At 34.5% G+C, this 111,619-nt stretch overlaps 16 protein-coding genes, 1 long non-coding RNA gene, 1 other non-coding gene and 3 pseudogenes across 21 annotated transcripts; 8 read left to right on the top strand and 13 right to left on the bottom strand.

Annotated features, from left to right (window-relative positions):
• Window positions 1–13,321: 13,321 nt before the first annotated feature.
• Window positions 13,322–13,964, bottom strand: LOC146931213 (auxin-induced protein 10A5-like). Its single transcript, XM_085702697.1, has one exon. It carries the CDS (start codon window positions 13,724–13,726, stop codon window positions 13,469–13,471), a length of 258 nt encoding a protein of 85 aa, XP_085558823.1. The 5' UTR covers window positions 13,727–13,964; the 3' UTR covers window positions 13,322–13,468.
• A 472-nt stretch (window positions 13,965–14,436) lies between these two features.
• LOC146931212 (auxin-induced protein 6B-like) lies at window positions 14,437–15,125 on the top strand. The gene has a single exon (XM_085702687.1). It carries the CDS (start codon window positions 14,529–14,531, stop codon window positions 14,805–14,807), a length of 279 nt encoding a protein of 92 aa, XP_085558813.1. The 5' UTR covers window positions 14,437–14,528; the 3' UTR covers window positions 14,808–15,125.
• Window positions 15,126–16,535: 1,410 nt separating this feature from the next.
• Window positions 16,536–17,077, bottom strand: LOC146931211 (auxin-induced protein X10A-like). Its single transcript, XM_085702695.1, has one exon. The coding sequence runs from the start codon at window positions 16,949–16,951 to the stop codon at window positions 16,694–16,696; it is 258 nt and encodes an 85-aa protein (XP_085558821.1). The 5' UTR covers window positions 16,952–17,077; the 3' UTR covers window positions 16,536–16,693.
• Window positions 17,078–19,195: 2,118 nt separating this feature from the next.
• LOC146931210 (uncharacterized) lies at window positions 19,196–21,073 on the bottom strand (annotated as a pseudogene).
• A 1,498-nt stretch (window positions 21,074–22,571) lies between these two features.
• TRNAS-GCU (transfer RNA serine (anticodon GCU)) lies at window positions 22,572–22,653 on the bottom strand. Its single transcript has one exon. It is a non-coding gene; the product is annotated as a tRNA-Ser (tRNA).
• A 192-nt stretch (window positions 22,654–22,845) lies between these two features.
• On the bottom strand, window positions 22,846–23,410 carry LOC146931208 (auxin-induced protein X10A-like). Its single transcript, XM_085702694.1, has one exon. The coding sequence runs from the start codon at window positions 23,264–23,266 to the stop codon at window positions 23,006–23,008; it is 261 nt and encodes an 86-aa protein (XP_085558820.1). The 5' UTR covers window positions 23,267–23,410; the 3' UTR covers window positions 22,846–23,005.
• A 17-nt stretch (window positions 23,411–23,427) lies between these two features.
• Window positions 23,428–24,371, top strand: LOC146931207 (auxin-induced protein 6B-like; annotated as a pseudogene).
• A 5,897-nt stretch (window positions 24,372–30,268) lies between these two features.
• On the top strand, window positions 30,269–31,298 carry LOC146931206 (auxin-induced protein 6B-like; annotated as a pseudogene).
• Window positions 31,299–31,525: 227 nt separating this feature from the next.
• On the bottom strand, window positions 31,526–44,081 carry LOC146931205 (uncharacterized). The gene is made up of 5 exons (XR_015006621.1): window positions 43,440–44,081; window positions 42,967–43,048; window positions 42,469–42,552; window positions 32,343–32,485; window positions 31,526–31,801 (listed from the first exon to the last, which is right to left on the bottom strand). It is a non-coding gene; the product is annotated as an uncharacterized LOC146931205 (long non-coding RNA).
• Window positions 44,082–45,218: 1,137 nt separating this feature from the next.
• On the bottom strand, window positions 45,219–47,648 carry LOC146931204 (auxin-induced protein 15A-like). The gene has a single exon (XM_085702696.1). It carries the CDS (start codon window positions 45,632–45,634, stop codon window positions 45,377–45,379), a length of 258 nt encoding a protein of 85 aa, XP_085558822.1. The 5' UTR covers window positions 45,635–47,648; the 3' UTR covers window positions 45,219–45,376.
• A 30,345-nt stretch (window positions 47,649–77,993) lies between these two features.
• On the bottom strand, window positions 77,994–84,177 carry LOC146931202 (TNF receptor-associated factor homolog 1a-like). 3 transcript variants are annotated; one of them, XR_015006619.1, is made up of 9 exons: window positions 83,480–84,177; window positions 83,160–83,370; window positions 82,928–83,073; window positions 82,709–82,832; window positions 82,390–82,542; window positions 80,468–80,809; window positions 80,124–80,280; window positions 78,503–80,044; window positions 77,994–78,423 (listed from the first exon to the last, which is right to left on the bottom strand). XR_015006619.1 is itself a non-coding variant. In XM_085702682.1 (7 exons), exons 1-7 carry the CDS (start codon window positions 83,330–83,332, stop codon window positions 79,910–79,912), a joined length of 1,230 nt encoding a protein of 409 aa, XP_085558808.1. In that variant the 5' UTR covers window positions 83,333–84,177; the 3' UTR covers window positions 77,994–79,909. The 3 variants fall into 3 exon arrangements, 1 of the variants encoding a protein (XP_085558808.1); XR_015006620.1 differs by lacking the exon at window positions 82,390–82,542 and having other exon boundaries at window positions 83,160–84,177; XM_085702682.1 differs by having other exon boundaries at window positions 77,994–80,044; window positions 83,160–84,177.
• Window positions 83,479–84,177, bottom strand: LOC146931203 (auxin-induced protein X10A-like). Its single transcript, XM_085702686.1, has one exon. It carries the CDS (start codon window positions 84,058–84,060, stop codon window positions 83,800–83,802), a length of 261 nt encoding a protein of 86 aa, XP_085558812.1. The 5' UTR covers window positions 84,061–84,177; the 3' UTR covers window positions 83,479–83,799.
• Window positions 84,178–84,429: 252 nt separating this feature from the next.
• Window positions 84,430–85,267, top strand: LOC146931201 (auxin-induced protein 15A-like). Its single transcript, XM_085702689.1, has one exon. The coding sequence runs from the start codon at window positions 84,844–84,846 to the stop codon at window positions 85,120–85,122; it is 279 nt and encodes a 92-aa protein (XP_085558815.1). The 5' UTR covers window positions 84,430–84,843; the 3' UTR covers window positions 85,123–85,267.
• A 1,432-nt stretch (window positions 85,268–86,699) lies between these two features.
• Window positions 86,700–87,277, bottom strand: LOC146931200 (auxin-induced protein 6B-like). Its single transcript, XM_085702690.1, has one exon. It carries the CDS (start codon window positions 87,096–87,098, stop codon window positions 86,820–86,822), a length of 279 nt encoding a protein of 92 aa, XP_085558816.1. The 5' UTR covers window positions 87,099–87,277; the 3' UTR covers window positions 86,700–86,819.
• A 251-nt stretch (window positions 87,278–87,528) lies between these two features.
• On the top strand, window positions 87,529–89,503 carry LOC146931199 (auxin-induced protein 15A-like). Its single transcript, XM_085702693.1, has one exon. The coding sequence runs from the start codon at window positions 87,957–87,959 to the stop codon at window positions 88,215–88,217; it is 261 nt and encodes an 86-aa protein (XP_085558819.1). The 5' UTR covers window positions 87,529–87,956; the 3' UTR covers window positions 88,218–89,503.
• On the top strand, window positions 88,863–89,503 carry LOC146931198 (auxin-induced protein X10A-like). Its single transcript, XM_085702691.1, has one exon. The coding sequence runs from the start codon at window positions 89,042–89,044 to the stop codon at window positions 89,312–89,314; it is 273 nt and encodes a 90-aa protein (XP_085558817.1). The 5' UTR covers window positions 88,863–89,041; the 3' UTR covers window positions 89,315–89,503.
• A 929-nt stretch (window positions 89,504–90,432) lies between these two features.
• Window positions 90,433–92,419, top strand: LOC146931197 (auxin-induced protein X10A-like). The gene has a single exon (XM_085702692.1). It carries the CDS (start codon window positions 91,907–91,909, stop codon window positions 92,177–92,179), a length of 273 nt encoding a protein of 90 aa, XP_085558818.1. The 5' UTR covers window positions 90,433–91,906; the 3' UTR covers window positions 92,180–92,419.
• Window positions 92,420–93,023: 604 nt separating this feature from the next.
• On the bottom strand, window positions 93,024–94,944 carry LOC146931196 (methylecgonone reductase-like). Of its 2 annotated transcripts, XM_085702684.1 has the most exons (4): window positions 94,482–94,944; window positions 94,129–94,372; window positions 93,634–93,818; window positions 93,024–93,350 (listed from the first exon to the last, which is right to left on the bottom strand). In XM_085702684.1, exons 1-3 carry the CDS (start codon window positions 94,796–94,798, stop codon window positions 93,744–93,746), a joined length of 636 nt encoding a protein of 211 aa, XP_085558810.1. In that variant the 5' UTR covers window positions 94,799–94,944; the 3' UTR covers window positions 93,024–93,350; window positions 93,634–93,743. The 2 variants fall into 2 exon arrangements, with proteins under 2 accessions (XP_085558810.1, XP_085558809.1); XM_085702683.1 differs by lacking the exons at window positions 94,129–94,372; window positions 94,482–94,944 and having other exon boundaries at window positions 93,634–93,787.
• A 476-nt stretch (window positions 94,945–95,420) lies between these two features.
• LOC146931195 (auxin-induced protein 15A-like) lies at window positions 95,421–96,051 on the top strand. Its single transcript, XM_085707641.1, has 2 exons — window positions 95,421–95,475; window positions 95,519–96,051. The coding sequence occupies exons 1-2, from the start codon at window positions 95,421–95,423 to the stop codon at window positions 95,842–95,844; spliced, it is 381 nt and encodes a 126-aa protein (XP_085563767.1). The 3' UTR covers window positions 95,845–96,051.
• A 572-nt stretch (window positions 96,052–96,623) lies between these two features.
• Window positions 96,624–98,452, bottom strand: LOC146931194 (methylecgonone reductase-like). Its single transcript, XM_085702685.1, has 4 exons — window positions 98,074–98,452; window positions 97,726–97,969; window positions 97,274–97,453; window positions 96,624–97,009 (listed from the first exon to the last, which is right to left on the bottom strand). Exons 1-4 carry the CDS (start codon window positions 98,388–98,390, stop codon window positions 96,785–96,787), a joined length of 966 nt encoding a protein of 321 aa, XP_085558811.1. The 5' UTR covers window positions 98,391–98,452; the 3' UTR covers window positions 96,624–96,784.
• A 1,858-nt stretch (window positions 98,453–100,310) lies between these two features.
• LOC146931193 (cysteine protease RD19A-like) lies at window positions 100,311–101,866 on the bottom strand. Its single transcript, XM_085702681.1, has 3 exons — window positions 101,363–101,866; window positions 100,998–101,268; window positions 100,311–100,902 (listed from the first exon to the last, which is right to left on the bottom strand). Exons 1-3 carry the CDS (start codon window positions 101,816–101,818, stop codon window positions 100,631–100,633), a joined length of 999 nt encoding a protein of 332 aa, XP_085558807.1. The 5' UTR covers window positions 101,819–101,866; the 3' UTR covers window positions 100,311–100,630.
• Window positions 101,867–111,619: the final 9,753 nt, after the last annotated feature.

The following is a 111,619-nucleotide window of genomic DNA, read 5'->3' as shown; positions in this document are numbered from 1 at the left end:
AGAGAATTCATGGAAAATTCCATGTTTTTCACAAAAAGTTTCAAATGGCTCATTTTCAAATTCTCCACCATGATCACTTCTGACTTTCAAAATTTTTGATTCTTTTTCAGATTGAATTTGAGTGCAGAAGCTACTGAACACATCACACGCAACATCTTTACTCTTTATGAATTTCACCCAAGTCCATCTGTTGTAATCATCAACAATGACTAATCCATATTTACTTCCATATAAGGATGCAGTACTCACTGGTCCAAATAAATCAATATGGAGTAATTCTAAAGGTCTTGAGGTTGAAACGATGTCTTTGGTTTTAAAATATGATTTCACAATTTTCCCTCTCTGACATGCACCACAGAGTGCATCTGAATGATAGTCAATGTCTGGTAGCCCTTTCACAAGTTGTAACTTACTAAGCTTAGAGATTAACCTCCAGTTAGCATGTCCCAACCTTCTGTGCCACATCCATTTCTTATCATTCACTGATAGTAGGCAGATCACCTTCTGATCAGCCAGTTCAGAAAAATTGATTTTATAGACATTGTCAACTCTCTTTCCCTTGAACACAATGGATTTGTCTTCCTTGTTGATTACTGTACAGTTGGGTTTTTCAAAAAGCACATCATAACCATTATCACAAAATTGACTAATGCTCAAAAGGTTATGTTCAAGACCATCTACCAACCATATACATTATTAATTGAGGTAGAGGAATTACCAATAGTTCCTGTACCTATTATCTTGCCTGACTGGTTGCCTCCAAATTTCACATTTCCTCCCTCTTTCATTGTTAGGCTGAGGAACATGGACTTGTCTCCTGTCATGTGTCTTGAGCAACCGCTGTCTAGGTACCATGATCTTTTCTTTGGCACTGCTCTTAGACATACCTGCATCATCGACATTTTTAGATTTAGGTGTTGGAGTAAGCCCTAATATCCAATCAATATTGATTGGGTTTGGCTTTGTATCATGATATTGATATAAATATATATTGTGAATATATATAATAATAAGGCATTTCTTTATTGATTTTGTTATGTTTCAAAATAATAAAGTCCCTAGAATAGATAGTTCATGTAATGGAATATTAAGTGTGACTTAATCATGAGATTACATTACGTAAAGAACGTTATTCTTAAACATATCCATAATCAAGCTTTAATATGAATTGGGATAATAATAAAGCATAAAGACTATTATGTATGTAGACTGATGACCGCATCTCATGGGTCATTGATATTGAGATATTAAGTCTATACATAGGTATAAATATTAGGAGTAATATTTATATTGGATTGACCCACCGTGAGAATACTACATAGTATGTTATGAAAATGTCATAAGATATTCTCACAATGATAATAATGTATATTGCTCTTAGACCTGAAACCACTATGATCCCTAGATGTGGACTCAAGTGCTTTGTTGCCATTCTAACGTTGTCTGTAAAAGGATAACCATAACGTTGGTTGATGGGTACTTGATGAATCATGCTGAGGGACATGAGTGTCCTAGATGGGATTTGTCCCTCCTTCATAACAGGAGATATATCTTAGGCCTCTTGATGAAATATGACTGTAAAACTGCATGGCCATGCCGAACTAAGTCAATATAAGATATTGGACTTATTCGTTATTCAGTATATTTCGGAATCAAGAAATATAAATATTGATCTATACAAGGGTGACAATATCTATGCCTTGGGATCAATAAAGATATCGAGACAAAGGAGTAATTGTACACATGAGTATTATCATGGAAAGGTTTCGTCAGATCACTTGACATTCTTGTCACTTGGGTAGCAATGATGTGTTGCTAGATACCGCTCATTGTTTATAATATTAAATATTAGATTTAATATTATTGCCAACGTGACTAGAACCTATAGGGTCACACACAAAGAACAGTCAAAAGAGAAATATATAAGTATGACTTATATAAGGGGTGCGTTTAGTAAATAACGCTAATTAGTTAGCAAAATTACTAAACTCGTTGTTGGGCTTACTGAAGCCCAATAGTGACTTATGACTTGCAGAGCACACTAGAAGTTCTATAAATAGAACTCTGGTGCTGAAGTTTTTGGTTACACGTTTTGAAGCAACCCCTTTCTTCTCTGCACTTCCAATTCATTGGCTAGCACCGAGTTTTGGAGGAGCACTGTTCGTGTGGACTTGCTAGAGGCTTTGCTGCTTGTTGCTTGCTTGGCTGTGATCGAGATTCCAGTTTCCAGTTCTAGCTTTCAGATTCCACAGTTCAAGGTAACAATCGAATCACTGATTCATGTTTGAATTTCGTAATGATCCAAGGAAAGAAAATCGAAATTCTTCTTCTTCTTCTTCTTCCGCTGTGTATGATATCTTTCGATTTTCCTTCAGTGGTATCAGAGCCAATTACGAAACCATGAATCGGATTGCTTTGTTACTGCTTTATGTTTTAATATGATTAAACATTTTGAATCGGAATTAAATAATAAAGAGAATTAAAATTGGCATCGTATCATGTTTTCTGTGCATGGCTTTTCGATTTGTTTGATGTTTCAGAAACCGTTTCTGGTGAAGTATCGACATATCGATTATACATATCGACGGGAACATGATTGGAAACAAATCAAATTAGATTATCTTTTAAAATTGTTTTAAGAGATAATAATATTTTCGCAAATATTTGATTTGCTAATATTTTGATATTCTATAAGGAATTAATTTGGAATGCAAATCCGTTAATAAAATAGAATATTAAGTGTTAATATTTTATTATTTAAATTTAAATATTAATTAAAATTGATTGATCAATATCATATATGTGATATATGATTTTAATACAACATCATTATATATGATATATTGATGATATCATTCGTTCAATAGGTTTTATATAATTGATTGTGAATTTGTAGTCAACTCGTGAGATTGAGCTTCGAATACCGATTCTGGTGAAGCATCAAAGATCCGGTTGTCCATACTGAACAAACAATTGTTAAAACTATTGATGTTTGATTGTTGTATTAGGATACCTAACTATACAAGCGTTGTATTATTATGGTTGTATCATTCGATCAATTGTTTTCAAAGAGATTGTTGTGAATTTGAACAATTCGTGAGAGTGAGCTTCAATATCCGAATCTGGTGAAGCATCATAGATCCGGTTGTTCATGCTAAACAAACAATCCTTGAAAATATTTATGTTTAATTAATTTATTTAATTGGAGAAAGATAGTAAATTTAAAAGATCATGATTTTGAAAGAGTTTCAATATCAGATATGATTTTTGAATTTGGTAATAAAATATTTGCTTAATTTTAGCCCTGTAATTTGTTTTGGAAACAAATTGATTGCCTAAATAAAGCAGATTTAATTATAATAATTATTGAGTGTCAATATTAATATAATTAAGTAAATAAAAATTCTACCTTTTGGATTGTTTTTCAAAAGTTGTTTGAAAGGTAATAAACGATCCTAAATTGATAGTTAATTTAAAAGATCATGATTTGAAATAGTTTCAATGTCATATATGATCTTTTGAAATTATTTAATCGATTTGCATGACTTTAACTTGATTTGTTTATAATTTAAAAGAATCATGATTTGAAAGAGTTTCAATATCATATATGATCTTTTGGATTTGATCATAATATTTGCCGAAACGATTTGGGTGTTCATAAACGTGTCAAGTGTTGATGCGAAATACGCAATCTAGAATATTTTGGAACACAATCTGAGATATTTTGGTATGCAATCTAATATATTTTAGTACTTGATCTGAAATATATTTTGGTACATAATATAATATATTTTGGTACTTAATAAAATATATTTTGGTACATAATATGAGATATTTTTGTACTTAATATAATATATTTTTGTACTCAATATAATATATTTTGGTACTCAATTAAACCCCCAGCTAATCTGCGTAGTGTGATCATATGTCAAATTTTAATTTAATTTATTTAATTATAAGGTATAATTAATAATAATAAAAGTGTGTTTGTTATTATTATCATGTGAATGATTATGGCCCTAGTCCTTTTATTTTATTTCTTTTGGATATTAAAATACGGTCTGCGTGTCGTGCCTCTCTCTTATATCTCTATTGTACATTCTCTTCTCATCCACTCCCTCGTATGTAAAACGAGTTTCTTTCATATGTAATGTAAATAGAATGCAAAGAAGTAATAGGGCTCATGACGTTAGGATAGTCCTGGAGGTCAAGCTTGGAGAAACAAGGTCGTTTCTAGGATTAGTTTAGATTCTCTCATTGGCTTGAGAGAGTCATAGCGTTAGGATGGCCATAATCATGTCACTTTTATTATTGTATAATCGTTATGCATGTTATGATTGGAGTGCGAATATATATGATATATAAGCCGTGGTGAGGTGAGATCAAACTTATAAAAATCCTTCAATTCAAAATATTAAGTTTAATGCTTTCCAAAAGTTTAACACCCTTCAAGACTAATATCGAAATGTGTAGGTTTCGCCTCCGCGAGGTGCACTTTCAATACTAGTAAGTTGCGGTGCGGTAATCCAATTTACCCAAGTGTTATTCTTTTGGGTTTAACTTAACTAAATTAATTTTAATAAGATTAAAATAAATTTAGAAGCAATGTTTGGGAACATCTATATGATAGATTAGAGTAAGGAGTTATTCACTCAAATGATTTGAAAGTTGTATGAGATACAATTGGAAGGAGTTCCTACCTAAATAACTGAGTTTTGAGTACAGCCCCCGTTGACTTAAAGCAAGGTGAAATATGGATTTCAACCCACTAGAAAATCTTCCAACGGGATTTTCCGAATCAAGTGTTTTGAAGGTCATTTGATTTGAGTAAAATAGTGGGAGCGTATTTAATTAAAGACCTATTTAAATATGTTTTAAATCATGATACATTTATTTTATTTATTTTCTGTATTTAGAATTTCTTTAGCATATAAATTTTATTATACTGTTAAAAGTTCTTATGAAGAACAAAATTTTCAGAAAAGAGTTTCTGAATTGGTACAAAATTTAAGAATTGTTCTTAAGAATGAGAAAAACTGTATATTCTCGAGCAGTTATTTCCTAGCAACTTTCTATGTCTATATTTGAAAAACAACGCTTATCAGAAGCATTGGGTCAAATGAGTAGATATAGGATATCTCATAGTGGTAACGACGATGGAGAATGATATGATCATTCAACCTCAATGTTATAAGATGAATAGTTTAAGCCTATCAAGTAGATGTACATGGATAAGAATAAAATTCAAATTCTGTTTTTCTACCTTTGAAAGGTTAAACACGGTTGCAAAAAGGGGAAGCAATTATTTCAAAAGTTGAAAAACAAAAATTGCTCGTAGTTTTGAAAGGGTCAAAATATAAGATAGAAGTAAGACTTCTTATCTACCCATATAGTTATAGAAAGTTAAATTTCTACTTCTGCATCATAAGTATATGATATTTGATGATTAGTCTCATATTTGTTGAAATATAGAGAGTTCTAAAGAAGCGGGAGATTAACTATAAGTGAAGTCCACTTACGTCTAGAATGAAACAAATTGTTTTATTGACATAGGAGCTAATGCTTGGACTTAAATTTAACTTGATATGGAACCAAATAATTGTTATTAAATTCCATATAAAATAGAAGCATCAAATCATATATCTTGCATTGACAAGAGAATGATTGTGTAGTTGAATAAAAAGACAAATGTTGTCCTATTATCCAAATAATGATTTCTATACAAGTGTGTTAATCAAGTAATGGAATTGAGTTCCATGATCTTGATAAGCTGGTCTATAACTTATGTGAAAAGAGGATCAAATGAGATTTGAACCTTTTGTAGATTATTGGCATCAACGTTTAGTACAAACAAGTGTGATTCACATTTCCAAAATCCATGGATATGGACTATTGGACTCATTTGATTTTATATCATTTGAAGGATGTGAGCCCCACTTTTCAAAAATAGATTAGTACACCGGTCACCAACAAAGGTGAAAGGGCACGTAATTTATTTGAGTTTATATACATATGAGATGTATATGGAGAACTAAACATATTTGCTAGATATTGTTTCTATTACTTCATCTAACATTACTAAATCATTTAGTAGAGAAGAAAAGTGTATTTGACACGATTCAAGAAGACTTTGAAATTGTTCAAAGATTTTAACAATGAAGTAAAAGGAATAAGTTTGAAAAGTATAAAGACTATACGAGTAAGTCGTGATTGTAAATGCTTGATTAATGAGTATAATTATCGTTTCATGTTTGACATGACTTGATCTAAAATAGTTAGATTATAGCTCAAAAACTCTTGAAATTAATTAAATTACAGTTATTCTTCACCCACAACTAGTTCTAATTAAGTAATCATAAAGACACCATATTAGATATGGAGGTAAGAGTACCTAGTTTTGACTTTATGATAATTTCAGGTTATATGGTTTATTAGATAAACTAAAATTCGAATTTAATGAATGTATAATTGTGTAACTATCCTTAGGAAACTAAAGGATATTATTTTTACATCTTCTTCTTTGACAAAATTTGTTTGTCGCTAGAACTGGAGTATTCCTTTTCAAGGAGTATGTCTCTACAGGAGCCAGTGGGAGTGATGTAGAACTTGAATTAAGTCAAGTAACACAAAATACACATCTCTTTAAGAATGGAACATGAACTAATTCAACAAAGGGTTGTTGTTAAATCACCAGTTCGAGTAGCACAAGATCTAGATGAGTTTGATATGTCATATCACTACAATGAGTAACATGATTTTGTCATGGCTCAACAAGGTGTTATGATTTTCATGGTAGATGAGCCCCAAACTTACTAGAAGGTCGTAAATGGCTTGAACTTTGAGAAATGGCTAAATGCCATGGGATCTTATAAAGAATCCATGTACACAAACCATATATGGATATTGGTTAAATCATCCAAATGAGTATGACTCATGAGATGAATGTGAGTTTTCTTGTAGAAAGCTGAAATGGATGGTATTATGAATACATTTAAGATGTGATTGATTGTAGAAGGTTTCATGCAACTCGTGATGCAAATCATGACGAAACTATTACATCATCATAATGCTTAAATCTAACGATCCCACTTGTCATTATTGTATAATGCAAATTCTAGGAGATGGACAACGATGTTGCATTCTTTAATTAGAATGACCTTGTATATGTATTTGACATATATGTAGGGTTTCGTTAATCCAAAGAATGCTAGAAAGGTATATATATTACAAAATTCATGTATGAATTGGAGCAAGCTTCTTGAAGTTGAATTATTTGTTTTATTAGTGAAGTTTTATGAAAAACTTTGATTAATAAAAATCTTATGCACACAAGGAGAATAGTGGGAGCATTGATATTAGTTTGGTGGAGTATGTGGATGACATACAAGTCACCAAAACAATTTATCTACACATGTGAGACATGGTTAGAAATTTTTTTTTGAATATGTACCAAAATTGATTGTAGTGTTCGACACTAGAATACTTTCAAGAATATCCATGGATGTCTTAAAGGACTAAGGATTGTTTCTTGAACACGGATTAAAGGAACATTGTAAAGAAGTTACAATGATGCTGACCTTAATATCGGTGTACAGTATATCCAAATCGCAATTTGGAATAAATGCTATGCTTGGATATCAACTATGAAATTTGTAAAAGTACAAGCTTCAAATAGTTGTTGTTTCTATTACAGATGTCAAATATATATGATTTGGATTGTTTAGCTCATAACTGAGCGAAACCATGTGTCTCTTGCGTTGTGGATTCCATTGATCCCGTCTGAGGTGAAATTGGTTTAATCTTGCGAGAAATGAATACTTGATCTCACCAATAATCCAAATGTATACTTTGACACTTCAATTTCTTTTCGATGGAAGATCGAAAGTGGAAATTGAAAGAAGTGTAACCTACCAACATAGGAAAGAGTTCCTTATCTACTAGAGTAGTATCATGCCCAGGGTGTGCTTGATGCTAACACTTGATCAATATATATTGAGTTAATATTTGATTGGCTTTTAGTGCTAGTGGGAGATTGTTGGAGTAAGCCCTAATATCCAATCAATATTGATTGGGTTTGGCTTTGTATCATGATATTGATATAAATATATATTGTGAATATATATAATAATAAGGCATTTCTTTATTGATTTTGTTATGTTTCAAAATAATAAAGTCCCTAGAATAGATAGTTCATGTAATGGAATATTAAGTGTGACTTAATCATGAGATTACATTACGTAAAGAACGTTATTCTTAAACATATCCATAATCAAGCTTTAATATGAATTGGGATAATAATAAAGCATAAAGACTATTATGTATGTAGACTGATGACCGCATCTCATGGGTCATTGATATTGAGATATTAAGTCTATACATAGGTATAAATATTAGGAGTAATATTTATATTGGATTGACCCACCGTGAGAATACTACATAGTATGTTATGAAAATGTCATAAGATATTCTCACAATGATAATAATGTATATTGCTCTTAGACCTGAAACCACTATGATCCCTAGATGTGGACTCAAGTGCTTTGTTGCCATTCTAACGTTGTCTGTAAAAGGATAACCATAACGTTGGTTGATGGGTACTTGATGAATCATGCTGAGGGACATGAGTGTCCTAGATGGGATTTGTCCCTCCTTCATAACAGGAGATATATCTTAGGCCTCTTGATGAAATATGACTGTAAAACTGCATGGCCATGCCGAACTAAGTCAATATAAGATATTGGACTTATTCGTTATTCAGTATATTTCGGAATCAAGAAATATAAATATTGATCTATACAAGGGTGACAATATCTATGCCTTGGGATCAATAAAGATATCGAGACAAAGGAGTAATTGTACACATGAGTATTATCATGGAAAGGTTTCGTCAGATCACTTGACATTCTTGTCACTTGGGTAGCAATGATGTGTTGCTAGATACCGCTCATTGTTTATAATATTAAATATTAGATTTAATATTATTGCCAACGTGACTAGAACCTATAGGGTCACACACAAAGAACAGTCAAAAGAGAAATATATAAGTATGACTTATATAAGGGGTGCGTTTAGTAAATAACGCTAATTAGTTAGCAAAATTACTAAACTCGTTGTTGGGCTTACTGAAGCCCAATAGTGACTTATGACTTGCAGAGCACACTAGAAGTTCTATAAATAGAACTCTGGTGCTGAAGTTTTTGGTTACACGTTTTGAAGCAACCCCTTTCTTCTCTGCACTTCCAATTCATTGGCTAGCACCGAGTTTTGGAGGAGCACTGTTCGTGTGGACTTGCTAGAGGCTTTGCTGCTTGTTGCTTGCTTGGCTGTGATCGAGATTCCAGTTTCCAGTTCTAGCTTTCAGATTCCACAGTTCAAGGTAACAATCGAATCACTGATTCATGTTTGAATTTCGTAATGATCCAAGGAAAGAAAATCGAAATTCTTCTTCTTCTTCTTCTTCCGCTGTGTATGATATCTTTCGATTTTCCTTCATTAGGTACCCATTGTCCTATGGGTCCTGGAAGGTTAGTACTTAAGGCTTTACTCTTCACTTCTTGTACCTTGTGCTGTGAGTTGGGTTGCTTCTGATTAACCATCACCTTAGGTTTTGGTACTTCAGAAGCAGTAACTGACTTCTTCTGAAATTTAGACTTCAGAACCCCAGATTTTGGTTTCACCAGACTCTGAGGAATAGGTTCTGATCTTTTCAGGATCCTAACCTTTGAAATCTTGGAATCAGATTTGATCATAGCCTTTGACTTAGAGTTCTTTGGCTTTGAAGTAATCTTAGCCTTAGAACTAGAAGCTTCAGGTTCTGATTGAACAACAGTTTCCAACTCAGCCCCTTCTGGTACAAAGAATGTTTTCAGACCTTCCTTGATGCATTCACAACAAGACTTTAGATTGGTTTTCTCAAGTTTCACTTCTGGAAAACCAATTCCTCTAAGCTACTCTGCTTCTGTCAATGCCAGATATAATAAAATCTTCAAGAGCAATTTCATGATTACTTAAAGGTTTTTCATTACACTTTTCTTGTAGCTTCTGACATAAGAACCTGAGCTGATCTTCATATGTTTTACACATGAAGTCAAAGCCCCTAAGTCCTTGTTCAGAAGCTTTCAGATCCAATAGAGTTGATTTTTGCTGTTGTACCAAATCAGCATATTTTTCTTTTAAATCCTTCAACTCATTGGTTCTTACTTCAAAATGTGTAAGAAGTTCTTTAAGTGACTCAACAAGTTCAACTCTGGGAATTTTGGAATATACCTCGTTTTCATCTTCTGAGTCTGAATCTGATCCAGCTTCTGAAGTTGCTGTTGCTACCAACCCAACAGCTACCTTTGCATCTTTATCAGCTTCCTCTTTATCAGATCCAGATTCACTACCCAAATCATCCCAGGTTGCCATTAAACTCTGCTTAATCTGCTTCTTGAATTTGCTTGGTTTGAATGTAGACCTCTTTGACTTGTCCTTTGACTTTTCTCTTTGAAGATCAGGGCATTCAGCAATGAAGTGTCCCGGCTTCTTATAGTTGAAGCATCCCTTCTGATCTTCTTTCCTTGAGCTTCTGGAGTTACCCCTTTTGGCGAGAAACTTTCTTTTCTTCTTGGCCAGATATTGAAGTCTGTTTGAGAGCATGGCCATTTCAGCAGCATCTGGTTCAGAATCTGAACTTGACTGTTCTTCCTCTTCAGATTCAACCACTTTGAGAGCTTTTGATGACTTGCCTTTGGATGGAAGAGCTATTGATTTACTCTTCTTAGTAGACTCATGTTCATTAAGACTTAACTCATGAACTTTGTGAGAACTAACAAGATCTTCGACACTTAAAGTGTTTAAATCTTTAGCTTCCTCAATGGCAGTCACTTTTGGTCTCCATCTGGCAGGTAAGCTTCTGAGTATCTTGCTTACATGATCAGAAGCAACATAGCTCTTCTTTAGAATCTGTAGCCCAGAAACTAAGGTTTGAAACCTTGAGTACATCTCCTCAATAGTTTCATCATCCTTCATCTTGAATAACTCATACTGATGTACAAGCAGGAGAGCCTTTGCTTCTTTGACCTTCTTGCTCCCTTCATAATTTGAACAGAGAGAAGCAAACATAGCTTTAGCAGTGGATTTGTCACTCATCTTCATGTATTCTGCTTTGGGTATGGCAGTGACAAGGGCTCCTCTGATAATATGATGCTTCTTGTATAGTTTCCTCAGTTCTGGAGTATGTTTCTTTCTATCCACAGCAGCTCCTTCTTCATCAAGGACTAAATCACCAACACCATCTTCCAGAATATCCCATAATTCTTCATCTAGGCTCATGATGTAACTGTAAAAGTTGGTCTTCCACCAAGAGAACTCTTCAGCATCTCCATTGAACTTTGGAACTTTTCCAACACTGGTTTTCTTACTATCACTATAATCATGTGAGACATTTTTATAGCTAGTATCACCAGAACCAGTAGGAGGAGGAATAGACATGTTTTTCTCAGATCTTTGACTATTGCACGGTTAAGTGTTACACAACAGACCAAGGCTCTAGATACCAATTGAAGGTGAGAAAAACACAAGAAGGAGGGTTGAATTGTGTTTTAGAAAAATTCTTCGTTTCTCCTAAAAACTGAACACACTGATCAGAGGCTAAGCGAGACAGCTTCTGAAGTGATAATCAGAATCTAAATGCAGCGGAATAAAACAGAGAGAGAGAAGAAGAACGACACAAAGCAATTATACTGGTTCCTTCCACAATCCGGAAGTAGTCCAGTCCCCCTTGCACTTCCAAGGAGATTTCACTAAGAGTAATATCTGATTACAATTGCTCAAGCACACAAGCAAGAGACTTCCTTTGCTCAAGCACACAAGCTAGAGACTTCCTTTGCTCAAGAACACAATCAAGAGACTTCCTGCTCAAGCACAATTGCAAGAGACTTCCTAACTAAACAAAATTACACAGAAAATTGTTTAAGGTTGAACACTTGATATACAATCAGAGGTGCTCACAATACAAATCAGATACAGACTCAATGGACTTAAGAATTTCTAAGATATGACTTTAAGACACAGAAATTCTAAGTGAATGCAGAACAATTTCAGCAGAGGTTTGGCACTTGAAAAAAGGTTGTGAGTCTTTCGTTCAGCGTTCTTGCATTACCAGATCTCTAGGTCTTCACTCCTTTATATAGAGGTGTGAAAGAGACGTTGTGAAATTGCTAGCGCACCAAAGAGTCGTTGTTGAAGCTTGATCTTTCACCAATGATATTTTGCCTGATTTGGTTGTTGTCCTATGAAGAACCAATTTGAAATCCATTCCTTATCCAAAGGAACATCTATGCAGGCGAAGCCGTATTCTGGAGCTGTTTTCTTGTCTTGTAGCGTGGACACAAAACAGAGTAGTGGAAAACGTGGTTGTACAATTCGTACAAAGTACAATGTCAACGCTTTCGTCCAAATTGCAAGCACATGCCTTCAAACACCTTTGAGATGACCGTTGCAATGTTCCACTAATTTTCTGCTGTGTTTTCGAATCCAATAGACAGCTTTTGCAATGTAGATTCTTCAATCTTTGAGTCTTTTGCAAATCCAGTTGATCTTCAGCTTCTGGTGAAATGACTTCTGATGAGGCAGCTTCTGATGATGTGGCTTCTGGACCTCTTGTCTTCAGGAGCACTATTCTTCAGGAGCAGCTTTACTTCAGGAGCGCTATTTCTTCAGGAGCAGCTTGACTTCAGAAGCGCTTTTACTTTCAGGAGCGTATTGCCTTCAGAATCATCTAAGCTTCATTTTCTTTTGCTCTTTATTTGCTCATTCAGAACCAATTAAAGATGTAACTTTTTAACTGTGGTCCTGTACACTTGAACAAATATTAGCTAGTCCAATTTACAATTTTTAATACCTTGTTATCATCAAAACTCTTTAAGGTTCATTGTTAAACATATTTTGTTCCAACATTGTGTGCTACTCATGTGACTTTGATAACGCCTGTGAAGCATATGGTGTTGTCTTAGCGACTTTCTCAAGGTTGATTATCAAATATGTTTTAGTAGATAATACAGGCTTCACCTCCTTGAGAAAAGGCCAGCAAAGCATATCAATCTACATGAGATAATAACAAACATGTCCAAAGATCTTCATTTGCGATCGATAAATAATGATAACTATTCTTAAATTTCCATTTTTCTGCAACATGGGGAATCAATTTTAAAATTTGCAAAACTGAATAATGATAACTATTCTTATTATATTGTCTAGAGATTCTAAATTAAACATATAGCAAATAGATGTTTTGATTTTCAGATTTATAATTAAGGGGAAATACAGAAAAACACAATAATAATGTTAATAAATTTCTAATTGAGATGTACTTTTTACAATCAAGTATGTTAATAAAAGAGAAACTCTTTTGAAGGAGAGAAACTATACTACTACAAAAATGGGTCAAATATCTACGTCAATAGTATGCTATCTTCAAATAGCGAATTCAATTCAAGCGAGAAGTGATATCTAAGAAAATTTCTTCTCTGCAAGGAATAGTGAGACCACCCATTGAAGGGTCGTATTCAAATTGTTCATCAGCTTGGCTAAACAATTCTTGGAATGAGGTTTGGTTCAAATATGATACAGGAATCACAAACCGCTTCATTTTCTCTCCGACGTACACTGCTAGATATCCCTTTGGAACATCCACAACTTTTGAAGATGATGTCCTTCTGATGATACTAGGTAAACGGAATCCCATTGTTGTATGTGTTAAAAAGAATGGATTGGTATAAAAAAGAAAGAGTTGTATATAGAAGATTCAAATGCTTTAGGATGTGAATGGTTTTTTGTTTGTCCTAGTTGCTTTTGCAGCCATAAATATATATAGATGAAAGGATATGTAACAAACAGTCGGTAACTACAATGATCAATGAAGGAGGGTCATGAGAATTTAGTCATGGCCAGACAAGAGCATATGAAATATCACATAGCGTTGTCTTAGAGACTTCAAGTGTTTTTTTTTTTTTTTTTTGACAAATAGAGACTTCAAGTGTTGTAGTAGATAGATAATGCATAATTCTTGAGCAGTAGCGTCATATAATTGATAGATTTGAAAGTACAACCACAGACATGTAGAATGGTTTCTGTTGATCTATTGCCATCCATGTCCTTACAGTCACTTACCAGTTGTACATCAGCATTATTATAATGCAGAAAACATGTCTAAAGCATGTCTAAAAAATTATGAAGTACACCAATTATGAACAATTATGAGGTTGCAGTTGAGCACATCTCATTTGGTAGCAAGTGGAAGCTTTGTATTGGACATTGGTAGGGTACACTCTAAGACAACACCACATGCTACCTTATCCCTATGCTCTCTATCCTTCAACCCTTCAATAATGGTTTTTCTTGGAATTTGGTATTGAGAGAACTTCAAAATCTATAAATACACTTGCCATATCCTTCACTAACAGCACAACTCATTGCATCATCAAATATTGAGTTACTTCCTTCTTACATTTGAGATTTTTCTCTGTTCTTTCGAACAATAACAAAAAATGGGTTTCCGTTTACACACTATTCTAAAGGGTTCAGTACATTCTAGTCAAGCAAAATCAAAATCTGTAGAAGTGAGAAAAGGCTATGTTGCAGTGTATGTTGGAGAGAAACTGATGCGGTTTGTAGTTCCTGTGTCATACTTAAACCAACCTTCATTTCAAGACTTGTTGAATCAGGCTGAGGAAGAGTTTGGATATGATCATCCAATGGGTGGCCTCACCATTCCTTGCTCCGAAGATGTCTTCCAACACGTAACTTCTCGCTTTAATGGGGTGTAAACTTCAACTACAAGAGACTGACATAGTTTACAGACTTGAACCAACCATTGTTTCAAGATTTGTTGAGTCAATCTGAGGAAGAGTTCGGATATGATCATCCAATGGGTGGCCTCACCATTCCATGCTCCGAAGATGTCTTCCAACATATAACTTCTTGCTTGAATGGGCTATGAATCGTACATTGTAACATACTCACATAAGCTAGATTAGTTGAGACATTTTTTAAATAGGCATTTTTTTGACTTGTGAAGTTGTAAATATATGACACTTTTCATGAGAAATGGAGAAATATTACCATCTGAATATCAAATTCAAAAATTTATGTTCTCTTGTTTACTGTTTAATGATTTAGCTCGTTTACTTTATCAGTTACAACTTTCACTAACTATAATTAGTTATTTAAATATAAGCCTGCTTATTAAGAATAAATAATTTTGCTGATTTAAAAAATACAGCCTACCACAAGTTATAGTTAGTTCTTTAAGCCTGTTGAAAAAAGACAATCTGTTATTTTTATTTCTGTAAAATTCAGCTAAACCTTTCTATGCAACAATACCTGTTTTGCTAATTATATTCCAGGTAAATAACTAAAAGTCTTGAAATCAATTAGGTTTGGCCTTTGTTTTCAAAAAATGGCTTTTCTTCCGTTGATGATTATATATTAAGAGGTATAGTTTGGTTAAATATTTCACATATATTAAAAAAAATAAAAAATTGAACATGATGATTTTAACTATTGTCTTATCTTCTAAGTAAAAATTAGCACCTACACTATTATTCAGAAGCTCTCCCACTTGGTTTATTAGTAAACACCTTTAAATTTACAAGCTAAATTTCTAATTTCAAATTGCCCTGCTAGATCTTTTGGCTCTTAAGTTTTCTCATCTAGTTTTCTCAAAACAAAAAATCACAATCTTTTGTTGTTTTTCTTTTTAGTCACAAAAAATCACTCATCTAGTCAGGAAAAATCACAATCTTATTAGCAGGGTGTGTTTTTCTTTTTATCTTTTGGGTAGTTCTTCTCATTCCTCCTTATGAAGTGGCAATGCTTTATTTATGGTCTTTACTGTTTAATTGGGTATTTGCTTAGTCCCCCCAATACTGTACTTTTCCCTTTATTCTTCTATTGCATTTTTTGGATTCATCAAAAAAAAGATGAATATTTCTGTAGGGAACAGGAACTCTATAAAATTCTAATGTTTGGCATGGAAGTACCTCGTGTATTCCTTATAGGATATATACTTTTTTGGCTGATCGATGATATTTACTCAACAAATATACATTTGATATAAAAACAAAGTGTAAGTTAGGAGTTTTGAAATTTTTCTCCTTCAAAATAATTAGAAAAACTAGATAATCTAGATAATTGGAAACTGTCTAAAATTGTAGGTGACATGCACGCACAAGCTCAACTTGGCCAACAAGTAAACGCAAATAAACTATTTCTTTTTTTGCCAAACAACAACAGGATCTATGACTCAAAAGAAAACTACAAATAATCAATATAGTTAGATTCAGTGTTTTTCTTGAAGATTCTTTTCGCAACATATACTTAATTTATGAGAAACTATATTATATAAGTTTCTATTTTTTTTTTTTTTTTTGCAACACGGGCGATTCGATTTTATATATGAAGTAAATGAATTTTTCATTTTATAAGAGAGATTATAAACTGAACATTTAGCAATCTATTTTCGTATTGATAATTAATTGGAATGAATAGAGAAATAATGTAATAGTGTGTAAAAATTTCTCATTCAGATGAACGATTTACATCGAAGTATAATAACAACAAAAGTGAAAATCTTTTGAAGGTAAGAAACTAATTTGCTACAAAAATTGGTCAAACATCTATGTCAATCTTCTAATATCTTCAGAGAGATACTTCAATTTAAGCTAGAAGTGATGTCTAAGAAAACTTCTTCTCTGCAAGGAATAGTGAGACCACCCATTGGATGATCATATTCAAATTGTTCCTCACTTTGGCTCAGCAATTCTTGGAATGATTTTTGCTTCAAATATGATATAGGGATCACAAATCTCTTCATCTCCTCTCCTACGTACACAGCTAGATAACCCTTTGGAACACCCACAGATTTTGAAGATGATGACCTTTTGATGATACTAGGTAAACGAAAACCCATTGTTGTTGTATGTGTTGAAAAGAAGAGATTGGTCTAGACAGACTTGTATATAGAAAAGACTCAAGTTTTTGAACTTCAAATGAGTTGGAATGTGAATGATTTGTGTTGGTGCTAAAGGCTTGCAGCCATGAATATATATATATATATAGATGAAAGGATACTTAACAAACCGTCGGCAACTATAATGATAGGTGAAGGAAGTCCATAGGATTAGAGTTATGTTCAGACAAGAGCATATGAAACGTCACATGGTGTTTTCTTCAGAATTTGGAGGATTTTCTCAAGGATCAACATCAAATGTTCTGGTAGATAAATAATGCAAGTCCCACCTTGTTGTTGCTGAGCAGAGGCCAACCATATAATTAATCAAATTGAAAGTATAACGACAAACATGTAGAGTGGTTTATGTTGATCTATTGTTATCTATTTCCTTGTATTGTTTAGCATCTGGACATCAACACTATCATAATAAAAATAACATGTCTAAGCATGTTTTCACAATTATGAAGTAGTAATCAATGCATGAACAGATATGAGGCTGCTCTGCACTTGCTAAAGTCTCAATTGGTTGCAAGTGGATGCTTTGTATTAGCCATTGTTTGAGAAGGTGGGGTACAATCTTAAGACAACACCACATGCTATATTATCTTATGCTCCCGAAGGTTTATCTCTTTCAAATAATAATTTAGCTTCGAATCGAAATTTCAGAGAAAATCAATGACTATAAATATATTTGCAATTGCCTTTATAAACAAGTCATTGGTTTCATCAAGTGTTAGCTACATCCTTCTAAATATTTTTATATCTTTGCTATGTTCTTCTTTTCCCAAATACGCACATAAAATGGGCTTCCGATAACCTGTTGTTCTAAGTGTTAGTTACACGGCATCACACACCAGTGTAGTTGTCCCCACACACCACAACAAAATGGTGTCGCTAAGTGGAAACATCGTCATCTATTCGTACCTTATTGATCAATGCTCATGCACTTTGAAAGCTTTGAGGTGATGTTCTCACAAAATCTTATTTGATCAAGCGCATCTATCCTCGGTATAGGATAATGAGATTCCACGTTCTCTCTTGTTTTCTAAGGGTCCCCTGTGTTTTGTTCTTCTTGAGTGTTTGGATCCACCACGAGCTATGTGTGTTTCTGGGATATTCTAGAGTTCAAAAGGGGTATCAGTGTTATTGTCCAGTTAAACGTCATTTTTATGTCTCGACAGATGATACAACTTTCTTTGTGACACCAGGTACATCAGATTCTAAAACAGGTGTTAGTAATCATGTGGTGCATATTCCTCTAATTGAAACATCTATCTCTATTCACAGACCTCCATAGTCACGGAGTCGTCTTGATGGATTAATTTTGAAAATTCAATAATTTGGCATGATTCATTGTGAAGCTGATCATTCTGTATTATTTAGACATTCATCTTCAAACAAAGTCATTTATCTAGTGGTATATGTGGATGATATTTTTATTACCGATAATGATTAAGAAGACATTAAAAATATAAAACATCATTTATTCAACCACTTTCAAACCAATTATTTAAGCCAATTGCGTTATTTTTTTGGGAATGAAGTAGCACAAACATATGAAGCTACTGCTATTTCTTAGAGAAGATATGTTCTTGATATCTTGGAAGAAACATGGATGCTCGATTGTAAACTAGTTGATACTCCTATAGACCATATTGTCAAGCTTTTACAAAATCAGGTAGAGTGATATCCTGATCCAGACAGATACATCAGGCTAGTTGTGAAACTGAATTATCTCACTTTTCATTGTTTCACTTTGCTTATTTCCTCTCCCACTCAGACTTATTTGCTTGTGTCTCTTTTTTCAGACTTACTTGTTTCTGTATATGCAGGAAGAATTCATTTAGCAAAGAATTGAATTGAATGCAATATAGCATTTTTTTTTCTGTTGGTAAGGGCTTGTTGTTCTTGTTTCTTTGTAGCTCATCTTAGCATGTTTTGCGAAGGTTTTATGGTGACACATGTAAATTTAGGTTTTGTACTTGCTAAGGTAGTAAGCTGTGTCAATAATAACGTCGCAAACCCAAAATCTGTGAATAAGAATTTCATTATTGACATAAATGAGAATCCATTTTTATAAATTAAAAATCGACCATATCAATCTTGGTTCATCCGTAGTTTAACGGTTAAACCAGACTGCAAGATAATCGGAGTCAAACCAGCCGATGAACTGGTCAGTTCCTAGTTCTATCTGGTTTCTTTCTAACAATTGTTTGCACAGATTAGAACCTCATATCCCTTGTCACATGGACACTTGAAAGTAAGGCTTAAGCACTTATCAACCCATTCCACACTAACAGCTTCTTCATAATCATTTCCCAATTCATCCTACAAAAACAAAAATCAATTGTTCAGCTTAAAAACTATTAATCTGAAAGTCATGTATATAGTTTTAACTTGTTGTCGCCATAACTACATCGCAATTGCAGCCGCTTTTTCGAGGATTTTGAGGTCTCTACAAGGGCGTCACAAACACAATTTTAGTCACATCAGCCGCATTTCCCCACAATGTAACGGTTCACATCGTGACCACAAATGCGACTGCAATCGCAATTCATTCTTCAGTATGTTCCTGTGTTAAAATTTAGCATTTTTACCCTTCAATATGCAGCCTCTAACTCTAACATATTGCCCACAAAATTCTTGAAAGGAAGAGTATTTATTCTTACCTAGATTCGGTAAATAAAAAACCAAAGGAAAAATGCAGTGGAGGGAAGCACAACACACAGTTGATCAAACAATTTTTTTACTTCAGATATGTATATGTCGATAAGGGAAAGTCTACTTGTTACATTCTACTACATTATTTATGCAGATATTCTAATATAACCAATTACACGATTGTGCAGGTATGAATAGACACTATTCTAAGATACACGATTTAGTACAAAATGTCACCAAATATCGGCTACAGTACAGCAGCGTATATGACTATTCCGTGATCTGCGATGGACAATTTTGCTACTTACTAGCATTAACGTATATGACTATTGCTTAACTACAGAGGAGAAATTATATGAACAAGCAAGGAAACAAGAAAAATTTCTAAAATTGCTGTTAAAATATCGGCTATAGTACATTCAATACCTTCCCATAAATCCCAGATCTTGTATAATTGAGTTGTTAAAATTGCTGCTCATAAACTATGATTACAAATGAAACTATGATCAAATTCAACACCTTCCCATAACCCCCGGATTCTACGTAATTAAGCAAGTGCAACTACGATATACATAAAAACAAGATAAAACTTTAAATTTATGAGCATAACTTTTATGTACCAATTAAAGAACCAAACACATTGAAGATTACAATAGAAAAGTCAATCACAGTTGAAGATTCAAGATATGTACCTAAGATATGACTTTTTCATCTTCAGCAACGAAAGAGTTAAGAGAGTGCTCTTCTTGTTCTTGTTCTTTTTCATCTTTTTCATCTTCAGCATCAGGAGAGGGTTCTTCTTCTTGTTCTTGCTCTTCTTCCTCGTCTTCCATGACTTCATCCCACACTTTCTTCATTTCTTTTAACCGATCCTTCATCGTTTTAAGCCTCTACAAAAAACAAACAAAACCCATTATTCCACATCAAAAAAAGATTACTTTTTTAGCAAGAAACACAAGTTTCAACACATACCATTGAATCAGATTCAGGGGTGGTTTTTTCAGCAGAGTTCAAATAACGAGCAACTGCTTCTTTAACCTCAGAAGGATCAATAACTTCAGATATACATCTGCTGATCGGAGGCAGAGGCTGCAAAGCAGTTGACGGCCCTTTTACCGGCATGGATTGATCCGGAAAGGTGCATGGATCAGAGACACGGCGGCTAAGAGCATTCCTGCGAGGACTAAAAGGAAGTGTAATGGAGGAGAAGCCATTACGGGTGAGATTGCTTGCGTCAAAAGAATGCTTCTTGGATGATGGTTGGTGAGCAGATGATGATGATGGTGAACGGCGTTTGACAGAGTTGTTGTGAGTGTGATGATGAAGCATTGATGATGTTGGAATAATCATGGATTGTTTCTGTTTGTGAGGGATCAACATGGATTCTTGTTGAATCTGTAAATCACCCATTCTTCTGAATTGTTTTCTTTTCTTGTTTTTAGATTTGAATTTGAACTTTGGTTGTAAAGTAAGTGTGAGTGGCAAAGAGTTATGAAAAAAGAGGGATGGTTTTAGTATATATATAGGAGATGGTATATGATGATTTGTTGAGGTTTTCAAGGGTAACTGATTTTTGTAGGTAGGATATATAAGCTCAACTACATAATCACATCAATCAATCTCTATATAGAGTTAGAGACTTCGGGCGCCACGATAACTAATTCTCACTGTACCAATCTCTATATAGTATCATAAAATTCATATTTTTTTACAACTCGGAACATTCATACAAAACAGTCTTTCAAAAACAAGCTGCATAAATACAATAACCGTTTTGTCATGTGTTTTTTAATGTAATTTTCAAGATGAATTTGAAAATAATGCCCTTGTAAGTGAAAAAGCATTCGAGAGAGATAGTTATGGACAAAGATTTAAATTTTTTTTAGGCTTTAGGCCAATGTTCAATGAATATATGTTATAAACTCTTAATGTCATTTGCATATGCTCTTCACAGTTATTTTCCTTTGTAGTGCCTTTTTGTACTTTGCATTGAAAAGTCATACTATATAATGAAAAGTCAGTATATTTTAAAGTGGAGTAAATAAAAAACTTGAAGATCTATATAGATGGATCGTTACAATTAAATTCATTAAGTTTAAAATAGAAAAATCATACACAAAAAGAATTACAAAAAATTCAGGGAAAATAATAGAATTCGAAATTATCAAACAGGATATGTTTATATATTGATATTGATATAATTGAGTAAATCATCCAAGGATGGATCATAGATAGAAAAAGTTCAACCTGTGGTAGCACGAGTCATGTTTCAGTGGCAACCTTGTCGAATGGCTCAGTTACTAGCACACATTAAATAGGGATTTTCCACAGCTTTTAGAGTTAGGAAAAAGTAAAGTGCGAGAATGTAATTCAAGAGTGATTGGATGACATACCATGAGTACGTAGATAAGATGTCAAAAATTTCTTCTTGTCTATATAGAGGTTTTGGCTTCGAACTATGTGAATGCAACAACTTTAAAATTTTGAGGAGAGTTTTGTCGTCTGTGGTTTTATTAGACTCGACAAGTGAGATGCTCGATTTATATAAAGAAAAAAAGTAGGAGATGGTAAAATATGTGGTGAGTCCCATGTTCATAAATTGAACTTACACATTTTTTTTACAGCAAAATTGAAATTAGTCTTTCTTTTTTGAGAGCAAAAATGTAACTAGTCATTTCGTCGCCTGAGAGAGTATATGGTGAGTCCCATGTTCATAAATTGAACTTACACATTTTTTTTACAGCAAAATTGAAATTAGTCTTTCTTTTTTGAGAGCAAAAATGTAACTAGTCATTGCGTCGCATGAGAGAGTATATGGTGAGTCCCATGTTCATAAATTGAACTTACACATTTTTTTTACAGCAAAATTGAAATTATAGTCTTTCTTTTTTGAGAGCAAAAATGTAACTAGTCATTTCGTCACCTGAGAGATTCGAACTCTCGCGGAGAAACCCCATGTACTTAGCAGGCACACGCCTTAACCACTCGGCCAAAGCGACTTGTTGCTAGGCCATTCTTTATCAATAATTATGTGCTTCTTTGTAGTTTTTTTTTGGCAATATATTCAATCTATGATTGTTAAATCATGATAGTTACTTTTAACTTTATTTTTATTTTTTTTTTTTTTTTTGCAAAACGGGGGATTGATTTTATATTTGAATAACTGAATCTTTCATTATTATGGAGAAATATAGAGAAAACAATGTTAATAAATTTATCATTGAGATGAACATTTTTACAACCAAGTATGATAACAACAAACAATTAAATCTTCTGAAAGTGAGAAACTAAACTGCTACAAAAATGGGTCAAATAACTAAGTCAGTCCTATGATATCTTCAAAGAGCTAATTCAATTCAAGCGAGAAGTGATATCTAAGAAAATGTATTCTCTGCAAGGAATAGTTAGACCGCCCATTGGATGGTCATATTCAAATTGTTCCTCGGCTTGGCTCAAAAATTCATGGAATGAGATTTTGTTCAAATATGATATAGGGATCAGAAACCGCTTCATTTTCTCTCCCACGTACACTGCTAGATAGCCTTTTGGCACGTCCAAACCTTTTGAAGATGATGCCCTTGATCTGATGATACTAGGTAAACGAAAACCCATTGTTGTATATATGTATTGAAAAGAGAAGCTTGGTGTAAAAAAGAAAGACTTGTTTGTAAATAGAAGGCTCAAGTTTCTGAATTTCAAATGCTTTTGGTCGTGAATGGTTTTGTGTTGGTCCTAAATGCTCGTATATATAGACGAATGAAAGGACACACAGTCGGCAACTTGTAGGAGAGCCACGAGATGAATGAGAGTCATGAAAACTATGGGAGACAAGTCCATATGAAAGATCACATGGTATTGTTTTGGAGGACTTACACATGGGTCAACATCAAATTAATTTCATGGTAGCTAGATAATGCACCCTCTTGAAATAATGCAGATTAGTCCATCCGTAGTTAGGTCGATACAAGCTGGACATCAGCACTTTGATAATGAAGAAAACATGTCTGAAACATGTTTACACAAGTATGGAGTGATAGTTAATGCATGAACAAATATGAGGTTGAATTTCAAAGAGTGGGTTACAATCTTTAGACAACACCTTATGCTATATCATCTTATCCTTTAACTCTTTCAAACAATAATTTGGCTTGGAATTAGGTTTGCAAAGAATCTCAGTAACTATAAATATACTTATAAATTGGCTTCAAACACAAGTCATTGGCATCCTCAAGTATTAGTTACATTCTTCTAAATTTTTTGAGATCTTTACTTTGTTGAGTTTGTTCTTCTCCCTCAAACAATCACCAAATATGGGTTTCCATTTAAATGTTATTCGACGGGCATCATTCACAGCTAGCCAAGCAGCACTAAAATCAGCAGAAGTTCCAAAGGGTTATGTTGCAGTGTATGTTGGAGAGAAACAGAAGCGGTTTGTTGTCCCAACTCCCAATATCATACTTGAACCAACCATTGTTTCAAGAATTGCTACATCAAGCGGAAGAAAAATTTGGATATGATCATCCCATGGGTGGACTCACCATTCATTGTACTGAAGATGTCTTTCGACACATAACTTCTCGCTTGAATGAGCTATGAATCTGACACTGTAGCATACAGACACACTAGATTTGTTTAGACATTTTTTATAATAGGCATCTTTTTTACTTGTAGATATATGACATTTTCAATGAGAAATGGAGAAATATTACCATCTGAATATCACATTAAAAAATATACTGTCCTCTTTTTTCTTGTTTAAGGACAGTGAGCTCAGTTATTTTATCAGTTAGTTCCATAAGTGTAAGCCTGCTTATGAAGAATAACTACGCTTATTTAAAAAATAAAGCCTGTCATCACAAGTTATATAGTTTATTCTTTGAGTTTAAGCCTGCTCAAATGGTTTGATCCGTTACTTCTATTATTTGTCTAAAAACCTTTCTATGTAACAAAGCTAGTTTTGCTAATTCCAGGTAGCTAATTAACTAAAATTCTTGAACTAAATCAATAGCTATTGATGATTTAGCCAAATTAACAAGGCTTGTCATATGTATTCAGAAATTGCCTTTGCGCCCTTTGGTTAGTTTTTCAGAAATACTCAAAAACGAAAAGTTGAACAGGATTATTTTAACTAATCTTATCCCCTAAGTAGAAATTAACTCCTAGACTTCAATTATTTTCTGAAGCTTCGTCACACAGTTCATTGGTAAAAACCTTTAGGGTGTGTTTGGATTGAGGGTTTAGGAGGGGAAGGGAAGGGAGGGTTCCCTTTTAAATTTTAAATTACGAACAACGTAAAATATTTTTTTAAAATAAATTAAGTGTTTTTGAAATATTATATAATCATTTATCATGTTGTTAATTCAATTTTCTAAAAATCATTTTATAATATCTGTAATTTAAAAAAGAAAAGTAAGTCCTCCCCTCCATTCCCCTCCTAAACCTTCCATCCAAACACACCCTTAAAGTTATAAAAGTTTTTTCAACTTAAATAATGATTTCAAATCCTATGAGTAATTAGATGTAGATTCAAACTGGCCTGCTGGTAGGACTTATCAAAGTCTTTCACTAGTAGTTTTTTCCCACACATTCCAAAATAGAAAAGTCGCAAATTTTTGTTTTTACAGTTGAATATTTATCTGTAGGGACTGCGGAACAGTTACTCTATAACCTTCTAATGTTTGGCATTGTCACAATTTACAGTAGCATGGAAGTGTCTAGTATATTCCTTTTAGGAAAAAGAGTGTAATAGATCTATACAATAGTAATTTTTACTCAATTGTACGTTTGTATTGTTAATGTATGAATGGAATGACTCTTGTATAAAATAGTAGTTTTTACTATAATGTATTCCAAGTCCTGGTAACATTAGTTAGGATATCAGATATATAAATTTTATCTACATTCTGTCTATGGTCTAAATGAACTCAAAAAAAGCTGCATAAGAACAATTACCGTCACATGATTTTTAATGTATTTTTCAATATGAATTCGAAAATAATTCCCTTGATATATCACGACTGTCTGTGATTTTCAGAGACATCCATATACAAGATCAACCTTAGCAACAAGTAAATGCAAACAAACCTTTGTTTTTTACTATGAAACAACATGATAGATGTCCCAAAAGATTAAGAAACTACAAATAAATCAAAATATAGTTTGCCTCGGTTTTCAGTATTCTCTAAATTCTATCCAAAATTGGAATCGATTGTTTTTTTAATTATTTTAAATGACATGTGATATGATTTGGGAAGAAAGAATTGATTGATTTAAAGTTTTACATTTTCTAGCAGTAACATGAATGGGTTATATTTTAACCTGAGAATCAAGGCATGTTGCCATTTGAATAAAGCTTTTCTCACAGCAATGTCTCATCAGTTTGAAATTAAATTATATGTTGCATGGTAGTAAATAGTAATTGTGCAGTTGGAAACTGTAAGGTGTTGCTGAAGACTATACAATCAAATGGACTTTCCATGCTCTTCACAAGTACTTGTCCTGCAAGATGTTATGACAAAAAAAGCCATTGATTTTAACTGAAGACATTATAACATGACACCAATGTTGAATTTAAGCTCCAAGTAAACCAATGACTAACACTAGTAATGTGCATATACTGTATCAACAATTGAATAAATTTCATTTACCTGAGTGTACCAGAGCAGAGCAATTACCAATTGAAAATCCAAGTTTAATTGTGATTACTAAGCAAGTATACCTGCAACCTTGGAACTTTGATTAGTATACTATGCAACGGAATTATGATATACTTGCATATATTTAATTACCAATAAGCCGCTTTAATAACTTCCTTTGTTTGACTTAATTTTTTTATCCTTTGTTTTACATAATAGTAACTCAACAATGAAGTCAATTAGCTTTCATGCTTAATACATACAAAACATTGAGAAGTTTGCTAATTTTTGGTCAATTATTTATTAGATTATTAGACTAGATTTGTCGATTTCTTTTTTGATCAATGAAGTCAATTATCTTTTGAGTCTATCTTTTGTCAATTTCTTTTTGGTCCTAATATTTCTGTCTTTGGCAAAGGATGAGTTTTTTCACCATATTAGCTTCGTTTGTGAAGTGTGCTAAGGACAAAATCAGCTTCTTATAAGCACTATGAAGTTATTACGAGTAGTTTATATTTTTTTAAAAAGAAGTTATTATTAGTATTCAAAGTTGTTTTATGATAAAGCATATTAGAATAATTAAGAACTATTTCTTTGAGATCAATTTCATATGCAGCATATGACAGAATATAAATTACCACTATTAGTTATGGTTTTACCATTTCAATGACAGTTGATCAAGGCTTGAAAATTTATACATAGCCACATTTTATATTGTTAATATTTGTAGCTTCTTTCAATTTGATAATGATACCCAACTTATAAGATTTGAATAGACTTTTATGTCATATATTGTTGACAGTTGTGTTCTCTCAAGTTTCTTTCTTTGCATCAAAGGGTAAATGGAAAGCAAATGGTGGAGGATTAAACTATTAAGATCATGTAGGTATCAACCTTAGAATTATTCAAAACTTTTGTTTCAAGTCCGTTTTTGTTAGGGCCACAATTCTCGTATTATTTTATCTTTTTTGAAACTTATTTGGGTCAAGAATAGTTGTGCACTTGGTCTTTGATTATTTAGCGTCATCAAGGTTTTGATAAGCTTTTGCAACCATTTCATATGCAAGGTCATAATTCAGGTCCCTCAATAAATTGTTTTCTCTTATTTTGCTTATTGCCGCTTAATTATTATAATGACAGATAAGTAAATTGGGATCAAATGGATTTGTTTATCAATACAACATGAGTTTCTCAAACGGGATACAAGCTTAACCCAAACCATTAAGTTTATGAGTTTCACAACATTTCATATGCAAGGTCATGATAAAGTTCTATTATTTTTGTTTACTCTTATTCTGACCTTTTATTTTAATAACAGATAATTGAAATGGGATCAAATGGTTTTGTCTATCAATACAACATGAGTTTCTCAAACGGAACACAAGCTTAACCCAAAACATTAAGTGAAATAGTATTGTTATTGAGACGGGAGGGACAAGGGATAGTTGGATATGATCACCCCTCTGAGTATATGACCAATTTTTTTCTTCTCTATTAAAGATTATGTTTGGGGATTGAAATAATTGTCATGAGAATTGAATTAGTATTGGATCACGACCATTTTTAGGTTTATTTCAGACCCTCTTAGAATATTTAGGATGAGAAATTTGGAGTTGTAATTTGAACAATAAAAATTAGACAATTAGAATTATATAGGCAAGATTCCGTATCAAAATACTTGACTAAATTTCAAGGTAATTTTTATTACATTGTCATTAGATGTTTTCTTTTTCTTTCCTGCCAAATAATTTGGACGAGGGATGCCAGTAAGGTTATTGAACTTTAATGGATTTTTAATTTGAAATTTTAGCTTCTATTTCTTTCATTATAAAAATCCAAATGTTATGTAATTATGTTTCTCAATTTGTGTAATCCAAATAAGAGTTGTATGGTTCATACTAACTATAAACACTTTGACTCAAACACGGGAAGCTATATGTATTTGATTTAAGACCAAAGTTTTATATTTCTCAAACATTGTGCGCTATAGATATTTAATTTATGTTTCTATTTATAACAAAGCTATATAATAATGTAGTTATTAACATATTTTTTTTGTTACAATATAGTTATTGACATTTGTATTTGGATATATTTAAATAATATATACAATAAATTTTATTTATAAAAATTTTGGATTTATATTCATTATTATTTTTCATTCATTTCTTTTGTAATGACATTTTGAGGCACCAAGAGAGGTTGAATCTATTGTTGAGAATTATCTTATATATTAACTATCTTTGTGTAGTATTTTGATTTGTAACATGATACTCATTTAGGTGGGCTAATTTAGCTTCTTAAAAAAAATAGGTTTAAATGTGTCATTGGTCCCTGCACTTTCATTAGATTTTGGCATTGGTCCTTGCACTTTTTTTTGTTTGGCATTGGTCCCTACACTTTGTAAAAATATTGGAATTGGTCCCTATGTTAACTTTCTGTTAAAAAAAAAAAACAAAACAAAACTAACGAAGTGCCATGTGGCCCAATAATTTCACGCCACGTGGCACCAATACCAATATTTTTACAGGGACCAATACCAATAGTTTTGTGTTTTTTTTACCAGAAAATTTACAAAGGGACCAATACCAATATTTTTACAAAGTGCAGGGACCAATTCCAAACAAAAAAAAAAGTGCAAGTACCAATGCCAAAATCTGATGAAAGTGCAGAGACTAAAGGCATATTTAAGCAAAAAAAAATATATACTCATTTAACAGTTTGATGTGTAACAAGATACTCATTTAAGTCATTTATGAATTATATTATATATTAACTATCTTTGTGTGCGCTTTCAAGTGTTAACTACTTTTTTGTGTTACTTTTTACTTATGTAGTCATTTAATCATTATTGGCCAAGGTTATATAATTGCTTTAAATTAAATTCAACTATATGTCGTTGGATGACATCTTTGTTTTCATGATGACAATCATATTTGATTTGTCTAAGAATTGCATTATATGCTTTTAATTTGGTGATATGTTCATAGTAAACTTTTGTTAACGCCACATTAAAATCTTTTTTCGCCCGTGCGTTGCACGGGTGGAAAAACTAGTACTCATACATATATCATACAAGTATGGATCATGGATAGATAAAATTCAATCTCAGGTCACACGTTCATGTTTCAGCAGCGGCCTTCTTTGAATGCCTCAGTGACTAGCGCTCGTTAAATAGGGATGGTCAACAATTTTTAGAGTTTAGGAAATAGTAAATTATGATACTGTAACTTTTTTTACTCAATTTGTCATTGAAAAAACTAAATTTGATAAATTAAGGAGTTGTTGTTATTATGATTTAACAAACCATGATTTATCTAAATTCTTATCCAATAATTACATTCATCTCTGCAGATTAAACCATGATTTAATAAGGAGTTGTTATTACGTTAAATCATAATAACTACTTTTAAATTTTCATTTTTCTGCAACATGGGGGAATCAATTTTATATTTTGAATAACTGAATCTTCTATTATATCGTCTAGAGATTCTAAATTGAACATATAGCAAATAGATGTTTTGATTGTAAGATTTATATTTACGGGGAAATGCAGAGAAAGACAGTGATAATGATAATATATTTCTCAGAGATTAACTCATTACCATCAAGTATGATAACATTAAAAAGATAAACTACAGCACTACAAAAATGGGTCAAATATCTACGTCAATACTATGCTAACTTCAAAGGGCTAATTCAAGCTAGAAGTGATATCTAAGAAAACTTCTTCTCTGCAAGGAATAGTGAGACCACCCATTGGATGATCATATTCAAATTGTTCCTCAGCTTGGCTCAACAATTCTTGGAATGAGGTTTCGTTCAAATATGATATAGGAATCACAAACCGCTTCATTTTCTCTCCTACGTACACTGCTAGATAATAACATATAGATCACATGGTGTTGTCTCTAGATGAATGGAAATACTTCAAATGGTGTAGTAGATAGATAATGCATAATTCTTGAACAGAAGCATCATATAATTGATAGACTTGAAATACAACCACAGACATGTAGAATGGTTTCTGTTGATATCCATGGCCTTATAGTCACTTACCAGCTGGACATCAGCATTATCATAATGCAGAAAACATGTCTAAAGCATGTTTACAATATTATGAAGTACACCAATTAAATCATGAAGAAATATGAGGCTGCAGTTGAGCACATCTCATTTGGTAGCAAGTGGAAGCTTTGTATTGGACATTGTTTAAGAAAGTAGGGTACACTCTAAGACAACACCACATGCTATCTTATTCTTATCCCTATACTCTCAATCCTCTAACCCCTTCAACAACCGTTTCTCTTGGAGTGGGGTTTTGAGAGATCTTCAAAAACAATAAAATTACTCCCTTTCTCCTTCAAAAACAGAACAAGTGATTGACATCCTCAATTATTTAGTTACATCCTTCTTACATTTGAGAATTTTTATTTGTTCTTCTCTCAAACAATAACAAAAAATGGGTTTCCGTTTAAACTCTATTCTAAGAGGATCGGTAACAGCTAGACAAGCAACATCAAAATATGTAGAAGTGAGAAAGGGCTATGTTGCAGTGTATGTTAGAGAGAAACTGGCGCGGTTTGTAGTTCCTGTATCATACTTGAACCAGCCATAGCTCCAAGACTTATTGAGTCAAGCTGAAGAAGAATTTGGATATGATCATCCAAGGGGTGGCCTCACAATTCCTTGCACGGAAGATGTCTTCTAACACATAACTTCTCGCTTGAATGGACTATGAATCTTATATTGATATACGCTAGATTAGTTGAGACATTTTTTAAATATATGACTTTTCATGAGAAATAGCACTCATTTTGGCTCTTAATAGCGCTTCTCAAGCGCTAAGAAAGCCCCCGCTATAAAAGGTCAGGAGCCTATAATAGCGCTTTCCAAACGCTATTAAACAGCAACACGTCAATAGCGCTTTCAGAAAAGCGCTAATATAGCCTTATTCTAGTGCTATTAAAGTAGCTTTTCTAACAGTTGTTTCTTAGCACTTTCTGAGAAGCGCTATCATAGCCTTTCTACTCAAATAGGGGTTTCTTAGCGTTTTACTAAAAGCGCTAATAAAAGTCTCTATTTTTTTTTTAATTTTAAAATTACACCTACAACTAAAAGCATCATAATAAGATATTGACCAAAGAAAATATATATATATATATATATATATATATATATATATATATATATATATATATATATATATATATATATATATCAGAAACACTAGTCATCCATTAAAAAAAAAACTTAATTACAAATGACATCTAATGTACACTTGCATAAAAATGCAAAGTCCATGCACACTACATATATATGAACGATGACAAACCTAAAGTAACTAACATATATTCACTATAAAATAACCTATCATCAAAATACAACTCAAATTCCAATCAATCTATCTATGATTTACACTTACACTTTAAATATCAAATGACAATGTTAAAGATCAATAATTTCTTTAACAACTTTCGTCACAAGCTTCTTCACACAATTCTCCGGTCTCCTATGTCATGGAAGAAAACAGATTATAGACCTCTCATACTCGTTTTTTTTTCTTTGACAATAAATAAAAATCAAACACATAATCTTGAAATTGTAATCACAATACACAAATGTGTAGTGCTTGAAGTACCATTCACTTTTACTTCTATGCACGATATCAAGCATATAAGTATATAACTAGTTGAATTTGAGAACATAAGTACAAGCAGTTTAGTCATGCTAAAAGCCTAACTCATAAATATCACTACAAGTATTGTCAACAAAATCTTCAACCATTTTATTTAAACTATTATTATTATCTAACACATCTCTAATTCTAATAAACATTGAAGTGCATCTCAAATTGAGAACATTCAGCATTTTAGTTAGTGTGATTTTGATGACTTTTCAACAACAAACCAAACAAAAACTTAATCAAAAAAACACTTGTCTATTTCTCTAGTACATGTGATTTAGTGAACATAATTCCAGAGCATCTATAAAATGTACAAACTAGTTGATAAATTAAAATTTCTTTGAGTTGAGAAGAGTGGAGTACATACCTTTCGAAGCATAAATCCTTTTGTTAATCCTTTAGTTAAGATTAGGGATTTGAGAGACACCTAAACCAATGATGAGACATGAAGCAACGATGAAGCTAACTCCTTTTCGATTTCAACTTCTAAATACTTTCTCAAATTCTTATCTACAATCAATTCATATAGACAAAAATTAAAACAAAATAATATTTCAAAAAGAAAACCTAACAAAGTTAGAGAGAGAGAGAGAGAGAGAGAGAGAGAAGACAATGTGTTTTCTTTTAGAGATAACTTACAATGAGCATATATACAAAGCTCATTAATAACAAACCTGATGACATCCTGTCATTACGTAATATTAGGGACTTATTGTGACATTTTGATAGAGTTCTCATGCAATTTATACTGTTCTGGAGTGCAAAAAGCTTAAATATTGAAGTCTGTTCGAAGGAAATCGCGCCACGCCAATTTCAAGCCGTGCTGCGATTTTTGAAGCAAAATTACATCCTCCCTGTTTGAGGGAAATCGCGGCACGCCATTATACAAGGCGCGGCGCGATTTTGATGGGTCAGGCCCATGACTTCTATAAATACTGCACTCAATCTGAAGAACAAGGGTTACGATTTTGGAGAGCAAAGTGCGATTTTGAGACATCAGAGACGGCTAGAAGGGCAATTTCTTCAACCTTTTACCAATTCATGTATGTTTTAATTATTTCATTGATTATGCTATTTGTAAACTCGATTATGAGTAGCTAAATCTCTCAGAGATTAGGTCAGAGATGAATCTATGTAACCCTAATTGATACATGTTGCTGTGAAACTCTATTACTTATTAATGATATTCTAGTTTTCATTCAATTCAATTGTTCTTAATGCTTTTTATATCCTGATCAAATATAAACATGATTTTGTGAGAACGAATGACTACTGACCATAGCTTTCGACTTAGACCTAATTGAATTGTTCTAATAAACATGGTTAGTCTAGGAATGGATAATCGTTTGTTAGTGATATTAGGTTAACGTGCTTAAACCTTTGATGATTATTAGACCACCTAAGGAATTAGGGGCTGTAGTTTAAAAAGAGGGTCCTAACTCAAGGGATTGATTAGGGCTAATTTGTTAACTATCGTGAAAGTAGAGAATCATTAGTAATAATAGGTGCAGTAACCAATTAGGGGAAACATAGAGGATTCGACAGACCTGATCTCATCTCTCTCTCCATATTTTCTTAATCAACTTTATTTCTTTTATTTGATTTCGTAAAATCAAACCAAATCTACTGCCTAGTGGCAAAACAAAAATAACGTTTATACATCCTAATTATATAACGCAATTGAATTATTGAAGTTAAAAACAGTCCTCGTGGGATCGATATTTTTACTACTTCGATAGTATTTGGTGCACTTGCCAGAGTTCTATCAAGTTTTTGGCGCCGTTGCCGGGGACTGTTGAGTCATTTCAATTTGGCAATTACGTTATTATTTAGGATTTCTGTCTTTTATATTTTTGTATATATATTAAAAAAAATATATTATGCTCTTTGTTTTCTTCTCATTGTACTGTGCTACTGAAAAGTTTATCCAAGTTTTGCAGCTATTTTAGACAGGTTACTCCTCTATGACACAGAAGAGATTGCTAAGTTGCAGTATGGAAAATATATGCTATCTTTTAAGATCAAAATTTTGGACAACAAAATCTCGAGTTGTGGTCATTATGAGGCAAATCAACCAGGTAGTGATGGTGAAGGGAAGAAAGAGGTGATCAACATCGATTACAATACTCAACTTCAGAATATTTTAGATGATTTCTTGGTGTCAAATCAAGTTTTATTTGAAAAGTTTGATGTTCAGTGTGGTGATCTTGTTGAGAAAGCACATGAGTCTCAGAGGAAGCTGGTTCAGATGGAGATTGAGTGTCACAAGGTTGAGGTGGAAGAAAAACCCAAAGTGAGGAGTGTTGATATTTTCCCGAAGTCTGAACCAACGGAGGTTGAGGAAATCACTCGTGTGCAGATGGATGCGCGTCCTTCTCTAAGGTGGGAGAGCTTAAACTCTAAAGGTTTAACGGTGAGATCATGGGATCATCTACTTCTTTGCTACAAATTCATGGAATTCCTACCAAACAAGAGGAAGAAGAAGGATGATGTGTTCTTTCTGACATATTTGCCACCCTAACAGTGGTTGAAGCGTCAAGCTCAATGACGTAAAAGAAAGCGCTTGGTGGGAGGCAACCCACTATTTATTTTTCAGGTATGATTTTATTGCTTTCAAATACAAAAACACAAAAATATTTTTCTTTTCTTTTTAATATGAGGCAGGAAAGTTTTAAAAAAAAATTGTTCAAGTATACCTCCTACCAAGAAAATCATGCAAGGTACTGATGTCTTGCATGATTCTCTCCTCAAAAGTTTTTCAGAAATTAAAGGAACTCAGGCATTTTTCAAGAAAACAAAAATTTTGGCCTGAGGAAGCAAAACATGCTCCCTGTTTGACCGAAATCGCGCCGCGCCTGTATATGGCCGCAGCGCGATTTTCACAAGCAAAGCCAAACGCCCTCGTACCGCATCCGAACCACACGAAAACGCCATTCATTTTATCAATGACCAAGCCCAAGAGTTCCACAAAGCCATGAAAAGTTTTGGTGTTGTGGGGGAGAGGAAGTTTGAATTCACAAAGCTTGTGAATTATCCGTTCTTTGAGGCTGAGTTACGAAGGAGAGGGTGGACGAAGTTGAATGAGATGATCGATGAAGCGAACAACAAAACCGTGATCGTCGAATTCTTTGCAAATGCACGGGTTTCCGATACACCCTTTCAATCTTTTGTTTGGGGCAAGATCATTGATTTCAGCCCTGAAGCCCTTAATGCATTGCTGAATGTTCAACCGCCGGAGGAGTGTTGGGTTGAGAAACTGAGGAGGGAAATCACTGACGATTTCAATGCCACCAAGCAAGATCAAGGGGATGGCATCTTTGAAGGATTGAGGACACCGGGGGCTGGACACTCGGACGATGATGTGAACATGGGCTGATCTACTGATGGATTAGCATTTTCTGCTTTGTATTTTATTTTCAGTCATTTTTCTTTTGATTCATTTTCTTTATTTTCTTTTTAATGTCAAAGTCCATTGAACTTATTTCCCTATTGTAACTGCTCCTGCACTTGTTTATTATTACTGAATTTGTTTTGTTTCGTGTGACCTATTCCAGTTTAGTAACAGTTGTTTGATGAAACGGTATTCCAAAAGTTCTAAAGGAGGGGTGACTTGATTCAAAGGCGAAGTGTACGGCGTTGCTAGGTAGTCACATACTCCCAGAAATCTCAGCCATAAGGTTCATTGCCAAATTTGTTTTTCAATTTACTTATATTTAGATTAGTTTTCCATGCAACTACATTTCTAGAACTTGCATTGTTTCTCTATTATTGATTGGTCTTTGTCAATTACACACTGAGGCAAAAGTGCTTGGTCCTGTGAGCCTTTTTGAAGCCTACCCTGTTTTAATTTGTTAAATTTATCCTTTCTTAACCAATTGTGAGCCGGTAGGATTAGAACTTTTTGTTCGGTGACAAACTACATTACAAGCCTAGAGACTTTTAGGACTTGTCCCTTAATATATTTTCTGAGTTAAGGCATTGTAGAATGTTGCTAAAGATTAAGTTTGGGGTTGCTATTGGAATTTGCAACCAACTAAGTTTGGGGTGGGGGTACTAGAGAATAAGAGAACAAAAATGAATAAAATATGAAATTGTCATGCAAAATACACACAAAAATGGTGTATCAAAAAAAAAAATTGAATGATGAAAAAGGGACAAAACATTGAAAATCCGAGTAACTTCAAACTCGATTGTCCCTAAATGTTAAAAATGTTCTCTAGTACCTTTGCATTGATTGTATTTCCACAAGGTGAATGATTGAAGGATTGAATTTTGTGCTTTAACTTCCGTAGGAATGCCTAACTCAAATTTTGTGTAGCCTACTTATCCAAATATATCCCACCTTTCACCTAAGCCCCGTTATAACCCTAAAGATCTCAAAAGTGTGTAATGATATTGACTTTGATTGATGTTTAGAAACTTTTCAAGCGTATGGTAATATGTAGACCTGCATGTCGACTGGTAGAACCCTATTTCAATTTGAATGCATGGAGTTGTGAATTGGTGGATGCGAACAAGTTAAACTAGCTCATCTTTAGCTAGAAGGAGAATGAACTTTTGGGTACTATCGTTTTGTCAGGTAACTGTTATTTTACTGTCGTTTGTCACTGTTGCAAGCAAATTCCTTGAGGACAAGGAATGGTTTAAGTTTGGGGTTGTGATGACATCCTGTCATTACGTAATATTAGGGACTTATTGTGACATTTTGATAGAGTTCTCATGCAATTTATACTGTTCTGGAGTGCAAAAAGCTTAAATATTGAAGTCTGTTCGAAGGAAATCGCGCCACGCCAATTTCAAGCCGTGCTGCGATTTTTGAAGCAAAATTACATCCTCCCTGTTTGAGGGAAATCGCGGCACGCCATTATACAAGGCGCGGCGCGATTTTGATGGGTCAGGCCCATGACTTCTATAAATACTGCACTCAATCTGAAGAACAAGGGTTACGATTTTGGAGAGCAAAGTGCGATTTTGAGACATCAGAGACGGCTAGAAGGGCAATTTCTTCAACCTTTTACCAATTCATGTATGTTTTAATTATTTCATTGATTATGCTATTTGTAAACTCGATTATGAGTAGCTAAATCTCTCAGAGATTAGGTCAGAGATGAATCTATGTAACCCTAATTGATACATGTTGCTGTGAAACTCTATTACTTATTAATGATATTCTAGTTTTCATTCAATTCAATTGTTCTTAATGCTTTTTATATCCTGATCAAATATAAACATGATTTTGTGAGAACGAATGACTACTGACCATAGCTTTCGACTTAGACCTAATTGAATTGTTCTAATAAACATGGTTAGTCTAGGAATGGATAATCGTTTGTTAGTGATATTAGGTTAACGTGCTTAAACCTTTGATGATTATTAGACCACCTAAGGAATTAGGGGCTGTAGTTTAAAAAGAGGGTCCTAACTCAAGGGATTGATTAGGGCTAATTTGTTAACTATCGTGAAAGTAGAGAATCATTAGTAATAATAGGTGCAGTAACCAATTAGGGGAAACATAGAGGATTCGACAGACCTGATCTCATCTCTCTCTCCATATTTTCTTAATCAACTTTATTTCTTTTATTTGATTTCGTAAAATCAAACCAAATCTACTGCCTAGTGGCAAAACAAAAATAACGTTTATACATCCTAATTATATAACGCAATTGAATTATTGAAGTTAAAAACAGTCCTCGTGGGATCGATATTTTTACTACTTCGATAGTATTTGGTGCACTTGCCAGAGTTCTATCAAGTTTTTGGCGCCGTTGCCGGGGACTGTTGAGTCATTTCAATTTGGCAATTACGTTATTATTTAGGATTTCTGTCTTTTATATTTTTGTATATATATTAAAAAAAATATATTATGCTCTTTGTTTTCTTCTCATTGTACTGTGCTACTGAAAAGTTTATCCAAGTTTTGCAGCTATTTTAGACAGGTTACTCCTCTATGACACAGAAGAGATTGCTAAGTTGCAGTATGGAAAATATATGCTATCTTTTAAGATCAAAATTTTGGACAACAAAATCTCGAGTTGTGGTCATTATGAGGCAAATCAACCAGGTAGTGATGGTGAAGGGAAGAAAGAGGTGATCAACATCGATTACAATACTCAACTTCAGAATATTTTAGATGATTTCTTGGTGTCAAATCAAGTTTTATTTGAAAAGTTTGATGTTCAGTGTGGTGATCTTGTTGAGAAAGCACATGAGTCTCAGAGGAAGCTGGTTCAGATGGAGATTGAGTGTCACAAGGTTGAGGTGGAAGAAAAACCCAAAGTGAGGAGTGTTGATATTTTCCCGAAGTCTGAACCAACGGAGGTTGAGGAAATCACTCGTGTGCAGATGGATGCGCGTCCTTCTCTAAGGTGGGAGAGCTTAAACTCTAAAGGTTTAACGGTGAGATCATGGGATCATCTACTTCTTTGCTACAAATTCATGGAATTCCTACCAAACAAGAGGAAGAAGAAGGATGATGTGTTCTTTCTGACATATTTGCCACCCTAACAGTGGTTGAAGCGTCAAGCTCAATGACGTAAAAGAAAGCGCTTGGTGGGAGGCAACCCACTATTTATTTTTCAGGTATGATTTTATTGCTTTCAAATACAAAAACACAAAAATATTTTTCTTTTCTTTTTAATATGAGGCAGGAAAGTTTTAAAAAAAAATTGTTCAAGTATACCTCCTACCAAGAAAATCATGCAAGGTACTGATGTCTTGCATGATTCTCTCCTCAAAAGTTTTTCAGAAATTAAAGGAACTCAGGCATTTTTCAAGAAAACAAAAATTTTGGCCTGAGGAAGCAAAACATGCTCCCTGTTTGACCGAAATCGCGCCGCGCCTGTATATGGCCGCAGCGCGATTTTCACAAGCAAAGCCAAACGCCCTCGTACCGCATCCGAACCACACGAAAACGCCATTCATTTTATCAATGACCAAGCCCAAGAGTTCCACAAAGCCATGAAAAGTTTTGGTGTTGTGGGGGAGAGGAAGTTTGAATTCACAAAGCTTGTGAATTATCCGTTCTTTGAGGCTGAGTTACGAAGGAGAGGGTGGACGAAGTTGAATGAGATGATCGATGAAGCGAACAACAAAACCGTGATCGTCGAATTCTTTGCAAATGCACGGGTTTCCGATACACCCTTTCAATCTTTTGTTTGGGGCAAGATCATTGATTTCAGCCCTGAAGCCCTTAATGCATTGCTGAATGTTCAACCGCCGGAGGAGTGTTGGGTTGAGAAACTGAGGAGGGAAATCACTGACGATTTCAATGCCACCAAGCAAGATCAAGGGGATGGCATCTTTGAAGGATTGAGGACACCGGGGGCTGGACACTCGGACGATGATGTGAACATGGGCTGATCTACTGATGGATTAGCATTTTCTGCTTTGTATTTTATTTTCAGTCATTTTTCTTTTGATTCATTTTCTTTATTTTCTTTTTAATGTCAAAGTCCATTGAACTTATTTCCCTATTGTAACTGCTCCTGCACTTGTTTATTATTACTGAATTTGTTTTGTTTCGTGTGACCTATTCCAGTTTAGTAACAGTTGTTTGATGAAACGGTATTCCAAAAGTTCTAAAGGAGGGGTGACTTGATTCAAAGGCGAAGTGTACGGCGTTGCTAGGTAGTCACATACTCCCAGAAATCTCAGCCATAAGGTTCATTGCCAAATTTGTTTTTCAATTTACTTATATTTAGATTAGTTTTCCATGCAACTACATTTCTAGAACTTGCATTGTTTCTCTATTATTGATTGGTCTTTGTCAATTACACACTGAGGCAAAAGTGCTTGGTCCTGTGAGCCTTTTTGAAGCCTACCCTGTTTTAATTTGTTAAATTTATCCTTTCTTAACCAATTGTGAGCCGGTAGGATTAGAACTTTTTGTTCGGTGACAAACTACATTACAAGCCTAGAGACTTTTAGGACTTGTCCCTTAATATATTTTCTGAGTTAAGGCATTGTAGAATGTTGCTAAAGATTAAGTTTGGGGTTGCTATTGGAATTTGCAACCAACTAAGTTTGGGGTGGGGGTACTAGAGAATAAGAGAACAAAAATGAATAAAATATGAAATTGTCATGCAAAATACACACAAAAATGGTGTATCAAAAAAAAAAATTGAATGATGAAAAAGGGACAAAACATTGAAAATCCGAGTAACTTCAAACTCGATTGTCCCTAAATGTTAAAAATGTTCTCTAGTACCTTTGCATTGATTGTATTTCCACAAGGTGAATGATTGAAGGATTGAATTTTGTGCTTTAACTTCCGTAGGAATGCCTAACTCAAATTTTGTGTAGCCTACTTATCCAAATATATCCCACCTTTCACCTAAGCCCCGTTATAACCCTAAAGATCTCAAAAGTGTGTAATGATATTGACTTTGATTGATGTTTAGAAACTTTTCAAGCGTATGGTAATATGTAGACCTGCATGTCGACTGGTAGAACCCTATTTCAATTTGAATGCATGGAGTTGTGAATTGGTGGATGCGAACAAGTTAAACTAGCTCATCTTTAGCTAGAAGGAGAATGAACTTTTGGGTACTATCGTTTTGTCAGGTAACTGTTATTTTACTGTCGTTTGTCACTGTTGCAAGCAAATTCCTTGAGGACAAGGAATGGTTTAAGTTTGGGGTTGTGATGACATCCTGTCATTACGTAATATTAGGGACTTATTGTGACATTTTGATAGAGTTCTCATGCAATTTATACTGTTCTGGAGTGCAAAAAGCTTAAATATTGAAGTCTGTTCGAAGGAAATCGCGCCACGCCAATTTCAAGCCGTGCTGCGATTTTTGAAGCAAAATTACATCCTCCCTGTTTGAGGGAAATCGCGGCACGCCATTATACAAGGCGCGGCGCGATTTTGATGGGTCAGGCCCATGACTTCTATAAATACTGCACTCAATCTGAAGAACAAGGGTTACGATTTTGGAGAGCAAAGTGCGATTTTGAGACATCAGAGACGGCTAGAAGGGCGATTTCTTCAACCTTTTACCAATTCATGTATGTTTTAATTATTTCATTGATTATGCTATTTGTAAACTTGATTATGAGTAGCTAAATCTCTCAGAGATTAGGTCAGAGATGAATCTATGTAACCCTAATTGATACATGTTGCTGTGAAACTCTATTACTTATTAATGATATTCTAGTTTTCATTCAATTCAATTGTTCTTAATGCTTTTTATATCCTGATCAAATATAAACATGATTTTGTGAGAACGAATGACTACTGACCATAGCTTTCGACTTAGACCTAATTGAATTGTTCTAATAAACATGGTTAGTCTAGGAATGGATAATCGTTTGTTAGTGATATTAGGTTAACGTGCTTAAACCTTTGATGATTATTAGACCACCTAAGGAATTAGGGGCTGTAGTTTAAAAAGAGGGTCCTAACTCAAGGGATTGATTAGGGCTAATTTGTTAACTATCGTGAAAGTAGAGAATCATTAGTAATAATAGGTGCAGTAACCAATTAGGGGAAACATAGAGGATTCGACAGACCTGATCTCATCTCTCTCTCCATATTTTCTTAATCAACTTTATTTCTTTTATTTGATTTCGTAAAATCAAACCAAATCTACTGCCTAGTGGCAAAACAAAAATAACGTTTATACATCCTAATTATATAACGCAATTGAATTATTGAAGTTAAAAACAGTCCTCGTGGGATCGATATTTTTACTACTTCGATAGTATTTGGTGCACTTGCCAGAGTTCTATCAAAACCTTTTGACAAGAATAAATGAAGAAAAAATAGAGCAGTAAATGTTATGGTCCATTGTTGTGATCAAATTTTATGGTCCACTCCTGTGATATAATAGTAAATATTTGAAACAAATTTGACACTCAACAAAGAGACTCCAAATTGTTGTGGTCTCTATTAATAACTATATAGCAGCAATTCTCTACTTAAAAAATATTAAAGAACAAATCAGTCATACTCTCAAAAGTGTTTAAAATTAAAAGTAATACATTTCTAATAGTATAATCTATGACATCCATAGATGGTTAATTATTGCTGTGGTGGACAGCATTACAATCTATAGAACACACCGAACTGAATAAAAGTTGCTAGCACTAGAGAAGCTAACATTTAATTACAAAAATATGACTAAATTACAAAAGCTAGTCGAAGGTGAAAGGTTTCCTCAACTGAATCAGCAAAATATTATTAAAGCATAGCATGTACATGACGCACAAAGTTAGCCAAACGTGTAATACAAAAAACAACGGGCGCCGTATATAAGCGGGACACCCTGAAACTGAGCGCAAACTACCAACACCAAAACAGCCCCAAAAGCTAAAACTGAATGCGACCTCTATATGTTATAATTATACAGTATAACAAAAGCAGAATCAGCCTCTATATAGTATTTTATACATAACAAAACTATAAACAATTTTCTAAACTCTAACCATCACCAAGCTACTAGCATCTAAATATTCCAAGTGTTTAAAGCAAAGATATGAACGACAATTACCTATAACAAGCTCTGTTATGAATTCACATTTCTCTCCAACAGATGACTTTATTCTTGATGTGATAACATCAATAATGCATCAACCTAAAAAAAATTAATTTTGTTATTCATAAACAATTGAGAGATAAAGAAGAAATATGCAATAGCCAATCCATAACTTATTTGGTACTACTACTACTACAACTACTATTTATTTCCTTTCTTTTGGACAATGTCGTGTCCGAAGTAGAATTAAGTCAAAGAGACCTAGATTGCTAATATTATTGCTATCATATGCCTAAATTATTTTGAAGTATTTAAGTCATATTCAAGGAATGTATTGATCACCAGATCTTTAATGTTACATCAAATTCCACAACCATAGTATGAGTATGATATGATATCACTTGTCTCAATGTACTAGAGTCATGCATATTCAATACGGTGATGCATCACCACAACTTTATTGCAATATCAAAATCCAAAATCATAAACAAGTTTTGAATGGAAGATTCATACATTAACTACAACCTCTGAGACAGAGTTGGAAGGACTCTGAGTTCCCTAAAACCTCCTTCTAAATTAACTTTACTTTCATGACCTGAAAAAGACATCAGACATTTAGCAACAAAAAAAATTGATAGCATATTTAAATTCGATATGACTGAAAGGAAATAAGATCTGAAGGATGACATGTGATTCTTGTGATTCTGAGGCGTGAGCAGAAAAATCCAGCATATGAGAGAGCAAAAAAATCCACTAAAACTGGCATTAATGGTTTATACCTAGAAAATCAACAATAAAATCATTATGAAAATGTTTAGAGGTTTGAAAAAAAAAAAGTTATCTTTCAGTATTAGGATCAAATCTTTTAAGCAGTGATGTAGATCGAGGGTTTCACGTTGAGTTGCAATCATTTCACGCATTTGTAAAGTCAAATTAGCAATTGTACATATTAGTCAACAAATTAATCATGTTAGTTTCAGCAATACCTGATTGAGGGTTTGCGAGGATTCAACGAAGGGTTCGCAACGGATGACAGGTTTGTTGAGGATGATAGATTCGCCGCGAAAGATCGACGCTTTTGTGATTAGTGATGCAGATCGATGGTTTTCAACGGAGGATGGATTCAAGGGAAGGATGGGTTCGCGGTAGAAGTAAAGAAAGGGTTCGATGGCTTTCAACGGCAGATGGGTTCGAGGGAAGGTTGGGTTCGCGGTGGAAGTAAAGAAAGGGTTTGGAGACGGCATGCAGCGTGGTGGTGGAGAAGACCAACGACGCAGCTGAGAAGAAGGGATTCGATGGAGGAGAAGAGGTTTTCAGTTTTTGATGGAGAAGAGTTACACGTACGATTGCCTTTTTGTGAGGTCTTTTTTTTAATATATTTTGATGGTCTTTTTTTTTAATATATTTTGATAAACCCCAAATAATAACGTTTCTATAAAAACGCTAACTATACCCCCTCCAATAATAGCGTTCGTTGCAAAGCGCTATCTTTGAGAAGCTAAGTAATAGCGTTTTCCTAAAAGCGCTATCTAATCCGTATTTTGTAGTAGTTTTTCTTAGCACTCGACCAAAAACGCTATAAAAGGGATGTGTGTTGCCTTTTTAATAGCATTTATATAGAAATACTATTAAAATTGTGCTATTAAAAGCCAAAATTGTAGTAGTGGGAGAAATATTACCATCTGAATATCAAATTCAAAAATTCATTGTTTAATGATTGAGCTCGTTTACTTTATCAGTTACAACTTTGACTAAATATAAGCCTGCTTATGAAGAATAAATCATTTTTCTGATTTTAAAAATAAAGCCAGTTCTTTAAGCCTGTTGAAAAAAGACAATCTGCTATTTTTATTTCTGTAAAATCCAGCTAAACCTTTCTATGCAACAATACCTGTTTTGCTAATTCCGGGTAAATAACTAAATTTTTTGAAATAAATCATTAACCATTGATAATTTAGAGAAATTAATTAGGTTTGGCCTATGTCTTCAAAAAATGGCTTTTCTTCCATTGATGATTATATATTAAGAGGTATAGTTTGGTTAAATATTTCACATATATCCACAAAAAGAAAAATTTGAACATGATTATTTTAACTATTGTCTTATCTCCTAAGTACAAATTAGCACCTACACTTAGCTTTTAATTTACAAGCTAAATAATTGATTCAAATTACAAGTTGCCCTGCTATAGATCTTATGGCTCTTAAGTCTTTAACTCTTCTAGTTTTCTCAAAACAAAAAATCACAATCTTATGTTGTTTCAGTTGAATATTTCAGTAAGGAACAGGAACTCTAAAATTGTAATGTCTGGCATGGAAGTGCCTCGTGTGTACCTTTTTTTTGACCGTTCAATAATCTATACTCAACAAACATCAAGTTGACATAAAAACAAAGTATAAGTTAGGAGTTTTGAAATTTTCTACTTCAAAATAATTAGAAAAACTAGTTAATATAGATAATTGGCAACTGTCTAAAATTGTAGGTGACATCCATGCCTAAGCTCAACCTGGCCAACAAGTAAATGCAAATACACCATTTCCTTTTTTACAAAACAACAACAGGATCTATGACTCAAAATAAAACTACAAATATATACTTAATTTATGACAACTAAGTTATATCAGTTTCTTTTCTTTTTCTTGTAATAGGGGCGATTAAATTTTATATATGAAGTAAATGAATTTTTTATTTTGTCAGAGAGATTGTAAATTGAACATTTAGCAATCGATTTTCATATTTATACTTAAGGGGAAGGAATAGAGAAATAGTGTAATAGTGTTTAAAAAATTCTCATTCAGATGGACATTTTACATCCTAGTATGATAACAACAAAAGTGGAAATCTTTTGAAGGTAAGAAACTAATTTGCTACAAAAATTGGTCAAATATCTATGTGAATCTTCTAATATCTTCAGAGAGCTACTTCAATTTAATCTAGAAGTGATGTCTGAGAAAACTTCTTCTCTGCAAGGAATAGTGAGACCACCCATTGGATGATCATATTCAAATTGTTCCTCACTTTGGCTCAGCAATTCTTGGAATGATTTTTGCTTCAAATACGATATAGGGATCACAAATCTCTTCATCTCCTCTCCTACGTATACAGCTAGATATCCCTTTGGAACACCCATAGATTTTGAAGATGATGCCCTTTTGTTGATACTAGGTAAACGAAAACCCATTGTTATTGTATATGTCGAAAAGAAAAGATTGGTGTACAATAGACAGACTTGTATATAGAAAAATCTCAAGTATTTGAACTTCAAATGAGTTGGAATGTGAATGATTTGTGTTGGTCTTAAAGGCTTGTAACCATGAATATATATAGACGAAAGGATACTTAACAAACCGTCGGCAACTATAATGATCAGTGAATGAGGGCCATAAGATTTGAGTCATGTTCAGACAAGAGCATATGAAACATCACATGGTGTTGTCTTTAGAATTTAGAGGACTTTCTCAATGATCAACATCAAATGTTGTGGTAGATAGATAATGCAAGTCGCATCTTGTTGAGCAAAGGCCATCATATAATTAATCAACTTGAAAGTATAAACACAAACATGGCTAAGAATCTGGACATCAACATTATCATAATGAAAAAACATGTCGAAGCATGTTTTCACTATTATGAAGTAATTAATGCACGAACAGATATGAGGCTGCTCTGTGTTTTATCTTGGTTTTCGGGTGTCAAACATTGATTACGTTTGAACCTTTTAAACCGGTGATATCTCATTTTTTCTTGGGAAGGGAAAAAGTAAGCAAAACCCTTGAGAATCGAGGTCCGGGAGTTGTTTTCGCTACGGGAAGGTGTTAGGCACCCATAACGACTATAGTATCCTATAGGAACCGTCTTTAATTTCTACGTGCGCGCTTTATTTTTAAATGCTATTTTGAAAGTATTATTTAAACCTAAGAGGTATTCTAAGTGAAGAATTGGAGGGAGAAGAATGTTTTTGGATTTTTATTTTATTTGAATTGAAGGAATTTTGTTCCTTGCCTACGTACCCGTTTAAGGGATCAAATCCACCGTAGTTCTCTTCCAAAAAATGTTTTTGTTTTTGTTGGTTGATTTTAAGTTTGAAAATGAATTTTGAAGAATAGAGATTGAGAGGCCTCAAGGGCATGAGAATTTAAGAAAAGGTGAGGTTTGATTAGTCATTTTGCAAAATATGGTCTAAGTATTATTAAGATTCATTAAGATTTTGATTAAGAAAAAGAAAAGGAAAATTCAATGGGATTTTGATCCCAAGGTTTATTTAAAAAAAAAGTTTGAGTGATATTGTTCATATTTTTTGGAAAATGATTTTTCTAAGTATAAAGCCTAAACATTCATCTAAACATACAATCCTAAACATACATCTAAACATGCATATTCTAACTATATACCTAAAGTGATGTGTGTGCATGTGTCGGTGCTTGTGTCGGTGTACATTATTAGAGTCCATTGTCCTTATTACATCATTGGCCTAGATACATTCTATGGTCTTGCAAGAATTTAAAGACATGAAAATAAAAAAAGAATTACAAAGCCCTATCTTTACATTCTATTTGCTTACAAGTGAAATATAGAAAGAGAGGGAAAAAAAAAAGAGGAAATATGCAAAGTGAATATGCAAGATGCTATGGAATATGAGACATGAAACAAAAGGAGTTAGTAGCACAAATGAAATAGAAACAACATACTAAAGGCATAGTAAAGTAAATGTAACTTGAAAATGAAGTAACAAGAGAAATTAACTAAAAGTGATGAAAGAGACTTAACATTTCTTTTAAAACCATTCTAAAGTATAGTTAAAGGCCTAAATCCTCATGATATTAAAGAAGTTTTAAGTGACTTGGTTCAAGAAAAAAACATGAGAACTAAGATCATTAACTATACCGAAGAATATAAAGATTGCAAGTTTTCCTTTATCCGCTTCAATTCACAAGTATGCTTCACATTATTTAACAAACCCAAAATTCACATAGACTAATTCAAAAAACAGTAGGTATACATCATATCTAAGAGTCAAATTCACTCCAAACATCTCATACTCAAGGCCCCAATTATGCATCAAAGTTTAAGAATAAAATCACATCACAATTTTCACAAAACATAACAAAAAATGCACAAATTAACAAAACATGAACACATATTTTTTGAAGCAAGTTTCCATATGTAAAAACAAATATCTAATGCCAATAATCGATCACAACAACTTCACAAAAAAAACTTTAGAAATTTTACCAAGATTTGAACGACAATTGACACAAAGCATCAATCAAGAACCAAAATATTTTTCACATGTTGTGATCAAGATTTGGCATGTAAAGTACGTCAAAAAATATCAAAAAAAAGCATAAGAAATTACTAGAATTTTTATGGAATTTTTACAAGAGTTTTTGAGTGAACAGGGGTGTAGAAAGTATTAGGCAAGTGCGTGAATAGCAAGAAAATCACAAGAAACCAAGTTCTGCATAAAAAGAGGCCCAAGCCCAAGGGGACAAGGATCTTGGGTAAGGCAGACGCTACAGGAACCATTGGATTGATCCAAATGGATCAACCCATGATCTAATGGTCGCAAGAAGGCAAGGAGCATGGTAGTGTGGTGGACTAGCGCGCATAGGATAAAAAGCAAAGTAGGTAGCATTTGAAAAGAGCTTCACGTGAATGATACAGCCACATTCAAGAAATCTTTCTCTCTCTTAAAACCAAACCCCACGTGAATGCTCTCTTCTCTCTCAAACTTTCCAAAAAAAACACCAAGAACCTATCATGATCTTCATCTTCCTCACCTACCTCGCCGGAAAACACATAGAGTTCGCCGGAATCTTCAAAGGTTCGCCGGAAAATTCATAACTCCGGCGACACCTCCGGATTCCGGCGAACTCCGATTTGAAAACTTTTTATACCAAAATATTCCTCTCTTCGTTCTTGTTTCAAATTCGCACTTAGATTTCGAAAAACAACACTCAATAATTCTAGATCTACGAAATCAATCACGAAAAATTTGCAATTCAAGAAGCTACGAGAGAAGACTTAAACGAGTATACCTCTGTCGATTTCGGAGAAGAAGAAGACGAGGAGGAAAGCTTCAAGCGGCGCTTCAGCAACTTGTTTTATTTCCTTCCCTTTCTCTGTTCCGGTATTTTTTCCGTGATTTTTCTTCTTCTGCGCGAACAGTGATTTCGCGTGAACAGTGACGCGTGAACAGTGAATTTACGTGAACAGTGACGCGTGAACAGTGAAACGTTGTTCTTCTGCACCGATTTGGAATTTGTGAGGATGAACGATGATTCGAACTTTGAGATGGATGATGATGATTGTTGTATGCCGAAAGTGATAATGAAGGTTTTGATTATGGAATTTTTGTATGGTGAAGATGATGATAGTTGTTGTTTATGGAGGTTGAAGTGATGAAGATTAATGAAGATGGTGGTGGTTTGTGGTGGTGGAAATTAGTTATGGAGTTTGTTAGGGTGGTTTTGGTGGTGGTTGTGGAGGATGAAAAAATGGCCACGTGAGAGAAAAGAAAAGAGGGAAAGAAAATGGATTTTTTATGATTTTTGTGTGGAATTGTTTGGAAAAAATGATTGGTAATGAAAAATTGACCAAGACTTTGACTTATATAGGGGATGAAAGGAATGCTTGGACCAATGAGGAAATGCCACATGGACTTGGACTCTAACAAACTCTTAAGAACCAATAACATTTGGACACATGGCACTTGGACTCTAACAAACTTAAAAGGGATTAAAACGTAAATAACAAAAGTGCGCGGACTAAAATGAAAATTAAAACTAAAATTGAATTGAAAAAGTAAATTGAAAATTAACGTAAAATGAGACGACTAAAAACAACAAAACACATTAAAACGAATCAGAAATATTATGTGAAATGACCAAAACGCCCCTAGGGACTAAAACGACTAAAAACAACTCAAATGCAATTTTAAAATGATTTTTTTAACAAGGGATTAACGCAAGAGCTTATCCAAACAAATTAAAAGACTCAGAGACAAATTTTAGAATTTAAACAGGGTTTTAACACATGAAAAGACTAAAATGCCCCTAGGGGCAAAACTGACTCAAAATGACTTCAAATGCAATTTTTGGAAAGGGTTTTGACATGAGATTGAAACAAGGACTTATACAAACCAACTTAAAAGACTCAAACAATTTTCAAGGATTAAAATGAGTTAAATGCAGGAAATGACTAAAATACCCTTTTACATGAATTTTGCAAATAACATTGAAATAAAATGCAGAGAAAGATGCAATTGATCAGAGACATATCAAATGACTTATAATGCAAGAAAAGAAGAATTGAACAAGTATTTTTAGGTCCAAAATTAGGGTATAACAGCTGCCCCTATTTAAGTTTCTTTGTCCGGAGGGTCAAGAGACGAAGTCTTTGAGTTGACGGGACGAAGATACTTAAATATTAACGTTTGCACTGCTTTTGGACATAAAAATACGTTTTCAGATTTTCAAAAAACATGAATGCCATGCAACATTTCATTTATGAATGCAAGACAATCGAACCGGAATCTACGGGCTGTGTCACACCACCAAGGGATTTATAGACATCAAGGTAGAAAGAACGGGCAACAAAATAGACAGGTACAAGCTGTTCTTTGGATCGAACTTGCCACTTGACCGAGAGATACAAACAAGAGACGGGTACAAGCTGTTCTTTGGATCGAACTTGCCACTTGACCGAGAGATACAAACAAGAGACGGGTACAAGCTGTTCTTTGGATCGAACTTGCCACTTGACCGAGGAAATACAAACAAGAAATGGATACAAGCTGTTCTTTGGATCGAACTTGCCACTTGATCGGAGATATAGACAAAAGGGTAGATACCAACTGTTCTTTGGATCGAACTTGCCGCTGGATCATCACCACATCATGTAGGTAGGTGCAAACTGTTCTTTGGATCGAACTTGCCGTTTGACCGATAACAAAACATAAGCAAAGGGTACAAACTGTTCTTTGGATCGAACTTGCCGTTTGACCGGAAACATAGACATATAAGCAGGTACAAGTGGTTCTTCTTTTTGGATTGAACCTTGCACTTGACCAGTAACAAGATACAAATTGAAAGTCTGGTTTAACAAGATACCAATTGAGGGTAAATTGTTATTGACTTGATTTGAAAATAGACATGACCATTTTTGTTGGCCCAAAAGTAAATTGACATTGATTTGAATTGATTTGAAAGTTGAATTTGACACTGACATTGGCATTGGCATTGACACTGGATATTGACATAGACATTGACATTGACATTGACATTGACATTGGCATTTGACATTGACATTGACATTGGTATTGACATTAACATTGACATTGACATTGACATTTAACATTAACATTGACATTGACATTAACATTGGCATTGACATTGACATTGACATTGGCTTGGCAATTGAAATTGACATTGACATTTGACATTGACATTGACATTGGCATTTGACATTAACATTTGACATTAACATTGACATTGACATTGACATTGACATTTGACATTAACATTGACATTGACATTAACATTGGCATTGACATTGACATTGACATTGGCTTGGCAATTGAAATTGACATTGACATTTGACATTGACATTTGATATTGACATTGACATTGACATTGGCATTGGATATTTGTCATTGACATTTGACATTGACATTTGACATTGACATTTGACATTTGCATTTGACATTGACATTGGATATTGACATTTGACATTGACATTTGACATTTGACATTTGACATTTGCATTTGACATTGACATTGGATATTGACATTTGACATTTGACATTGACATTGACATTGACATTGACATTGAATATTGACATTGACATTGACATTGAGACTGCTTCGAATTTGACATTTGAAATTGAAATTGAAATTGGCATTGAATTTGACAGTTGACAGTTGGATATGCAACATGTATGTATGGTATAGCAAGATTATTGGATGTATGAGCACACAAAATGCATGATTATGCATGTATGAATGCTTGAAATGCATTATTGACTTGTAATTTGACAGAGAAAGTTTCACAGAGGTAGACAAAACACTGGAAGATTGGGCACGTAGTGGCTCGTGCTGCAACATATTCATAGGGGGAAAACCTCTTTGGAGAGACCGTCGTTGAGACGTATCGAAACCATGGCTGAGGGCAGTAAAACTTGTAGAGGAGATAGCCTTGGAAAGTTCCCTGGATATAGGTCGCCGTTGCTAGGTGTGTCAGTGCTGGGTAAACATTGGGTGTTCGCATCTGTGGTCAATGCTTTTCAACATTCTTTCATTTTTCATTTTCAAACCCCACTTTTGCCTGAACCGCCCTTTCGGGTTTTCAATTCACCGGGGAATAAATTCTTTTCATTGCCCCATTTTTGCCTGATTTGCCTTCACAGGTTGTCAATCAGCGGGGTGCTCATTTTTGCCTAAGCCGCCCTTTCGGGTTTTCAACTTAGCGAGCTTTTGATTTTCATTTTTTCAATTTTTTCATTTTTCATTCTGTTTTTTCATTCTTGCCATTGACCACAGATCATCCTGGGGAGTAACCTGCTTGTAACATGTATTGAAATAGACATTGACACTCATTCATTCATGCATGTTCCATTGGAATGTACCCTGTTGCTCAGGTTTGCTTTCAAAATAGACAGAAAAAGATTTTTCAATTTTTCAAAAATGTTTGTCTCAGACATTAACATTATCAAAATAGAAAGGAAATACTTTGTATATAGCATTGAAAGTAGAAAGGAAAATAGAGTTTCAAACAATAGCACAGGCTCAAATTGATGTAGAAGAGTGAGAGTCAGCCGAAGGCGTAACTTCACAGATTTACAAAGCTTGGAAAATGGTAATTTTATTGGTTGGTGATACATTGAACACGATGACCGCTACATTTCATAGAAATTTTGAATTCACAGGTACAGAAGCCTCTGATGAAGACGATCGTTGACAGTTGCAGATGCCCCAAGGGGTGATGGTAATTTGCCAGATATAGTTACTTGTCTTTTATCAACCTCATTTTTGCATGAACCGCCCTTTCGGGTTTTCGGCTCATCGAGGCGCTCATTCTTGCCTGAGTTGCGTACAATCTCAGCGAGCTCTTTCATATTCATTTTTTTTTTGTCCCTAACTTTTGCCTGGATCGCCCTTTCGGGTTTTCGATCCACCGGGAAGCGCATTTTTGCCTAGGCCGCCCTTTCGGGTTTTCGACCTACCACGCTGTTCTTTTCTTTCTAGACAAAGTATTTCTTGACTATATCGGCATTAACAGGATTTGGGAGTTCAACACCATCCATGTGTGTAAGAATCAGAGCACCACCAGAGAAGGCCTTCTTGACAACATAAGGACCTTCATAGTTAGGTGTCCACTTGCCCCTTGGGTCGGGTTGCTGACTTATCCTTCTTTTTAATACAAGTTCGCCTTCCTTGAATTCTCGAGGTCGGACTTTCTTGTCAAAAGCATTCTTCATTCGCACTTGATACAACTGTCCATGAGCCATAGCATCCATACGTTTCTCTTCAATCAGGTTCAATTGGTCGTACCGACTTTGACACCATTCAGCCTCAATTAACTTTGCTTCCATGATTACTCGAAGAGATGGAATCTCCACTTCCAGAGGGAGAACTGCTTCCATACCATATACCAAAGAGAAAGGGGTTGCCCCGGTTGAACTGCGCACTGTAGTACGGTAACCATGCAAGGCAAAAGGTAGCATTTCATGCCAGTCTTTATAAGTAGTGACCATCTTCTGAACAATCTTCTTGATGTTCTTGTTAGCGGCCTCAACTGCACCATTCATCTGAGGTCTATAAGGAGAAGAGTTGTGATGTTCAATCTTGAATTCTTCACATAAAGCTTGCATCATGCTATTGTTCAGATTGGAACCATTGTCAGTGATGATCTTGTTGGGAACACCATATCGACAGATGATGTTATTCTTGATAAACTTGACAACCACTTGCTTGGTCACATTTGCATAGGAGGCAGCTTCAACCCACTTGGTGAAATAATCAATTGCCACTAGAATGAAACGATGTCCATTGGAAGCCTTTGGTTCGATTCTTCCGATCATGTCAATGCCCCACATAGAGAAAGGCCATGGGGAAGATATAACATTGAGGGCATGTGGAGGCACATGAATCTTGTCAGCATAAATTTGACATTTGTGGCATCTTTTGGCATGTTTGTGGCAATCACGTTCCATAGTTATCCAGTAATAGCCGGCTCTTAACAGTTTCCTTGACATAGTGTGACCCGAAGCGTGGGTCCCAAGAGTACCGTCATGTACATCATGCATCAATTTCTCAGCTTCTTGCTTGTCAACACATCTCAACAAGACCATGTCATAGTTCCTCTTGTATAGGATTTCTCCGTCCAGAAGGAATTTACTAGCCCATCTTCTCAAAGTCTTCTTATCCCTGTTGGAAGCATCAGGTGGATATTCATGATTCTGCAAGAATTGTTTGATGTTGTAATACCAAGGCTTTTTATCATTTACATCTTCATTAGCTTGATCTGGCATATTTTCAATGGTAAACACATGAGCGGGTCTATCAAGACGTTGCACTTTGATTACAGGCACATCATTCCAGTGATTGACACGAAACATGGAAGACAAAGTAGCAAGAGCGTCGGCCATCTGATTTTCATCCCGGGGGATGTGGTGCAGCTCAACCTTGGTAAAGTATGTCACCAGACGTCTTGCATAGTCACGGTATGGGATCAGCTTCTCATGATGAGTCTCCCATTCACCCTTTATCTGATTAATAACAAGTGCAGAATCTCCATAGATGTCAAGGTGTTTAATTCTCAGATCAAGGGCTTCTTCAATGCCCAAGCTGCACGCTTCATACTCAGCTATGTTGTTGGTGCATTCAAAAGTTATTCGAGCGGTGAAAGGAATATGGTGCCCTTGTGGAGTTACAATGATGGCTCCAATTCCTTTACCATAAGCATTAACAGCACCATCAAACACCAATCCCCACTTGCTATTGGGATCCGGCCCTTCATTGATCAGTGGCTCTTCACAGTCTTTTGCCTTCAGATACATAACTTCTTCATCAGGGAAATCAAACTTAATTGGCTGGTAATCATCAAGAGGCTGACAAGCAAGATGCTCAGCAAGGACACTTCCTTTGATTGCTTTCTGAGCTTTGTACACAATATCATATTCAGACAACAACATTTGCCAACGTGCAATTTTCCCAGTAACAGCAGGCTTTTCAAAGATATACTTGATTGGATCCATTCGGGATATCAACCAGGTTGTATGATTCACCATATAATGACGCAGACGTTTGGCGGCCCATGCTAAAGCGCAACAAGTCTTTTCAAGCATTGTATACCGAGTCTCACAATCGGTGAACTTCTTGCTCAGATAGTAGATGGCATGCTCTTTCTTACCAGTCTCATCTTGCTGACCGAGAACACAGCCCACTGAATCATCTAACACTGACAGATACATAATCAAAGGCCTTCCTTCCACTGGCGGGACAAGGATAGGTGGCTCCAACAGGTATTCTTTAATGCTATCAAAAGCTTCCTGACATTCATCATTCCATACAACAGGCTGATTCTTTCTGAGCAATTTGAAAATTGGTCCACAGGTAGTAGTCATGTGAGATATGAATCTTGAAATGTAATTCAGACGTCCGAGGAAACCTCTGACTTGCTTCTCAGTTTGAGGGGCCGGCATCTCTCTGATGGCTCGGACTTTGTCAGGATCAACTTCAATTCCTCTTTGACTGACAATGAAGCCTAGCAACTTTCCAGATCTTACGCCAAATGTGCATTTGTTAGGATTCAATCGCAGCTTGTATTTTCTCAATCTTTCAAACATCTTTTTCAGATACACAACATGCTGCTCTTCATCACTTGACTTCACAATCATATCGTCAACATATACTTCAATCTCTTTATGAATCATATCATGAAACAGAGTGGTCATACCCCTTTGATAGGTAGCACCAGCATTTATCAAGCCAAACGGCATCACTTTATAACAGAACGTTCCCCATGGAGTGATGAAGGATGTCTTTTCTCTATCTTCAGGTGACATTCGTATCTGATTATAACCAGAGAAACCGTCCATAAAGGAGAACACTTTGGATTGAGCAGTACTGTCAACAAGCACATCAATATGAGGCAATGGGAAGTTATCTTTCGGACTGGCTTTATTCAAATCTTTGTAATCAACACACATTCGAACTTTCCCATCTTTCTTTGGTACTGGTACGATGTTGGCAATCCACTCGGGGTATTCAGCTGTCATGAGGAAACCCGCATCAATTTGCTTCTGCACCTCAGCCTTGATCTTAAGAGCCATGTCTGGACGAGACCTTCTCAATTTCTGTTTGACAGGAGGACATTCAGGTCTTGTCGGTATCCGATGTTCCACAATCTTGGGATCTAGACCCGGCATATCTTCATAGGACCATGCAAAGACATCTGGATAATCATGGAGAAGCTGAGTAATCTTCTTTTTCACTTCTGGCTCGAGTGCAGCACCAATCTTGATCTCTCGCTTGTTTTCTTCAGTACCCAGGTTGATGAGCTCAATCTCTTCCTGGTGAGGCTGAATGGCTCTTCTTTCTTGCTCAAGTAGTCGAGTGATCTCATACGGTATCTCTTCATCATCATCCTCATCTTCAGCTTCATATACAGGGAATTCAAAATTTGGAGGAACCATAGGGTCACTGTGTTCAACGGGTTTATTATGGTTCAATCTGCATAATATGATTGGGATGATTTTAGAAAAATGTTTTTTATGCAGATTTTTGAAATTAATAAGAAAATACAGATGTTTTGGTTTTTTCTGGCATTACCATTATTTCCAAGAAAAAGGCACTAAAAAAGGAAAGCAAAGAGTCGTGAGAAAGACGACAACTTTTATTGATAACGGCAATGCCGAAACAAACAGCCCTTACAATGATATCACTTTCGCCTTGGGCAGAGCGAAAGGATTGTTATTTTGAAAACAGAAAAACATGAGCAACACGACACATTACATGGAATCATGCATGATCAAGGGAACATCAATGGCTTCCCAATTTCTCACAGTGCCTCCTGGTATAACAAATGTAGGCACATGGCTTCTTTCAGCAGCATCTTCGGCAATAGCATTGATGAACCCAGCACTGTAGAAAGCTCCAGTTGAAACACCAGAGGTTGGAGAGAATCCAAGGCCCTCTTTACGCTTGTTTTCCAAGATCTGAATCACTTTGCCCCAGCCAGCAGCTTGCCCTGCTTGGACAGCCTTCTGGGCATCCTTTAATGAAGCCATGCTAGCACCAGCCCTTCGGGGTTCTGCACCCTCAACGGTCAAACCTTGAAACGACGTCCCTTCAGCGGACCCTGCTTCAACACAAGAGAAAGATGATACTTGGCTAACCAGAAATGCCTCTTCACCATGTACAGTGACAATCTTACCGTTCCTCATGAACTTGAGCTTCTGATGCAAAGTAGAAGTTACTGCACCAGCGTCATGAATCCACGGTCTTCCGAGGAGACAGCTGTAAGAAGCATTGAAGTCCATGACCTGGAAAGTAATCTGAAATGTCTCGGGACCAATGGTAATTGGCAAGTCTACTTCCCCAAGAACATCTTTGCGAGATCCGTCGAAAGCCTTAACCAAATAGCTGCTTCCCCTCAGAGAGATTCCATGATGACTCAACTGTCTTAGTGTAGATTCAGGCATTACATTCAAGGATGATCCAGTGTCCACCAGTACATTGGATATCATGTCAGACTTGCAGTGTACTGAGATATGCAGAGCCAAGTTGTGGTATTTCCCTGCTTCGGGGAGTTCATCGTCGCCAAACCCCAAGTTGTTGCAGGCAGTAATATTACTCACTATCCCATCAAACTGATTCACAGAGACTTCGTGATCAACATAAGCTTGCTCAAGTATCTTCATCAACACCTTTCTGTGAGCCTCTGGGCTCATGAGCAGAGACAGGATGGATATCTTTGACGGGGTCTGCAGCAGCTGGTCAACAATTTTATAATCGCTCTTCTTGATGAGCCTCAAAATCTCGTCCAGATGAGACTCTTCAATGGGCTGGCCCGAGGGGCTGGCATTCTCTTCCTCAAGGTTAGCCATGTTTCTTCTCTTGTACAATCTTGTCTGATGAACTCTATCTGGTTGGTGAATCTTGCGAGCACGAGCCACTTTTCAGACTGCGGCAGAAGAACCAGGAGACAATGAGCACGGGAAGCCATTTGCATATGATGCATGATATGCGAATGCAAAAAGACTCTTTTTTTTGTCAGAAGACTTGTCAAAGTGGTTGTGAACATCACGGAGAAACACGGTTTTATTTGAAGATCTTAAGCAAAACTAGAAGTTTAGTTGAGATGGTATCACTTGGTGTTCACATCCGTGATGTTCAAAAAGATGACTTGTCTAAGTCCTCCGATAAATGCATGGAAAAAAGTTTATGCATGTATGCATGAATGCATGATTATGTTCAAGTTCGGAGAAAACATGGTGGGTTAAAGTTCAAAGTCGAGGAGTCATGGGTGGACACGGCGTCCGGTGAATCTAGGGCTTTAGGATAATAGTAACCGGGTTCTAAAAAGGTTCCCAAGTTGCAACCTCTCCGACGTATATCATGGTGTCACGAGACAACACTCGCTCCGTGATTATCCGTGGAAGGTCTAACTTGAGTGTAGTATCGCGTGACGACTAAAACTCGAGACAACACTCGGTTTAGCCTCCGCACTACATCCTAGAAAATGGCCATGGATGGGTTCGGTTATCTACGGTTCATAGCGTCATAGAACAATTAGGAGTAAAGTGCCTAAACGCGACAACACGCGCCGACAACATCACCCCCAAAATGCCTCAGCTATGTGGGATTGATCGCGTAATTCAAAACACGAGGCAACCCCCGGAATGAATTGTCGATTATATCCCTCCTAAATCCTAAGTTCACTCAGCCCGGGTGCAGGACTTTTGATATTCTCACCCCACACGTTTGCAAGAAATTAAACATTTATTCACATGGGAAAGCAAGTAAAAGAAGCAAGTAAAAATACAAGCGCAAGCGTGGAAATAAAGACTAGGCGTAACTCTCGAATCTCCCCAGTGAAGTCGCCAGCTGTTTTATCTTGGTTTTCGGGTGTCAAACATTGATTACGTTTGAACCTTTTAAACCGGTGATATCTCATTTTTTCTTGGGAAGGGAAAAAGTAAGCAAAACCCTTGAGAATCGAGGTCCGGGAGTTGTTTTCGCTACGGGAAGGTGTTAGGCACCCATAACGACTATAGTATCCTATAGGAACCGTCTTTAATTTCTACGTGCGCGCTTTATTTTTAAATGCTATTTTGAAAGTATTATTTAAACCTAAGAGGTATTCTAAGTGAAGAATTGGAGGGAGAAGAATGTTTTTGGATTTTTATTTTATTTGAATTGAAGGAATTTTGTTCCTTGCCTACGTACCCGTTTAAGGGATCAAATCCACCGTAGTTCTCTTCCAAAAAATGTTTTTGTTTTTGTTGGTTGATTTTAAGTTTGAAAATGAATTTTGAAGAATAGAGATTGAGAGGCCTCAAGGGCATGAGAATTTAAGAAAAGGTGAGGTTTGATTAGTCATTTTGCAAAATGTGGTCTAAGTATTATTAAGATTCATTAAGATTTTGATTAAGAAAAAGAAAAGGAAAATTCAATGGGATTTTGATCCCAAGGTTTATTTAAAAAAAAAGTTTGAGTGATATTGTTCATATTTTTTGGAAAATGATTTTTCTAAGTATAAAGCCTAAACATTCATCTAAACATACAATCCTAAACATACATCTAAACATGCATATTCTAACTATATACCTAAAGTGATGTGTGTGCATGTGTCGGTGCTTGTGTCGGTGTACATTATTAGAGTCCATTGTCCTTATTACATCATTGGCCTAGATACATTCTATGGTCTTGCAAGAATTTAAAGACATGAAAATAAAAAAAGAATTACAAAGCCCTATCTTTACATTCTATTTGCTTACAAGTGAAATATAGAAAGAGAGGGAAAAAAAAAAGAGGAAATATGCAAAGTGAATATGCAAGATGCTATGGAATATGAGACATGAAACAAAAGGAGTTAGTAGCACAAATGAAATAGAAACAACATACTAAAGGCATAGTAAAGTAAATGTAACTTGAAAATGAAGTAACAAGAGAAATTAACTAAAAGTGATGAAAGAGACTTAACATTTCTTTTAAAACCATTCTAAAGTATAGTTAAAGGCCTAAATCCTCATGATATTAAAGAAGTTTTAAGTGACTTGGTTCAAGAAAAAAACATGAGAACTAAGATCATTAACTATACCGAAGAATATAAAGATTGCAAGTTTTCCTTTATCCGCTTCAATTCACAAGTATGCTTCACATTATTTAACAAACCCAAAATTCACATAGACTAATTCAAAAAACAGTAGGTATACATCATATCTAAGAGTCAAATTCACTCCAAACATCTCATACTCAAGGCCCCAATTATGCATCAAAGTTTAAGAATAAAATCACATCACAATTTTCACAAAACATAACAAAAAATGCACAAATTAACAAAACATGAACACATATTTTTTGAAGCAAGTTTCCATATGTAAAAACAAATATCTAATGCCAATAATCGATCACAACAACTTCACAAAAAAACTTTAGAAATTTTACCAAGATTTGAACGACAATTGACACAAAGCATCAATCAAGAACCAAAATATTTTTCACATGTTGTGATCAAGATTTGGCATGTAAAGTACGTCAAAAAATATCAAAAAAAAGCATAAGAAATTACTAGAATTTTTATGGAATTTTTACAAGAGTTTTTGAGTGAACAGGGGTGTAGAAAGTATTAGGCAAGTGCGTGAATAGCAAGAAAATCACAAGAAACCAAGTTCTGCATAAAAAGAGGCCCAAGCCCAAGGGGACATGGATCTTGGGTAAGGCAGACGCTACAGGAACCATTGGATTGATCCAAATGGATCAACCCATGATCTAATGGTCGCAAGAAGGCAAGGAGCATGGTAGTGTGGTGGACTAGCGCGCATAGGATAAAAAGCAAAGTAGGTAGCATTTGAAAAGAGCTTCACGTGAATGATACAGCCACATTCAAGAAATCTTTCTCTCTCTTAAAACCAAACCCCACGTGAATGCTCTCTTCTCTCTCAAACTTTCCAAAAAAAACACCAAGAACCTATCATGATCTTCATCTTCCTCACCTACCTCGCCGGAAAACACATAGAGTTCGCCGGAATCTTCAAAGGTTCGCCGGAAAATTCATAACTCCGGCGACACCTCCGGATTCCGGCGAACTCCGATTTGAAAACTTTTTATACCAAAATATTCCTCTCTTCGTTCTTGTTTCAAATTCGCACTTAGATTTCGAAAAACAACACTCAATAATTCTAGATCTACGAAATCAATCACGAAAAATTTGCAATTCAAGAAGCTACGAGAGAAGACTTAAACGAGTATACCTCTGTCGATTTCGGAGAAGAAGAAGACGAGGAGGAAAGCTTCAAGCGGCGCTTCAGCAACTTGTTTTATTTCCTTCCCTTTCTCTGTTCCGGTATTTTTTCCGTGATTTTTCTTCTTCTGCGTGAACAGTGATTTCGCGTGAACAGTGACGCGTGAACAGTGAATTTACGTGAACAGTGACGCGTGAACAGTGAAACGTTGTTCTTCTGCACCGATTTGGAATTTGTGAGGATGAACGATGATTCGAACTTTGAGATGGATGATGATGATTGTTGTATGCCGAAAGTGATAATGAAGGTTTTGATTATGGAATTTTTGTATGGTGAAGATGATGATAGTTGTTGTTTATGGAGGTTGAAGTGATGAAGATTAATGAAGATGGTGGTGGTTTGTGGTGGTGGAAATTAGTTATGGAGTTTGTTAGGGTGGTTTTGGTGGTGGTTGTGGAGGATGAAAAAATGGCCACGTGAGAGAAAAGAAAAGAGGGAAAGAAAATGGATTTTTTATGATTTTTGTGTGGAATTGTTTGGAAAAAATGATTGGTAATGAAAAATTGACCAAGACTTTGACTTATATAGGGGATGAAAGGAATGCTTGGACCAATGAGGAAATGCCACATGGACTTGGACTCTAACAAACTCTTAAGAACCAATAACATTTGGACACATGGCACTTGGACTCTAACAAACTTAAAAGGGATTAAAACGTAAATAACAAAAGTGCGCGGACTAAAATGAAAATTAAAACTAAAATTGAATTGAAAAAGTAAATTGAAAATTAACGTAAAATGAGACGACTAAAAACAACAAAACACATTAAAACGAATCAGAAATATTATGTGAAATGACCAAAACGCCCCTAGGGACTAAAACGACTAAAAACAACTCAAATGCAATTTTAAAATGATTTTTTTAACAAGGGATTAAAGCAAGAGCTTATCCAAACAAATTAAAAGACTCAGAGACAAATTTTAGAATTTAAACAGGGTTTTAACACATGAAAAGACTAAAATGCCCCTAGGGGCAAAACTGACTCAAAATGACTTCAAATGCAATTTTTGGAAAGGGTTTTGACATGAGATTGAAACAAGGACTTATACAAACCAACTTAAAAGACTCAAACAATTTTCAAGGATTAAAATGAGTTAAATGCAGGAAATGACTAAAATACCCTTTTACATGAATTTTGCAAATAACATTGAAATAAAATGCAGAGAAAGATGCAATTGATCAGAGACATATCAAATGACTTATAATGCAAGAAAAGAAGAATTGAACAAGTATTTTTAGGTCCAAAATTAGGGTATAACACTCTGCAAGTGGATGCTTTGTATTAGCCATTGTTTGAGAAGGTGGGGTACAATCTTAAGACAACACCACATGCTATATTATCTTATGCTCTTTAACTTTTAACAATTTCAAATAATAATTTAGCTTTGAATAGAAATTTCAGAGAAAATCAATGACTATAAATATACTTACAATTGCGTTCAAAAACAACAAGTCGTTGATTTTATCAAGTGTTAGCTACATCCTTCTAAATATTTTTATATCTTTGCTCTGTTCTTCCTTATAAAATGGTCTTCCGATAACCTGTTGTTCTAAGTGTTAATTACATGGCATCACATACCAGTCTAGTTGTCCCCACACACCACAACAAAATGGTATCGCTAAGTGGAAAAACTGTCATCTACTCGTACCTTATTGATCAAAGCTCATGCACTTTGAAAACTTTGAGGTGATGTTGTTCTCACAACATCTTATTTAATCAAGTGCATGCCATCCTAGGTATAGGATAATGAGATTCTACATTCTTTCTTGTTTTCTAAGGGCCCCCTGTATTTTATTCTTCTTCCAGTGTTTGGATCCACTTATTTTGTTCATGTTCTATCTCTTGTGAAAAATTGTTTGCATGAGCTATCAAGTGTGTCTCTGGGATACTCGAGAGTTCAAAAGGGGTATCAGTGTTATTGTCCATTTATACACCATTTTTATGTCTCGACAGATGTTACTTTCTTTGATAATACACCTTTCTTTGTGACACCAGGTACATCAGATTCTAAAAAATCATGTGGTGCATATTCCTCTATTTGAAATATCTATCTCTACTCACTGACCTCCATAGTCAGATAGTCATCCCGAGTTTATAAGTGTTATTGTGCTTCTTATCAACGTAGACGTGTTGATACTCAAGAAACAGTCCCTAACTCTTATGGTGATTCAGATTTTGTTCCAATCCATTCTCTTATTGCAGTCTCACCTGATCCTTCGGTTGACTTACCTTTTGCTTATTGTAAAGGTAAAACATATTACACTAATTGTCATCATATATATAACTTTTTTGAGTTATCATCGCTTGCCTCCATCCCACTATGTTTTTGTCACTATTACATCCACTATCTCTATTCCTAAGTTCGTCGAGGAAGCACTATCACATCTAGGATGGCGACAAGCGATAATTATTGAAATGAATGCATTGGAGTCTGTTTACATGGAAGTTTGTTCCACTACCTCCTTGAAAATCTATTTTTGGTTGTCAATGGGTCTTTGCTATAAAAGTAAGTTATGCTGAACAAATGGATCTTACAAAAGCTCGATAGGTAGCAAAAGTATACCCTTAAATTTATTGTTTGGACTATATATTGATATCTTGCAAAAAGGGTTTATGCTCGTATTTTCTTGTCACTAGCATGCTATCAGACATTTACATTTGTGTCAACTTGACATTAAAAATATCTTATTTCATGGAGTCTTAGAAGAGGTGATGTCTATGCAGTAGCGACCTGGCTTTATTGCTTAGGGTAATTCTGGTTTGGTTTACAAGTTAGAAAAATCATTGTACGTTCTAAAGCAATCACCTTCAGCTAAGTTATGAAAATTCAGCAAGCTTATTTGATAACTTGGCATGATTTGTTGTGAAGCTGGTCATTATGTATTATTTTGACATTCATCTTTAAACAAAGTCATTATCTAGTGGTAAATATGGATTATATATTTATTACCATTAATGATTAAGAAGGCATTAAAAACCTAAAACTTCATTTATTCATCCACTTTCAAACCAATTATTTCGGTTAACTGTGTTATTTTTTTGGGATTGAAGTAGCTCAAACACATGAAGGTACTGCTATTTCTTAGACAAAATATGTTCTTGATATCTTGGAAGAAACATGGATGCTCTGGTTGAGAGAGAAGGTTACACATTTCCTGTTGAAATTTAGTATGAGAGGCAACCCCTCTTTTGTTCACATTGCAAGACATTGGGTCATAACATTCAGTAGTGCAAGAGGCTAGGTGTTGGAAAGGTCAAGGAACCATTTGCACAATGTAAAAATAGGGTGAGTCAATCTCAGGGTCCAACCCACACTACTGAAAATCTACTTGCCAAGCATGGTCACACACCTGATTCTGAAGCAACAGTCATTTGTCCCTCATAAACATACATCGCCCACAACCAATCATTCCACAGACTTGACATTGCAGGGAGCTACATTCACTCAAATTGTGCAGCTAAATACCAAGTGACACAATGTTTCGATATCATTCAAGGTTCCAGATTTGAATTGTGTTAGTAATCATCAAGCAAAAGACAAAACAGTTGTTAATGAACCTCCTTTTCTTGCTCATATTTTCTCTAGCAATCAAGATGCTTTGGATGATCAAAGTCTTGACTTGCATAACTCCTTTGACACCCTTAGGGGGTGAGAAAGATCAAACAGATGCTAGGAACTTTACCAAAACCATCCTACATGAGGGTGCTTTTTTTAGTGTTCCCCATCAATCTAGAGGTGTTTGCTTGTGAGGAAGCTAGACCTTCAGAGATTGTGGATGCACCACTGATCATCACATGAAGTTGAATGATGGGAGGATGTATTTCCCCATCATTCTTTCAACCTCATCACTGCAAGATGACAATGTTGGGAGGCTTTCATTCCCCAGTAGCTTGCCTACTACCTCAGTTAGAGTTGTGGATCTAGACAGGTTGAAGGCTTAGGTAGATACTCCAGTGCTTACTCTCATGTTGTAACCTGATGACATGCTGTCATTACGTAAATTTTAGGACTTATTGTGACATTTTGATAGAGTTCTCATGCAACTTATACTGTTATGGAGTGCAAAAAGCTGAAATATTGAAGTCTGTCTGAAGCAAATCGCGCCACGCCAATTTCAAGCTGTGCTGCGATTTTGGAAGCGAAATTACAACATCCCTGTTTGAATGAAATCGCGGCACGCCAATTAACAAGGCGCGACGCGATTTTGATGGGTCAGGCCCAAAAATTCTATAAATACTGCACTCAAACTGAAGAACAAGAGTTACGATTTTGGGAGAGCAAAGTGCGATTTTGAGACATCGGAGATGGCTAGAAGGGCGATTTCTTCAACCTTTTACCAATTCATGTATGTTTTATTTCAATCATTGATTATGCTATTTGTAAACTCGATTATGAGTAGCTAAATCTCTTAGAGATTAGGTCCGAGATGAATCTTTGTAACCCTAATTGACACATGTTGCTGTGAAACTCTATTTTGTTTATGAATTCAATTCTAGTTTATTCAATTCAATTGTTCTTAATGCTTTTTATATCTTGATCACATATAACCTGATTTTGTGAGAACGAATGACCACTGACCATGGCTTTCGACTTAGACCTAATTGAATTGTTCTAATAAACAGGGTTAGTCTAGGAATAGATAATCGTTTGTTAGTGATAATAGGTTAACGTTCGGGAAAACCTTCAAGAATCATTAGACCACCCAAGGGATTAGGGGCTGTAGTTTGAGAAGAGGGTTCTAATTCAAGGGATTGATTAGAACTATTTTGTTAATCATCGTAAATTAGAAGAAGATTCATAACAAATAGGTGCGGTATACCAATTAGGGGAACTTAGAGGATTCGAAGGATCTGATCTCATCTCTCTCCATATTTTCTTAATCAAATCTATTTTCTTTTATTTGATTTCATAAAATCAAACCAAATCTACTGCCTAGTGGCAAAACAAAAGAAACTTTTATACATCCTATTTTTATAACGCGATTAAATTATTGAAGTTAAAAACAGTCCTCGTGGGATCGATATTTTTACTACTTCGATAGTATTTGGTGCACTTGCCAAACGTCTATCAAGTTTTTGGTGCCGTTGCCGGGGACTGTTGATTTATTTCAACAAGGCAATTAAGTTATAATTTAGCATTTCTGCAATTTAATTTTCTGTTTTTATTTTATTTTTCTGTTTTAGTATTCATTGATTACTTTGCATTGTGCAGTGCTATTAAGGTATTTTGCTGTTTATGCGAGGTAAGGTGAGCTCCGACAATCTCGAATTCAATCCAGAAATAGAAAGGACTGCTAGAGCACTCCGGAAAGCTGTCCGGTTGCAAAGGTTGGCTCATTCCGTTCCACCGGGTGTTCGAGAACAAATACCGGAGCCAATCTCTACTGAAACTGAAACAATCTCTTCTCCTAAATTTGCAACTATGGAAGGAGTTGTACCACCGAGACCTAAGCTAGGAGACTATGGGTTAGCAACTCATCGCGGTCAACTGACCCACACTTTTCAACCAGCTAACCCCGTTGCTTTTGACATCAAGACCACCGTCCTCAACGGTTTGAGGGACAAACAATTCGATGGGACTGAAGCTATTAGTCCACATGAACACTTGAGCCGCTTTGCTGAAACTTGAGAGTTTTGTGTGAAACCAGCCACCGTGACTGAAGCACAAAAGAAACTAAGGCTATTTCCTTTCACCTTGACGGGAAGAGCAAAAGATTGGTTGCTAACAATACCCAACGGGACTGTCCAAACATGGGAAGAGTTAGAGCTGAAGTTCTTGGAGAAATATTTCCCTATGTCTAAATATTGGGAAGAGAAGATGGAGATTTCTAACTTCAAGCAAGGGGAGAATGAGTCGTTGTATGATGCTTGGGAGCGATTCAACTTGCTTCTTAAGAGATGCCCTAATCATGAGTTCACGGAGAAACAATACCTCCAAATCTTCACGGAGGGGGTAACACCAAACACTAGGATGTTCTTAGATGCTTCGGCGGGAGGTAGTCTCAAGAGCAAAACTGATCATGAAGTCCAAGCTTTGATAGAAAACATGGCTGGAAATGAGTATCGTGCTGAAGCTAAGAAGAAAGAAAGAGGAGTGTTTGGGGTGAGTGAACAAACTGCTATCTTAGCCAACCAAGCAGCCATGAACAAGCAAATAGAGGCTCTAACTAAGGAGTTTCAAGGCTTCACTTTGGCTCACAAGCAACAACAAGTAGCTGCAATCAAGTGTGACTTATGTGGTGAAGAACATCCCAATGGTGAATGTGTACCTGAAGGGTCTAGTGAAGAAGCTAACTACATGGGAGGCTATCAAAGGCAAAATCAATACTACACTCCAGGAATCAACAAGCATCCTAATCTAAGCTACTCAAATAACAATGCTTTGAACTCTCAGATGCTTGCTCCTCCACAACAACAACAACAAAGAAAGCCATCAACTCTTGAGGAAACTATGATGAACTTTATGAAGATGACTTAAGGCAACTTTGAAGAGATGAAGAAGAGTCAAGAAGCTGAAAGAAAGAACAATGAAGATTCTAGGAAAATGCTTGAAACTCAATTGGGGCAATTAGCTAAGCAATTGGCTGAACAAAACAAAGGCGGATTCTCAGGTAACACTAAAGATAACCCTAAGAATGAGTCTTGTAATGCTATTGAATTGAGGAGCAAAAAGGTTTTGACACCTTTAGTTCCAAAAGCTCCAAAGAAGGTTGATGATGTAGTAGTTGAGGTGGAGGAAGATGGTGAAGTTGAAAAAAATAATGAGGGTGTAGTTGAAAAAGAAAATGATCATGGAGTAGTTGAAAATGAAAGGAAGAAAAAAATAGAGGGAGAAAAAAGTGAGAAGTTAATAGATGAGAATTCAATCTTGAGGAAGTCGAAGAGTCAAATCTTGAAAGATGGAGATAAACCACAAGTTATTCCATCATATGTGAAGCTTCCATACCCTCACTTAGCCAAGAAGAAAGAAAAGGATGAAGGTCAATTCAAGAAGTTCATGCAACTTTTCTCACAACTTCAAGTGAATATTCCTTTCGGTGAAGCTCTTGATCAAATGCCATTATATGCTAAGTTCATGAAAGACTTGTTGACTAAAAGAAGGAAGCCTAAGGATGATGAGAACATAGCACTTTCAGAGAATTGTAGTGCTATTCTCCAAAAGAAGTTGCCACCTAAGCTGAAGGATCCTGGTGCTTTTACTATCCCTTGTTCCATTGGACCGGTAGACATTGGTAGAGCTTTATGTGACTTGGGAGCAAGTATCAACTTGATGCCTCTTTCAATGATGAAGAAGCTTAAGTGTGGGGAGCCAAAACAAACAAGAATGACCATTACTTTAGCTGATCGGTCAATCTCTTATCCTTTCGGTGTGCTTGAAGATGTGCTCGTCAAAGTTAATGATTTGGTGTTTCCGGCAGATTTTGTGATCTTAGATATGGCTGAAGATGAAGAAATGCCACTCATTCTAGGAAGACCTTTCCTTGCAACTGGTCGTGCTTTGATTGATATTGAGAAAGGAGAGCTAATGTTGAGATTCCATAACGAGCAAGTCGTGTTCAATATATTTGAGGCAATGAAGCACAAAGATGAAAATCCCAAGTGTTACCGGATTGACGTCGTTGAAGAAATAGTTGAAGATGACTCTTATGAACCTCAACCAACACAACCTCTTGAACGTGCAATTATGAATTCTATAGCAAGTTGTGATGCTGATGGAGATCTTGAAGTAAGTGATTGTGTCAAGCAACTTGAAGCAAGCAAGCAAGAGTTGGGACCGGTAAAAATAGAAGAATTAATGGGTAAGTACTCTATGGATGCTCCTACTTTGAGTGGAGAAGGAGAGAAAAATCCAGAGTTAAGAACTCCCTTCTCACTTGAAGTATGTTTTTCTCACCAAAGATGCCTCTAAACCAGTAATCATCAGCAATACCTTGACACCTTTGGAAGAAGAAAAATTAATGAGGGCGTTAAGAGACAATCAAGGAGCTTTGGGGTGGAACATTTCTGATTTGAAGGGTATTAGTCCAGCTTATTGCATGCACAAAATACACATGGAGGCTGACTACAAACCGGTGGTTCAACCTCAAAGGAGACTTAACCCAACAATGAAGGAAGTGGTGAAGAAAGAGGTGCTGAAGTTATTAGATGCAGGTATGATCTACCCTATCTCAGATAGCTCATGGGTAAGTCCAGTTCACGTGGGGCCTAAGAAAGGAGGAATGACGGTGGTGGCTAATGAAAAAAATGAATTGATACCCACCCGTACCGTCACTGGTTGGAGAATGTGTATAGACTATCGGAGGTTGAATACCACAACAAGAAAGGATCACTTCCCATTACCATTCATGGATCAAATGATTGAAAGATTGGCTGGCCAAGCCTTTTATTGCTTCTTGGATGGGTATTCGGGGTATAATCAGATTGCAGTGGCTCCGGAAGATCAAGAAAAAACTGCCTTCACTTGTCCATTTGGCGTGTTTGCTTATCGAAGGATGCCCTTTGGGCTGTGTAATGCGTCGGCGACCTTTCAAAGGTGTATGCTCTCCATCTTCTCTGATATGATAGAGAAGAACATTGAGGTATTTATGGACGACTTTTCTGTTTTTGGTAAGTCTTTTGATCAATGCTTGTTCCATTTAAATGCTATACTTAAAAGATGCACCGAAACTAACCTTGTTTTGAATTGGGAAAAATGTCATTTTATGGTAACTGAAGGTATAGTTTTGGGGCATAAAATAAGTGCTAAAGGCATTGAGGTGGACCAAGCTAAGATAGAGGTTATAGAGAAACTTCCCCCACCTGTTAATGTTAAAGGAGTAAGGAGTTTCTTGGGGCATGCCGGTTTCTATCGGCGTTTCATAAAAGACTTTTCTAAAATTTCCAAACCCCTCTGTAACCTCTTGGTCAAAGAAAACGAGTTTAATTTTGATTCTGAATGTCTAAATGCTTTTTCTTTGATCAAAAACAAGTTGGTGACTGCACCAATAATCATTTCACCCGATTGGGATTTACCTTTTGAACTTATGTGTGATGCAAGTGATTATGTTGTTGGTGCAGTCCTAGGCCAACGCAAGAACAAATTTTTCCATGCAATTTACTATGCAAGAAAGGTTTTAAATGAAAATCAAGTTAACTATTCCACAACTGAAAAGGAATTGTTTGCTGTAATCTTTGCATTGGAAAAATTTCGTTTTTATCTAATAGGCTCCAAAGTCATTGTTTTTACAGATCATGCAGCTCTTAAATATCTCTTGACTAAAGGGGATTCAAAGCCTCGACTGTTGAGGTGGATCCTATTATTGAAAGAATTTGATCTTGAGATTCGTGACAAGAAGGGAGTCGAGAACGTGGTAGCTGATCACCTCTCAAGGCTGGAGAATGATGAGGTGACAAAGAAGGAGAAGGCCATCAAGGCCGAGTTCCCCGATGAACAGCTGTTTGCTATTGGAGAAAGGCCCTGGTTTGCTGACATGGCGAACTTTAAGGCCGGTAACATAGTTCCTGATGATATGACCTATCCTCAGAGGAAAAAGTTCTTCAAAGATGCGAACCACTACTTGTGGGATGATCCTTATCTGTTTAAGGTAGGTACTGACGGTTTGATTAGACGTTGTGTTGCAGGTGAGGAAGCACATAGTATCATGTGGCACTGCCATAGCTCAGCTTATAGAGGCCACAATAGTGGAGAAAGAACAGCTGCAAAAGTTTTGCAAAGTGGATTCTGGTGGCCCTGTAGAACCCCGTTCTCCCAACAACGTAATATTAATTAATATAATCAGAGTAAACCATACAACGGAGTGTCACACTGCTAATCAAAATTTCATAAATAGAAAATAGCTATTTATTTAAATCAACATTTAAAATATCTCCAAAACTGCAGCGGAATAATTCTTTAGAAAATACTATTTCAACCAAATCCAACATAAAGGGAAAATCTTGGCACAAAGGCCTCAACGTAATCAACATTATTTTCGACAACGATAAACTCCATTATTAAGTCTTTTACCAAAAATATGATACATAAAAGAAATGAAGAAAATGAAAACAGTTCCGACGAATCCCCATCCTAATATGTATCAGAGCCCTAGACACTTGAGCCGACCAAACCTACAAGCCATCGTTACCTGCAAGTTACCCATACGAAGGGCAACGTTTTCAAGCAGAAGGGGTGAGAAACTTATCCAATAATAATAATATATAATTCATCAAATTAATGAAAACAACAAAGCATATCACAACAGGCATCATTAATAATGTATATAAATAAATACATAAACAACAACATAATTATTTTCAGCAACAAGGTACAACAACAACAACATTATCCACAACGACACCGACAACTCAACCATGCAACAACGACGACAACAACTCAACAATGCGACTACAACTTCAACAACAACTTAGACAAACTCAACAACAACTTAGACAACTTCATTAAGCATGTGGTACCACCAGGGCATTAAGCCCCCTTCGCTAAGGTCATAATTGGACCTGTCGGGCATTAAGCCCCCATCGCTAAGGTCATAAAGGACCTGTCAGGCATTAAGCCCCCATCGCTAAGGTCATAAAGGACCTGTCAGGCATTAAGCCCCCATCGCTAACTATGCAACAACACAACTCTAAATGCAATGGACTCAACTAGTGTATATCAACATACAACTACAACAACACCTACAACAACAACATATGTGCCTAAAACAATTATGACACACTCCCCAACTTCGACATTAGATGATACAACAACGTCAACAACGGAAATCAACAACATAACATATATATAAATCAATTACATTCATCTCAAGGTTCAAAACATCCTTCAATAGCAATTAAGTTTTGATTAATAGAACATAAGCCAAATACCCATAATACACCTCAATTAAATCACTAACACTTAAGTTTGAAGTTGGGAAACCAACCGTAAGTTTTTGGACTAACTTGGGATTAGTTATGCTAAGTTTTCTTAAAGTTTTCTGAAGACCCACCAGGACTATTTTTATCATAACTCAAAATCTACAAATAATTTTCTAGTCACTCCAAAGCCATTAGAAAGCTAACTCAATTATCTACAACTTTCATGTTTACACCGAAGGCTAATTCAAAACAGAAATGGGTGAAAAACGTGAGTATTTCCTAGATTGGCCTGTCAGAAAATCGGTGGCCGATTTTGACACATCGGTGGCCAATTTTTCCAGAACTAAAACTGGAAATTTAGATCAGAAAACGGTGGCCGATTTTGACAATTCGGTGACCGATTTTGGGCTTCTCTGCAGTTCAAAAATCATTTTAACAATACGTTTTTCGCTTATGAATCACTCTTAAAACCCAATTTTCAATCGCCCAAACCCCCAAAATGATTTAGAACAATGTTTACAGATTCTATTTACAACATAGCAAGTAAAACAACATATAACCATGCATTCAACAACATAATTCATCATAATTCATCAATTATCATAACTTCTCTAACCCTAACCTCAAGAACAACAATTCACCAATTTTCAGAATTACATATCAAGATTATTGAAAGGAATCCCACCCTTACCTTAGATTAGTTTTCTGAATTCCAACAGCCGCGTTCTTCGTCCAATTAGGGTTCTCTCTGACTTCTCTGCTTTCTCTCCTCTTTTCTCAGTTATACGCGTTATGTTTTTCTTTCCCATTTACTGATTTTATTCTTTCCCTAATTGCTCTTCTCACCACAGTCCTACTCTTTCCCTTAATAATTAATTATTTCTACTAATAATAATATTTCTCCCCCACTTAGAAAAATACCTATTTAATAACTATTAACATATTTCACCAATATAACATATATTAATAATATTTCACATAATATTCTAATAAATCAATTCAAATAACAATTATGAAAAAGTGGGCGTTACAGGCCCACCCTTTTCAAGGATTGCCACGACTTTGTCACAAGATGTGACAGATGCCAAAGGACAGGTAACATATCAAATAGAAATGAAATGCCCCTAAAAGGAATCATTGAAGTTGAACCATTTGATTGTTGGGGTATTGATTTTATGGGACCATTCCCTTCCTCTTACTCTTATCTCCATATTCTAGTTTGTGTTGATTATGTAACAAAGTGGGTTGAAGCGATACCTTGTGTTGCTAATGATGCAAAAACTGTTGTCAACTTCCTTCAAAAGAATATTTTCACTAGGTTTGGAACCCCTAGAGTATTGATCAGTGATGGGGGGAAGCATTTTTGCAATAATTTTCTTGAAAATGTGCTAAAGAGGTATAACATTAAGCACAAAGTTGCAACTCCCTATCACCCACAAACTAGTGGTCAAGTAGAGGTTTCAAACCGACAGCTGAAGCAGATTCTGGAGAAGACAGTTGCGTCAAATAGGAAAGATTGGTCTAGGAAATTAGATGACGCACTGTGGGCGTATAGGACAGCCTTTAAGACTCATCTTGGGTTTTCACCCTATCAGTTAATCTATGGGAAGGCATGTCATCTTCCAGTCGAGCTAGAACATAAATCTTATTGGGCCATTAAGGCCTTAAATTTTGATCAAGTAGCCGCTGGTAAGAAAAGACTTTTGAAACTTAATGAACTTGAGGAGATGAGGCTTAGAGCGTATGAAAATGCGCTCATCTATAAAGCCATGACAAAAAGGTATCATGACAAAAACTTAGTGCCTAGGGATATTAATTGTGGACAACTAGTTTTGTTGTATAATTCCAGGTTGAAGCTGTTTCCTGGGAAGCTCAAGTCAAAATGGTCTGGACCATTCTTGGTCAAAAGTGTGTCACCATATGGAGCTGTTGAACTAGTGACACCTGAAGGAGATCGAAGTTTTAAAGTGAATGGACAAAGAGTTAAACCATACCTAGGTGGCGACCTACCAAAAGAAAGGGTGGGACTCATTCTGAAGGACCTCTAAGGATCCTTAGCAGTCATATTAATGATATTGACTTTGATTGATGTTTAGAAACTTTTCAAACGTATGGTAATATGTAGACCTGCATGTCGACTGGAACCCTATTTCAATTTGATGCGAGGAGTTGTGAATTGGTGGATGCGAACAAGTCAAACTAGCTCATCTTTAGCTAGAAGGAGAATGAACTTTTGAGTACTATCGTTTTGTCAGGTAACTGTTATTTTAGTATCATTTGTCACTGTTGCAAGCAAATTCCTTGAGGACAAGGAATGGTTTAAGTTTGGGGTTGTGATGACATGCTGTCATTACGTAATTTTTAGTACTTATTGTGACATTTTGATAGAGTTCTCATGCAACTTATACTGTTCTGGAGTGCAAAAAGCTGAAATATTGAAGCCTGTCTGAAGCAAATCGCGCCACGCCAATTTCAAGCCGTGCTGCGATTTTGGAAGCGATATTACAACATTCATGTTTGATGGAAATCGCGACACGCCAATTAACAAGGCGCGGCACGATTTTGATGGGTCAGGCCAAAAAATTCTATAAATACTGCACTCAAACTGAAGAACAAGGGTTACGATTTTGCGAGAGCAAAATGCGATTTTGAGACATCGGAGACGGCTAGAAGGGCGATTTCTTCAACCTTTTACCAATTCATGTATGTTTTATTTCAATCATTGATTATGCTATTTGTAAACTCGATTATGAGTAGCTAAATCTCTTAGAGATTAGATCCGAGATGAATCTTTGTAACCCTAATTGACACATGTTGCTGTGAAACTCTATTTTGTTTATGAATTCAATTCTAGTTTATTCAATTCAATTGTTCTTAATGCTTTTTATATCTTGATCACATATAACCTGATTTTGTGAGAACGAATGACCACTGACCATGGCTTTCGACTTAGACCTAATTGAATTGTTCTAATAAACAGGGTTAGTCTAGGAATAGATAATCGTTTGTTAGTGATAATAGGTTAACATTCGGGAAAACCTTCAAGAATTATTAGACCACCCAAGGGATTGGGGGCTGTAGTTTGAGAAGAGGGTTCTAATTCAAGTGATTGATTAGAACTATTTTGTTAATCATCGTAAATTAGAAGAAGATTCATAACAAATAGGTGCGGTATACCAATTAGGGGAACTTAGAGGATTCGAAGGATCTGATCTCATCTCTCTCCATATTTTCTTAATCAAATCTATTTTCTTTTATTTGATTTCATAAAATCAAACCAAATCTACTGCCTAGTGGCAAAACAAAATAAACTTTTATACATCCTATTTTTATAACGCGATTGAATTATTGAAGTTAAAAACAGTCCTCGTGGGATCGATATTTTTACTACTTCGATAGTATTTGGTGCACTTGCCAAACGTCTATCATAACCTATAACCAGCTATGCTAATTTGACAACTGACAAGCTCCCTTCATGTCAAACCTTAGTTCCTGCTTCCAAACCCTCTCTCCATATTTCTGCAGCCCTTAAGAGTGTGCAAATTTTTTCATAATTTTGGGGGGATGAAGCAGATGAGGTGATGGAGGACACTCTCAGCCATGACAAGAGACTGCGCTGAAGCCACCATATTAGACTTTGAGCAGCACTATCCAAGTATATCTGAGAGCACTAAGGCAGAGAGAAAGAAGAAGAAGCAAATGAACAAAGTGAAGCCTCCTAGCTTTAATTCAGCCATAATGAGGACCCGTGCCCAAAAGGGTACCTTCAAAACTGCCTTAGCAAATACAAAATAGTTGGCTCAATTGCAAAAGAATAACAGGGAATATCAATACTTTTGTTCAAATTTTATAGAGAGGGTAGTCTTATGTTAGTGTTGTGATTCATTTTTTAAAATCAAGATTTTTATGTTGGTAAGACTCATTGAGCCCTATTACCCATTTCATCCCAAATGTCATTAGGCTATTCTCATGCTTCACGACTTTTGTCTAGCCTCATATTTCCAACAATCTCCTTATATTTCAACAAAGGATAACGCCTGATTATGCTTAAAACACTAAGGTTCGATTAAGGTTTTGATGTCCCAGAACAAAAGAAAATAAATTAACTATGGAACTTTCATCCTATTACTATTTTTCATGATCCCAAGACAAAGTAGAAGACTACTCACTCATCATATTTCTGAAAATAAAGGAAAACAAGAAATAAACAAAGAAGTTTTTATTGAAAATAAGATAGATAAATTTCAAAAGTGCTATATTATTTTCTATGGTGAAGTGTGGTACAAAATTAAGGGAAATTAAGAGGTTGTTACAAAGTGTAACAACTTGAATTAAAGTCATCAAGTTGTTACAGTTGTGACATGGAGTTACGACCATCCATAACAACCTCTAATTTTATTTTCACGATCTTTTGTTTTCCTTGATTGGTTGGTAACAATTTTGAGACTTATATATGACGGCGCATCTGAAAAGTTGTAACTTGATTTCTTACTATTTTTACCATAAAATATTAATTGGTCAACAAAACATCAACACTTGCAGTTATTCGATACTCCCTCCGTCCCGGAATAACTGACCCATTTTCTAAAAAAAAGTGTCCCAAAATAACTGACTCATTTCAATTTTCAATACAACTTTCATCATTCCCAATACAATATAACACTAAATAATACTACTTTTATCATTCCCAATACAATATATTCCACTTTCCCCTTTATTTATACACTTTTCTTAATCTGTGTGAAAAACCAAAGTAGGTCAATTATACCGGGACGGAGGTAGTAATATTTTTTCACATATCTCCACTTCATCTAGATTTATCATACGTATTGGAATAAACGCTAATAAAAACATAAATAAGAGTATTAGGGCCCGTTTGTTACGGATTAAAATAAAAGTGATTTTGACATAAAATAATTTAGAGATTATATTTTAGAGATTTTGTGAAAAATAAGAATCTATTTTGTGTTTGTTTACCGTAACAAAAATCACTTTTTTTAACCAAATAATCTATTTTGTTTGGATACAACTATATAAAAGGGATTTTTTGTTACAAAATTAGTTCAATCTTTTAAATCATATTTTCTCTCTCCTCTAAAAAAAATCTATTTTTTGAGAAGTTGCTCTTAACAGCTTCTCATTTGAAGCTGTTTTTAGATTTTTTTTAGATTCTGATTTTTTTTAAAATCTGTAACAAACGGATGCAAAACTCTTAAAAGTGATTATTTATTTAAAAAAAGTGATTTTTTTTCTTAAAAAAGCTATAACAAACGGGCTCTTAATTTACTAAATAAGATACTCCGGTACTATTTATAAGAAAAAGTTAGGTCAACAAAAGTTGATGTATTTGGACTGAATTATTAACTATATACATTAAATAGGACCGGAGAGAGTATAATAAAAACTAGTAAAAATTAGCACATTATCAAACTTCCTCATACTTAACCCTTGCTTGTCCTCAAGCAATTTGCTTAAATGGTAAAAATTCAGAACGTACAGACATCAAGAACAATAAGAATAAAGATTCAAGAGCATGTGCGAGTATTGGAAAATTTCAACAATAGGATCATCAACCCAAGTTCGAAATTTGTTCAAAATGGTATGTATAAAACATGGACAAATGTGGGGAAAAAGGGTAGGAGAAAGCAGCTGGAAAATGGACCAAGAACGTAGCAGTAGTTAACTACCGCTGGCTTCAGCGATAATTAACTGATGCCGGATCTCCCAACGGTAGTTAACTACCTCTGAGAGCAAATTGGTATTTTACTTGTGTTTTTAAGAAGTTTCTGATGTCAGAACAACAATTTTCTTTCTGTAAGTGCTTTAAGATGTTTATTAGGCATCTTTGATCCAACAACCATGACTTTCTTTGATTATTATATTCCAGTTACACGAGAAACCTTTCAAAATCACAATATCCACCTGTACACACTTATTTCACAGTTGCAAATAAATTTCAAATGAATTGTTCAATTGGACCAGTTACTAAATCATTTAATTAAACCCAAAAAATATCCCAGGACAGTAAACATCACCCTAGCAAGGTGTTAATTGCTAGCAAGTTGGATACCAACAAGAATGACAATGTGCTCTCATTAGTTGACACCAAAGCAGAAACCAATGCATCGAAACACCAAGATAATCTCAAGAAAACTGTAAAGACTAAATCAACAAACGGTTTATTAAAGAACTAATAAAGCAACATAGGATAACAACGTGAATTAACTACAAATTCAAAGTTTCACTTCAACAGATAAAGAAGTGCAGCACCAAGCCACAAACTAAACAGAACTAAACAACAATGCGAGTTAACTACAAATTCAGAGTTTCACTTTTGTACATGAACAACAGTGTAAACTTATTAACTTCAAATTTCAGAGAAAGAAGTAAACCGCGATCTTCATCATCATCATTGAAGCATCGCACTCACAGGCCATGGTGATCTTCAATCTCAACCATTGGCCTGACCTGAGGCATTGTGATCTTCAATTCCAGCATTTATAACCAAGTCATTAAGATCAGCTCTCACTGTATCCAGAACAGACAAATCCTCGTCCAAATCTGTTGCAATTGATTCATCATTTTGCTGCAGCCACAAACAGTTTCTATCAAGTAGTTAACAAAATAAGAAAAACCCATCTATTTACAGCCAAAATCAAGTTTACCGTTTGCTCCTTCTCTTCTACACATTTATCATTTCTCTTTGCAATTGGTATAACCATCAAAGAAATAGTTTTTCCCGTTTCTTTCACTTTTTTCCTGGACTTTTTTTCAGTTCGATTGAGCTCAATTCGAGTAAAGTTCCCCCGAATTTTATTCCTGCATCCATTAAATAAATAATTAGAATATGTTTAGACTGCACAGTCTACTAGATATCAAGCAAAAAGCCTAGAAACACTATTGCATCACACTTTTATTATTAACTAATTTTTTAAATTAAACAATCACATGAATACTCAATATAAAGAAACAAGACCCAGGTCAATAAATAAATTATATATGGTACCTGAATATCCAGTCAAGAGCAAATATTTGGGCTGAATTTTTAACCAAATATATTAACTTTTGTTGACCCAACTTTCTCTTATAAATAGGACCAGAGTAAAAACTAGTAAAAATTAGCACATTATCAAACTTCCTCCTACTTAACCATTGCTTGTCCTCAAGCAATTTGCTTAAGTAGTAAAAATTCAGAACATACAAACATCAAGAACAATAAGAATAAAGATTCAAGTACATGTGCGAGTATTGGAAATTTCAACAATAGGATCATCAACCTAAGTTCGAAATTTGTTCAAAATGGTATGTATAACAAATGTGGGGTAAAAGAGAAGGAGAAAGCTGCTGGAAATTGGACCAAGAACGCAACAACAGTTAACTACCGCTGGCTGTAGCGGTAGTTAACTACCGCTGGCTTCAGCGGTAATTAACTAATGCCAGATCTCCCAACGGTAGTTAACTACCTCTGAGAGCAAATTAGTATTTTACTTGTGTTTTTAGGAAGTTTTTGATGTCAGAACAACAATTTTCTTTCTGTAAGTGCTTTAACATGTTTATTAGGAATCTTTGATCCAACAACCATGACTTTCTTTGATAATTATATTCCAGTTACACAAGAAACCTTTCAAAATCACAATATCCACCTGTACACACTTATTTCACGGTTGTAAATAAATTTCAAATGAATTGTTCAATTGGACCAGTTACTAAATCATCTAATTAAACCCAAAAAATATCCCAGGACAGTAAACATCACCCTAGCTAGGTGCTAATTGCTAGCAAGTTGGATGCCAACAAGAATGACAATGTGCTCTCATTAGTTGACACCAAAGTAGAAAACATGCATGGAAACACCAAGATAATCTCAAGAAAACTGTAAAGACTAAATCAACAAACGGTTTATTAAAGAACTAATAAAGTAACATAGGATAACAACGTAAATTAACTACAAATTTAAAGTTTCACTTCAACAGATAAAGAAGTGCAGCACAAATTTCAGAGAAAGAAGTAAATCGTGATCTTCATCATCATCATTGAAGCATCGCACTCACAGGCCATGGTGATCTTCAATCTCAACCATTGGCCTGACCTGAGGCATTGTGATCTTCAATTCCAGCATTTATAACCAAGTCATTAAGATCAGCTCTCACTGTATCCAGAACAGACAAATCCTCTTCCAAATCTGCTGCAATCGATTCATCATTTTGCTGCAGCCACAAACAGTTTCTATCAAGTAGTTAACAAAATAAGGAAAACCCATCTATTTACAGCCAAAATCAAGTTTACCGTTTGCTCCATCTCTTCTACACATTTATCATTTCTCTTTGGTGTAATTGGTATAACAGTCAAAACAATAGTTTTTCCCGTTTTTTTCACCTTTCTCCTGGACTTCTTTTCAGTTCGATTGAGCTCACTTTGAGTAAAGTTCCCCCGAATTTTATGCCTGCATCCATTAAATAAATAATTAGAATATGATCAGCCTGCACAGTCTACTGGATATCAAGCCAAAAGCCTAGCAACACTATTGCATCATACTTTTATTATTAACTAATTTTTTAAATTAAACAATCACACGAATACTTAATATAAAGAAACAAGACCCAGGTCAATAAATAAATGATATATGGTACCTGAATATCCAGTCAAGAGCAAACATTTCCACTATCATGCAACAAAACTCTCTGAGAATGCTTTCAGATATAGGTTTATACTCCCGACCAACAACCTCTGTAAACAGGGATGGCACACCGACCAACCCAAACCTATCTTCCTCAATTTTGACAAACTTAGCCGTAGTACTGTTAGCATTTATTGATGTATAACCAATGTATAATATCTCCATTAGCAAAGGAGATGTCAAAATACCATCTACAAAAAAGTGATTCACCAAGGCTTTCTGAATTACATCTTGTTCTTCCCAAAACATTTGGTCCTTCGAAATTTGGTCACTTTCTTCCACGAAAGTACGGAAACTGCAAATATTGAAAAATCATGTTAGTTAATTAACAAGCAAAAAATTTGAGGGAGTGACGCCCGTTTTTTTTTTTTTGTTGAATAACAAAACATGGGTTTCAAAATTTCATTTCTCATAAATTAAGAGTATCACATTTAAATTCACAACATTTGTACAACATAGATAGACTCTTACAAAAGCATCAAATACAAACTTAGGCTCCTACAAAGTTTGTACAACATTTGTACTGTTGAAACTGAATTACTTAGCTATATTGTTCCCATCCTGTAGTTAATTATTCCTATTTCTAAGGAAGTGCTAGTGGAATTGACTTAGTCCTTCCACAATTCACGTTTTAGTTAGTGGACTCATTTTATTTAGTGGTTTTCATCTCTCCGTAAGGATATTAAAGAAATCTCTTGTGCACTCGAATAATACTGATGATAAATTCCCTTATGTTTTACTCTTACATGTACATCATGGTATGCACATACAAAAAGACCTTAGATTTTCTTATATCTAATATTTAGCTTCCCAACATATATATTCTTTAAAGTTACCAAGTTTCAGTCCTTTAGGAAAATCATAACTTAATCACACAATTCGTCATTTTCTAGGTCCTATGACTACATACTTATGAACTTTTACACTACACAAGTTCACTAGGATCAATAAAATTAGTATGAGATCAAGGATAACCGTCTAATAGTAAGATTACACACAATTTGATATGCCCTGGGAAGTATCCTTGACATATGTGTATAAGAGAAGGGGTAAAATGGGAAGCAAAGAAGAGAAAGAAGGGAAAATGTGAAACGGTTAGTCAATGGGAGCAAAAGGAATGATGAGCTATTGATTTGAGTAACTAAATGGACACATGGCAGCAGGGGAATGGAGGAAAAGATTGACCGAAAGGGTGTGAAGAAGAGCATACTGGTTTTGGAGATGGAAGTGGGACTGGAATAGTGAGAACCATTCTCATCTCAGAGGGGGGATTCTCTTGGTGATAGTATATCGTCTTTGTAAATTCCATTACAGCAAGGAGATTATTAATCCATCCATTGTTTAACATTGCAGTAGTTATAAGGGAATTTATCCCACAGTTCACATAAAAAATATCACTATTTGCCACCATAATTTGTTATGTTGTTTTGTTACTATTATTTTGGCATTTAGAGCTCAACCTGGGGGAGAGTATGCTGATCTGTTTGAAATCAGGCCATCAGGGCATATCATCAGATTCGAATGAAAGAGGGTGATATTCACAAATGATGAATATCTAATTAACCAAGACATTGCTTCAAAAACAAAACAAATAAAAAGAAGAAGGAGGAAAAGAAAAAAAAAAAACCGAATCAACTAAGACATGCTAAACATAGAATAACATATGTAAATAATATTTATTGTTTTTTGCTTGGGGGGACTAATGACGAGATGCTCACTCGTTCCACCATATATTAGTAAAATTCAAATGGTAAAACCATACACATCAATTAATTAAATTAACAATATCACGTAAGTTTGTGACTCTTTTATCAACTCTATAATAATAAATAAAATATCATTTTCAATACTCGTAGAAAAAAAAGTAAAAAATACCTTTGCCATTTATTTTTATTGTCAATCAGGCTCTTCAAGTTATCTACTGTCTTCTTAAAAAAACTAGAACAAATCATGTTCACAAAATGCATTTTAGTCAAAAGAAGCTCAGCTCGATACTTCTTTACAAGGAGAGGCTGGAAGACATTTTTTCTGTGCATTAAAAACAATCATACAATGAGTTGCATGGAATTCAGTGACACCCAATGCTTATAATTATTGGTCAATATAGTTAGTAATATGGTAAAAATTCTATGAGTATATTGACCAACAACAGTAGAATGAGATTGAGATTTATAATGCATACATAACGACTTACCCAAACATCTGAATCTGCAATTCTACTTGAACATTATCCTTAGGGTCAAGAAAACCTTCTTCACGGGCACGCTCAAGATGAAGTATATACCCTCGGTGAGCCTTAGAGACTGAGTGGAATCGATCTGAATAAACTCAAATGAAATAGTTATAGTTAGTATTAGTAATTTAAAAAATAAAAAAATAAAAATAATAATAACAACATTATTTAAAAACCTACCTGAACAATTAGTTAGCAGGGGGTCACTGTGGTGAATTATCGCTATTGTGATCAGTGCATAAATTTTCAACCTTGGATTATTGTCTATGTCAGCAAGTAACTCAAATTGCAACGTTCCCTCATCAATCTCACGAGCTATGAAAGTCCTGTATTGGCATATCAATATTTACTTATATCTTTACAATTATTCACTCTTGAATATATAAAATAGAAAATTAAGAAAGTTGAATACCATTTATATTCTCCAACTTCAATGACTCTAGAATCCTCATATCGAGCAATCGGGTTTAGTCTAAACAATTTTTTTATATATAGTTTTGACGCATCACAACCATCTTCTTCAACAACTTTGGATTCCAAAATTTTCCGAATTCGATTACGATTGCGAATATCCTTCGCCTCCATCTTTCTTTCAAAATCAAAAAATTGTATGAAATTTTGTCCTGTTGAAACAAAACCCTATCTCATACCACCAATACAATATACATAAACACTATAACATGAAATTGATTAATAGAGATTATTATAAGATTCAATATACATAAACCCTACCTGTGTTTCTGCTTTGTCGCCGCTTCTCTCTCTACTCTTACGATCTAAAATAAATTAGTATTAGGGTTTAGGTGGATTTATTTGTTTTATAATTTGGAGTGGGCTATTTTTTACTAGTAAGTGCAGATAGCTTCTACTTTTTGCTATTGCTTTTCTCACCCTCCTTTCTTCAAAAAATGTTCTGACCAAATTGTTTTAAAATGAAGTATCATTTACCCTTTCTAATGTAATAAGTTTATAATTTAATTTAAATACTCAATACCAATAGTGCATAAGGTTATTAGTTAAAATTGTAACCTAGTATCTCTCCTAGGGCAAATTCAATTCAAACGAGAAGTGATATCTAAGAACATTTCTTCTCTGCAAGGAATAGTGAGACCACCCATTGGATGGTCATATTCAAAAATTTCCTCACTTTGGCTCAACAATTCTTGGAATGAGGTTTGGTTCAAGTATGATATTGGGATCACAAACCGCTTCATTTTCTCGCCCACATACACTGCTAGATATCCCTTTGGCACGTCCACAGATTTTGAAGATGATGCCCTTGATCTGATGATACTAGGTAAACGAAAACCCATTGTTGTATGTATATATGTGTTGAAAAGAAGAGATTGATCTAAAAAAGGAAGAGTTGTATATAGAAGACTCAAATTTCGGAACTTCAAATTGCTTTGGGATGTGAATGATTTTTTGTTGGTCTTAAATGCTTTTGCAGCCATGAATATATATAGATGAAAGGATATGTAACAAACAGTCGGCAACTATAGTGATCAGTGAAGAAGGGCCAAAAGATTTGTGTCATTACCAGACAAGGGCATATGAAAGGTCACACGGTGTTGTCTCTAGAGGACTTTCTCAAGGATAAACTTCAAATATTGTTGTAGATAGATAATGGACTTGAAAGTAAACCACAAACATATAGAATGGTTTATGCTGATCTATTGTTGTCCATCACCTTATAGTCACTTGCCAGCTGGACATCAACATATCATAATGAAGAAAACATGTCTAAAGCATGTTTACAAAATTATGAAGGACACCAATTTAATCATGAAGAAATATGAGGTTGCACTTGAGCACATCTCATTTGGTAGCAAGTGAAAGCTTTGTATTGAACATTGTTTAAGAAGGTAGGGTACACTCTAAGACAACACCACATGCTACCTCATCCCTATCATATCCTTTAGCCCCTTCAATAATAGTTTTTCTTGGAATTTGGTTTTGAGAGAACTTCAAAATCTATAAATACACTTCCTCTCTCCTTCATAAACAGCACAACTCATTGGCATCATCAAATATTTAGTTACATCCTTCTTACTTTTGATATTTTTTCTCTGTTCTTCTCTCGAACAATAAGAAAAATGGGTTTCCGTTTACATACTATTCTAAAGGGTTCAGTAACTGCTAGACAAGCATCATCAAAATCTGTGGAAGTTCCAAAGGGCTATGTTGCAGTGTATGTTGGAGAGAGACAAAAGCGGTTTGTGATCCCTATCTCATATTTGAACCAACCATTGTTTCAAGATTTGTTGAGTCAATCTGAGGAAGAGTTCGGATATGATCATCCAATGGGTGGCCTCACCATTCCATGCTCCGAAGATGTCTTCCAACATATAACTTCTTGCTTGAATGGGCTATGAATCTTACACTGTAGCATACTGATATATGCTAGATTAGTTGAGACATTTTTCAAATAGGCATTTATTTGACTTGTGAAGTTGTAAATATATGACACTTTTCATGAGAAATGGAGAAATATTACCATCTGAATATCAAATTCAAAAATATACTGTCCTCTTTTTCCGTATTTAATGACAGTGAGCTCAGTTATTTTATCAATTATAACTTCACTTGTTATGGTTAGTTCTTTAAGTGTAAGCCTGCTTATGATGAATAACCATGCTTATTCAAAAGATAAATCCTGTCACAAGTTACAGTTTATTCTTTAAGTTTAAGCCTGTTCAAATGATATAATCCGTCACTTTTATTTCTCTATATACTAGCAAAATTAGTGCCATTGTCAAAATCCAACTAAACCTTTTGATTTAACAAAATCAGTTCTGCTAATTCCAGATAGCTAACTAAAATTCTTGAACTAAATATCAATGATTTAGCCAAATGAACAATGATCGCCTATGTCTTCAGAAATTGTCTTTGTGCCCAATTATTATATATTAAGAGTAGTTTAGTTAAATTTCTCGTATATATTCAAAAACAAAACTTGAACATGATTACTTTAACTAATCTTATCTCCCAAGTAGAATTCAACTCCTAGATTCAATTTTTTTCAGTGGATCTGTCACTTATTTTATTGGTAAACACCCTTAAACTTTTAAAAGTTTTTCTCAACTTACACGCTAAATAATGATTTCAAATCCTATCAGTAATTAGAAATTGGTTTAAACTGGCCTTCTGGTAGAACTTATCAAAGTCTTTCACTTCTACCAAAACAGGAAAATCAAAAAAATTTGTTGTTTTTCAGTTTAATATTTATCTGTACGGAACAGTCACTCTATAACCTTCCAATGTTTGGCATTGTTGCAATTTATTGTAGCATGGAAGTGCCTCTTATATTCCTTTTCGTATAAGAAATTTGTAAGAAATCTGAATTATGGCCAATGAGATATCAAGAATTGAAAATTCATGCCAGCTTAGTGTTTTAGTAGCTTAAAGCTGATAAATATCAAAAAAAATTTGTTTCTTCATGTACTTATATTAGATTAGATCTATATTTTTTTTTTCCGATTTTGGCCACTGAGGTAAATTGGAAAATAGAATGATAAAGTTTAAAATTATAGTGAAACTTTGGTTGACCTTCAACACAACTAGCATTGAAATCTGATAAATACAACCTCATCAATGAATTTTGGAAAAATTATACAGACCTGGACTGTAAATAAACCATTCATCAAGAGTAGGAAAACACAAGTTTTTGCCATAGAATGAGGGTTGTGTTATTCAAGGTAGTTAACTTCTTTTGTTGTTAATTAGAATAATAATTTTTTTGCAAATTTATCTTTCATGTTTGTCCTACAAAAAATATTAAGCTCTGCTCTTGCTGGGAATCACCTATACTGTTTCTGCTTTAAAATTCTTCTCATAGAAAACAATATTTTGTAAGTCCTATTTGCAGCGAGCAGTGAACATTTTAGCTAGTTGAGTATTCGAATTCATTGTCATCATTCAATTTCATGAATCGAAAAATCCATACTAAATATTTAACATTATAATGATAATTTCATTTCCTATTTCTTTAGGGTCTTTACAATTGATAAGACGCCTCATGTACAAAAATGTATCTAGTTAACAACGTCGGTCTCCTACAATATTTTGAGCTTTATAGCCCATTCAAGCATGAAGTTATGTGTTGGAAGGCTTCTTCGGTGCAAGGAATGGTGAGGCCACCCATGGGATGATCATATCCAAACTCTTCTTCGGCTTGACTCAGTAAGCCTTGAAACGATGGCTGGTTCAAGTATGATATGGGGATCACAAACCTCTTCTGTTCCTCTCCTACATACACTGCAACATACCCCTTTCTCACTTCTACAGATTTTGATGATGCTTGTCTAGAAGTAACTGATGCCCTTAGAATAGTTTGTAAACGGAAACCCATTTTTTGTGTTTGTGAGAAGAAGAGTAAAGTAAAGATCTCAAATGTTAGTAAATACTTGAGGATGCCAATGACTTGTGGTGTTAGTGAAGGCAAGAGGAAGTGTATTTATAGATATTGAAATTCTCTTGAAATAGAAACCCAATCCCAATCTATAATTGTATGAAAGGGTAAAATAATAGAGGGCATAGGATGAAATATCATGTGGTGTTTGTCTTAGATTGTACCCCACTCTTTCAAACCATGTCCAATACAAGTGCAACTGCAACCTCTAATTTGATCATGCATTAATTGATACTTCATAATTTTGTAAACATGCTTAGACATGTTTCTTCGTTTTGATAATGTTGATGTCCAGCTGGTAAGTCATTATCTGCTTCAGATAGTTTGAGACGTCGGATAAATAGAGATCATACATACACCATTCTATATGTTTGTGATTATACGTTTATTTTATTTCAAATAGTTCAATTATATATACTAGGTGGGGCGTGCATTTGTGGTTATACATTGAAGTGGATTAATTATATGCTGGGCACTGTCAACAAGGTGGGGATTGCATTATCTACCACAACATCTGCTGTTGATCCTTGAGAAAGTCCTCTGAAGACAACACCATGTGATCTTTTATATGCTCTTGTCTGGCCAGAATTCAAATCTCATGGCCTTCCTTTACAGATCATTGTAGTTTCCGACGATTCGTTACTTATCCTTTCATCTATATATATTCATGGCTGCAAGCAATTAGGACCAACACAAAATCATTCACAACCCAAAGCATTTGAAATTGACAAACTTCAGTCTTCTTATACACAAGTCTATCATTTTTAGACCAATATCTTCTTTTTTTTACACATAAAAATGGGATTTCGTTTGCCTGGTATTAAAAGGGCAGCATCTTCAAAAGATGTAGACGTGCCAACGGGATGTCTTGCGGTGTATGTAGGAGAGAAAATGAAGCGGTTTGTGATCCCTATATCATACTTGAACCAAACCACATTCCAGGAGTTGTTGAGCCAAGCTGAGGAACAATTTGGATATGATCATCCAATGGGTGGTATCACAATTCCTTGTGGAGAAGACTTGTTCTTAGATATCACTTCTCTCTTAAATTCGTGCTAAACTCATTGGTGGATGAAACTGACATAGATTATTTGAGACAATTTTGTACAGCAGGAAATTTCCTTTTTTTGTCTTCCGTTGTAGGTTATAGGAAAACGACCTTATAGTTATTGACTATGAGAATATAACTTGTTTAGGACAAGTTTCGGTAAGCATATATTGTAAACTTTTTTGCCAATATATAATACAAAGAGACAGAGATCTGTCTTTCATATTTTCCTTGGCAGAGTTTTGGCTAACAAAACTAACTTTTAATAGAGCTTGGGATAAACAAGTTAAATGTAGATTTATGTTTGATAGTGTGCGACCACAAAGTATTTTTCTTTGTGAAAGCCTTATTATAAAAGAAGCAATTATGTTTGACTCCAAAACCAGGAAGACTATTCTGATTTTGGAACAAGTAGAGTTTTAAACAAGAGAGTTCCTTTACTTTGTTTCTTTGATTCTCTATTTGTTAAAGACATTAATAAATGGTAGGAAATAGACCAATGAAGCAGATTTCTAAGTATATCAAAAATTGAAGAAGGTGGGACATGCATGGCATTTGATGTTGACCCTTTAGATAGTCTTGAAAGGCAACACCATGTGATCTATTATATGTCCTTGTCTACCTTAGGTTGTATGGCTCCCAATGACTCAAATCTCATGGTCCTCCTTCACTGATCATTCAAGTTGCCGACTGCTTGGTCCATATCCTTTCATTCATCTATATATATTCATGCCTGCAAGATTTTATAACCAACACAAAATCATTCACAACCATCATCTTCTTATACACCAGTGTACCATTTTTAGACCAACATCTTTTCGTAACACATACAAGAATGGGTTTTCGTTTAACCGGTATCATCAGAAGGGCTGCAAACCAAACATCTTCAAAAGGTGTGGATGTGCCAAAAGGATATCTTGCTGTATATGTTGGAGAGGAAATGAAGAGGTTTGTGATCCCATTATCATACTTGAACCAACCATCATTTCAAGAATTGTTGAATCAAGCCGAGGAACAATTCGGATATGACCATCCAACTGGTGGTCTCACAATTCCTTGCAGAGAAGATGTTTTCTTAGATATTACTTCTCGTTGGAATCTGTGCTAACCCCATCAGAAGAAGGAACTGACATAGATTATTTGAGACAAATTTGTACATAGATTATCATAGAGAAACAATTGAGCGATATGATTATGTACGGAGATATTTTGACTTGTTTAGGCCAATTTTCAATGAATTTACATATTACAAACTTATATGAAGAAATATAATACAAAGAGACATATTTTCCTTGCATATGCTTAATTTTTCTCCTATTCCATACTTCACGAACAAATTTTATCTTACCATGAAAGAATAAAATATGTTTTATTTCAAAACCTGCCAGGAGTCTATCCTGTTTTTGGATCAGTAGTAGTTTTGTTGGATTGTTAATAACCTTTATGCATATGCAGTAGTAGTGTTTATTAAAAGAACTCTGATACTTTGATTTGTTCAGTACATTTTAGAATGGAAGGAAATTGATCGATGAACCAGACGAGTAGGATCCACCTTGTTTTCTGTCACAAAAATGGTAATATCTACTGATCTGTGTTTAGTCTTAAATTTCATTATGATCATGAATAAATTTTTGGAGTTGTAAAATTTAGATCAAATTAGTACTTGAAAAGAACTGAAAAGATGTAAAGAATAATTAATAAATAAGAATTTATACCCAAACTTAAAAGAAGTAGAGAAAAAAGGTTAAGAGTCGTTTCAAGGTCTAGCTCATAACTTGGAAGTAACAAACAGTAATCTTTGCTTGAGAATGGTTTTGAGAGCTGGGAGAACAAGGTCATGTTGAACATCAGTACACGATAACTTGGAAGTAACGAACAGTTCATCGCGATTTTTAACGAGGCCTAGCTCTAAATCTTTTGACACAGCTTGGCTTAGAGGTTCTTCAGTATTATAGATAGAAGCAGTATCAAAATCCCTGTAGTTCTTACAAGCATGCATCTCCACCGTAAAACATCATTTAGACTTATGATGAGATTGAGATCTTCCTCTTATCAGTCTCGGCTAGCCTTTATCTCATCCTCTGACTAGCACAGACAGCAGATATAGAACAAATAAGAAAATACTTGTATCTGCTGTACAATGAATGTGGTTTCATGAAGTACTAGTTAGATTAGATTTTTTTTTTTTTTTTTCTATTTTAGCCACCGAACTAATTAGAAAATAGAATGATAAAATTTGTAATTGTAGACAAAACTAGGGAGTAGAAAAGATACGGTCATGGACTATAGATAAACCATGCAGCAAAGGTAGGAAAACAAAAGTTTTTGCTATAGACTAAGAATGTGTTGTTCAAGGTATTAACTAACCTTAATTCTAAGTCATTGTTATTGTGCACCTGCCTATGAAGGGAAGGTACCTCATGTATGATTGGGACTTCGGCACTCCAAATCTTAAATTTCTTGTCTATATAATGTAGTTATTAAAATAATTAGTTTTTTCTGCAAATTTAACTTTCATGTTTGACCCACACAAAAAATACTAAGGTTCTGCCCTTGCTGGGATTCATGTGTACTATTCGTGCTTTGAAATTTATCAGAACACGAAGTCTACTTTTTCCGATACCAAGCAACCCTGCTCATATTTTGGAAGGTCTGACTGCAAGGAAGAGTGAACATTTTAACATAAAACAAACAAAAAACATAGGAGCTGCTCGAAAAGTCGAATTCATTGTTATTATTCATCAAACAAAAAATGCATTCTCAAAATTTATACATTTCATATTTATGTAGAGTCTTTACAATTTGATAAGATGTTTCATGTTCAAAATTCCATTGATAAGAGACAAAGGCCAATGAGATGTCACATGGTATTGTGTATTGTTTCATGATTGTCTAATTTTATCCAGGAGTACTTCAGACTTGAAAACTCAGGCCATCCAATATGCTATAATAATCCTACTCTTCTAGCAGACAAGCTCAAAACATATCACATAGCCACGTCAAATTATCTTTAAACAACCAGAGCATTAGCTCTTGGAATTCGTAGACATGGTGGTCCTAGAGTTAAGTCGGTTGCCAACCACTTCAGTAATATTTGGATTAGATTTGATATATTTAATTTTTCTTTTCAATTTTGGCCACTGAGGTAATTTGAAGAGATAATTATGCAATTTAAAATTGTAGAGAAACTTTCATTGACCTTCAGCACAACTAGCACTGAAATTTAATAAATTAAACTTGATTGATGAATTTTTGAAAATTATAAACTTTTTGAATTCCATGTGATCTTACAAAATTTAGATGACTTTCTCAAGTTTCAATATCAACTTGTTTAATTATATATATTGCTGGCCTCTACTTAAGGTGGTGGGTGGGACATACATTATCTATTTTTATGACATTTGATGTTGAAAATTTGAGAAAGTCATCTAAGACAACACCATGTGATCTATTATATGTCATTGTCTCCCTTAAGTTCTATGGCTCCCAATGACTTCCAATCTCATGGTCCTCCTTCATTGATCATTCAAGTTGCTGACTGTTTATTACATATCCTTTCATCTATATATATTAATGCCTGCAAGAATTAAGAACCAACTCTAAATTATTCACAGTTCATAGAATTTGAGATTCAGAAACATTCTTCATATACACCAGTCTACTATTTTTAGACCAATATCTTTTCATAACACATACAAGAATGGGTTTTCGTTTAACCGGTATCATCAGAAGGGCTGCAAACCAAACATCTTCAAAAGGCGTGGATGTGCCAAAGGGATATCTTGCAGTATATGTTGGAGAGGGAATGAAGAGGTTTGTGATCCCAATATCATACTTGAACCAATCATCATTTCAAGAATTGTTGAATCAAGCCGAGGAACAATTTGGATATGACCATCCAGCAGGTGGTCTCACAATTCCTTGCAGAGAAGACGTTTTCTTAGATATTACTTCTCGTTTGAATCTGTGCTAACCCCTTCGGAAGAAGGAGCTGACATAGATTATTTGAGGCCAAATTGTACAGAAGGCACTTACATAGTTTTTATTTTAGTCTACCTTTTGACAGTGAAAGATAAATAGAAAATCAACTGAGTGAGATGATTATGGACAAAGAGATTATGACTTATTTACGAAAATTTTCAAGTACGTTGTATTACAGACTTATATGCAGAAATATAATACAAAGAGACATATTTGTCTGTCATATGCTTAATTTTTCTCTTGTTCCATAACTCATGAAGAACAATTTATACTTTACTACAAATATGTTTGATTTAAAAATTTTCGGATCAGTAATAGTTTTGTCGGATTGTTAATTAACCTATATGCAATAGCAATCTTAGTCCTCGATATTATTAAGAAAACTCTGTTGCTTTGATTTGTTCAGCACATTGGTTTCTGCCACAAAAAGGGCAATATCTACTGACTACTGGTTTTAGTTTAGTCATTAAATTTCAGTACGTGCACGAATTGATTTTTGAATTTATATAATTTAGATCAAATTAGTACTATAAAAGAACTGGAAAGATATAAAGAATAATGAATAATTAATAAATAAGAGTTTATACACTCAAGAATAAACTTGTATATGCGATTAATTCAAAGATAAAATTGTAGGTATTGATTTCATACTAGACGCTTTGTTGGGATTGATCCCCCCTCATAATGATTTACAATTCATACATTGAATGGAAGATTAATTATGAATTTTTTGAGATGTCATGCTATGTGATTCTCTAGTCCAGGAATAATAACTAAATCCAAGTATTCTTCTTAGTGTTTTCTCTTATTTAATGTCAACAAGGGAATCAAAGATATTAATTAAAATTAAATTTCACTTGCATAAGGAATTTGAACAATAATTTATTCAGTACATTAACTTTCCATGATCACATCGAATATATAAAAAACAAAATTGCTCAAGGGTTGCCGTCCCACAGCTCTTCCAAGGTTTTGTAAGATCCATTATCAGATACAAACATTTCTACCTTTTGCAGTCTGCATTGAGGAATCTGATTGATTTTGTCGAATTCTTCTTGGTTCAATTCCCAATCGAATATTTCAGTGTTTTGTTTCATCCTTTCCTTGTTGAAGCTTTTCACAATGGGAATTGCCCCTTGCTGGTATATCCATCTTAGTGCTATCTGCATAATATATATCCACATTAGAAATAGACTTTCAATGTAACAGTAGTATAGGTACGACTTTATGAAGTTTGACATTTTGATAGCAATCAATATATAATATAAAGAGTTGGTTCATGATGTGGTATTAGCAACTTCTATGACCAAGTCTAAAGTTTGACCATTGAGAAAAGAAAAAAGAATTAGAAAAACAGGCTGTATGTTTTAAAAACTTCACTAAAATTATAATTGGCTAAACATAGGTGTCATTGAAAATAGTTTAAAATAAAATAATGAGCTGCACCTGGGCTACACTTTTCTTTCTAGCCTCAGCAATTTCGCGCAGAATTGAATTCTCCATCACTGCAGGCGAACCAAAACTTAGTTTGTATCCACCTAGTGGTGACCATGCACTCACATGAATTCCTTTCTGCTTGCACTCACATGAACTCTGAGTTTCCCCTGATGCCATGATGAGTTCATTTCCACCTAAATCCAACTAAGAATTTGTAACAAATCGTGCAACTTTGTGTCTACAATTAGTAATGTATCGTATCTAGATGGCAATTGTGTTTCTAGTTGATTAGAAAGTACCAAAGATGCATTTGAGAAGTATCACCAGAAATATTTCTAGAAAGAATCAAATTAAAATATTGGATACTATACGTAAAGGGAAATATCTGACGTGTATCAATATCGGATACGTGTTTGATGCTTAACAGAGGCAACCAATCAGTGTATTTGATCTCTATGTCAGAATGACTCAAATCAACTAGCACTAAATTCTCATAGGTCATACCTGATTAACTGCGGGATAGATTTTGGCACTTTCTAAGAGCATGGAGAGCTTTTTGATACCAAAGTTGCTAACACCAATAGACTTTGCTAAGCCCAATCTATAACATTCTTCCATAGCTTCCCATGTTCCTTTTATATCAAAAGGAATGATATCCTCACTCTTAATGTTATAGCCTTCAACATCTTGTTTCAACCTCACTGGAAAGTGAATCAAATAGAGATCCACATAGTCCATCTTCAGTTTTCTGTACAATTTCAAATCAAAAATAAAATTAGACAAGTAATAAAAATCACAAACGTAAAAGAAGCGAAAAAAAAAAAAAAAAAAAAAGAAGTTAAGAGAAATATGCTTGCTTGAGGGTGGTTTTGAGAGCTGGGAGTACAAGGTCATGGTGAGCATCAGTACACCATAACTTGGAAGTGACGAACAGTTCATCGCGATTTTTAACGAGGCCTAGCTTTAAAGCTTTTGACACAGCTTGGCCTAGAGGTTCTTCAGTATTATAGATAGAAGCAGTATCAAAATGTCTGTAGCCTGTTTCAATAGCATCAACCAAAATTGAGGTGAGGACTTCATGTGGTGGAGAGGGAATTGTTGATGTTCCAAAACCTATCATTGGCATCTTTTTCCCTGAATTTAGCATCACCTCTGGAACTTTCTTTGCTTTCATCTTTTTTTATTTTTGTTGATTTCAAGGATTAAGCTTTGTACAATTCACAATTTGACTATTAATGACAGTTCTGATAGAATAGAATATTAGTCATAATTAATTATAGTTATTTTCCTGTAATTATGATGTATCATAATTAGATAGTTGACCTACACATGTATATATATATATATATATATATATATATATATATATATTTTATTCACATAATGAAAAGGCAAGCAATTCCATTATCTTACAAGTTCAAGACGCAAAGAAGATGTTGTTGTTGTTGTTGTTGTTGTTGTTATTATTATTATTATAAGATCGATTATTGAGTATTTGTCCCCTATGACAAAGCAAGATAGTGAATGTTTGTTTTGTTTATAGAAGGGGTTTGATTGAGTCATGAATTAATATAGAAAGCAACATTGTTTGTTGGCTATTGCCAGAAATGTTCTAATGGATGAACAAGACAAAAATCACTTTTATCAACTATTGCTGGCCTCTACTTAAGGAGGTGGGTGGGACATACATTATCTGTTATTATGAAATTTGATGTTGAAAATTTGAGAAAGTCATCTTAGACAACACGAAGTGATCTATTATATGTCCTTGTCTACATTAGGTTGTATGGTTCCCAATGACTCAAATCTCATGGTCCTCCTTCACTGATCATTCAAGTTGCCGAATGCTTGGTACATATCCTTTCATTCATCTATATATATTCATGTCTGCAAGCCTTTAACCAACACAAAATCATTCACAACCCTAAGTATTTGAAATTCAGAGACATTCACCAGTATAGTATTTTTAGACCACTATCTTCTTTTAACCAAACATCTTCAAAAGGCGTGGATGTGCCAAAGGGATATCTTGCAGTATATGTTGGAGAGGAAATGAAGAGGTTTGTGATCCCAATATCATACTTGAGCCAATCATCATTTCAAGAATTGTTGAATCAAGCCGAGGAACAATTTGGCTATGACCATCCAACTGGTGGTCTCACAATTCCTTGCAGAGAAGACGTTTTCTTAGATATTACTTCTCGTTTGAATCTGTGCTAACCCCTTCAGAAGAAGGAACTGACATAGATTATTTGAGACAAATTTGTACAGCAGGCACTTATTTTTCATTATAGAGAAACAGTTGAGCTATATGATTATGTACAAAGATATTTTGATTTGTTTAGGCCAATGTTTAATGAATTTATATTACAAACTTATATGAAGAAATATAATACAAAGAGACATATTTGTCTTGAATATGCTTAATTTTTCACCTGTTCTATAATTCACGAGGAACAAATTTTATCTTACCATGAAAGAAGAAAATATGTTTTATTTCAAAACCAGCCCGGAGTCTATCCTGTTTTTGGATCAGTAGTAGTTTTGTTGGATTGTAAATAACCTTTATTCAGTAGCTGTCTTAAAAGAACTCTGATGCTTTGGTTTGTTCAGTATATTTTGGAATGGAAGGTAATTGATCAATGAACCAGTGGAGTAGGATCCACCTTGTTTTCTGCCACAAAAATGGTAATATCTACTGGTTTATGTTTAGTCTTAAATTTCAGTATGATCATGAGTAAATTTTTGAAGTTATAAAATTAGTACTTTAAGAGAACTGAAAATATATAAAGAATAATTAATTAATAAGAATTTATACCCTCAAGAATAAGCTTATATATGTGATCAAGTCAAAGACTAAATTGTAAGTGATGATTTCATATTTGACGCTTCGTAGAGATTAATCCCCTTCGGCATAATTAACAATTTATAAATTGAATGGAAGTGTAGTTATGAATTCTTTGAGATAGCATGCCATGTGAATCTCTAGTTCAGGAATAGTAACTAAATCCTTCTTAGTGTTTTCTCTTATTTAATGTCAGCTAAGGAATTAATATATTAATCAAAGTTAAAATTTCACTTGCATAAGGAATGTAAACAATAATTTATTCAGTACATACACTTGCATTGATCCCATCGAATATTTAAACAAAGAATTCGCTTAAGGGTCGCCATCCCACAGCTCTTCCAATGACTTGTAAGGTCCATTATCAGATACAAACATTTCTGCCTTTAGCAGTCTGCATTGAGGAATCTGATTAATTTTGTCTAATTCTTCTTGGTTCAATTCCCAATCAAATATTTCAATGTTTTGTTTCATCCTCTCCTTGTTGAAGCTCTTCACAATGGGAATTGCCCCTTGCTGGTGTATCCATCTTAGTGCTATCTGTATAATATATGTCAATACAGTGGTATATGTATGACTTTATGAAGTTTCAATATAAAACTATTTATTTGTTTCACATAACAATCTAAGGTTCATGATGTTGCATTAGCACTTCTATGACCAAGTCTAAAGTTTGACCATGGAAAAAAAACTTGAATTATAAAATAGGACTGCATATTTTAAAACTTCATTAAAATCTTAATTGGCTAAACATAGGTCATAGTTATCATTAAAAATAATTTGAAATAAAATAATCAACTGCACCTGGGCTACACTCTTCTTTCTAGCCTCAGCAATTTTGCGCAGAATCGAATTCTCCATCACTGCAGGCGAACCCCAACTTAGTTTGTACCCTCCTAGTGGTGACCATGCACTCACATGGATTCCTTTCTGCTTGCAGAATTCTCTAAGTTTCCCCTGATGCCATGATGGGTTCATTTCCACCTAAACCCAAATAAGAATTTGTATGATGCTCTTTGTGTCAATAAGTAGTAAGATGTATCATATCTAGATGACAACTGCGTGCTTAGTTGGTAAAAAAGTATCTAAGATGTATTTGTGAAGTATCACTGGAAATATTTTCCAAAAGAATTAAAATAAATTATTGGATACTATAAGTTTTGGGAAGTATATCTGACGATACGTGTATGATGCTCTTCCATTTTGAAGTAACTGATGCAGAATGAATCAAATCAAGTAGTACTAAATTCATATACCTGATTAACAGCAGGAGAGATTTTGGCACTTTCTAAGAGTATGGACAGCTTTTTGATACCAAAGTTACTGACACCAATGGACTTTGATAGGCCCAATCTATAACAATCTTCCATAGCTTCCCATGTTCCTTTTATATCAAAAGGAATTGTATCCTCACCTTTAAAGTTATGGCCTTCAACGCCTTGTTTCAACCTTACTGGCCAGTGAATCAAATAGAGATCCACATACTCCAATTCAAGATTTCTAAAAAATTACAAGCCAAAAAAACCAAAACAATAATATTAGACAAGTAATAAAATACACAAACTTAAAAGAAGTAGAAAAAAGGTTAAGAAAATTATGCTTGCTTGAGAGTGGTTTTGAGAGCTGGGAGAACAAGGTCATGATGAGCATCAGTACACCATAACTTGGAAGTAATGAACAGTTCATCACGATTTTTAACGAGGCCTAGCTCTAAAGCTTTTGACACAGCTTGGCCCAGAGGTTCTTCAGTATTATAGATAGAAGCAGTATCAAAATGCCTGTAGCCTATTTCAATGGCATCAACCAAAATTGAGGTGAGGACTTCATGTGGTGGAGAGGGACTTGTTGATGTTCCAAAACCTATCATTGGCATATTTTTCCCTGAATTTAGTATCACCTCTGGAACTTTGTTTGTTTCCATCTTCTTTTTTGTGTTGGTTCAAGGCTTAAGCTTCGTACAATTCAAATGTGACTATTAATGATAGTTCAAGACGCAAAGAAGATGTTATTAGTATTATTATATTATTTTAATATTGATTATTGAGTATTAGTCCCCTATGACAAAGCAAGATAGTGAATGTTTGTTTTGTTTATTGAGTCATGAATTAAATATAGCAAGCAACATTGTTTGTTGGCTATTGGCAGAAATGTTCTAATGGATGAACAAGACAAAAAACACTTTATCAACTACTCAATGTTTATTCTTATAACCAACTAGTTCTTACAAACATGCATCTCCACCATAAAACACCATATAGTCTTTGATGGGATCTTTCTCTTATCAGTCTCGGCTAACCTTTATCTCATCCTCTGACTAGCACAGACAATAGATGGTACAAATTACAGGCGTGCATCTCTTTCACACCTTTTTCAAACCGCAAACAAACAGGTACCTATCTTTGAACGAATGGTTAATAGACGAAGGGATTTCATGTGAAATGGATAGCTGGGGCTTTTGGGTCTGAAACTAAGGGTTTTTTGTGAAAACTTCACCACACAAGAAACATTTGTTTTGGATCGAAACCAATTTTTTCGCTAATACATACCACATATTTGTCGTAGGCGCTATTCTACATTTGACTGATGGGAATTAGCGCATAATTTGTTGCTTCGCGTTAGTCAGGTGCGACCGACCCCAAATGACTGACGCTAAGTCCCTTATTTCATGCAGTGGAAGAAGAAGATGATGGGGTAAGTTATAATTTAAATCTATTTATTACTTTATAATAAACTTTTGAGCTAATTTCAAAGACCATTGAAAATTGGTGTTTATACACACACAGAAAAGCAGATGTTATAACTATAAGCAGTAATAAAACAAAGAAAACCAAGAGAGAATTTATAAAGAGGGTTCTGTTCTATATATAATCTTTTTGTGCAAAAATAAGATGTATACAGAATTCTTTGAAATTTGACCGACAAGTCAAATATCTTTGTTCATAACTATCTCAGTTAGCTGTCATTTCCAAAATTATAGGTTCCTCCAATTTGGTTGACATGTTGGTCCTAGAGTTGCAAAATATATTATGACCCATGAAATCTACCATATAGCTACAAAATATTGAATTTGAGGTAAGAGAATAACACAACCTGAATTTGGAAATTGGTAGACATGTTGGTCCCATAGTTGTGCCAAATAGACAACCTAAATTTGGTATCAAAGAAGTCCATTGTACAGTGAATTTGGTTTCTTGAAGTACTTGTTAGATTAGATTTTATTTTTTCTTTCTATTTTAGCCAATGAACTAATTAGAAAATAGAATGATAAAATTTGATAATGTAGAGAAACTTTAATTAAACTTAACCACGACTAGCATCAAAATCTGATAAGTACAAACTGATCAATGAATTTTGGAAAGTAAGAGGTATATCTAAAATTTCAGTAAACAAAACTTAGAGAGTAGAAAAGATACCTCATGTATCAGAGGTAGGAAAACAAAAGTTTTTGCTATAGACTGAGAATGTGTTATTCAAGGGATTAACTAACCTCAATTCTAAGTCATTGTTATTGTGAACTTACCTATGAAGGGAACATACCTCATGTATGATTGGGACTTTGGCACTCCAAATCTTAAATTTCTTATCTATAATCTATATACTACGTAGTAATTAAAATAATTACTTTTTTTTTCCTCAAATTTAATTTTCATGTTTGAGTCACACAAAAAATACTACAGTTCTGCCCTTTCATGTGTACTATTCTCGCATTGAAATTTATCAGAACACCAAGTCTGTTTTTTCTGATACCAAGCAGTCCTGCTCATATTTTGGAAGATCTGACAGCAAGGAAGAGTGAACATTTTAACATAGAAACAAACAAAAAAAATATACATAGGAGCTGCTTGAAAAGTCGAATTCATTGTCATTATTCATCAAATAAAAAGTGCATAGTCAAAATCTATCATTCTTATGATAATTACATTTCCTATCTCTGTAGGGTCTTTACAATTTGATAAGATGTCTCATGTTCAAAATGGATCTAGTAAACAGTAAACTATGTCAGTCTCCTATAATAGTCTGAGCTTTACAAGCAAGACGTTATGTGCTGGAAGACATCTTCAATGCAAGGAATAGGAAGGCCAGCCATTGGATGATTATATTCAACAAGTCTTGAAATGAAATGAAGGTTGGTACAAGTATGAGATGGAAAACATACTACTGTCAATGAGTAGTAGTGTGAGCAGCAGCCACAGTAGAAACCATTGAGTCCACTCCACAGATATTTCGTCCCCTGCAGATCTTGTAGTATCCGCTCTCTCCCCAGGTCTCACCCCATGAGTTTTTAACGGTCCAATACGGCTTCTCCTTCATATCAGCTCCAGCTCCTGAACCATACCCCACAAGCAAAACTCCATGATCCAGCTTTCTTGAGCATATGTATGGACATGATATGCCTCCAACATATGTTTGCATGTATACCGCGTTTATTGCAACTGCATTTGTGAACATATGAATTAGATAATTATAAGAAAATAATAGTAATAATAATTACAATTCAAATTGTTCGGACTTTAAGAGTATTACTCACCAGCAAGAGGTCCATGTTTAACGAGATTGGCGGCGATTTGGTTGTCATCAACCGAAATAGAACTAAAATTTGCCGTCACCGATCGTGCAGTGTTTGTCTTGTAATAAGTATAGTCTTCCACTCGCATCAGCCCACCAGATTTTTGAATGTACTCGTGATCACAGTCAACATGTTGTTGCTCGCTAAGACTCACAAGTTCTCCGCTAGAGAGAAAGTGAGCACCTTCAAGTGCACCAATCGTACTGAAACTCCAACTCGAACCGCACAAACCCTAATTCATAATTACAAACCCAAAATCAAAATTTAAACAAAGCAATAAACAAATAACAACAACAATAATAATCGTAATTAGAAACAATATATACCTGATTCCTAACAGGGGTAACCGCTCCTTTTTCTCTCCAATCAAAATCACGAGGAAGGTTATCGGTGGGAAGAATAGGTGCAGCTTTTGCATGTCTCGGTAACCCTACTCCTTTCAATCCCAAGATGCTATTACGAAACTCTCTTGGAGTAAGATCGGAGAATCTTGTAACACCGTGAGTAGCGGAAGGATCCATTATGCCATGTCTCTTAGCACGGTGAAGGTTAGACTTGAAGACGTTGAACCTATAATCATGTTCATCTTTGGAGGAATAAACCTTACCAAACCTATGCTTGAATTCATTAAATTGATACTCAGCTCCTAATCGCACTCCTCCCTTATCAACCACCTGCTGGATTATTGGATCTTCCCGGTCGTTTGGCGTCGAGAATGCCGAGACGACAGAGAAGAGGAAAAGGACAGAGAACATCATGAAAGTTTTGTTACGATTCATCATGACTTCTTCTTTCTGACTTGATCGTAGTATGTTATGATGTTATGATATGTTAAGTTGGGTGCTGAGTGAGTCTTTATATAGTGGTTACTATTACTTAGGAAAAAAAAAAGGATAATAATGAGTGATAACTAGATTGAGATTTAATTTAGTAGGCTCTAGCGATTACTTAAGAGAGAAGTAAGCTTTGATAACGAATAGATACATGACGCGCGGAATTGAATTTGAATAACGGTTAGAGGAAACTGACAGTTAGGATTTTTCTAGGTTGTTGCGTCATGTCGGTGTCATGTGAAGAAAAGCCCAATAAATTTCCTTATAGGTTTTTAGGGTGCAGAATCTATTATCTAATTATGAAATTTAATGACCGTCAAAGATACAATTTTATTAATGACCATAAAAAATACAATTTTATTCCTTCTTAATTTTTTGACATGTCGTCAAAATTATATTATTTTGTTTCAACCACCTTCTATTTTATCTCTTGAAAACAAATTAAAAGAAACTCACTAGACACTAACTTAGAGCCCGTTTGTTATAGCTTTTTTAAGAAAAAAATCACTTATTTTAAAAAAATAATCACTTTTAAGAGTATTGTATCCGTTTGTTACAGATTTTAAAAAAAATCAGAATCTAAAAATAATCTAAAAACAGCTTCAAATGAGAAGCTGTTAGGAGCAGCTTAAAATAAAATAGATTTTTTTTAGAGGAGAGAGAAAATATAATTTAAAAGATTGAACTAAGTTTGTAACAAAAAATCCCTTTTATATAGTTGTATCCAAACAAACTAAATTATTTTTCAAAAAAAGTGATTTTTATTACAGTAAACAAACGCAAAATAGATTCTGATTTTTTATAAAATCTCTAAAAAATAATCTCTAAATTATTTTATATCAAAATCACTTTTATTTTAATCCGTAACAAACGGGCCCTTAATTTTTTCTATAGAACGAACAAACTTAATCTTTTTTTAACAACAAATAAACTTAATCTTTTTTTTTAATAAGAAACAAACTTAATCTTAATCTCAATTAAAACAAATTTTTCTATAATTCAACTTAAAACACACTAACTTAATCTTTTTCTAAAGAACAAACAAACTTAATCTTTTTCTAAACAACAAACAAACTTAATCTTAATCTCAATCAAAACAAATTTTTTTATAATTCAACTTCTAAACTTCTAAAGAGTTAAAAACAATTTAAAATCTATTATCTTTCTTTAATTATGAAAGTTAATTATCTGTAAAAACACATTTTTGCCCCATCTTAATATTTTGAAACTTCAACATATGTTTACCTTTTTGTGTCTTTTGTAACAAAATATCCTATTTAGCCGAGAGAAAAAAAAATTGATGTTATTTTGTAACGAAAAATTTCTTTTATACTGTATTGATGTATCTAAACAAACTAAATTATTTAAAAAAAATGAATTTATTACAATAAACAAACACAACATAAATTATGATTTTTTTTATAAAATTTTTAAAAACTCACTAAATTATTAAATTTCAATAATATTTTCATTTTAATTTGTAACAAACAAGCTCTAAGGGGTTTGCTATAACTTTAAAAAAAAAAAACTTTAAAGAGCATTGTGTTTGTTTGTTATAATATTTAAAAAACTAGGTTATAAAAAAAGATCTAAAAGCATCTTTAAATGAAAAGAGATTATAGTAACTTTTTAAAAAATATAAGAGAGGGAAAAAATAAGTATAAAAAAATGAAGATAAATTTGTAAAAAAAAAAAATCTGTTTTATTTTAGTTTTATTTTGTTTAGGGAAAAAAATCTCTTTTATATAGTTGTATCCATACAAATATTTTTTTCAAAGAAGTGATTGTTATTGATATATATATATATATATACACAGACACATAATTGATCATGCTCTTTCAAAAAATCTCTAAAAATAATCTCTAAATGATTGAGGGCCTGTTTGTTAAGAATTAAAGTAAAAGTGATTTTGATGTATAATTATTTAGAAATTATGAGCCCGTTTGTTATAGCTTTTTTAAGAAAAAAAATCACTTATTTTAAAAAAATAATCACTTTTAAGAGTATTGTATCCATTTGTTACAGATTCTAAAAAAAATCAGAATCTAAAAATAATCTAAAAACAGCTTCAAATGAGAAGCTGTTAGGAGCAGCTTAAAATAAAATAGATTTTTTTTAGAGGAGAGAGAAAATATAATTTAAAAGATTGAACTAATTTTGTAACAAAAAATCCCTTGTATATAGTTGTATCCAAACAAACTAGATTATTTGTTTTAAAAAAGTGATTTTTATTACAGTAAACAAACGCAAAATAGATTCTGATTTTTCATATAATCTCTAAAATATAATCTCTAAATTATTTTATATCAAAATCACTTTTATTTTAATCCGTAACAAACGGGCCCTATATTTTAGACATTTTATGAAAAATCAGAATCTATTTTGCGTTTGTTTACGGTAATAAAATCGTTTTTTTAAACAAATAATTTAGTTTGTTTGCATACAACTATATAAAAGGAATTTTATGTATCAAAATTAGTTCAATCTTTTAAACCATATTTTCTCTCTCCTTTAAAAAAAATCTATTTTTTGAGAAACTGCTCTTAACAGAAGTTGTTTTAGATTTTCTTTAGATTTTGATTTTTTTAAAAAAGTTGTAACAAACGGATGCAACACTCTTAAAAGTGATTATTTTTTTAAAATAAAAAAATTGATATTTTTCTTAAAAAAACTATAACTTTTTTTTGTGGTGTTCGGGGTTTGAACCCCAAACCTTACATATATTATGCATTGCCACTACCAACTGAGTTAAGCTCACGAGGACTAAAAAAGCTATAACTTATTAAAAGGGAACCATATATTCAATTTACATTTATTAAAAAAAAGTTTTACTCCCTCCATTCCTTTTTAAGTGTATTTTTAGAAAATTAACATCGAAATAGCGATGTGTATTTTTGCACATTTTCTTCCTATTATACCTCATTTTAATCCACCAATAAATTTCTATTTCATACACTTTATCTTTTCAATAAATTTAATATGTTATGTTTCTCCCGTAACAAACAATTATTATCTTTTTCTCCAACAAATTCCTATTTTTTTGCGCACTCTCTCTATCATAACAAACAATTGTCAATTATCAAAAGTTAAGGAAAAAATTAACTTTCTTCCAACTCCTTTAATCAAAGTTAAGGCTTTAACTAATGCTAGAGTCACACTTGAAATTTTTAACAATTGTTACTCATCTTATTTATAGAATTTTAACTCTTCTTGAAACCATTATTTGGAACAAAATTTTGTTTAAAAAACAAACTTTAATTTTCCAAATAGATAGCATTAATTAGTTTTACTGAAAAAGATAAAAGTAATTGACAGGGGGTATAATTGACAAATCATACCCTTAAAATACCAAAAAGATAGTTAAATAGGAACGAAAAATTCACACTAAAAAGACACTTTTTTTTTACCGACCCTAAAAAGACACTTAAAAAGGAACGGAGGGAGTACGTACAAAAGAATCTTTTACGATGCAATAGAACTAACTTCTTATGAATTTTTCTTTTGTACGTAGTAATTCAATAAAAAAAATGACAATTTTTACATATTTAGTCTAAAAAAAATATTTCCTTCAACAAGAAAGTCAAAAAAATATTTATAAATAAAAAAATTAATAAAAAACATTAAAAAATACATTTCACTAATTAGTAAAATAACAAAATATGGTTGAGACGATTATCGTTGATACTAACAAAACACTCAAAAAATATTTTCACTAACAAAATAAAAAAGAAAAAAACGTTCAATTATATATGATTGATAATCACAAAATAACATAACTTCATTCTTACAAAAAAAAAAAAAACATAACTTCAAGAAAGTTACAAAATATTCATTACAAGGCACATACCTACTTTTCAAAAAAATTACACATTTTCAAGATTTCTTCTTTTCTAAAAATAACTTGCCTTTAAATTTTTTTTGAAAAGGAAAATTATATTAAATAAAAAGAAATAGATAAACATACTAGGGTTATTAGTCCTGAATCAGGTACAACCCAAAACGGTGATACAACATAATAAATCAGACCAAGTGGATCGACCCTAATCTATTCTAAAAAAAAATTACTAATCACGGCAACAACTCAGCGAATCTGTATACAGGCGTGATGTAACGCCCACTTTTTCATAATTAATATTTAAGTGATTTATGGCTTTTTATTAGAATATTATGTGAATTATTATTATTATTATTATATATATATATATATATATATATATATATTGGTAGAAGATATGTTAATAATATAAGTATTTTCTTAAGTGGGGGAGAAATATTGTTATTAGTAGAAATAACTAAATTATTAGGGGAAAGAGTAAGTTGTGGTGAGAAGAGCAATTAGGGAAAGAATAAAAGTCTGTAATTGGGAGAGAAAATTAGAACGCGTACAACAGAGGAAAGAAGAGAGAAAGAAGAGAAAACCAGAGAGAACCCTAAAGAACGAAGAACGCGGCTGTTGGATTTCAGAATCATAATCTAAGGTAAGGGTGAGACTAACTCTCATTATTAACAAGTTTTGATTCATAGAAGTGGTCAATTGTTGTAGGTTTAAGGGATTAGGATTAGGTCAAAAATCATTAAAAGTGGAAGAATTAAGTGGATTTTGATGTAGGTTGATGTAGACAGATGTTAATTAGTAATAGAAAACGTTTAGATGTTGATTAGTGATGAATTTAGAGGGCTGGGAAGTGAAATTCGTGTGCTGAGATGAGAGATGAGAGCTACGACAGAACCCTGTTCTGTCATCGCTCGCAGCTGCGAGCGATCCTACTCGCACCTGCGAGAAACCCCTTAGCTCGCCACTGCGAGCAATGTTGTGCGCAACTGCGAGCCCCTCCGTTGAGCTCGCCATTGCGAGTTGTTTAGCTCGCAACTGCGAGTTAGTGCAGTACAGACCTGATGTGGTGCGAAATTGTGTCTTTTCGCCCGTTCCTTTGATGAGTTAGTTTCTGATGTTTATATTGTAGATGATGTTGCTAATTACGATGTTCCAGTGATGCTGTTTTGATGTAATGAACTGATGTGGATCATTTGTTAATTAATTTAACATTAAAAATGAAGATTGTTGCATTTAGAGTCGAGTTGTTGCATAGTCGGCGATGGGGGCTTAATGCCTGACAGGTTTTTATGACCTTAGCGATGGGGGCTTAATGCCCGACGGTCCAAATATGACCTTAGCGATGGGGGCTTAATGCCCTAGTGGTACCACATGCATGTTGTTGTTGTCTAAGTTGTTGTTGATGTTGTTGTTGCATTGTAGAGTCATCATAACTAAAAATAAATGATGAATGCTGTGATGATGTTGCTGTTTTGATGTTGTTGTGCTGCCCCATTAATTATAATGATGTAAATGGAGTGAATTAAGATGAATATGTTACCCTTGAATAACTATGAAGTTGTGGATTACTTAACCTCGTTAAATGATGATTAAATGATGATATTAATGTTAGATATATGCTGTTGGTTATCTTTTATGAATTATTATTTGTTTTTAATGAATGTGAAATCTCACCCCTTCTGCGTATATGTTGCCTCGACCGTGGGTAATGTGCAGGTAATAAAGACTAGCTGTGTTCGTGAGTAGACTCCTCACTTCGTGTCGTCTAGGATGCTCTGATACGTAACGGGATGGGGGTGTCTGATGATTGTTTTCCTTGTTACGTATTTTATTTAATAAATGTTGAACATTTTATGAAGACTATTTGAGATGTTAAGTTGTGGCCTTTTATGCCAAGATTTTATGTGCCGTTGCGAACCAAATTTCCGCTGCATTTGATTATTGAATTTTATAAAGACAGGTTGCTTAAATAAAAAGTATTTTCCCCTTTATTATATTTGTTGTTAAATGATGTATTGATGTATGTGATGCTCCGTTATGTTGATGAACTCTGGTAATTTTAATGAAATTTTTAAGTTGGGAAAACGGGGTGTTAGATGCGCGGAGTTTTTGTCTACTAAGCAGCTGAAGCAGCTAGAACGTGATGGAATCCTAATGTTTTCTTTGATGGCATCCTTATCTTTGGAGAATCAAGCAGTGATCGATAAGTTACAAGTAGTGTGTGATTTCCCTGAAGTTTTTCCTGATGAAATTTCTGATGTGCCACCGGAAAGAGAAGTTGAATTTTCTATTGATCTTGTTCCAGGAACGAAGCCTGTGTCTATGGCACCTTACCGTATGTCAGCTTCTGAGTTGGCTGAGTTGAAGAAACAGTTAGAAGATCTACTCGACAAGAAGTTTATTAGACCAAGTGTTTCACCTTGGGGAGCTCCAGTGTTACTGGTTAAGAAGAAAGACGGCAGTATGAGGTTGTGTATTGACTATCGACAGTTGAACAAAGTAACTATAAAGAATAGGTATCCACTTCCAAGAATTGATGACTTGATGGATCAGTTAGTGGGTGCATGAGTGTTCAGCAAGATTGACTTGAGGTCGGGTTATCACCAGATTAAAGTAAGAGATGAAGATATGCAGAAGACGGCTTTTAGGACGCGATATGGACATTATGAATATAAGGTGATGCCTTTTGGTGTTAGTAATGCACCGGGTGTATTTATGGAGTATATGAATCGCATTTTTCATGCATTTTTGGATCGCTTCGTGGTTGTGTTCATTGATGATATTCTGATTTATTCTAAGACGGAAGAAGAACATGCTGAGCATTTGAAGATTGTCTTGCAAGTGCTGAAAGAAAGGAAGTTGTATGCTAAATTGTCTAAGTGCGAGTTCTGGTTGAAGGAAGTAAGTTTTCTTGGCCATGTTGTTTCTGGTAGTGGTATTGCAGTTGATCCATCTAAAGTTGAAGCGGTATCACAATGGGAGACTCCGAAGTCAGTTACAGAGATTAGAAGCTTTTTGGGTTTAGCGGGTTACTACCGACGATTTATTGAAGGATTTTCTAAGTTAGCACTTCCGTTAACGCAGTTGACGTGTAAAGGTAAAACCTTTGTATGGGATATTCATTGCGAGAACAGTTTTAACGAATTGAAGAAACGTTTGACGACGGCTCCGATTTTGATCTTGCCGAAACCTGATGAACCTTTTCTAGTGTATTGTGATGCGTCCAAGTTGGGTTTGGGAGGTGTACTTATGCAAGATGGTAAGGTGGTTGCGTACGCATCAAGACAGTTGAGGACTCATGAACGAAACTACCCTACTCATGACCTTGAATTAGCTGCAGTTGTATTTGCACTTAAGATTTGGAGACATTACTTGTATGGTTCGAGATTTGAGGTGTTTAGTGATCACAAGAGCTTGAAGTATTTGTTTGATCAGAAGGAATTGAATATGAGACAGCGAAGGTGGCTTGAATTGTTGAAAGATTATGACTTTAGTTTGAATTATCATCCGGGTAAAGCTAATGTTGTTGCAGATGCCTTGAGTAGGAAGACTTTACACTTGTCGGCACTGATGATTAAAGAGATGGAATTGCTTGAACAGTTCAGAGACTTGAGTTTGGTTTGCGAGATGTCGCCACGGAGTGTAAAATTGGGGATGTTAAAGATCAACAATGAATTTCTGGATAGTATCAGAGAGGTGCAGAAAGTAGATGTGAAGTTGGTGGATTTAATGGTTGCAACCGATCCTGCTGTAGACAGTGACTTTAAGGTTGATGACCAAGGAGTGTTGAGGTTTCGAGGAAGAATTTGTATTCCTGATAATGATGAGATGAAGAAGATGATCCTTGAGGAAGGCCATAGAAGCAGTTTGAGTATTCATCCAGGAGCTGCTAAAATGTATCAAGATTTGAAGAAAATGTTTTGGTGGTCAGGTTTGAAGCGCGACGTGGCACAATTTGTGTATGCATGTTTGACTTGTCAGAAGTCAAAAGTTGAGCATCAGAAAACTGCTGGGTTATTGACACCACTAGAGATTCCGGAATGGAAATGGGATAGTATATCCATGGATTTTGTGACGAGTTTGCCGAATACCAACAAAGGGAATGATGCAATTTGGGTGATCGTAGATAGATTGACGAAGTCGGCTCATTTCATTCCGATTAATATTACTTTTCCTGTGTCCCAGCTAGCAGAGATTTATGTTAGAGATGTCGTGAAGCTACATGGTGTCCCATCAAGCATTGTGTCGGATAGAGATCCGAGGTTTACATCGAGGTTCTGGAAGAGTTTGCATGAGGCCTTGGGCACTAATTTGAAGTTAAGTTCAGCATACCACCCGCAGACGGATGGACAATCGGAAAGGACAATTCAGTCGCTGGAAGATTTATTGAGAGTTTGTGTGCTTGAGCAAGGTGGAACTTGGGATAGTTATCTACCCCTGATAGAATTCACGTACAACAACAGTTACCATGCTAGTATTGGAATGGCACCCTTCGAAGCATTGTATGGTCGGAGATGCAGAACTCCGTTGTGTTGGTTTGAATCCGGTGAGAGTGTGGTATTGGGACCAGAGATTGTCCAACAGACCACTGAGAAGGTGAAGTTAATCAGAGAAAAGATGAAAGAATCACAGGATAGACAGAAAAGTTATCATGATAAGCGCAGGAAGGTGATGTAAGATTTTTCCTACATGTCATATAACTATGTACACGTGAGTATATATAGGATCGTTTCCACAGGGAGTTACGTTTATTATAAGCATTTTCGCAATAGTTCACATTAAGGGTTTGGATATAATTTGTTTGTTTGTAACACTATATCCATAGATTACAAAAGTAAAAACGAGAGGGTATCGAACTATTTCGCTTGCGGTATAAGATAACGAGCAAGCATAACAGCAGCAATCTCTCAATCGATTAACAGATTCTAGCTTTATAACCAATATTATTACAATCATTTCTACAATATCCTTCGTGTCCAAAGCGACATCGTTATTTCCAAGTTAGCGTTTAAACATTCGTGTCCAAATTCCTTAAACGATAACAAAGTCGATCGGATAACTTAATCGACCGTGTCCAGCCTGATTAAGTATCCGAAAGCATTAAAAGCTTGATTAAAAGTAATTATCAAAGGTTTTCAAACTTGTCAAGAGTGATATAACATAAGATAGATTGTTATTCTAGTTCTAGATTCAAGAGTTTGTGTCCAAATCATCTTGAATCTCTTTGAAAGCATTAAAAGCAAGAATAACAACAATATTGAATCATTAAGCTAGAACCATATATATTAAAAGATCAAAAAATTACATAATAGCTTGATTGTTACCTCAATACTACAAAGAAGATGTTAGTTACATATAGACATGTAAACTAATGCAAGGAATGAAGGAAAGATGAAGATTCCATGCCAAGATCCTTGATGTCTCAATGAATCTAGGGTTGAATCTACTCCTTAATCACTTGCTTTGTGTTTCTCTCTATGAAATAGCTCTAACCTCTCTCTAGAAATGTATAAAATGTTTTAATGGAATAGTGAATAAATTTTAGAGAGAGGGAAGAATGCTATTTAAATGGGCCTGAAATTTTGTACCTACGCTAATAGCGCATATTACGCTAATAGCGTGGTATGTCGGCCTATAATCTGGCCAATGGGCTTGTGCCACGTTGGCCTTGCCCTGCTTCTACGCTTCAGCTACGCTAATAGCGTGGTCCTCTGGAGCTTGTACGCTTATAGCGTAACCCACGCTTATAGCGTGTTTCTTCATGACAGCCACGCTCCAGGTACGCCTATGGCGTAGCTCTCGGGAGCTTGTACGCTAATAGCTCAGAATACGCTATTAGCGTACTCTTCAAAAGTGCTCCAGATCCTACGCCCCAGGTACGCTATTGGCGTATCTCTCTGACCTTGGGCATTTC

This window comes from Medicago sativa, chromosome 4 (assembly GCF_051527215.1).
Source record: "Medicago sativa cultivar Bolivia chromosome 4, Bolivia_mono, whole genome shotgun sequence".
NCBI lineage: Eukaryota > Viridiplantae > Streptophyta > Magnoliopsida > Fabales > Fabaceae > Medicago > Medicago sativa.
The sequence above is the reverse complement of the archived record's forward strand: the minus strand, read 5'-3'. Positions and strand labels throughout refer to the sequence as shown.

What these genes read in the sequence shown, in the direction of transcription:
- LOC146931213 (XM_085702697.1), bottom strand. Translation starts at nt 13,726, where the DNA reads ATGGGATTCCGTTTACCTAGTATCATCAGAAGGACATCATCTTCAAAA.
- LOC146931212 (XM_085702687.1), top strand. Translation starts at nt 14,529, where the DNA reads ATGGGTTTCCGTTTACACACTATTCTAAAGGGTTCAGTACATTCTAGT.
- LOC146931211 (XM_085702695.1), bottom strand. Translation starts at nt 16,951, where the DNA reads ATGGGTTTTCGTTTACCTAGTATCATCAAAAGGTCATCATCTTCAAAA.
- LOC146931208 (XM_085702694.1), bottom strand. Translation starts at nt 23,266, where the DNA reads ATGGGTTTTCGTTTACCTAGTATCATCAGATCAAGGGCATCATCTTCA.
- LOC146931204 (XM_085702696.1), bottom strand. Translation starts at nt 45,634, where the DNA reads ATGGGTTTTCGTTTACCTAGTATCAACAAAAGGGCATCATCTTCAAAA.
- LOC146931202 (XM_085702682.1), bottom strand. Translation starts at nt 83,332, where the DNA reads ATGGAGGCGAAGGATATTCGCAATCGTAATCGAATTCGGAAAATTTTG. An exon ending in TTGCAGATTCAGATGTTTGG is followed by an intron (nt 82,543 to 82,708) that starts GTAAGTCGTTAT and finishes TTTAATGCACAG; the next exon opens with AAAAAATGTCTTCCAGCCTC. An exon ending in AATAAAAATAAATGGCAAAG is followed by an intron (nt 80,810 to 82,389) that starts GTATTTTTTACT and finishes CAATATTTGCAG; the next exon opens with TTTCCGTACTTTCGTGGAAG.
- LOC146931203 (XM_085702686.1), bottom strand. Translation starts at nt 84,060, where the DNA reads ATGGGTTTTCGTTTACCTAGTATCATCAGATCAAGGGCATCATCTTCA.
- LOC146931201 (XM_085702689.1), top strand. Translation starts at nt 84,844, where the DNA reads ATGGGTTTCCGTTTACATACTATTCTAAAGGGTTCAGTAACTGCTAGA.
- LOC146931200 (XM_085702690.1), bottom strand. Translation starts at nt 87,098, where the DNA reads ATGGGTTTCCGTTTACAAACTATTCTAAGGGCATCAGTTACTTCTAGA.
- LOC146931199 (XM_085702693.1), top strand. Translation starts at nt 87,957, where the DNA reads ATGGGATTTCGTTTGCCTGGTATTAAAAGGGCAGCATCTTCAAAAGAT.
- LOC146931198 (XM_085702691.1), top strand. Translation starts at nt 89,042, where the DNA reads ATGGGTTTTCGTTTAACCGGTATCATCAGAAGGGCTGCAAACCAAACA.
- LOC146931197 (XM_085702692.1), top strand. Translation starts at nt 91,907, where the DNA reads ATGGGTTTTCGTTTAACCGGTATCATCAGAAGGGCTGCAAACCAAACA.
- LOC146931196 (XM_085702684.1), bottom strand. Translation starts at nt 94,798, where the DNA reads ATGAAAGCAAAGAAAGTTCCAGAGGTGATGCTAAATTCAGGGAAAAAG. An exon ending in GCTCTCAAAACCACCCTCAA is followed by an intron (nt 94,373 to 94,481) that starts GCAAGCATATTT and finishes GAAATTGTACAG; the next exon opens with AAAACTGAAGATGGACTATG. An exon ending in TCTATCCCGCAGTTAATCAG is followed by an intron (nt 93,819 to 94,128) that starts GTATGACCTATG and finishes AGTTGGATTTAG; the next exon opens with GTGGAAATGAACTCATCATG.
- LOC146931195 (XM_085707641.1), top strand. Translation starts at nt 95,421, where the DNA reads ATGACTCAAATCTCATGGTCCTCCTTCACTGATCATTCAAGTTGCCGA. An exon ending in TTCAAGTTGCCGAATGCTTG is followed by an intron (nt 95,476 to 95,518) that starts GTACATATCCTT and finishes CATGTCTGCAAG; the next exon opens with CCTTTAACCAACACAAAATC.
- LOC146931194 (XM_085702685.1), bottom strand. Translation starts at nt 98,390, where the DNA reads ATGGAAACAAACAAAGTTCCAGAGGTGATACTAAATTCAGGGAAAAAT. An exon ending in TCTCTCCTGCTGTTAATCAG is followed by an intron (nt 97,454 to 97,725) that starts GTATATGAATTT and finishes ATTTGGGTTTAG; the next exon opens with GTGGAAATGAACCCATCATG. An exon ending in GAAAGAAGAGTGTAGCCCAG is followed by an intron (nt 97,010 to 97,273) that starts GTGCAGTTGATT and finishes TATATTATACAG; the next exon opens with ATAGCACTAAGATGGATACA.
- LOC146931193 (XM_085702681.1), bottom strand. Translation starts at nt 101,818, where the DNA reads ATGATGAATCGTAACAAAACTTTCATGATGTTCTCTGTCCTTTTCCTC. An exon ending in TTACCCCTGTTAGGAATCAG is followed by an intron (nt 101,269 to 101,362) that starts GTATATATTGTT and finishes ATTATGAATTAG; the next exon opens with GGTTTGTGCGGTTCGAGTTG. An exon ending in TAAACATGGACCTCTTGCTG is followed by an intron (nt 100,903 to 100,997) that starts GTGAGTAATACT and finishes TCACAAATGCAG; the next exon opens with TTGCAATAAACGCGGTATAC.